Consider the following 129,974-nt stretch of genomic DNA (forward strand, 5'->3'; position numbering starts at 1 on the left):
ATAAGTGGCATATTCCTTTAATAATATGCTACATACCATTCATTTTGATTAATTTTCTAAAAGGGGTATTGTTTTATTTTAAAAAAATTAATTTTGTCATCAAATTTTTGTGGTTTCGTGGCAGATTATTAAAGATGACCTTCTCCTGATTGCTTGTCTGATATTCACCATGTTTTCACTTTGCTCTAAAGACGCAGAAACATATGATACAGACGTCATGACCTCAACAAATCCCCCCATTACATTTGGCTCTCTCTGTCAATGAATCGGAAAATAGATTAGTTCTGCTCCCCATTAAGACGACACCATGTGCATAATTGCTCCATCCACGCTGGGGATAATTAATATCGATGACCCTGCTGACTTTTCAAATACATCATGTTGGCTTTAATGATGATGTGTCATAAGCAGCCGGAGGTGGAGACACCCAGCTCTGTGTTTGCTGGCAGGCCCAGACCAGGGGCTCCAGAGCTGACAGGCGAGACCAGGTGAATAATAGTCGATGGCATCTTATTACATTGCTGGCGTGATCTGATTTACTCCTGCAGCAAATGGTGGGAATAGACCCAGTGCCGTTGTGGGTATTGGATTAACGAGCTTTTACGCACAAATGGACCTCACACTGACGGCAGATACATCATGGAAGATTAAAGAGGGTTTCCATGTGGTTGTGATAGCTGTTCTGTTTGCTTCATTACACTATTGAATCACTCCACATGTGTTACGCTTTAGTGTTGAAAATATGTTTTCCAATGTGTGGTTTTGTGTATGCCAATCATTATCATATTTTTTTTGGGACTGCAATGTAATATATTCCTTTCGGCAGGACATACGTAGGGTCATAGAGAGTGTACTTGATATTAAGATGCCGTTTAGGTTTGATATTATAGGCCAACAATAATTTTGGCTGCAAGTAAGAACACTATAATACAAATATGGTTACAGCCTGAACCACTAGTATTATAAGACTTTATTGGACTTATGGTTTCTTTTCTTTTTTAGGCTGTAAACAATGAACTAAAAAAGAAATCCTTATCATTGTCATCTTAAGGAAATCAATGTATGTGATGATTTTTGTGTGTGCTTTAAACAGATGTCTCTACTCCAGCCTGTGTCCAACATCTCCTTACCTGTTTTTTTCCTTTTGTATTGTTTGCTTGTTCTTACTATTGTTTATAGGCTATATTTGTAAAACAAAACAAAAAAGGTCTATGGTGTAAAAACAATGACTTTTGAAATACTTTCAATAAAACTATTAGTGTAAAAAAAAAAAAGGTAATATACAGTGCCTGACAAAAGTCTTGTCGCTTATCTAAGTTGTAGGAACAACAAATAATATCTTGACTTGTAGTTGATCAGTTGGAATAAGAAATGGTTCATATGAAAGACAAAGGCTTCTGTATTATGCTTAATAAAATGTTGTATCATTGATTGAGTTTTATCATTGAATTTGGACAGAAAGGTCAGATTTGGCTTGGACAAAAGTCTTGTTGTGTCTTTAAATGATTCAACCAATCACAGATTACAGCTTCACCTGTGACAAATACTCTAAGTAACCCATTCCCAGGTGTGTATAAAAAGAACTCCAGCACACCAGACCTTCGTGTGAAGTGCAACCTGACCTCTCACAACATGCCAAAGATTCAACCACAGACCAAAGTCCTGATCAGCAAGAGCCTTAAAATCCACTTTTGCGACACGACTGTTGCATGGTGTCGCGACGCCTCCCCTCATTTGTACGTTCCTCAATTACAGCAATGGGTGGGTCCAGCGGGGAATGTTGTCGAATTTTGAAATTTGGAAGAAGAAGTGATCAGAGCAGACCTCTGTGCTCTACTTCTACTGGATAGTCGCGTCGCGTTCAACGGATTCATTTGCTTAAAGCTGACGTCACCCATAGGAATAGAGTGGAGCGCGAGACGACAGAAGCGTCGCACGGACAAGTGGATCTGTACCGTCAATGTATCCAAACGTCAAATGGACAGAATAAGAAAAAGATTTGAAGAAACTGGTGAAGTTCATGACAAGCCCAGGTCAGGCAGGACAACTGTTCGAGAGGACCGTTTGTTGCTTTGACAGTCTAGGGCCAGCCTGAAAACTGGTCACCAGAAACCCCTGTATCTATAAGAACAGTTTGTCGAATTCTCTCACACAGTGGTCTACATGGTCGAATTAGTGCTCACAAACTAGCATTAAACAGAAGACAACTAAAAAATTGTGTTGCATTAGCAAAGGCCCACAGCTTGGTGAAAGGATGGACAGTGGAAAACTGGCAGAAGGTCCCAATTGCCGCAAATACTGCAGAAGACCTGTTGGAACCTGCATGAACCCAAGATTCACCCAGAAAACAGTCATGTTTGGTGGAGGAAAAATCTTGTTTTGGGGTTATATCCAGTGTGGGGGTTTGGGAGAGATCTGCAGAGTGGATGGCAACATCAACAGCCTGAAGTATCAACAAATTCTTGCTGCTTATTACATTCCAAACCACAAGAGAGGGCAAATACTTCATCAGGATGGCACTCATTGTCATACTTTAGCCTCCTCAAAGTTCCTGAAAGCGAAGAAGGTTAAGGTGCTCCAGGATTGGCCAGCCCAGTCACCAGACACGAACATTATTGAGCATGTCTGGGGTAAGATGAAGGAGGAGGCTTGGAAGATGAAACCAAAGAATCTTGATGAACTCTGGGAGTCCTGCAAGACTGCTTTCGACTTCATCAATAAGTTATTTGAGTCATTGCCGAGACGTATGGATGTAGTCCTCCAAGCTCATTTTCTTTTTCCCAAGGCACCGTGACTTTACATATGCTCCAATGTTATTGTAGCATGTTTGTGTATTCAAAATATAAATACAAGTATAATTTCTACAGTACATTACTGTATTTTTGTATGCAACAAGACTTTTGTCCAAGCCAAATCAGACCTTTCTGTCCTAATTGAATGATAAAACTCAGTGAATGATACAATACTTTATTTTGGTATAATAAGCATAATACAGAAGCCTTTGCCTTTCATATAAGCCATTTCTGATTCCAACTGATCAACTACAAGTCAAGTTATTATTTGTTGTTCCTACAACTTAGATAAGCGACAAGACTTTTGTCAGGCACTGTATTTTACATTTCTCTCTGTATGTAGAAATGACTTTGGTTGGTGGTCTTTTTGTAAAAAAAATATTGTGGCCAGTGGTTCTGAAGAGAGATTTGAGCATGCATCAGGAAACGTGTCACAATTTCACACCAAGAAACACAGCTTTATAACAAATTCATCATTTCAACCTGCTGGGACATTGAAATATAAATGCTTCTTGCAGAGCTTCTAGGTTTTAAAAGTGATGGCATCATCTTTATTCTAAAGCAGTTATACTGTACATATTTGTTTCAATAGGCAATTTGTTATAGTATCTTTTACCCTTTTTGTATTGTAAATGTCTATTGTATAGCCTATTTATGTTCTTGCCTGTTGCAGTAGGCCTACTTTGCCTTTATTTTAATTCCTCTTAATATGTTTATTTTTTTCAGAAAACACCAAGGCAAATTCATTGTAAGTGAAAACCTACTTGGTAATAAACCTTATTCTGATACTGATCTTCCCATAGTCTCGCATTGCCAGACCTACTTACACAATGACAATTCTCAAAATACCTTACTTTTATTAAATATCTCTACTATACAATGAAGTGTCATAAAACATTCATGAAATTGCAGTATAAATAATAAAATTATAATCCTAAACTTCTAACGTCCGTCTAAAATGGTATTTAGGCTCTAATAACAAAACTACAACTCCCTGTAGCAATAAGGACTGCTGAAAAAAACCGACATCTGATTGGCTAATCTCAATCCACATGACTGATTTGGACGAATGGTGAACGACCCATACAGGAAGTCTTACTGTCAGCTAAGTGACACAACGTGAAAGTCAAGTCAAAGCAAAACCCTGTAAAATATCCTTTAATACGTTGTTTATTGTGTATTCAAGTTGTGGCGACATGTTGTGCTTTTAGCGGTTTTAGTGCCTCATAGTGCAGCGTTTATTACGATGTTTCAGGCTGCAGTTAAAACGCTTTCTGTTGCAACAACCACTTCAGTATCTCGGCGAATATTGCTTAGTATTCGACATTATTGTAAGAAGACACCGGCGAAGCTAAGAGTGTCTGAAGCCGTTTCAGGTGCAGAATTGGGAGCAAAAGTCAAAGTACAGGTAACATTCACGCCTATTTTTAAAACCTTCTGCTAATTTGTGCTAACAGCTAACGTTATCCTTTAGTAACATGCTGCTTATTTTAGCTAACGTTACACCCAGACTACCGTTAAGTCTTCACTGTATTTAATGAATAAATTAGCTAAATTACAAACCTAATAAACATGTTTTACGTGCAGTTTAGTGTCCCAAATTATTTTCCAAAAACTGTTACCAAACAGGGGCGTAGCACAAGAACTTGGGCCCTACGCATAGGCAGTCCTAATGGGCCCCCATGTTCCTCAACTCACCCCACTCCCCCCAAAAAAAAAATTAATCGGGCCTCTGTACACATGAATCTGTAGGCCTAGATGTTTATAGGGTAATAACTATTAACTGTAATGCTTAGAGTAGCCTGATAACACACATTTCAAACCTCCTTTCTCAACATTCTCTAGCCTACTGTACTGTGGTTACTCCTACATTTTGACATCTACTGAATCTGACATAACTATAATGTTGACATGATATGTATTTACCAATGAGCTACCAAGCTACCTATGACACTGATTAACTTATTATTGCTAATTATATTAAAATTAAACATGTTTTAAATTAGGCTATTACAATGGTGTGTTGTTTGCAAACAGCATTGTTAGCATAATTTATTTATTTAGCCTTTAGCTCAGATTACATGTATAACCAAATTATCATTTGAAAGTTTATGTTCTGCATTTTCAATGGGTTGTCTCAGTCCGTTTTTAGCGCTAACGGTCATGGAGATATTCAAGCAGTTTAGCACCATGGATTTTGTTTTCTAGTTTGTGCTCACCTTTCTTTGAAAAGAAGTCAGTTACCAATTGTTTCCCCTCCTTTCGTTTTCTCTCCTCCTCCTGTCTTTCCTTTCTTTTTGGTAGCCTGATTTGGCTTTCTTTGAGAAAGACATTTCTACAGCAGAAGTTTGCGCTCCACCAGACGCTCAACTGAACTAATGTAAACAAAATGCATGCAGATGGACTAAACCATTTGGCGCATTGTATACAAAATGTAGTCAGTCAATCAACCAAGTTATTCAGCCAATACACTAACTTTACATTTCATCTGACATGCATTATAAAATTTAATTAGGAAATGAAAATATCCAGGTGAAATAAAATATATTCCAGACTTTTCAAGGGCCCTCTCTCCCTTTGGGCCCTGGTAATCAGTATCGGTTTTACCCCCAGTCCGACGCCCCTGGTCCCAAATGATGAGGGTCTTATTTGAGACAGGTTAGGGTAAGGGTAGCACAGGTGGTTTAGCAGGTTCAAAATTAATTAAGGACATTGTATGGGGAATTTGGGACACTAAACTGCACGTATACCTTTAAAAAATATTACCGCAAGATAATTCTTGCAAACAACTTCATATATTTGCCTGACTACTTCTTACTGTAGCACCTAAACCAGGGATACACCTAACGTTAACTGAATATGTACTAAACCTTGCAGTATATACTTTAGATGGGGACTTGCTAAATAAATGTCCCCCAAAGATCTGTTATCAAACAGATCATTTACCTGTACCCCAACTAGCACCTCCTGCACCCTGAACTACAGTGGTGGAATGTTACCAAGTACATTAACTCTATGCTCTTAAGTACAATTTTGAGGTATTTGTACTTTACTTGAGTATTTTCCATTTGATGCTACTTTATATTTGATGCTACAATTAAAAGGCAAATATTGCACTTTTTACTCCACAGTTGCCTTTATGCATCATAAATCAACTAATAAATAACATATGATGTATTATCATAGGTTAAGCTATCCAGCAGTATATAAGGTAGTTACAGTGTTTTAACCTTTAGCTTAGGCTGGGTGATGTGGAGAAAATCAAATATCACGATATTTTTGACCAAATACCTCGATATCGATACTGCACCGATATTGTAGTGTTGGCTATTGGTGCTTTCACAAAATATTTACACAATAAGATTTTTGATAAATAATCATCAGCAATGTGGATATAATGACTAAGTGGGTAAAGGCAAATAATAGAACAGTTACATTCAGAAAAATACATAACTTTACTGTAATGCAGCCTTTAAAACCAGGAAAAGACAACACTTATGCCATATTACAATATCCAAAATCTAAGACGATATCTAGTCTCGTATCACAAAATCGTTATACTATCGATATATTGCCCAGCTCTACTTTAGCTACAACATATGAACGTATTAATACATCAATATAATCCAGATAATGAAATGGACCAATCTGCATAATGAGCACTTTTACTTTTGGTACCTAAAGTGTATTGTGATGCTAACAGTCTTGTACTTTTACTTAAATAAGATTTGAATGCTGGACTTTTACTGGTAACACTACTTCTTCCACCACTGCTGAACTATGCTATAGCTATAGTATGTAGTTTTCACACTTTGTAGGGCTGGGACCATATGCTTTTTTCCCGATTCGATTATTTCACGATGCATGGTGCCACTGTGCCGATTGGATTTGTATTGCCATTTTCATGTATTGCGATTTGATAGGATTTTCTTTTCATTCATTAACAAAAAAAAGTTGAATAATACACTTCTAGAGACAATATGTCATGAGACATTTCTAAAACGTAATTGTTTTCTAAAAAAGAATGCACATCACATGTCAGTCAGTCAGTCTGACATTTATTTCATTTGTGAAGATGAACACAACATGGATTTTCTGCATTTTCTGCAGTTTGGCTGGAAACAGATATGATGTAGTCGCTGTCAGCAGTACCGTATGAACAGAAAATATTTAGGTGAATCATTTGTAAAAAAAAAAAAATAAAATATTGATTCTAGGGAAAATATTTGATTTTAAAAATTGTCGCAAAACAAATCGCGATACAGTTTTAGATTTTTTTTTTTCTCCACCCCTCACACTTTGTTTTCCAAATATAACTGCATATTGATACCACAGTTTATACATTTAGTTGACATTTTATTGAGAAAGAGGAGTGAATTCTTAAAGCTTTAGTGCATAACTTTTTGATATTAATGAACGTCTGTTACATTCATTCATTGGCATCCATTGCCAAATGAGTTGCTACAAAGCTAATTAAGACTATCAGCTCCACACAACTCTCTATGGATTTCTCAGTATGACTATGTTTAGAAGATTGTGGCTTTACCGCGCAGAAACTTGAGTGAAGATTATTACCTCTTCTGAAAAGTCCATCATGTTCTTTTAATCCTCTGTGTCGTCTTTGGCTACAGGTATGGTGGTGCTCATACGTCTATGAACCCATGCTAAAGTTGTATAAAAAGAGGAATAAAAAATTCATCTTTTGGAAATTAATTCCTTAATTAAAAAAATGGGAAAAAAAGGCCAGTTATTTCCTGGATGGATAGTATCCTGGATCCATGAAATAACTGGCCTTTAAAAATAAAAATCTGCCTGCCTCTATGGGAATTTAACATAAGGGTGTACTTACTTATGCCCCCTGTATTTTAAGGAAGAACATTTATTTATTCACGATACATTATTCATTCACAAAGAAAATTGGTGTCCTTAAAGGTTAAAGGTCCTTTAAAATTTTTTAATTAAGGCATTAAGATCAATTTCCAAAAGATGATTGATGATGATTTATTTCCCTTTTTAGTCAACTTTAGCATGGGTTCATAAACTTATGAGCACCAAGTGTGTGAAGGCTTGTATCATGTGGACACGCCGACAGTGTTGTTGTCATCACTTGGAATTTCTCATGGGGGCGACAGAAACTACGCACTATAGCTTTAAATTACCAACATACTGTATTTCTATATTACCAGAAGGAACAGCTAAGTGTAGTTTTTCTGTTGCAGGGATGGGTTCGCTCTGTTCGAGCTCAGAAGGCAAATCTCTTCCTGCATGTGAATGATGGGAGCTCACTGCAGTCGCTGCAGGTCGTCGCCAGTTCAGAGCTGAATGATCCGTAGGCACTTCACTTTTTATTTCCAGTACATAATCCTTTTTTATGTATGAAGGGTGCACATACTTAAAATACACTGACTGTCTTCCACTCTTTTCCCCTTAAATGAAGGTTGCTCACGTTTGGTAGTGCTGTCGAAGTCACAGGTACTCTTAGGAACAGTCCACACCAAAATCAGCCAGTTGAACTGGAAGCGCAACAAATCCATGTAGTTGGAGAATGTAACCCTGTGGTAAGGGAAATACTGACGTTTGACCCACAAACATTTTGCTGGCTTTAAATTATACCTCTTCTATGTTAGATAGTATTACTTGTATACAGGGCCACTCAAACTCAGCAAATGTGCAATATCCAGAAGTGCAATATTTTAGCTATTTTACTGTTTGTATAGGTCACAGCAAATATATATGTATTTATTCATAATATATATTTTTTGAGCCCGACCGATATATCGGTGGGCCGATATTAGGCATTTTCCGAACTATCGGTATCGGTATTTATAATGGCCAATTAAAAAAATTAATATATTTTTAATGGCAAATTATTCTGATAATTTAATATTAAAAAAATAAAATAAAAACGGACGAAACACCCATGTTATGAGTGTTGGCGTTGCATAGTTTGTCCACCAGAGGGCGCTCTACAACATCCCTGTTGTCAACACTCACTGATTTTTTTTTTTGTTATTGTCTTTTTGTTCAAAAGAACTTTAAGTTTCATATCTTAAGTTACGCATTCCTGGATTTTTTTTTTTTAAATATATATCGGAATATGGGATTTCTAAATCATCAAATATTTGTATCTGTATTGGCCTTAAAAATCCTTTATCGGTAGGGCTCTGTATATTTTTATTTTTCTCTATTTTGCCCTTGGATATGTGAGTGCACTGTTAGGATTGCTACTTAATTTTGTTATACAGTTTTGTGCAGTGACAGTAAAGGAATTCTTTTTCATTCTAACTTTGCATGTGGTCAATTGTATGGCAAATGTCATTAAATAGTGTTGCTTTGTCTTCTTGTTTTAGGATTTTCCCTTCAAAATCAAAGAGAGACACAGCCTCGAGTACATTCGCCAGTTTCCTCATCTCAGGTGTAGAACAAATGCATTCAGCTCCCTGTTGAGAATACGCAGTGAGGCCGCTACTGCAGTTCACTCCTATTTCAAGGTGAAAACATCAATGGAGGAGTTCTTAATAGAATGCAGAGCAGGACATTTTTGTATTTATTTGTATTTATTTTTCCAGGGAAATGGCTTTGTGCAGATTCACACTCCAGTCATCACCTCAAATGACTGTGAAGGGGCAGGGGAGCTCTTTCAGGTTGAGGTGAGTGTCTACACATGTATTTCTAAATGTTTTTAAAGTGAAGGTCCCATGCTATAGACCAGGGGTCAACAACTGGCGGACTCCAGTCCAAAACCGGACCGCGAGAGGCTTTTTGACACAATCGGGAAATATATATAAATTATATGTGTATTTATCTTGTCACTAAAGGAATTTTGAACAGGCAGAACAAGGCCAGAGACCTGTATGGGTCTACAAAGTTGGCCTAGTTCTGCCTGTTCAAAACGGCCTGCAATTGTTTGTTGCCGTTGCTAAGTTGTTTCTATGAGGCCGGTGTGCCATGGGTGTGCCTCATTTGCATGGAGTCTGTTGCGATTGTCTATTATTTAATTGTTCATTTAGATAGGGACAGTGCATAGTTATGGACATCAGTCCAAGTACACAATGTAAATATGCTAGAGTTAGCACCATAGTTCATTTTCATCTGTTGTCCCTAGGCAAATACATAAAAAGAGGCAAGACAAACACTAACAACAGTCAAGACAAAATGCAACAGAACATGTGATTGTCACACATAGTGAAATGTGTGAGGCAGTTAAAAGTGAGTGCAGCTTTGGTTTTCTAAAAGCCAGAATTTTAAACGCGAAATATTAAACGCCACTATGAAACCAGACCCAGACACCTGCAGGAAACGTGCCCACAGCAGTCTGAGGTGAGGATGTGGAAAATCAATGTGCTCAAAGCCCAATATGAGTGATCTACACCAGGCTTCACTCTCTCACAGCGCAACAGTGGGCAGATGAGTGGTCGCTGAGAATACAGTGGATTTTAGGACAACATAAAAATCTCTACCTATGGAGAAATGGTGAAGCAGTGCATCTATTATTAGTGACAAGGCCCAGCTTTTGGAATCTGTGAGATTTTACAATGCAGAGAGGAAAGACATCTCACTGTAGGTGTCACAGCTCTTACAACACGTACTGTACCACAGAGAGGGCTCGGCCTGAAAAATGTCCATGTGTCCATGAATGATCTTATGGATCTGATTTGTGATTTAAATTTTTTTAAACTAGGAAGTCTGTGCTTCTATTTTTAAGCGATTATTACGCTCAGGTCAGCTTAAAAAGAGCACTTTGTTTAGTTTCCCTTCGATGAGGTTTTATTTTTATGGACTGAAAGGAATATTTGCAAAGCAAACTTAGATATGGTTTATGGCACTTTGTTTTTCATTTCATCAGCCTGTTTGAGTTTATTACTGATTTTGCATTTAACCAAAAAGCTTTAACAAAGCAGCCTGAAGGACAGAAGAGAGCAGTGTTCTATCCTTTTTGTTAAGTTATCCCCAAAACATGTTACTGTAAAACTAAGAACATTGTAGGCTACATTGTTCAATAAAAATGTTAGCTAAACTGATTCCTTTAGTATTAGTAGGTATCGAAATGTTCGGACCTCAGCCGGGGCAGAATGTCGACTAACTGGACCTCTTGCAATTTAAGTTGAATACCCCTGCTATTGACCAGTGTTTCTCAAATGGGGGTACGCGTACACCTAGGGGTACTTTAAAGTACTGCAGGGGGTACGGGAGATTTTTTTGCAAAATGCTAATTGAAAAATATGTCACGCATTATTCCTAAAATAATGATACTATAATAATGAATGAATTCAGTTACAAGGTTGTTTAGTACATCTATCACTGCCAACGCTGTATTGTACCTCTTCATATAGACTTTTTTTTTTTTCTACCAAAATTGTTTCGTGTTGGTCACGGGGTGCTTGCTTAAAGGAACACGGCGACTTATTGGGACTTTAGCTTATTCACCGTATCCCCCAGAGTTAGATAAGTCCATACATACCCTTTTCAACTCCGTGCGTAACTCGTAACTCTGTGTGATACACCCACCACTAGCCTAGCTTAGCACAGATCCTGGAGGTAACCGACTCCATCTGCCCCTGCTATAGACATAACAGTATTTTAGATTTCTGTGAATCCTGTATGTAGATGGGTTAGATATGTAGATGGTGCCGCCTCCAGCGTGTAACTGTCAATCAAAGCTGTGATGTGAACTGAAGGATTAACGACATTGTTTGATATTCTAAAAACCCTTTGCTCCTACCCCAGGCGTCGGGCCCAGAGAATGAAGAAGAGGAAAACTTTTTCTCTGTCCCAGCCTTCCTGACCGTGTCTGGTCAGCTTCATTTGGAAGTGATGTCAGGGTGAGATAAACCTTTATGAATTTAACTTCTCTTGATTTATCAACTTCACATATCCTACTTGTATGTTCAGCCTCAGAAAGCAAGAGACCAGACGCATGCACATACACGGAAGAACATTTCTAATTATGCCGTGTCTCTCTTCCAGGGCTTTTTCTAGAGTCTACACATTTGGGCCAACTTTTCGCGCAGAGAACTCCCAAAGCAGACGCCACCTGGCTGAGTTTTACATGGTGGAGGCCGAGGTCTCCTTCACACAGTCCTTAGAGGATCTCACCAAGGTACGTTATGCCGTTGTCCTAAAATACAGTATTTGCTTTGTGATATCGATCAAAGTAGCCCGATAACTTTTCACTCAACTTATTTCTTTTGCATACAATTGATTGTTTACTTACCTTTCTGAAAACCATTGGTTTGTGTTCATTTTAACAAGCTATAAATATTGATATGTGCTGTACTATATAAACTTGGGCTGTCAATTGAAGTGTCCTAGTTAACTCGTGATTAATCGCACATTAATCACATTTTATAAATGTACTTTAAAAGGGATTCTTTTGCAAGTTTTTAGTGCTTGTGGTTTTTGAGACTGGATGTAACTCAGTTCACATCGACAGTACATGCAAATAACTTTTGTCTTGTGGAGAGAACCATCTGGGAAGGGCTTTGAAACTCAACTTGCCATTCAAAATACCCTTTTATTAATCCATTTCTGCTGCTGCGTTTGTTTCTGCTAGCCATCCACGACCCGTTCATGGATGTACAATAAGACCCGTAAGACCTGCTCCGGTTCCGCTGTGTCATGTTTGCTGCAGACAGCGAAATCACAGAATGGGCCTGCGTAGTGGCATTGAAAGGAATTTGTGTTATTATTAACACGTTGATTTTGACAGTCGCTAATATAAACAGAAGGTTTTTTTTGTATCATTTTGTCATCTTTATTTTCCCCTAAAGTTGCTTTACAAACTTGTAAAGGAGAGACTAAGTAGCATTAAAGTTGTCTGGTATTCTTGGATAAAAACACAGTCGTCACAGCCTTGGATCTTGGATGAAGTGTAATAATGTCACATTATATCAACGTCTGTGTACTGAAGTTCAGATGTTCCACTTTTAAAGTTGCCCTTATGCACAGGTGCCCGGGAAAGCTTTAATTATTAAACTGGGCCCTGGTCTTTAGGTCATGGAGGACATGTTCAGATCTGCCACGGAGCATGTCTTGGCTCACTGTGCCGAGGACGTGGATTTGTTTCACAAGCATGTGACTCCTGGACACCGGGTGAGTCCTGAAGGACACTTATTTAACTTGGGTACATAACCTGACTCCTTGTACCAACCAGCCACAACTGCATGTGATTTCATTATTATCTCAACTTACATTTCGTTCCTATTGCATCCATACACTCTTAGGTCACTGTAGAAGGTATGCTGAAGAAGAGATTCCCTGCGTAAGTCTGTATTTTTCCAAACATAGCATATACAATTATATCAGCTAAAGAATAAAGTCAAGGCCTCGAATGATTGATAATATCTCAGTTTACCTTCAGGATTACCTACAGTGAAGCTATAGACATCCTAAACCGCAGCTCTGAGAAATTTGCCTTCCCAACAGACGTAAGTACCACTGTTTTATTTTCTCTATGTTATGGGCAGACTTAATACAGGGTTTCTGCGGGGTCTTAAGAAGTCTAAAGAAGTCTAGTAGTATTATGTTCTAGGTCTTAAATAATCTGGAACAGGTCTTAATTTTCCTACGTCCATGTATCGTAGGCAATCAGCTTTCCTGTTATTGGCGAGAGTCTCTTTGGGATTGTACTACGACATAAAACAGATTTTATTCTTCGGCTATGGGGAAGGGCAAGTTTAGCGATACTTGGCTTGAAAAAAACTTCAAGCCAAGCCAAAAACAGGTCTTAATTTTTCTACGTCCATGTAAGGCTACCTCTAATGCTCGTTGAAATGTTTTTTGGGGTTTTTATTCTGTGGTGTCTGTGGTTCTGTGGAGTTCTTTCTTTCGCTTGTCCAAATATAATTTGCTGTGTATGTACAGATTAATATTACTCCGTGTCGCTTTCATTCAATTTTGAAAACATTTACTTTGCAAGTACGTTTTTGACAGCATTTTGTTCCACTTTTACGTCGTGATATAGGTCTTAAATTTCATTCATAAAAGGTGTTAAAAAGGAATAAAAAACTCTTCAATTTGACTTGGTAAAACCTGCAGAAACCCTGTAGTATCTACTGTATTTTTGCTACAAACACTATCATTCCACAGAGCTCCACATTGACTTTAGCTCTTCTTTTCTCCAGTGGGGTTGTGACCTGCAGACCGAACATGAGAAGTACCTGGTGAAACATTGTGGCAACATTCCAGTCTTTGTCACTGATTATCCTTTCGATCTCAAGCCCTTTTACGCAAGAGACAACCAGGATCATCCTGAGCATACAGTAAGATGTGGTTACGCTGTTCAAAATGCTGGGTGAATCAATGATTTAGCCACTCAGTTCCCTCCTTGTACTGTCAGTTATCGCAGCGAATTGCATATCTGCGCTGACGACGGCTGTGGTTTGTGTGCAGGCAGCTGCAGTGGACCTTCTGGTGCCAGGAGTCGGAGAGCTGTGTGGGGGCTCGCTGAGAGAGGAGAGGCTGGATCTGCTGAGGGCTCGGCTGGAAGAGTAAGAACACATGCTCCAGGGGCAGTGGAAGGCCCCTGCTAATATATTTACACCGTGGTTGTCAATATTTGCTAAATTGCTTCAAATGTATTTGTATTTTTTCAATCCATTGAGATCAAGCATAATCCCACTAATGTCACCGCGCTAGCTGGAGCATTTCCCAAGTCCTGCAGTGGCTGTTTAAATAAATTTCTTCAAATGTGTAAACAGGTTTTTAAGCCCCCTGACTCACCACCCATATGTAATGGTAGGAAGACTAGGATACATTGACTTGTATAAAGTACTTCAAAGCAATACTTGGAGTACAAGTATCTTACCAGAAAATTACTTTGGTAGAAGTTAAAGTCCCCTTTTAGAAGATAACTTGAGTCAGTCTTACAGTATCTGATATGTACTGTACTGAAGTATCAAAAGTCATTTTCTGATATTAAATGTACTTTATTATTTGAAGATTATGAACTTTATTGGGGCTTCCTTATAGTGAAGCATAATATTCAGGGTTTCCAAACCTTAAACATCAAATTCAAAGTCTGACATCAACAAAGAGAAGAGAAGAAAGTTATGCTTCCTGCTCTTCTAGTTTTGGCGCTTGGCGTTACGTCACCAACTGGAACGGAGGGTTCATTAACTTAATCTAGGAGCAATGATTCGCCAAACCTGCTTTTTTTTTTGCAGTCTAACACTTTTTTTCAGATTTTTATTTTATAGTAACGAGTAACGAAGATGCTCTGGGGAAATATACACTACCGGTCGAAAGTTTGGGGTCACTTTGAAATTTCCATTCCACTCCATTATAGACAGAATACCAGCTGAGATCAGTTGCATTGGTTGTTTTTTTTTTAACCAGGGCAGCAGTTTTCAGATTACATTATATTGCAAAAGGGTTCTCCAATGTTTTCTCAGTTAGCCTTTTAAAATGATATCAGATTAGTAAACAGAATGTGCCTTTGGAACATTGGATGAATGGTTGCTGATAATGGGCAATGTAGATATTGCATTAAAGATCAGACACTTCTTTCTACAACAGTTAAACACCTTTTTTTTTTTTTTTTTCTGTAATGGAAATTTATAAGTGTCCCCAAACTTTTGACCTGTGTGTGTGTGTATATACTGTGTGTGTGTGTGTGTGTGTGTGTGTGTGTGTGTGTGTGTGTGTGTGTGTGTGTGTGTGTGTGTGTGTGTGTGTGTGTGTGTGTACACATATACACACACACACAAAATATTATTTATTTTTTTACCGGACAATTAACATGATACATATATTGTACCATTGAAATAAGAAGTTTAACTGACAGTTTTTCGTAGCTGAGGACAAGAAGAAACCTTTGTCACATCTGTGGTGGACAACACTGACTAATAAAAAAACAATCTGCCTTGGGTGCTGGTCGGTGTTATCTATTGCTCTGAATCCAACCCTAATATGCACAGCCCCTGTTCTGATTGTCTAGCCCTCAAATAGAAGAGAATACAATATGAAGTTAGTTCTGTTATTTGCACATGGTTTGAAAACACACAAACATGATGCTAGAGAGGATTGGTTTTTGTGTTGCGTCTTGAGTTTGTGTTTTGACCAGAGGATCTTACTTACATTATCATACTTTCCCCAGGGCTGGATTATCAGACACCTACAGCTGGTAAAAAAAAAAAACACACACATTTACATAAACAGCATTTAAATAGAAACAACACAGCAACAGAGTGATGTCTGTATTTACATATGTATTTATTTGCAGGTATCTGGATCTGAGGCGTTTTGGCTCCGTCCCTCACGGCGGCTTTGGACTGGGATTTGAGCGATATTTGCAATGCATTCTCGGTGTTGACAACATAAAAGATGTGATTCCTTTCCCTAGATTTTCTCATTCTTGTCTTCTATAAAACTCCGTTCCAGCCCAGTAGATCTTTTTTTTAAGTCTGTATTTGCTGTCTATCAAACATCAAATAAATGATATTCAACATTGTTTTAGTTTGAAGTGGTTGATTGGTGTTTAAATGTCATTAGCTATTTTATAATGTCTCCGCACCTGCAATATGAAAACCATAAGCATTGGTATTTGAGATGACTGTCCCAATTGAATTGAATTTTAATCTCCTCAGTTCTGCATGTCTTTCCTGCAACTAAATATGATAAGGAGTTTCATTCATCCACTTCTCAGTGAAGTGTTTAGTTCCATTAAATCATATCTATTGCACCTGTACCAACTTCCATTTCAAATCAATGTTGCTTTTCACAGCAACTGACAGTATTTCAACTTCCCACAAGATGGTGCTTTTCCCCCATTCCATTCAACTGAGAAAATGCCAATCTTTTACTCAGTCACAAACATTAGTATTGACTCTTAATTTGACCTTTTTTTCCCTCCAAAGCACAGACTATACTTTTTAAAGAAGTCTCCATCATTTAGCTGTGATTGACACTTAACTATATGTGGTATACAACACGCATTGGATGTAATAATGTGAAATCAGACCCGTTTCCGTGTACGAAATCAAATAGAAACACTGTAACATCTGTTTTGTGTGGACGTTGATAAAAAACGTGTTACAAATCGATCGGTTCCCCCCATATTTCAACTCGTTTAGGGATCTTGAAGCTACTTTGTGGCGAGCTGGTGTCCCATCCTGTTCATCCAAGCAGCCAGCCCATCCCTCTCTCTCCCTCTCTCTCTCTGCTCGGTGGGCGTGGTATGAGTTAGGAAAACAAACTGCAGACACTACGATACTTCCTCACCCTGCATCACTTCGCTTTCCCCGCGGCTCCTCGTCAGCTGTGCCGTGCGTAATTCCCCAACAATCTTGAGTTGCGCCTCTTTGTTTTTCTTCTCCCCAACTGGATGGTTTTTTTGCGCGCTCGTCGTTGCGCACAGCACCACCAGGAGCGGGTGGCAACATCCCCCGACCCGAGCAGCTCTACTTTGATTTGAACAAATGGGGGGAGCAGACCGCACCAGGGAGAGCCGCACGCCGACAGCACTTTGAAACGGGAGAGCCTTCAGGAACCTTCAGTCATGTACTAGTGACAGACGGCGGTTGGAGACAAGAAGACGCAGCAGACACTGACACAAACATGAGCGGCGGTGAAATCATCTTCCAAGGCTGGCTCAGGAAGTCACCACCGGAGAAGAAACTGAGAAGATATGTAAGTGGATCCCACTTTTCGCTCAGTTTCTCTTGTTGTTTATGATGGGTTTTGACTGGGCACAGGGGGTAACCGAGTCTGCGACTTTCTTTCTGTCAAAAATTGTTATCCTTTGTCTTTGGTTCCTGTGCACGCAGTGAGTGGTGTCAAACTCAAAGATGTTTGATGTACAGCTGTAGCAGGTGCACCCCCCATCCATCTGGACCCCTCATTTTTTTTTTTTTTTTTAATGAACTACAGGAGGCACCATGTGTTGTTATTGATGAAATAATCTCAATCCATTAGAATCTAGAAATGTAGCCTATAGAAAAAAAAAAGCAGTTGCAAGGTTTTCCATATAGCTACCCAGTGTGTGACAACATGGGTGTAAGCCTGCCTGTGTAATACCCGACAGCTGTCTATAATTTTAACTAAATAGCTCTCAGACACACACACACAAACTGCCATTTGGCTTTATCCGATGATGATGAAGTCATGTCTAATCAGGCACTGCTGTGACCAGTTTTCATCTCGACTAATGTCACAACAATAGTTTTAACTGCACCGCACTTGAGTGCCATGTTAAGACTTAATAAGCCAAAGCTGCTAGTCTCTTGCTGGTTGCTGGGCAAAAGGGGAATGGCTACAAATCAGATAATAGGATTTATGGAGGCAGATAGAACCATGAGACAATCTCCTATAAATACAGCTGTCCACTGTTTATGTATGGTGTTGCATTACCAGGCCTCTCCATGTTTCTACGAGCTGACTTTGCCATGATGTCATCTTTGTGTTTCATCTGGAAATCCATCCTTGAATGTCTTCAAATGTAGGACGCCCCCCCATTGTCTTGTCATTTCCTCATTGTCTTTCACTTAAAGCTGGCTGATGTTTACACAGAGACCACCGTGGTCCGTATGGAACAGCAGCTGCAACGGGACGGAGGAAAAAACTCGCCCGGTTCACAGCAGTACTGTATAAACAAGGAGAAAGAAAAAGCCCTCACGAGGCATAATGGAGTTTAAAATAATGGCCTTCCTCAGGCAAGAGAGCAGGGAACAGCCTCTCAGACTCTCTCAACCTGCTTCTCACCCTGAGCAATAACCTATAAACAACCACACACACACACACACACACACACACACACACACACACACACACACACACACACACACACACACACACACACACACACACACACACACACACACACACACACACACACACACACACAATCTTTCAGTCAGAAAAAAAGTGTCATGAGATGGAGTGTCCAGAGCAGGCAGACTTGTGAATGCGATAATCTGTCCATCTGAAATTCCTTCCACTTAAAGTCAGGCTGCGGACAATCGGGGCCATTTACTCACCAGTATTGCTGTCATCTGACATAGTTGACGTCCTTATGCAGAGGGATATTTTCAGATACTACTTTCACATACCCGCAGACATTCCAGCCTGAAGGTGTGTTGCGTTTCTCAAGGAACTTGGTGGCAAGTTTTGATCGGCCATTATATTGCAATGAGCTGCGGAGGTGTAAGGAATTTATTTGTTTTCCGAGCTGTAACTGACGCGTTGAACGCAACAGTTGGTGCTGTCGTGCCTCTTTTTTTTTTTAAAGAGGTTAATTGCAGCAGTGAAAACAACACTTTTCCCTGTCTTTTCCTCCTCCTTGTACATTAAAGTCCTCCCTAAACCAGATTAGGCCTGCGTTTGTTAATCAGTAGTTAGTTGGTGAAATGATTTGTCGTCATATTCCAAAAATGCGTGACCTTCCACAGATGGTTTCTAAAAAAAAAAAAAAAAAAAAAGTGACACGCAGCTAATGCATGTTAAATGCAGTGTAGAATCTAGTGCAGGGTTAGGACAGAGAGATTAAAAACAGGTACTACCACCACACAGGTCTGGCATGTAAAGTCAGGGAGCAAAAACACTTGTGGCGGTTGGAGGCTGGATGCAACCGGGGATTAAAGACAGGAGAAAACATGTTTATGTTCAGTAACAAGGACAGCTAGTCCCGGTTAAATGTTTGCTAATTGTTTACAATGGCCAATTAACTCTTTGACTCACTCCTTCTACAACAGCTCCCAAACACATGATGAGCATACACATTCTGTGTCTCTCCCCCCCCCCCAAACATGTGACTGCATGTGTAGTCACTTTTCACACGCGCTGCATCTCCACAAGGGAAAACAGTCGCGCTCAGATGTCTCAGCTCTGCTAAATGAATCACTCGGTTGGAGTTTTAAAATCTTCTCGGTGGGCTGATCGAGGCTCCAGAGGTGGGCGGTGTTAGAAAGGGGGGAGGTGGGAGTGGCCTGGCTGCTTTTGTTGAACGATGTCCAGAATAAGCAGAAGGAACATGAAAACAACTGACTAATCCAGCACTTTACCCAGTGACCTCTTGCAGAGTTCTGTTGAGGTTTCTTTGAGACAATGTGCTTCATCATGTCTGCTACCTTAAAGGAACACGCCGACTTATTGGGAATTTAGCTTATTCACCGTAACCCCCAGAGTAAGACAAGTCGATACGTACCCTTCTCATCTCCGTGCGTGCTGTAACGCTGTCTGACGGTTCCAGCATTAGCTTAGCCCAGCACAGATCCTGCAGGTAAGTGGTTCCAGTAATCCTACTGCTCCAAATTGTGACAAAAGTGACAAAATAACGCCAACATGTTCCTATTTACATGTTGTGATTTATAGAGTCACAGCGTGTACAAAAAACAACGTAACATGAGACGCAGCCGTCTTCTAACAGTAAACAAACCGGGAACTATATTCTCAGACTGGCTTGCTGCGAGCATATCACTCCACCCAAGTACTATATTCTTCCACCTGAGAATATAGTTCCCGGTTTGTTTACAGTTAGAAGACGGCTGTGTCTCATGTTACGTTGTTTTTTGTACACGCTGTGACTCTATAAATCACAACATGTAAATAGGAGCATGTTGGCGTTATTTTGTCACTTATTCGGAGCAGTAGGATTGCTGGAACCATTCACCTGCATGTTCTGTGCTGGCCTGATGCCGCTGGAGCCGTCAGACAGCATTACAGCACGGAGATGAGAAGGGTATGTATGGACTTGTCTAACTCTGGGGGTTACGGTGAATAAGATAAATTCCCAATAAGTCGGCGTGTTCCTTTAACCCCCAAAACAATCTTTAATATAGGGCTGCAACGAACGGTTATTTTCATAGTCGATTAATCTGCCGATTTATTTTCTCGGTTAGTTGTTTGGTCTATGAAATGACAAAACATGGTTTAAAGGTCCTATAACATGCTGCTTTTTGGATGCTTTTATATAGGCCTTAATGTTCCCCTAATACTGTATCTGAAGTCTCTTTCCCGAAATTCAGCCTTGGTGCAGAATTACAGCCGCTAGAGCCAGTCCCACAATGAGCTTTCCTTAGGATGTGCCATTTCTGTGTCTGTAGCTTTAAATGCTATTGAGGAAGAGAGAGGGGCGGGCCAAATTCTCTGGGCGGGCAAAGCAGAGAAAGGGGAGGTAACCTTGCTCCTTATGACCTCATTAAGGGAAGATTCCAGATCAGCCCATCTGAGCTTTCATTTTCTCAAAGGCAGAGAAGGATACCCAGGGCTCGGTTTACACCTATGACTATTTCTAGCCACTTGGGGACCATAGGCAGGCTGGGGGAAATCATATTAATGTTAAACCTCATAAAATGAAGTTTTCATGCCATGTGACCTTTTAAGAGTCGATCAGTATTTCCCAAAGCACAAGATGACATCCTCAAATGTCTCTTTTTGTCCACATCCCAAAGATATTCACTTTACTGTCACAGATGAGAGAAGAAACTAGAACATATTTAAGAAAGGAATCTGACAATTCTAATTTGTTTGACAGTTGACAACTGATCGATTAATTGATTTACCTTTGCAGCTCTAATCTCTTATCTGTAGCTGCTGCTTCTTCCGTTACTTGAAATAAACAAAGGGAAGACGGAAAAGAAAATCTAGTCTTACCCCTTTGTGACGTCCAATGTTTACATATGCATAATAACACGTCCTCGCAATGAGTCATGGACGTATGAATCGTACTTTGCCTGCACAATATGTGTCATAGTTATAGTGTAAACAGTTTAACTCCTGTTCTGAGGTCGGGATCAGGCTGCTGTTGGCTAAACCCTCCCATGTGCCCGTTGTTGTTTCTGACGTCACAAAACATGTCTGTTCACATACAGTACAGCATTGCCACATTCCAGACAGATCATATCGGCCTTTCTCCCGCTGCCACTTTCTAAGGGCTTTACCGTCTCGCTCTTGGAGATGGAACATCCAAGAGAGAGGGGGACGGTGAGTGTTCATGCAGGCATAGGCGAGCAGCAGCCGCCTGTGTCCCACTGTCAGCTGCTGGGTCTGTCCTTGCCCTCGGAGGTCAGCGGAGAACGCCTCCCAGTTCCTGCTTTGACAGACACCCAGCGCTCACACAGACATTTTCCTTGTTCCACTTTATCTGTGGGCCCTCAAATGGGCCTTTCCCCACAAGCTACAACACTGGGGTGGCTTAATGTGACTACAGTATCAAAAGTCAGATTAGTTTATCAATGTTGGATATGTTCTCCTAACAGGATCCTTGTGATTGACATAAGCAACCTACCACCAATGTAAATGATGGTAGGTTGCTTATGTCAATCACAAGGATCCCGTTATCATATCTGTTGATTATTTAAGCAGCAAATTGCCTTACTGAGGTTAACAGTTTCTTTTAGTTGGATTAATCGCTTATTCCTTAGTATTAGAGCTGCAAAGATTAATCGATTAGTTGCCTACTATTAAATTAATTGCTATAAACTATTTTGATAATCGATTAATCGGTTGGAGTCATTTTTTTATGAAAAACTTACCTGATTGCAGCATCTTAAATGTGAACATGTTCTAGTTTATTCTCTCCTCTGTGACAGTAAACTGAATATCTTTGAGTTGCGGGCAAAATGAGACATTTCAGGACGCCATCTTTGATTTTGGGAAACATTGATCGACATTTTTCACCATTTTCTGACATTTTACAGAGCCAACAACTAATCCATTAATTGAGAAAATAATCCACAGATTAATAGACGATGAATATAATCGTTAGTTGCAGCCCTACTTAGTATAGTACGTATCAGAAAATCCCAGAGTCCAAAAGTGACCTCAAACTGCTTGTTTTGTGCAACCAAAAGTCCAAAACCCAAAAAGCAGCCTATTCTCACATTTAAGAAGCTGGAAACTGTGGAATGTTTGGAAGTCTTTCTAAATCTTCAGACTGATCTCATGAAGACTTGACACGCCAAGTCGTATGCCATTTTGGCGTGTTATGGAGACGCATACTCACTTTTCAGCGTGTTTTTCAACGCCGTTTGGCCTCCATTGACTTACATTACCTTGCAATTGCGTGTGAATTTACGCCGTAGCGAGTAGTATGAAAGGGCGTAAATCCGCGTAGAGAGGTTGGTCGGGGTGGATGATGGGTAAAACACAGGACTTTGACCCAGGAGACTGGGGATCGTGTCTTACGTGTCACGTTTCCTAAACTCGACAGTCTTTGTTTACTAAACCTAACCCCGTTCTTCTTTTCCTAAATCCAACAGATTCTTCTTTTCCTAAACCCAACCCGTCCGCTGTATACAGCGCTCAAAATGCCTACAGATAACACGCCACTTAACGCAAAGTCATGATGTCATGTTGAAACCTTAACTATTAATCTCTTATCAAAATTGTTGATTTTGCTTAGTATTCTTTTCAGCAGTACATTGACCGTCTTAATTGACATTCATAAGAAATGAATGCATAAAAGTCACAATTGTTTGTCACAGAATTATACTTTCTCAACTTTTTGACATCCATTCTTACACATTCATTGTAAAAATCCCAGGGTGACCTTGTTTGAACCTATGTCATAATATCCTGTCCTTTGCCATGAACACAGTTTAGCCTGTGTGTTTTCTGTCCCAAACTTAATTATTGCACCACTAGCAGATGCCAGACTTCCTTTGGATGGTACCTACAGGAAGTGTTGTGACAGAGGTCCGCTGGCAGGGAAAGAAATTAAATTGGTCTGTGAGTATATAAATGTATTTCCATCTATCAAGACTCTATCAGCTGACCTTAAAATAGTGCCATTCTGAAGGTAATTAGATCGCACTGATTTTTCTCTTGTGATTTGGACCAGCAGTGAGAATGGTTTTACTTATCTGCTCAAATCTCAGAAAGAACACTATCACGGGGGTGATAGTTTTATGTAATGGTAAAAAAAAAAAAAAAAAAAAAACAGCTGACCAAAACAACTTTTGGGATTAATCCATTTTTATTTTAGACCCCTCTGCTGATACATAGATCAAAAACGATTACAGCTCAGGAGAGCATTACACCATTGATAAACAAATAGTTAAAGGTGCAGTAGGTAAGCCTTATAAAAATAACTTTTCATATTTGCTGAAACTGACCCTATGTTCCAGTAGAACTACATGAAGCAGGTAATTAAAAAAAAAAAAATCTGGCTCCTCTGGCACCACCTACAGTCTGTAGTGCCGCTCCCTGTTCAGATGCACCAATCAGGACCAGGGGGGGTGTCTAACTGTGTGTCAATCACTGCTCATGCACACGCATTCATTCTCCCTTGTGGGGGGAGGGGCTTAGGAGACGGTTTTGGGTTTTAGCGGAAAGGGGGGAGGGACTGAGAAGTTGTTGATGTTCACATCCAAGTCCTGGATCTTCACAATCCTACCTACAGCACCTTTTAATTTGGCATCTACAAGATGCAGTTTGATAGAATTCTGAATAGAATACGATTAGCTAATCGTGAAGACTGAGATTAATCGAATGGGAATTATTTAGTTGTGTGTTTGATTTAACATTTTTTATTCCTCTTTTTACTTTTTTTTTCATTAAATAAATGCTGGAATGATAATGTTACTTATCACAGATTGTTTACAGAAATGTCCTATTTAAAGCGGATCTTTCATTCATTTCTTATTACTTTATTTAACATGATCATAGAAAGGTGCAATATGTAGCTAAAACTAAAATCGCAATATCTGGCAGGAAAATCGCAATTAGATTAGACTATCACATAGAATGAAATGGCCTCTGATCAGAGATACAGAATATGGTTTGTTTTAATGTCCTCCCAAGTGTGTCTGTGTGTGGCTACTTTATCAGGAGCTACCCACTAAGTGTACTGTAGTACTGTTAGGTTGTTCCACTGTCTGTTCTTTCTCCTTAAAGTGAAATCTAGTTTGTGCACTGTTGATTAGATCCAAACACAAACTCATATACAGGAACCGTGCTACCAGCTCTTACATGTGCTGGTAGCTTACAGTACATGTCACATGATCGGCCTTCTGAAGAAAATGGGCTTTGCAGTAGTGATGTCAGTCGGTACAAATGCCTTATGGCCTCTCATTCAACAGCATACAAAGACACCAAGGTGAGAATGGACACAAAAAGTCATTTAAGTAGCATTAGTAAAAGAAAAACCTGTTTTCATTTGTGTTCAGAAATATGAATACCAGTGCTGACATTTGAGGTTTACTTGCTTTGGCTTTGGCTTTGTAATATGTGCTGACAGCCATTTATTGTTCCCTTAGCATTTATTTACCCAGGGGGGGTTGACTTAGGTTGACGTAGGTTGACACTTGATGCTCTTTTTGACCGGCGCCCTGCTTAACGCTCCCACCACGCCTTTCTGACGGCCCCTGTTTGAACAGCTTGAGCTTAGATGCACCATGGTAGATGGTTTTTAAAGCTTACAAAGACCTAGAAATACAATTAAAATCAACATACTTTTAATTAGTGAATGCAACTATTTGGATTACTACCACACTACAACCCTTTGCAAACACAATTTACATAGGTTGCAATAACCATGAAATTCTTGCGAATGTGAAATATCTTGAAATAGATATCCGAATGTGTTATTTCCACCGTGCAGCATATAGGTAGATAGTGATATTTATAAATGTGTTACAGCCGGTAGAACCTGACATGTTGCCAAGAAGAAAATAGCTGTGGTGGCAACATGTCAGTGGTGTTTTGAAACTGGAAAATGGTCTTGCTTTGTCAAAAATTGTGTACTATATTTATATATAATATAAGTCTATTCCACATTCGGGTTGTGATGAGCCCCTAAAGGTGCCACTTACAGGAACAAGACTATATGGAGTAATTTCCTGAACAGTATGCAACAGCTGCGAAATATATATATATATATATATATATGCCTACTGTACAATTCTTGAAATTTTAGTGTGACAGTCAGAACAACCTTCTGCAAAGACCAAAGATGTTTGACCAGATGATTAAAAGGTGATGAAGGTAAACTCCTCAAAAGCAGGCGCTCACAGTAGAATTGCAATTAAATGGCATTGGCATCAGCCAAAAGTTTAATAGTGTGCATCCCCTGAAAATGTGTCTTGCACTTTTAAAAATGGTCTAATTGTTTGAACTTGCTCATACCCCTCAGACACTTTGTTCCTAAGGGAAGCGGGAGTCGGCAGTCATTTTGAGCTTTGTATGAACCAGCCAAGGATACCGTATGACCTGTGCAAGCTGTTGAATTGTGAAATAGGAATTTATCACTAACGGCTGTAAATATGCAAACATTAGGGTGATATGATTTGTTTTTCAGTTTCATGTGAAACACTTGCCATGCTGCAGTAGTTTGTAGGAGTTGAACATGTGTAAGCAAAGTGCCTTTGGGCTGAGGTTGTGGTATAGGTGGTTATATTTCTCAAAATGAAAACCGCTACATGCTTGATTTAGGAAACACTGATACAATGAAAACAAAGTTTCCAAGATGATGAAATTGAATTGCATCTCTGTAATAAGAATATATTTAGGATCGGTTGGCTCCTTTTAATGCTTAAATTCTGCGTACCTCTAGTACAGACATAGTTTAGATTAGAGATTATTCTTTCTTCGAAGATCCAGACAGTGATGAGTCATTGCAGTTCTTTCTTAGGAACTGAAATTTCCTACAACTAAGACTCGGATAAGAAAAAAAACATGAGTAATGTAGCCTGTGCACAGATACAGACTTCGCTGTGAGACAACATAGGACAATGTCCTCTAAGTTTAGCAGAGACAGTGATGCAGATCACTGACCTGTTTGTCCAAGGTTTTTAGGTGACCTAATGCACCCACCCGTGGGGGGGAGGGGTGGGGGGGTTCAAAGCCGCATAATATGTACAGTAGAGGAGTTGGACAGGAGGTAGTCTGGATGTTAAAATCAGATTTAATCTCATTAATGCATTCCTCCAATAATCCTTTTAACACATCAATTTGATTGTTTCAGTGATGATTAGCTCAGCTAAATATTTCCTCTGTAATTTGGTTCATTTGGCCATTTTGTCGTTCATTTGGCCATTCATTCGTTTGGTATCTGCATGTCGTTGCGATGTCAGAAAACATGAAGTTCTCCAGGATGCAGTCACGTGTATTCATTCACACATAAGACAGCATGGCAAGTTATATAGGAAAATATAACGTTTTAACGTAGAAATCATAATCAGGATTATTTTTGGTCAATATTGAAATCATGATTGTTCACTTATGTGTGAGTACTACTTAAAGTTTACTACTTGTGTTAACCCAAAGCACATTTTTTTTCTAATCTTAACTAGTCGTTTTGGAGCGTAAACTTAACTGTCGTCGCTGCAGGACAGTCAACTTTTGTCGGCCAAACTCAACTGCAATAGCCACTAAAACGACCGTAACCTCATGGTGCCCTGTACCTGGCCCATAGTAAACTTTTCTCGGCTAAATTTAACTGTCGATTCATTAGAGAGAGAGCTTTTTTTTATTGTTTACCATGGTATAATTATATAGTTGTTTCACAATAATGTTCTTCAACATGGTGACTCTACTCACTGGCTGTAGTCGACAGTCGCACTATATTGTGTTAACTACTGCTGTCATGTTAGTCCTGTTCAGTAAAAAGTACTTTAAACAAACTTTTTGCGGGGTCAATTCTTAAAGTACAAATCCAGCGCAAAATGAGCCTAGGGGTTAATAACACATGGGTACCGAGTCGACCGTTCTCTGGGATATGTTTTCATGCTAATCGAATGTGACCAGTTTTAGCGCAAACCGCTAATTAGCTTATAATGCTAATTGTCGGGGCACCAAAAGTAAAAAGACAAACGCTGTGCAATCAGTAACCAGTAACATAGCTCAAGCACGGCGTTCGTCGTTCGACTGATCGTGACTGTTTTCCCAAGATGGCGGCTGCCTGTATAGTGAACAATACAGTCTTTATAAACTACATTTTTAATAAACTATCTGTACACTTACAAAGTTCTCAATGCTTCGGTTTACATGTAGGGACTCTCATTATGTTACCGTGGAAGTGTGGTGCTATTTTTAACCTTGTTAGTGGTGTAGAAATAGCAATTTCTTTTTACTTTCACATGCCCGATGACTAGCTTTATGAGCTAATTAGATGTTTGCACTAAAACTGGTCACATTCGATTAGCATGAAAGCATATCCCAGAGAACGGTCGACTTGGTACCCATGTGTTATTAACCCCAGGTTCATTTTGCACCTGATTTCTCCTTTTAATGTAAACATTAACCTGGTGCGTTATAAAAAATATTTGAGGTTTGCTTCTTGTTTGTACAATCTCTTTTATATCCAAGCAAAATTGGGATTGTAGCTGACATTTTTCCTAACCTACTTGATATTGAATCGAAAATGTAATCAAATCAGAAATTTGTGAATCAGAATCGATTCGGCAAATCATTGGTGATAGCCAGCCTTAATTACTAATGATCACTACTGTACTGTAGGGGTGGAAATAACAGGGTACCTCTACCTCACAATACGATACCATACACAATACATGGCTCACAATACCAATAATATCACGGCAATTCTGCGATAATCAATATATTGCTTGACAATTCTATAATGATCTATCTCGATATCGGTCCAACTATGAATACAAATTGCCAATGAAAAGGTTAAGTCCAAACTGTTAGAAAACGGAACAATTCTGAAGCACAAGTTTTTCAGTCTGTAAATTAAAATGACACAACTATAGAGCAACTATGGCTCCAGACTTTGGACTTAAACGTGGCTGGGGCATCTGTTATTTTCCTCAAACTACTGTCCACCATCCAGTTGAAAACCTCTTCCTCTTCGGCTGGTTAACTTGTGTTCAAGTTTCCCTCATTCATAATTCAAATATTGATATTTGGCAACAGTGAATCAATTATCGTATCACACGAAGAATTGATATATTGCCATATCAATATTTTTTCCCACCCCTACTGTACGGTGTGGGATTGGGTGTGCTGGTGTGCTCCGGCAGCTACACAAAATATTTTCCAATATATTTGCTGGTCATACCTGATCAGTGGCCGACTGTAATGATGCACGCAGGACAGGTGGGTGAGGAAAGAAGCCTCAAAGGCGCTGTGATGTTTGCAACAGAACAAGGTGCTGGGGTCCGACTTCCACCTTGTATGTAAATGTTTCTACTCTCTGTGGTACTAAAGAGACCGTTTCAGAGAGTTCCCTCCTGATTTAAAGGGTCACTTTTTGCTTTTGTTTCTCTATAGAGCTCCTCCTACAGCTTCGGAATAGATATTTGGTAACACTGTGTAAAAATTTGCTCAGTCAGTCTGCCGTTTCCTCTTTCTCTGTTCCTCCGACAATGCTTTCCTAGCTTTCTGCTTCTCTTTTGCCGGCTCAGCCATGACGATAGTGTGAAATACTCCATCGCTACCTTGTTCTTATAGTTGGCCGGTTCCTGGATGGGGGCGTGTATGTGTGCAGTGCCGTGAGGCAATTTGTTACATCGCGAGACCTGATATCACGCCATACTTCCTGACGCTGGCTCGCCGGCCAAAAGTTGCAAGGGTGGTTTTTCCGCTCACAGGAGCCAGGGGGGAGCGAGACGACCACCATTCAACCCGAAAAAGTCATATAACCATCCCAATGACTCCGAAGCTGTTCAGTTAAGGTAAATTAAGCTAAAAAAACTGCATCGTTCCCCTTCAATTGCCATTTTTTATTGACGATTGGTACAGACCCTCGCCAAAATCACACTATATAATATTTTTTTTATTTTAATATTTTTCAATGAAAATCGGAATAATATTAATAAACAATAATAATAAACTGATCATTCCCTACAATATCGTGAATCATATCCCGATCAAAGATCAGTCAAAATAATCGCAATTACATTTTTTTCTTTCTCATACCGTGCAGCCCTAATCTAAAGCAACCTTGGTAGGAGTTAGAGAGACCGGGAGACGCTCATGGCACGGCACACCCTCCATACACAGACATATATGAGCCGCAGCAGATGGCAGAGGCAGGGGAAGTAACACAAAGACTTCTGATTAAAGATAATGCTCCCTGTTAGTCAAACTGTCAGGGCAGGCTCCCGCTAAATAAGCCCATCCCTTTGCTGATACGGAGACATGGCGAGAGATTACTCATTTTCCTAATGATGGAGGTGTTCAACTGCAAATTGAGGCCGATTATATCTATTGGGAGCTTTTGAGAGGTTGTTTTTCATAGGATGCGCTGCAGATTTTGCAGATCATTGCTCCCGTGAAGGGAGTGAATGAGCACCGTAGGTACCAAATGCAGCATCCCTCTTTATCATCATCACACCTGTAGGATGGAGCTTTCCATCACAGTCATATGAAGACATTGTATGTGGAATCATATTTCCTATAGTGTCATGAAAGCCAAAGCACGTCGGGCTCTACTCTAAGTGCACTCAATGGGATTCAATGCTGATGTCTTGCTTCAAAAGGAGAATGTGAACTTGGCATTTCTACACATGAGGGAAACATCAGGAGTTAAGTGTTCCTAGGCTGTCTGTCTTGGCGCTCCTTGGCTAACCTCCCACCTTCTTTATTAACACACAAGAATTTATGGACCTGTTTGGGTCTTATCTGAATGTGTTATGTCTTGCAGCTGCCGGCCTTCCAAGGCCAGTATTTTGACTGTTGGGAAACCTGAGCAGTTTGATTTAAATTGCAACGGTGCTTTAAGCATCCGCTGGACTTAAACGCCTGTAGTTTTATACTCTCAGCAATTCTGTTTAACATCTTTTCATGTTTACTTCTCCGGGAAAGGGACAGAGTTGTGTCCGATCCGGGAGCATCTGGATCTCTTCACCACTCGAGACAGATAATGGAGCTGGAGCTGTAGAAAATCCAAAATGGCCACTCGTTGGCACACTGTTGGACTCCTGTTTTGTTTGTGGTGTGATTTTATTGGAAACGCTCCAGAAACGTGTTATAAACATTGTCTGGGACAGCTGTCTGCTTAACATCTCGCTCCGAGCCAAGATGGGGAGCCCTGTGTAAACTGTGAGACGTCCAAGGAACTTCCCCATGCTCTCTCATGTCCATTTGTGGTGTATTTAAGCTCACTGTAACATAAACCAATGTCACATAGGTAAATGCAGATACACGACACCTGTCAAGCACAGAAAAGAAGACCAAAAAATATGTTTGGAGGACTATCCAGCTCTTACATGACTTCATGTTCTGCTTTTCAAAAGTTTTTATGGAACGTTGGAAAGCATAACAATTAAAGCCGTAACAATTCTAAATTTTGCTGTATGATATGCGATTAACAGCATAATCGTCTCTGTCAGTCAAATTTATAAATATTGATTTATTACTTTTTCAAACAAATTAAAGTTTTGAATGAATTCCAGGATTCATCTTTTGGTTCTATCACTGTCATGTAACCCAGATCATAACACAGGAACACAGCCTATGAAGTAAACCACGCCTATTCATTATCAAAACATTGTATTTTTTCCTAAATGAACATAAAATTGATAATAGAACATGTATCCTCATCAATAAAAAACAAAGGATTGATCATTAACAAACAGATTAACAGATTAATTTAGTACAACAAATAGTCATCACTATTGGCAAAAACCATGTGGCAAAATAGTCATCACTGCTTCTGTACTTTTCTAATTTCATCCCCCCTTGTCATTTTTTTTTTACTATGAACATGTAAGTGCCAACAACTGACATATCTTTAGTTCAACAGTCCAAACAATAATCATCTATATAGTTACAATTTGCCATAGCCAAACAAAATCAACAATTACCATCAACAGTCCTACCCCTTAGGAACTTTAGCAATTATTTACGGTTAAACAAAGAAACCGCGAATTGCATAATAAAATTGCAATTAGACAATTTTGTAATAATTTGTACAGGCCTAATAACAATGCACATTTGAAATGTGTTTTTGTGCTGTGTGAATGGCCAGATGATGTTCTTCTAATGGAACTGGATTGCGTTCCCTCGCTTGCAGAAACTCCCATCTGTTCCTGGAATGTGGGCTGACGTCACGAGTGACCCGCTATCGATTAGAGCACATAATCAGGGCTCTGTCGTCATTGTCTGCTGCAGCCCGTCCTGCTTTGTCCACTCCTCAATACATTAACCAGAATCACAAGTGTTTAGGCATTTACTCATACAATGGCCATTATAGCAGTCCAACCTTTTTCATTCATGCATTGCAAAGTTATCCTCGCTGCTTATCCTCGCTTGTTGTTGAGAGGCGTTTTCTGGATAGATGAAATTCTAATTTGCAAACATTCCTTATTCAGGCACCAGCAGAGAAATGAAGTCACTGATAAATGCTAAATATTCCTCTTTTGTTCTTCTGTAGCTAGGGCTGGGTTCGGAATTTGATACTTTTTAGGCACCGGCCGAATTGCCTCTGAAGTATTGAGTATCGAAAAATGCCTCGTCATTCAATACCAAATTGCAATCCCTAAGGAGTAAATCTCATCCGCGTCAGAGAGCCAATCAGCATGCAGTATGCTTCTACCAAGATTTAATAATGTCTGTGAGTGGCTGTCTAACTTACACGTCGCGAGACTCGCAGAAAAAACACAGAGACGGGCTCGCGTAGTAGGAGCTAAAAAATAAATACAAGGATTTGTGTCGTAATGTTGGAATTTCTTTTGTTGAAATGGATTCAATAAAAATAGTATGGGGGGAAAAAAGTAGGGATCAGCCGATACTGGTTTTTCAAGGCCGATACCGATTTATTTTGTAGCCCGGTTGACACCAGACTCTTCTCCGTTGTAACTGAGAGTGGGTCTGGGGAAGGTTCATTCACAATTCATTTCCAAAGGGGCGTCACCAACAGACGCCGCTGAAATGCCTCTGGGCGCATTGGATAGTCCTTCAACCAATCAGAGCAACGATCCGGGTGACGTAGCAGCGACAGCGACATCAACGGGTGGCTGCGCTTCGGTGGCCGTCATGGTGAATGTAAACAAGAAGCTGCTTGCCGTCACTGCGCTATCGTCATCGCGAAAAAGCCCGCCTCAACGGTTGTGATTGGTGCCTCGATTTGGAAAAGTTGGAAATGGGCTTGAATGGGCTCTTGGCCAGAAATTTGCCGGAAGTTCGTCAGGGTTTTCCCAGGCTAGATTTTTATATATCTGGAACCTGTATGCATTTACAGTGAAAATGAAAAATTTTGAATGTTACAAACTCCAACACAAAACGTTGTTTAGATGCTTTAAGCAATTATTTAATAAATGAGAAACTTTCAACATAATACCCATTAACAGATACTCAGATAGTGTTGTGGGCGGGACATTAAGTCAGACTCAGTGGTGAGTGAAACCGAAGCAGAAGGACAGACACAGAGCTGTAGCCGAGCCAAGGTAGCGCACTTTTTAAATAATTAACTTTATCGGTTATCAGGCAAATAAAATAAAGAATGCCAAAAAACGGCCCGCTAATCGGCCAGGGCCAATACGAGGTCTGTCCCTAGAAAAAAGTATTCAGGAACCAGTATTGAAGTCCCAGTATTGGTATCGGTACCATTATCGAACATTTTTGAACGACCCCTATCCCTATCTATCTGTACCTTTTTAAGAAGCCAGGAGGAGCATAGAATAGATGGGGATGTGGGATGAATGCATCACAGGGCTATGTTCTGCTGTCCTTTTATATAGAAGCAGTAACCATCCAGGATGAGTGACATGGAAAGCTGCATCATGCTAACATATGAGCAGTTGGTCATCTCCTAGAATCATTCATAATGAAGCTTAGTTAACCTTTCAAAACAAAGGTTACAGGTAGGGCTGTCGTGACTAAAGAAATTCTCACTCGACTAACACTCGCATGATTTTGTCGACTAATCCATTAGTTGATTTAATCGACAGTTTTGTAAAACTCAGTTTCTTTCAATCTCGTTTTTACCACTGATGTGCTGATAAGTTTCTTCAAGTCATTCAGCACAAAAAAGGATACAGAAAATGACCAATCGACTAAAGAAATCTTTACGGATTAGTCGACTAATCAACTAAGAGGGGACAGCCCTAGTTACAAGGTGCTTTACAAGGGAAAGTCAAGATAAAAATATTATTAGTTATTCCCCCCCCCATATCTTACTTGTAGAATATGAAGATGTTTTTCTACAAAACCATTTCTCATTTTACAAAAGAAGCCAAACTTATGGTTGTTCAAATGTTCAAAATTGTCAATAAACACAAGAACTTCACCTAAATAACGTACAAAATTAAAAGATCAAAGAATATCTATAGAGCTTCCAGATATGTTGATATGCTCATGCTGGACTTTGACTGCTGGGAGTCCTGAAATGAGATACTAAAGACCCCCCACCCCCCCATAATTGTCTCCATGCTATATCCCATCCCTTAGAAGCCCACTAGTGGGACCTGTGAGAACACTGATGGGAGGCCTCTCCCTTCACCTTTTACTATAATTTAGCAGTAATGGCCCAGCACTGGTGCGTTTCCCTGCAGTCTCATCAAGGCGTTGTTAGTGTGTGTGAGCTGTCGCTCACATCAAACGCCAGACATGTTGCCTGAGGCGTCCGCTCTGACTGCAGCCGAGTGTCTCACAAGAGAGTACCCCAGCAACACATGACCTTTTACAAAAGCTGGTAATAGATGACAACATGTACGCAGGCTCTGCCGCAGCGCCACAGTGCTGCTGCTTGTGCAGCTGTGTAGTGTGTGTGTGTGTGTGTGTGTGTGTGTGTGTGTGTGTGTGTGTGTGTGTGTGTACTGCAGCAGCAGCAGGTAAAGCAGAGTCAAAGACGACTCCTCTTTGTCTTTTGAAAATGCACAGGTGGGATGAAAAACACCCTTAGGGCTTGTACTGGAACCCACCGAACATTGAAATGAAATGCAGCTACAGTATGCCACTATGGCTGGTTATCACCAATGATGTCTTGAATCGACTCAATTCTGTTTTATAAGGTCCCGATTTGATTACTTTTCCGATTCCTTATGAATTGGGTTAGGTACATTTCAGTTACAATACCAATTTTATTTGGATATAAAAGATATTTTGTATATATACTGTACTTTTATTTTTTGCACACAGGTTAATGTTAACATTAAGAATTGACACGCAAAAAAGGGGGTCAATTCACCCCCATCCATGGCCAAAAGCCGTGTATTAAAAGATCGATTTCACAGGGGCCTGGATAGCTCGCCTGGTTGAGCGTGCGCCCCATGTACAGAGGCTCAGTCTTTGCCGCCGCGGCCCTTTGCTGCATATCATTCCCCCTCTCTCTCCCCCTTTCCTGTCTTCAGCTGGCCTATGTAATAAAGGCCTAAAATGCCCCCAAAAACTCTTAAGAAAGATCGATTTTGGGATTTTATTAATCAATATCAGTTCACTCAAACAAAGAGAATCAGAGAGAGAATCGATTGTTTTAACCCGGCCCTACTAGCCACCAATTTACAGATAAGCATAAGAATTTTTACGATATTTACAAGAAAGAAAAGAATACAAATGTCTAACAAGTGGTACTACAGATGAAAAAACCACAAAAATATGACCGTATCATATCAGCACTGTCTTAATACACTGTATCATGACTACATTTACATAGTGCTGTACTCCATCAAGTCAACTTTATTGTCAATTATCTCAAAACATGCGCCATACATACAGAGCAATGGAAAATGTGTTTCTCTTTGACCCACGGTGCAATAAATACAAAATATATACAATACAATAAATACATTATAAATAGTGCAAAAGTGAGGTAAAACCAAACAGCATAGAAAACTAAAGAAATTGAAAATGTGCAATACAAATGAAAAATATAAAATAAAAGTGAAAAGGGTTCCTGAGTGTCTTTTAATAATCCTAATTTATTTTTATTTTTTTATAAAATATTTTATTGTTTGTAAGTTTGTTGTTGTTTTAATCCTAAATGAGGAGTGACTGTAAAGGGAAGCAGAAAAAAACCCTGTTCTATATAACTGGACCTGTGTAGCTGAATGTAAAATGGCCACGGTAGAAGCTCCTCTCCTGCTTTTACAGGAAGAGAGGTAAACAAGAATATTGTAACCCTTTAACTTGGATAACATTCGTGTCTACTTTGGATGTTTGCTCATACACATTTAAAAAACATGTAAACTGATGCTTATCAGCCAGACTGTTGACACAGCCTACTACTACCGCACACACACACACACACACACACGCGCACACTATGTATTGCTCTATTGCTGTACATAGAAGGCACACCTTGGATATTTGTCTAGGCCACAACCACCTCTGCGTTTATTAGTCAGTGTTACTAAGACAGCAGAGTGATGAGTTTAAAGACATGAGACCAGGCTTGTTTGTTACAGTGTTTGTTTAGATATGTGCAAATACAATAAATGATTGCTCTGACTTATCAGCTGCTGCTGTGTATTTATCTCCCAAAATGCGGTATATAAAGCCCTGGAGAACTGTCAACACATACCAGACAACTGTATCTCCTTTTTGTATGAATTTGTTTGTTTTCCCACTGTATCATTGTTTCGCAGAGTGCCAGAAATAGAACAAACCATGTCTACTTATCAACATGCCAAGAAACAAAAGAGAATTGGCCAGACCAACCAGTTGTGATCGTATTTTTAGAAGAGAAAGTCGCTCAGAAGATTGTTTTGTGCGGTTTTGTTATTAGAGGTTTTCCTTCCCAGTCATCTGAAATAGATGCAGACGTGTTATCCTCTGTAGTCTCTCTGTATCTGGAGCTGGCTGCCATCGGTGCAGGACATATGAGGCCATGTTGGAACAAGGTAAGATCAAGCCTTTATGGGATGTTGAACAAGACTGAAGGGACTAAACGCTGTGCGTTCATAGACACGGATGGCTGCTCTTCTTCTTGGAGAGCTTCACGCGCTGGCAGGAAGTCATTTTACATTCTAGAGTTGAGACTCTTCAACTCTTTTGTCACTACTAGCAGAATTTTTTTTCTGCTCAGATTTGACGTTTATTTGACTTTGATCTCTTCTGCAAAAAGAGCAGCGGGACGTGATGAACAAAAGCCAGTAAATGGGAGTCTCGACATGTCCCCTGTTTGCAGTATTCTGCTCAAACAATTATGTATGATACCGTGTTAGTATAGGGTCGGGCTACAACTAACGATTGTTTTCATAGTTGATTCATCTGTAGCTTAGTTTCTCGATTAATCGAGTTGTTGTTTGGTTTATGAAATGTCCGAAAATGGTGAAAAATGTGGATCGGTGTTTCCCAGAGCCCAAGATGACATCCTCACATCTGGTTTTGTCCACAACTCGAAGATATTCAGTTTACTGTCACTACATATCCACATTTAACAAGCTGGAATCTACTTTTTATTTCATAAATAAGCTCAACCCACTTAATCGAGTATGAAAATAGTTGGCAATTAATTAAATAGTTGACAACAAATCGAGGAGTCTTTGCAGCTCTAGTATAGGGTGTGATTAGTGGCTCACAGCCCTCTCAGTGGACCAGTGGATTGTCCAGTCTTGTTTTTATTAAGGTCAGTGTGTCCCAGCTGAGACATTTTTTATTTATTTTTTCTCGAACAGTGATGCAGCTTAAAGCAAAGCTATGAGGGGGAGGGGAAAGTTGGAGAGTCGGGACAGTTCAGCCTAGTTTTACACTTCCCACTGCTCAGACAGTGATCGATGGGCTTAGACATGCTCTATAGGACAGGCGGTGGGTGGATTAGGCTCATTTTGTTGTGTCCTCCTCCCCCATGATTTACTTCGCCAAGGAAGTTTGCTCATATTTGAAAGAGTGCGTGAGAGAGAGAGAGAAAGGGAAAAGCTCTACTGCCAGTTGTGTTGTTGAAAAGGCTGATTGGAAACTAAATACACTTTCATCGTGCATGCGCGGTTTCCGTGAGAAGCTTAGCAGAAAGGGTGACGAAGGGAAACATTATTCAACCCTCTTCAGTCAGACCAAGCCGTAAATGAATTTGTTCTTGAATTAGGCAGCAGCTACTTTTCCTGTGGAAACCACTCATTCTATTTTAAGTACGATAAGGCCTCCTAAATGAGTTGTCTTTGCTCCGTGGTTGAGAGTGGCAGTCCTGAGTTAATATGCCCGCCGCAGCTGAAAGATGCCAGGAATAACCCAGCTGGGTCGCGCTGACCTCTCGAAACTGGGCAGCGCTCCAGGTCTCAATTAAGGGATGCTCTCTCTTTCCAGAAAAGGCAAAAATATTTAATATAAGGGGCTTTGCAACAGTTATAGTGATTTCTCTGTGCATGGTCTAATGGTTTGTGGACCACCCCCCCCCCCCCCCACTGCCTTAAATGTATTTGTCTTTGATGACTAGGGCTGCAACTAACAATTAGGAGAGACTTCATATAAAGCTCTAGTGCATAACTTTTTGATATTAATGAACGTCTGTTACATTCAAGCCATTGCCAAAGGAGTTGCTGCAAAGCTAATTAAGACAAGATCAGCTCCACACAACTCTCTCTGTTCAAGAGATTGTGGCGTCCGGTGACTTTGCCGCGCAGAAACTCGAGTGAAGATAATAACCATTTCCAGTCCATCATGATCTTCTGTGTGTGTGTGTGTGTGGGGGGGGGTCGACTTGACTTGTGTAAGTCAAGTCGACACGTTAAGTGGAATCGAAATGAGGAACCAAAATTTTCGTTCTAATGCGGTCCGATTCCTACCGGTTGCGTAGGAACCGGTTCCATAGTGGGACCGGGTTTTGGTACCCAACCCTAGCGATGAGGAGCGGGGCTTCTGATGATGCAGGAAGCCTGGGCGCTGCTGGGAATGATGATGAGAGCTAGAGGTGAACGGGGTGGAGGAAGGGTCGCATCGATTTAGCCTGAAATGACAACTGACAGCAGCAGAGAGGAGAACAGGTTTAAAGTACGAGAGAGAGAGTGAGAGAGCGAGAGAAGCATAGAAGTCTTCCAGAATTACGCTAAGCTTCATTTTCATTGTCAATTCAATCTGTTGATTATTTTCTCGATTAGTTGTCTGGTCTCTAAAATGTCCGAAAATGGTGAAAAATGTGCATCAACGTTTCCCAAAGCCCTAGATGACATCCTCAAATGTCTCGTTTTGTCCACAACTCAAAGATATTCGCTTTACTGTCACAGAGGAGAGAAGAAACTAGAACAATTTTCACATCTAACAAGCTGGAATCAGAGAATTCTCAAACCGATTTTAAATCGATTATCAAAATAGTTGGCGATTAGTTTAATAGTTGACAACTAGTCGATTCATCTTTGCAGCTCTAGTATAAAACACTAGCTAGCGCTACACTCTGCCAGTGTTGATGAAAACAGACAGTGGAGCAACGCCACATTCATCTTTGCAGCTCTAGGGATGACTGTACGCTATTTTTTTTGTGTGACATCTGCTTTGCCACGCCCTTTACCAGTATAATCTGCATTAGTTTTCATTCATAACAACCTCCCATAGTGAGAAACAATGGTGGAATGTAAAGTACATTTACTCCAGTACTATACTTAAGTACAAATGTTGAGTTACTTGTACTTTACTTGAGTCTTTTCTTCTCATGCCACTTTTCTACTTCTACTCTGCTACATTTCAGAGAGATATATTGTACTTTTTACTCCACTATATTCGTTACAGCTTTATTTACTAGTTACTTTACACATTAAGATTTGTACACACAAAACACATGTAGTTTATAAAATCTGATGTTTTATTATAAATTAAACTAGCCAACAATATAACGGCCTACAAGTCCAGCTGAGATGATTAGACCGTTAAAACACACAACTGTTTGGATCCTTTACACTTCCTAGAATATGAGGACTTTACTGCATCGAGTACTTCTAATACTTTAAGTACATTTACCTGATGATACTTACATACTTCTACTTAAGTTAGATTTTCAGTATAGGACTTTTACTTGCAACGGAGTATTTTTACAGTGTGGCATTAGTATTTTAACTTAAGTAAAGGATCTGGATACTTCTTCCACCGCTGGTAAGAAATGACCTTACAACGTCTTTCTCTAGTGGTAAGATGCACACAGCAGCACGGCTCTACTCTCAGTCCAACAGAAATTTAAAAAAAGAAGTCTTATACCCCAACACCTCAAGAGTATGTCAGCCACACACCGAAGATAAGATCGGAATCTGCACTTCCTGGGGAAAGAAAAGAGAAAGAAAACATGTTGCAGCCTCTTTCTTTCCTCTGTTGATTTATCAGAGGAAGAATAAACACAAGTTTGAATGTGTCAAAGAACACGTCAGTAACATTTGTAGTCAAATATTGATCTATTTGCTAAATATTAGAATATGCGTCATTGCCTTACATTCACATAACATTCACATAACCACTTACCACCACTGCCTAACAACGTATATGATGTAATAATAATGTTAGAAAATGGGGGAAAAAAATGTCTATCAGTGTTTTCCAAAGCCCACGATAACGTCTTCAAATGCAGCGGTGGAAGAAGTATTCAGATCCTTTACTTACGTACTTAAGTACTAATACCACACTGTAAAAATACACCTGCATTAAAACTGTTACTTAAGTAAAAGTATGTGTGTATGTGTCTAATCATTTCAGCTGGACTTGTAGGCCGTTATATTGTTGGCTAGTTTAGTTTTATGTGTAAAGTAACTAGTAACTAAAGCTGTAACAGATGAATGTAGTGGATTAACTAAAGTAACTAGTAACTAAAGCTGTAACAGATGAATGTAGTGGAGAAACTAAAGTAACTAAAGCTGTAACAGATGAATGTAGTGGAGTAACTAAAGTAACTAAAGCTGTAACAGATGAATGTAATGGATTAACTAAAGTAACTAGTAACTAAAGCTGTAACAGATGAATGTAGTGGATTAACTAAAGTAACTAGTAACTAAAGCTGTAACAGATGAATGTAGTGGAGTAACTAAAGTAACTAAAGCTGTAACAGATGAATGTAGTGGAGTAACTAGTAACTAAAGCTGTAACAGGTGAATGTAGTGGAACAAAAAGTACAATATTTCTCTCTGAAATGTAACGGAGTAGAAGTAGAAGTTTAGTTTAGTTTTATGTGTAAAGTAACTAGTAACTAAAGCTGTAACAGATGAATGTAGTGGATTAACTAAAGTAACTAGTAACTAAAGCTGTAACAGATGAATGTAGTGGAGAAACTAAAGTAACTAAAGCTGTAACAGATGAATGTAGTGGATTAACTAAAGTAACTAAAGCTGTAACAGATGAATGTAGTGGAGTAACTAAAGTAACTAAAGCTGTAACAGATGAATGTAATGGATTAACTAAAGTAACTAGTAACTAAAGCTGTAACAGATGAATGTAGTGGATTAACTAAAGTAACTAGTAACTAAAGCTGTAACAGATGAATGTAGTGGAGTAACTAAAGTAACTAAAGCTGTAACAGATGAATGTAGTGGAGTAACTAGTAACTAAAGCTGCAACAGGTGAATGTAGTGGAACAAAAAGTACAATATTTCTCTCTGAAATGTAACGGAGTAGAAGTAGAAAGTGGCAGGAGACGAAAAAGACTTGAGTAAAGTACAAGTACCTCAACATTTGTGCTTAAGTACAGTACTGGAGTAAATGTACTTAGTTCACATGTCTTCTTTTGTCCACAACTCAAAGATATATTCAGTTTACTGTCACAGAGGAGAGAAGAAACTGGAAAATATTCATATTGAAGGAGCTAGAATCAGAGAATTTAGGGAGGAAAAAAATGACTCCAACCCATTCATCGATTATCAAAATAGTTGACCATTCATTTAATAGTTGACAACAAATCGATTTAATCAGCTCTTGTCGTCTCACGACACAGCTGCCTCTTTAACTGATTTGATTGGTCCAGAAACACCACAGCAGTGAGGTGCCAAATTAACACTGGCACTGTTCTATGTGTCCCAGTGTGTGTCCCAGTGTCCCAGTAAGCCATGACAGTGTGACAGACACCCAGTATGCACAATACCGGGATGCTGAGACTGTAGCAGCTACAGTAATTCAGCCATCATTAACTTGAAATGCCTTTTATAAGCCAATGTTGCATGCATATTTCCAGAGAAGATTAGGAATAGAAAAAGCACAGAAGAGATGCAATGCTTTTGTCTGCCCTGTGTGTGTGTGTGTGTGTGTGTGTGTGTGTGTGTGTGTGTGTGTGTGTGTGTGTGTGTGTGTGTGTGTGTGTGTGTGTGTGTGTGTGTGTGTGTGTGTGTGTGTGTGTGTGTGTGTTTGTGCGTCTGCATGGTGTCACTGTGGTTTGAGGGGTGTGTGGGAGGGGGCAGTTAGCCTTGCAGCAGTGTCTGTGTTGATGGAGAGAGAGGGGGCCTGCAGGATCCTGTGTGTCAGCAGCCTGCATGGGAGAGACATTGCCTGGCGGAAGTGCATCACTGGCAGATGTCCAAAAAAAAAAAAAAATCCCTTCAGCCAGGCTTCCCTCCCTCCCCCCCTTCCCTTCCTGGTCTATCTTCCTCTTTTGTCTCTGAGCACAGAGAACACAGAGGCCCTTTAAGACAGCCACTGGGAAAACATATGGACGCCACTGTCCTTCCTTTCTGCTTTTCCAGTTGACAAATACAACAATGGTGTTATTGGTGTGAATTGTAGGCTTCTTGCTCTTGCATCATACGTGGGTGCATTGTTGGAGCATGTTATTCTGCTGCCTTTCATGTAGTTATGAAAAAAAGGGGGTGTTTATTTACACGTTCAGAGGAAACTCCGGCTCCAGTGACACCATCGTATGCAGATGGAGGTTGGTCTGGATTGGAGCAAAGCCGTGTCGATCACCACTTCCCAAAGTCATCTTTACACTATGACTTATCTGGGAGTAACAAATTACACCACGGTAGTGTTTTGTTGATTTTGAAATTGTAGTTCATGGCTACAGACTGAATTATTGTTTGGTGTTAAGAACCAAAAAACTAAGGCCTCTGGATAGGGTGGATGGGGTGTGTGGGGTGTCTGTTTGTGTGTTAGTGTGTATGATTTATTTATCAGTACTTTTGTACTTTATCTTCATTTATGTTGATTAATCACAACTTTTTTTTTTTTTTTTTTAAACATTTGTTTATTGAATTTTTAACACAGTAGCACATCTTCATATCTTATAATGGCGTGTTTTTCTGTCACAGTTTTGTTTTTTCAAAATGGTCCATAAAGGGTTGCTGTATCACCTGAAATTTCTTTAGATTCCAATTTATTACAACTTCTGATGAGAAAGGAGACCAGTGTATATGCATTTTGGACTGTGTCTTGTTCGTGATTATTATTTCTTATATATTGCCCCCCCCCCCCCCAAACTGGAATATAAAATAAAACCCATTAAACCCTTGGTAACAAAAAGAAAGTTCTTACAGTGCAGCCTGCAGTCGCGTAATAAAGTTGTCGTGTTGGTGGAGTTGTGCTTCTCCCTTAGCACACGGAGGGATATCAGCACAGGAAATACGTTGGGAGGGAGTAAACACCTGCTGCTCCATCGCCTCCAGCACACACACGCACACACAAACCACACACAACCACATGTAACCTGCTCCAGTAAGCAGACTTTAGTGTCTCTGCAGTGTTTGATCAACAGTTAACATCGCAAAACCCAAGTCCAGCTGCGGAGTGTGTTGCCACGGCAACATTCTGCATCTCGAACAGTAAGAAATCAAACGGAGTCAGTACAGCTGTTGAGTATTTTAAATGCAGGTGAAAAAAAAAAAGATTTTACATTTCTTTTAAAAACAGGACATCGTTCTCCATCCAACATGCGTACGTGTTCTTGTCTGTACTGGCTCGCGGGTTAAGTGTGTGTGTGTGTGTGTGTGTGTGTGTGTGTGTGTGTGTGCTGAGCTCATGGTATTACCTTTCACTTTCTTTTCCCAGGCATGGAAGAAACGCTGGTTCATACTTCGCAGCGGCCGCATGAGTGGTGACCCCGACGTCCTGGAGTACTACAAGAACGACCACTCCAAGAAACCCATCCGGGTCATCGACCTGCACTGCTGCGAGCAGGTGGACGCCGGCCTCACCTTCAAGAGGAAGGAGTTCCAGGACAGCTTCGTGTTTGACATCAAGACCTCCGACCGCACTTTCTATCTCGTAGCTGAGACTGAGGAGGAGATGAACAAGTGGGTCCGCTCCATCTGCCAGCTGTGCGGGTTCAACCAGTCAGACGACAACCACGGTAGGAAACCCCGTTCTCGCTCTTCTATCCCTCTGCCACCGCTTTTCCCCTTTTTATCTCTCCCTCATCGCGCTTTTTACTAGAGATGTTCCGATTCCAGTATCGGTATCGGCTCCGATACTGCCTAAAACGCTGGTATCGGTATCGGGAAGTACTGGAGTTTATGCACCGATCCGATACCACGTAATAAAGCCCTAAAGAAAATCTACGTTAAAGTAGTTTATTTATGTTCTTTTTCCGTTATAACTGACTGTCAAACTGGAGAATAAAAGAAAGTTCTACGGCACTTATTGTTTGTTCATGTTTCACAAAGAGTTTAACCTGAGCCAGACCAACAACAAAGATAGAAATAATATTACATTCATACAGGGATAGTAGTATACAGCTGTTAAAACATAATAAAATATATGACACACTGGTATCGGATCGGTACTCGGTATCGGCCGATACGCAAGTTCAGGTATCGGAATCGGTATCGGGAAGCAAAAAAGTGGTATCGGGCCATCTCTACTTTTTACCTTTTTACCAAGGTTAGTAGCAGCGGTGCAAGAAGTACTCAGATTCTTGACTGCTAAACGTACTAATACCACACGGTAAACATACTCTGTTACGAGTAAAAGTCCTGCATTGAAAATTAGAGGTGTGAATCTTTACTGATCTCCTGATTCAATTACGATTATCATGTCGATATCTCGATGCGTCGTCAAATACATTTTTCTATTAAAGCCATGTAGGATATTTAATAAATAAATTGGATACATAAAACTACCGCACTGAGCCCATGGCACTTCCTGAATGTGCAAAACATACCAGAATATGTAAACCGAAATGTTGTTAGGCCTACATTAAATTGTAAACGGGAATAATCGATTATGAGCCTGACGATTATCAATGCAGCATCGTCCATGTCCGCGATTCGATGCATCAATTATTTGATTTATTTCAACACCTCTATTGAAAATGTTACTTAAGTGAAAGTATGTAAGTATGTGAGTATTGTACTGTACTTCAGATACAACATTAAGGGACCACTAAGGCCTATATAAGAGAGACTTCAGATACAGTATTAGGGGACCACTAAGGTCTATATAAAAGAGACTTCAGATAAAGTATTAGGGGACCACTAAGGTCTATATAAAAGAGACTTCAGATACATTATTAGGGGACCACTAAGGTCTATATAAAAGAGACTTCAGATACAGTATTAGGGGACCACTAAGGTCTATATAAAAGAGACTTCAGATACAGTATTAGGGGACCACTAAGGTCTATATAAAAGAGACTTCAGATACAGTATTAGGGGACCACTAAGGTCTATATAAAAGAGACTTCAGATACAGTATTAGGGGACCACTAAGGTCTATATAAAAGAGACTTCAGATACAGTATTAGGGGACCACTAAGGTCTATATAAAAGAGACTTCAGATACAGTATTAGGGGACCACTAAGGTCTATATAAAAGCATCCAGAGAGCACCATGTCATGGGACCTTGCTTTCCTTTTTTTTTTTTTTTTTTTTTTTTATTTTAAGTTGAATACTTATAGATTTTGGACTGTCTGTCACGAGACTCAATGTGCTGACATGTTGTAGACTAAATACGCAGTACATCATATGCAGTAGAATATTGATGTGCTGTATTTTTACTGACTGAATACAATGTGTTTTTTGGTGTTTAACAGAATACAATAACTCCTCCCTTGCATTAGTCTCCCACTGTGCTTTCTCGTGTTATTTGGAACAGATTGCATCTTAGTTTTCACAAAGAATCTACAGTAGAGGTCCAGCCCAATGATATCATTGGCAATTGTGTTTTTTTTTTTTCCCATCTTTGTTATTTGAGAGAGTGGAATAGGAACATCGCTGCCAAATAAACAGACACTGTGTCTGAGAGTGTTATTGATTTTTTTTTTTTTTTCTCTCCATTTGTTTTGTTAAAGAAAGGGTCTGATCTCTGCCTCTTATTCTTGATATGCACCATTTTAAAAAGTCAGTAGCAGATGCAGAGGCTCCGTTTTGTTTTGTTTTTTGCCACAGCTGTTTTAGATCTGTTGTGCATGGGAATGGCTTGTTTCACTCTGGGGATACCAATGATGAAAAAAAAATAAATAAAAAAAATGAAGCCACTAGTGGCACCATTAAGCACGTTGGATTAAAGCACCTATCAGACAATAGGGCTGGGTTTAAAAAAATTGTTTTCGATTCAGATCGATCTTCATTTGAATGATCCCATATCAATTCTTAAAATCCTGAGATCGATCTTTTAAGAGGCTCCATTTTAAAGCTAGAGTAAAGATATTGGTATCATATGAAACTAGACGATGTAAGGAATCCTTGGCATGATAAATAACGCTCCAAAAGTAGGCTACATTTTGGCGAGGGAAAACCTGCCATGGTCTTTTTCACAGATATAAGGTATGGCTTTAGTTATACCGTCGCTGCATCACACCCTCTACACTAAAGAAAGCCCTTTTTCTGTCTTCATGTACTGCTTTGGGGTTAGGGCTGGGCGATATAGAGAAAATCAAATATCACGATATTCTTTACCAAATACCTCGATGTCGATGTTGCGATGATATTGTATGGTTGACTGTTGGTGCTTTAACAAAATGTTATTTAAGCAATGAGATTTGGGATAAATAATCACCAGAAATGATTTAATGACTTGGTGGGTAAAGGTAAATAATAGAACGGCTAGAACAGTCTGGTAAGTTCACAAAAATACATCACTTTATTGTAATGCAGCCTGTAAAACCAGGAAAAGACAACAGTTATGCCATATTACGAAATCATGATATCCAAAATCTAAGACAATATCTAGTCTCATATCACGATATCGATATAACATTGATATATTGCCCAGCCCTATTTGGGGTCAATTCCTAACGACAACAATAATGTTTTGTAATAATGCTTCAGGTTAGAGGGTTCCTCGCACTATTTACAGCATTAGTTCTCTGAGAATCTCTTTCATATCCAAGCAAAATTGGTATAGTAACTGAAATGCCCCTAAGGAAATTGATAATGAATCGAAAATCGAAATTGAGACCTTGTGAATCATAAGCGAATCGATTCAGGAAATCATTGGCGATAACCAGCCCTATCAAACAACACACGCTAATGATAATATGCTCTGCGGTGATGCTCTTGCTCGTGTGAAACGGCTTCTCATCATATATTCAGTGTATTTCATGAGAGGTTGTGAAACATACGGTACACTCCGCTCAAATTCTCCTTCCTACCCATCCAGATTGCACTCATCCTGTTGTTTCCCCTCCATCTGGCAGCTGGTGGACGTTAATCTTTGTGCACATGGTTGATCATCTGTGACATGCAATATGTCCAGGTGTGGACTTAAAAACAGCTGTGTAATAATGCTCACATCAGGAGGGGATCCCCCCTGGTCCAGGTTCAGTAATTAGCCCTGTTCTGAATCTCAAACTGGATCCACTGTAGCCAGCGGGGTGTGGCTGGGAGGATGGGTTGGGGGAGTGAGAGGCTTTACGTCATGGCAGCTGCATTAGTGATTTTAGTCCCTGTAGGGTAAACATCATGCAGGGGCGTAGCACAAAATTCTGGGCCCTGTAGAAAGGCATTCTCTACGGGCCCCTCCCAACATCCACAGCTATTCATTCTAGCATCTTTTTGGGGATGCCTAGGTACTCAGTCCCCTTTTCCACCCCCCAGTCCGACACCCCTGACATCATGTATAAAACTGTTTCTGCTGCGACTTGGACCATTCCACATCACGCCCAGCAGTGGCAGTAATGGACTGAACCATATTTCACATCAAGCTTTTTGGATCATGGAACACTTTATTTTCACACATAGGTCCTCATGTTTCTGAGGAACTGTTAGCTCTCTGTGTTAGCTCTCTTTTTCATACTATATAAAAGAGACTTCAGATACAGTATTAGGGGACCACTAAAGCCTATATAAAAGAGACTTCAGATACAGTATTAGGGGACCACTAAAGCCTATATAAAAGAGACTTCAGATACAGTATTAGGGGACCACTAAGGTCTATATAAAAGAGACTTCAGATACAGTATTAGGGGACCACTAAGATCTATATAAAAGCATCCAAAGAACACCATGTCATGGGACCTTTTTAAATATGGAAGTACAAGCAAGTTTTGGTGCTTCTTCCCAGCAAAATCATGATTCTCAGCATTAATTGTGACAGGAGGCTGTACTTTTCCAAGAAACCCTGACTGATTTTTGACAAACCAAAACTAACACCATATTTGAATGTTTTAAACGCCCTAGACAGGCGTGAACATCTTGTGCAACTCGTATAAGATAAGTATCCCCTGTTATATTGGTCAAAATCTTTAAGCGCTTACGTAGTGGTAGTTGTAGTAGTAGTAATAATAGTATTAGTTCTCCATGTGTGCGTGTTTCAATTGTGAACTAAACATTCTGGAAAATAAGATGCTATTCTTTCTTGTTCCTCTGTTCCTTAAGGGCATAGCCGCTTGATTAACCACTGGCTCCCTTTTACGTCATTATCGCTGTCCTAAGGATGTGGAAAAGCGAAGAAATGTGCTGGAAGAAGCAGCCATGGATCTTGAGGTGGTTAATAAGACCCCTTCAGAGCTGACCCACTGCTGCTCTGAAATCATAGACCCATCAGCTGACTGTGTTTGTTCACTGAAGCTCAGAAAGATGTGCTTCTTCTTCCTGGTGTCTTTTTTTTATTTTCTTAAACACACGCACACTCATGCACGCCCACGCCCACACACACACACACACACACACACACACACACACGTAATTTCCTTGTAAAACCAACTTTGCGTGAGAGGCCTTTCGGTACACTGTCTTTTCCAGGGAATACGTTGTTGGCTATTATGCAAACTCATCCCTCTCTTCCTCTGAATAACTCCCGCCTGCTCTCTGTGTGTTGTCAGATTATCCATCGATCGAATATTATTTATCTGCAACTATTTTAATAATCGATTCATCAGTTTGAGTAGTTTTTTTTTAATGAGAAAAGATTCACTGTTTGCAGCTCCTTTTTAAATATGAATATTTTTCTAGTTTCTTCTCTCCTCTGTGACAGTAAAGTGAACATCTTTGAGTTGTGGACAAAACGAGACATTTGAGGACATCATCTTGGGCTTTGGGAAACCCTGATCCACATTTTTAACCATTTTCTGACATTTTAGAGACCAAACAACTAATCCATTAAACAAGAAAATAATTGACAGATCAATCAACGACAAAAATAATCGTTAGTTGCAGCCCTATTTTATAGGTATTTTTTACACAATTGGAAAAGTAATTTGAATGATTGGCTTAAACTACCTGTTATATAATAATGCAAAAATACTGTACATATGGATTATTATTACAAGAGCTAGGCGTTTCACGTACGGTATAAAGTTGTTTTTTTTTAAGGATAAACCAACTAACCATTTCAGCACTACTTGTGAGTGTATTGTCTCAAAGGGATTTATCAATTTAAAACAAAGAAAGCTTCCTGGTTACTGCAGTGCCATGGAAACAAATCCCATTTTTGACAACACAGCCTTGCCGTGTGGAAATTCTCAGAGCATTCGGGAAAATGCGTTTGCCCAATCCGGCTGGCAGAAACTGCCTGTCGATTTAAAAAAAAAAAAGTGTATTGATGCTGACGTTGATGCCATCAAGCATGTGTGTGAGTGTTACAAAGAGAAGAGTAGGTGAGAGGAGGGCACTCCCCCAACTGCATCAGTATTCCTCCTGGCAGACTGGCAGCTGCAGACCTGAGCCAGTGTGTCACCTAACAGACTGGGAATTCCCTCATAGAAAGAAAACAAGCCACGTTGGAAAAACATTACCTGAGAAGAAGTTAGTTCCTCTTGTGGAAAGTACACAAGGAAACCGAAGAAGCACAATGCCAAATTATGCACATAGTGTGTTTTGTTTTCAAACCGAGCCAGACAGAAGGTTAGACCAGTTAATCAGACCACATCAGCCTGGGTGTCTGAGAATTATATTGATTGCATTCTGCCGCCATAACGTTACATAGTGTAGTGTACACAATGTCATATCTGTTGTTCTAATACGGCTGCAGTGCCAAGTCTAGCGTTATTGTGAAAGTGATTAACCAGGCTTAGCTAGACAATGGTGAGTCTTAGAAAAAAGGGTTTGTGTCTCTCAGAGGATTGTGTTGAGACTTTGGCTGCATCAGTTGTATCAGCACCTTGATCTGGACACAGTGTTTGTCAGTCAGAGTTTGCCTCTGCTGCCTCCTGGGACTGTCAGGAAGGTTGGCCAAGGGCAGCACATGACAGAAACTCACTGTAACACAACTCCAAAAAGCAACTTTCTCTCTCTTTTCTGTCATTCGTTAGGTCTCATTTTGTTTCTGTTTCTCTCTCTCTCGTGTGTGTGTGTGTGTGTGTGTGTGTGTGTGTGTGTGTGTGTGTGTGTGTGTGTGTGTGTGTGTGTGTGTGTGTGTGTGTGTGACAATGTGTGGGGGAATTGTGTGAATTGAGAACACACAATTCCCCACACATTGTCAAACACACACACACACACGGTGACCATTTGACACACTTATTTTGTGGCCAGTACCTAGATTTTTAAATTACATATTATATTTGTGCTAGTGTTTTTGGTGTTGTTCATCATTCTAGGTCCTTAAATACTACTTTAACATTTTTGCAATGCTATAATTTCTTAAAGCTCTAGTGCGTAACTTTGTTGGCGGTCACTGGAAGGCTTGTATCATGTGCATGCGCAGACAGTGTTGTTGTCATTACTTAGAATTCCTCATGGGGGAGACAGCAACTACCCACTATAGCTTTAAAGGTGGGATATTTGAACGAGTTGTATACCTTGCATACATATAACTACACTTGACTTGAATTTAAAGGGTTAATTCTGGGGCGCTCTTGTAGCTCACCAGAGGCCTGTACTATAAGATTGTAAGATCAACATGCGCTGGATTTCTTACCTTACCTTATCTTCACCTAACCTAACAACCGTGGTCCCCGCGTAAGCTGTGTCACGACACTGGCTCACATAAAAGAGGCGGTGTTTGCACAGCACGACCAATCACAAACATCTACCAATAGCTACATATTTTACATAAGTAGAGCAAATTATAATTCTACATAAATATAAAGAACACAGGCACGTTTTTACAGACAAAACACAATACAGTCGCTGCTTCCTAAAACAGAAAGGAAAGCTGGCAAAAAAAATAGCCGACGCTGTAAATGCGTGGTTCACAACGGTTATTAATATCACTTCCCCATCAGTCAGGCGCGAGATCTGACCATAATTACACTTGTGCTTTCCATAAACTGTCGTTGCTTTAGCCTTTTATTTCAGTTGCAACCCTGGCAGTGGGAAGTGATCGAGAGCAAATAAAAAATATATAAACATAATTCAAACCGATGTGTGGCATTGGCAACATATGGCTCAAGAAGCCGACAAATAGCTTATACGTAATTCCCTCTGCTCTCTAAATGTTTGAACTTTTCTGAGCGCGCCACTCTCTCTTTCTCTCCACGCACCGAGCTCCACCGGATCTTCTATAAGAACGGTGATGCCGTTATCAATCGAGTATTGATTGGTCAGTAGGCGGTGCTTTTACACCGGTTGATCTCTAATCTCCAACATAACCTGCTCGCGAGCAGTTTAGTTGTTCGGCATAAGTTACCACGGCCCGGTATCAAGTGATCCACCGTCGTGATACACAAAACCCTGGGTTGAACCTGAAGTTACCTCGGTAACCCCAAATCTTCTTCTGTCTGACCAGTCTGACCCGCGGCCCTTTGCTGCATGTCATCCCCCCGGCCCCTTTCCTGTCTTCAGCTGTCCTATCAAATAAAGGCCTTAAAGGTAAACAAAAAAAAAAAAAGGGACAGGTCACCTCATAAACTATGAAAAAGAAATGTCAATTAATCCTGGTGGTGGCTGTGATATGCTGATATTTTAAGATATTTGCCTCCGAAACGTATGCACATGTATGTCACATCAGTACATACAAACAAATACATTGCCTCTCCTTTGGCTTCTCACTCTTTACACATGCACTCCTGCCTTTTCTCCTCCCAAAGTGCCCTTCGTGTGCATTGATTTTTTTTGTTGTTGAAATAATGAGACTTCATGGCACTGGGAGGTCAGGTTTCTGCTGCCACAGAGCTGTCGGAGGTCGGTTTGCTATTGCTGCCGCTGCCGTGCACCCCACAACACCACTGGCAGCATCTGAAGCATTGCTGGAGACCAGAAACCTGGGAATACATTGTGCACACATCCATTATCAAAATAATCAAACAAGTCTGAAAAAAAAAAATAATCAAGAAATCCTACAGACTAGATGTTCCACAAGGATTAGTGAAGCATTGTCAATACATAGTTATATGTGTGTATGTGTTATTTGTTTCTGTATTTACTTTTACGTTAATTTTACATTGTTTTTAAGTATGCACCTTCAACCAAGACTAGACTAGACCTAGTAGGTGCTACTTACCTGGCAATACATCTTTCTGATTCTGATATAAATGCAATATAGAAATAGTTTGAACTTAACAACTGAATAGAATGACGCAAGTTGTTTGTGCTCGTCGTTTAATTTTGAACAAACGCTGACAACTTAAGCAAGAGAGCTTTCTAGAGAAATTGGACAGTAACCAGTCATTCTGGCCCCCGGTACACAGACGCCTAAGCACAGTTCCACGTTTTTTCTAATTCTTCCAATCTGTTGATGGGTGTTAGCGCTGTTGTTGTCAGATACTGAAGGCTGGGTGTGTGGCGTGTGCCTGCACCCAGGGAGACCCACCCCCGAGCACAATCTAATGAATGGAACATCATCCCGTCAATCACGGGCTTTGTTCTGCTCTCTCCCAGCTGTTTGAACTCCGAGACTGGGATAATCTCAACTAAGGGATGAGGTTTTTACTTGTCAGCAGTCCTCTTTTTTTTTTTTTGTCGTTGCTGTTTTTGTTCCCTATTGTGCATGCCGGCTCCCACTCGGTTTTGTTTTTGTCCTCTTCATTTTGGCTGTTCCCCTGTCTGTCCGTCAGTATTGTTTTTCAGTCTAACTCTTGGCCCTTAAGATGGCGAGAAATGGAAAAAAATAATAACTACTAAATCAGCATTTCCAACAGCAGCCTCAGCAGTTTTTGTCAAATAGAGAGAGAAAAGAGATTAGATTTATTCTAAATCCCCTATGTGGAGCCAGATTGATGATTTGTGGACTGCAGATGTACATCTCGATATGACTTAAAAATGGGTCTCGGGGATATCAGCTTCTCTGTGACCATGCCATCTCATCGCGGTTGCCAGTTTCCACAATGATGAAAATGTTACTGTTTGGGGATGTCAGAGAAAACGAGGATTGGACCCAAAAATGCAGTGTAGAGGATTTATTGAGGAAAGACTTTGACTTGACAAATGAAGGTGTCCTGAAGCAGGCAGGCAGGCAGTCAAAACCAAGACAAATCAGAAGACGTGACAGGGGAAAAACAACCAGGAAGGAGCAACGCAGGGAATGACAAGGGAGGGAAGACAATGAACCAACAAAAGACAAAGACCGCACAGAGACGAAATACACAAAGCAAGGAGGGTGAAACAAGGGACAGGTGACACGAGAGCTCAGGAACAGGTGAAACACATCAGGGACAGCAGACAGTCAACAAGGCAGGAAGTAAATCAAGACATGACAAGGTAGAAACTAAAACTAAAAAATAAAACAGGAAACTGAAGCATAAAACATACACAACAATTTATTCCCCCGGTTTGTGCAAACCGGGGAATAAATGAACACAATAAACAGAATAAAAACTATAACAGACAACCACAACTTCCCCATTTGCTCATTCTTACATAAGAAATGCAGATATGTGTTCTCTATGTGAAATGTAGACTTACCAGCAATGATTAAAGAGGAACTTACTTGAAAGATAGTAAACAGTGGCTGTGCCTGAGAAATGTCAGTTAAACTGTGACTGGTGTTGGCAACACATAAACTTCCCTTGTCAAGGAAGGAATTCCACTAAATGCAACAAACCAAAAGCATCCAAGCAGCTGCGTAATGTTATGAAAACAATCACATTTTTAGAAATTCATGTCATCGTTGTGAGTAAAAGTATGCTGTAGAATCTAAATATCTTCCAATAAAAATGCTGATTCACTCTGCAATAGATGATTTTATGCCACATACATAACTGCTCCTACATGGATTTCTCTACATCTCTGTTCATTCTAAAATATCTGGTGTCCACTATCTATTTGGGTTCTAATCTTTGTGGATTTATGTGTACCAATTCTGGTTGTATGTGTAGTCATTTTTCATCCCTAAATTGGCATCCGCTACGTTGTTCAAATGACAGGTTTAGTACCGGCCTGTGGCAAAGCCAATCACTCACTAATTGCTGGCTGCTACCCAGCCTACAGTCACATGGAAACTGCAAATGGACTCATTTTGGAATGGGATCTTTTCTTTGGCCGGCTGTTTATATGCAATTCGGCTGATGTAGGTAGATGTTTATACCTGCCTTCATCTTGTAATCAGCAGTTTGGAGTTGAATCTGCTCTCTGTTGTGTGCCTTTTGTCACACTATTCACTGTGATCAGTGGGCTGGTAGTATTAGTGCAGATGAAGTTGTAATTACAGAGCTGCCTCCTGTACACAGGAGTGTGCAGATATTTCATGTAACTGTTGTAGATGTAAAGAAGTGTATGTGGGCAGCTGGTTACAGATTTACAGCATGGCTACACAACACATTCTCGCTCCCAACTCGTCAACATGCTGATGCTTGGGCAGAACTCCTTGGCTTCATTTTTTAACGCTCTGGGTCTGGACCCCTTGGCGTCACTTTTTAGCGCTCTGGGTAGGTCCTTTTTCAACGCGCAGGGTAAAACCACGTTTAAGTTACACACGGGACACGAACCCTGGTCTCCCGGGTGTGTTGTTTGACCCATCCACCACCAAAACTTTTTACGCAGATTTTCATACTACTCCCCTATTATTGTCTCTCTTCTTACCACGTCATCTTACAGCGCTGCAGTCAAGCAGCTGCTCTGCCCGGTGTGTCCCATACAGACGCTAAGGAGTGCCTTGTGCGTCGGTATCTGACGCTGAGTGCCACTGACAAAGCGTCAGTATTTAACGGCTTGGGCTGCAGTGGAGGACATTCTGCTTTTTTATCAATGAAGAGGTCATTTCCCAAAATGACCACCGTGGAGATATTTATTTTTTTCGTCCTAAAAAGGTAACCTGGGTTCTTCTGGAACTGTGGCAGTGCCAGCACTGTTAACAGGTGACCAGGCTGCATATTAACACGATCAGACAGAATTGATTTAGCCCAGAATCTAATGTATTCACTCTTAGAAATGCACTTACGTTTATTGGAGCGATTGTATAAATCATCCTGAGTACAGTGTATATTGTAGTTGGGAGCATACGCAAGTATCACATTCTCCATTAATCATGACTTCTGTGTTTCCACACCAAGCACGTTCCCATTCTGTAATGCAGAGTATTGTCAGAGCAAATTATCCTTTTTGTTTTTGGCTTAGTCTGCACAGCGCTTTCCAGGTAACTCTTGCATTTCTTTTCCAGTGAGACATTGAAAACCAACACTCAACCTTCACCACAAATTGTCTCAACTTTTCATCTGCATCCACCCTACCGTTGCACAGCTGCGGTATTTATCCACCCATCGCCTTACAGAAATGAGGTCAGTGCGTTGAAAATGAGCTGCTGTTTTAGACGTTAGCCAAAGCAGTCCGATGTAATTCATTGGTCCTGACGAGCCCAAGCCTTTTAGGTTGATTGATCAGCCCAGTGTTTTGAGGCGAATTGATGTCGCAGTGTAGTCGAGGGGCGGTGCTCACATGAAGCTGTGGAGGGGGCAGGCACAGGGGGAGTAATGTGATCAGGGAATGCTCCTGTGTGTCTGCTCTGCTTAATACTCTTCTGAGCTGGGAGAATGAAGCCATGTCACTTTGTTCACTTCAGACTAACTAGCAGAGCACGGACGCCATTTTCCCTTTTCCTGTTGAGCATCACACTCTCTCAGTGCTAACAACTCTCTGCAGTGTCTACTTAACTCTGTGCTGCAGCCAGCGTATCCTTTATCCAGTTATGTCTGTCTTATAGAATGCTCCCCGCTAACCATACATGCAAATGGACCCATCTATGTGGCCTCCTGGGACACAGTGTTGCTTTAAAGAGCCACTGGTCCAGCAGATCAATGCAGGACAACAAATAATGTATAAATACACTTGGAATCAGCAGCGAAAAGACATTTAGCTGGTGCTGTTTGCCATTCCCACTCCCAGCGTGTCAAAAAGCGACGCTTGGTGTTTGTTACTGACGCAAAAAGGCTCCATTAGTGGATGGGACTCTTGGCGTCACTTTTTGACGCTCTGGGTCAGGACCTAATTCGCGTTTGGTCGGGACTCTTGACGTCATTTAAACAATGTACGTTTAACTGCCATGCGGCACAAGGACGGGACAGTTAGGTTTAGGGAAAGACTGTGGGTGGGGTTACAAAATGAACGTTTAGTGACACGAACCCCAGTTTCCTGGGTGAAAGTCCTGTGTTGTTCGACCCATCCACCAGCCCAACCAACGTACTCACGCGGATTTTCTGGCGTTCATACGACTCGCTACCGTTGTCGCTCATAATACTACGTCATCTTACAGCTGCTGCTCTGCCCGGTGTGTTCCATACGGAAGCTAAATGGTGATTTTTGAGTCCGTATCTGATGCTGAGAGCCACTGACCGAGCATCAGTATTTAGTAACCGTAACAGGTTGGGCTTGACTTAAACTGAGTGAGCAGGTAGAGGCCTTTTTCAAGGGCGCTTTGACAGGACCCGTGGGGGGATCAAACCTATTGCCTGACCTTTATGTCACAAGATGGCATCCCCCCTTCCCACTCCTTGTAGCTGTCTCAGCCCTGAGGCTATATTTTTAAGTGCAATGTCATATGAAACCATTAAAGAAATTGCATTTTTGCAATTACATTTTTCTTGTACTCAAATTGAAGGCAGGTGGACCAACTTCAGATGAATGATCTTGCATGGAATATTTAAGGCATGATTGTAATCCTGATGAAAAGCCTCCAACTGCTTTATTGAGAACATTCAAATGCTTCCTCTTCCTTCCTTCATGTTTCTATCAGAGACGTTTTAAATTCAATATGTCAGCGGTATTTTTATATCTCATTTCAGATTAGATTATCATATGTCCTAGTCTAAATCTGGCTGGACTGAGAGGAAAAGAGCACCCTACAAAGACGCCCTTGTCCATAGTGATCCAGCAGGGTTCTAATTTAGGCCCCCTGAGAGCAGCAGCCAGCTTCTATTAGATTATGGCCACAGAGCAGATGAGACAGTAGGTGATGTATTATAGAGCATAATTGGAAAATTGCTCATGAACTTAGGAGCTCTTTGACCCAGAATAGCCATATGTCGTTCACCAACCAAAAGGGATCTTTTAATGCATTGCTGTTGATAGTCTGATGTTTGTTTCGAGCTAAGGAATGTCATGGGAAGCAATCTTTGTCTCCTTTAACTGCCTTGTTTAATGTTGAGGTTTCAGCTCATAGTCGTAGAGCAAACTAGTCTCCGGTAATGACATTGGGCTTGTTTCTCAAAAAAACCAGTCCCTCCCAGTTTTATTACTTTTCTGTGCAAGATGTAGTATAATAAATGACTTTTCACTTTGGTTAATACATATTTTACTACCTTATATTGAGGGTCACAGTACATTAGCCAGTGGAGGAATATTACTAGAAGCACCTAGGGGAAAGTTTCAGCGTTGATATTTTCTGCTCTTTTCTCTATTTCTGTTTTGTGGACTGACTTGATGGAATTGCTCCCCAGTGGTAACATACATCATCAGACCCATTAGTGTCAGTGATGAGCCATGTAGGCTATTCCATCAGCAGGCTGTACCGGTCATCTTTCCTCTTCTTCTGATTCTGACAGTCAGTAAATCAAAAATCATTTAGGGCACACGCAGGAAAAGAATGCTCTCATACACACACACACACACACACACACTGCATGGAAATGGACACAAAGTTTAGTTGTGTTGTATTTTAGTCATTAAGCCTGCATGTGTTTTTCCATGCAGCTCTCCACTCTGGTAGGGTGGGCTGTCTTTCTACAACAAATCAATATATCTACCCATGTTAGTGGGCCCTAGTACTCACCGCACTGGATGAAAGCTTTTACAAAGCTTTTTGTGGACAGTGGAATGGCTCAGAACAATGGTGTAATTGAGGATCATTGGGGGGGAGTCCCTGCCTGTGTGGCTGTGGGACTGGCCATCTCACTGATGTCCACTGGCCTGGAGACCCCACAGCAGAGGCTATTTTCCCCTCAGGCATGGATGTGACCTCATTCAGCTAACTGGGCTTCAGAATACACCCCGCCCTCCAACCAGCCCCACATGCGTACGCACATGCTCACACACCACATTTGTGCGTGTTTTCTGTTTTTCTCAGTGGCTGCGGTCCCCCTGCATGGTCAGCCCCCATTATTATTACTCACAGGACATTGTCCTCTTCTTAAAGGCCAGTTTGACCCATGGCATGCTTTGTAAAAGTCTGATAAAGGAGGAGGAGAATGGTGGAGGATAAGCGAAATGCATGTGCGTCTAGAAAAAAAGTGGGAAGTTACTTTTCAGATATGATTTAAATCAGAGCTGAAGGAAGTGATTGATAGATAAGTTGACTGGCAGAAAATCAACAATTTTGTAATAATCAACATATAGATTTCTTTTCCGGTTTTATATCCTTGTACAATGAAATGTCTTGTGAAATGTGTTAGAGACTGTCTGGCAAATCACATCATCTCAATTGTTTGACATTACACAGATGAAACAATTATTTGATTAATAAAAATCCTTCATTAAAATAATCATTACTTGCCTTCCCAATTTGACATTGTTTTTGTATAAATACTTTTATGCAAACCCTTGCATTTACTGTACAGTGAAAGAGAGAGGTTAGTATCTGCAAAAGATGATTGGTGGTGGAGTTTTTCCCTCTCTCCCATCAGCTAGTGTTGCACGGAGCACCATGGGTCGATGGATCAGTGGGCCACCCACTCTCTACTCCTACAGCTCAGTGTGCGCCTCCTCATTTTGGCCTCCTGCCTAGTCTATTTGCAGCATCCCCTTCTCAGATTTGTCTCTTCTTTGTAGCCTTTCAATGCAGATATCAGGGATGTCACACATAAACAATGAGACTGTATGACCATGTTGTTCTCACAGCCCCGCTGTGCAAAACAATGCAACTCAATCAAACCAAACAAAGCACATTGACCCTGGTCAAAAAGAACCATGTGATGTTGAATCACTCACACCCTTCAGCCCAAAAAAGCAGAAGGATACTGTTTTCTCTCCTCCCTTGAGACATATCACTCTTCTCTATTGATCAGAGTGCAGAATGAAGGTCCATGCAAGGCAAGGTCATGTTAAGGCTTAAAACCCGTGCCAAAAATGAGCCAGTACTCACCAGTACCGAGGACCGGCATTTCTGATTTTTGTCCACATGAGTACCCTTACTTCTAATTGTTATCAACTGTATTATTATCAATAATAATAATAAGACCTACTTTATTAATCCTTTAAAAAAAAAAAGGAGGTGAAATTACCCAAAGGCCTGTAATACACACACATGCTCAGGACCAATACATGCTCAAATGGAGAGATGTCAGAGTGAGGGGGCTGCGGCTGCCCATGGACAGGCGCCCCAAGCAGTTGGGGGTTTGGTGCCTTGCTCAAGAGCACATTGGCAGTGCCCAGTAGGTTAACTGGCACTTCTCCAGCTACCAGTCCAAAACCCTGTACGGGGACTTGAACCCGCGACCCAAGCTAAGTCCCTACGGACTGAGCTACTGCCACCCACATAGGTTGATGTTTATACCAACATGGGCTATATATTATGATTTTATTGGGAAAGACCAAGCAATGGCTTGTAAAATCAGACATTCAGCACTCCCATATGGGCCGATGGAATGATCCTTTGTTTAATAAGCACATTTTCAGACACTGCAGCGATTGCACTATGAGATTGTCAGTCGAATCAGGCTCCTTAGATCGAACAAATCGTTAACTATTTGAGGTCACTCCACCAAGATATACGTATAAATGAAAATATATCAAAGACACATGCAATGATCATGTCATGCAATTGCTGAAATAGGGTACTGACTTTTTTTTTTAATAATTAAGGTAAAACCCTCAAATGAATGACTCACTGCCCTTCAAGAACTGTGACAACAAAAGGAAAATGTTTCAATTCAATTTTATTTGTAGTATCAAATCACAACAGGAGTTATCTCAAGACACTTTACAGATAGTGTTGGTCTAGAGAGCACACTAATTTACAAAGACACAACAATTAAAATTTCTTGGCTCATTGTTACTTTCAGTTTCTTTTATTTTTCTAGCATGTCCAATCTGCAAACAAAACTGCTTTTAAATTCTCAAGACAGGCCTATGGTGTGTTTTTTTTTTCGGAGAAAAAAAAACATCTTATGGGTTAAACGATCAATAACTCCAATTTCTTCTGTCTGCAGATGGCAGGTTACACAATATGCCCCGTTCTGTTGGAGCAGATGTCAACGGCTCAATGGCTCCGCTGACCGGCGAACGCAAGTCCTCTGCCCCCATCCACTCCAGCCAACCTGTCCTCTTCACCTTTGATGTGCCTGTGCGCCACACACACCATGGCTCCCTGTCCAACAGTGCACCCCAGGACTACCTCCTCCTCCACCAGTGCATGAGCAGGAAGACAGAGAGTGCACGGTAAATGTCACGACCCTCAGGCGTCCTGTGGCAGGTTTCCTGTTATCCGTTAATGCAGGTCAACATACAGGTTTACGACGCTTCCTCAGTTTAGAAGCCCCTAAGGGTTACAACTACTGTTACGGGGGGGGTTATCCAACTGCTTTGTGAGTATGTCTGAGTGTGATAAAGCATTGTGGAAATATTATAATGTACATTTTACAAGTGTGATTGAGGAAATGCTCATTTTTAATAATGATATGAAATTGAAGTGAATTTTCTAAACAGAACACAGTCTGAAATAAGTAATAGATAATATTAAAGACATGTTTCAATGAGTGAGGCAGCCTAAATCCAGAAACCTAAGGAAATCTATAAACACCCAAGGTTTTTGCTAGTTACTCAAATTTTTAGGATTTATAAATTTTCTAACACCGAATATGCAGTTATATTTTTGCAATATTGATAATTATTTGAAGATATGAAATAAAGGTATTTCATCACAACAATACAAAAATCTTGTAAATCCGATATTGCCATAAATCAGACGTGATTATACAATTAGTTGAGCAATCATTTAAACAATAAAACAACAAAATACACGTTTAGTTAAGAGGTGTGAATACTTGTTGAGTAAGTGTTATACTATTACACTTTATACTATACTAAAGTATAGGGGCATGCATGCCTGTCTTGGCTATATGCTGAGCGGGAGAACAAAAGGACCAAGTGTTTATGTTAAATGCACTCCATTGACATTCCCCCCGCCTCCAGCTGCCATCATGCCTGCTTCCAAGAATCAAAAGGCAGCTTTAATAATGATGCCATTCAGCAGATAGCCGGCACAGTAGATGATCAATGAGGTTGAGGCTGTGATTTATCACTCCTATAGGTTTAGACTTGCACAGGGTAGAACTGCCCTCTCAGCCACACGATTTGCACATAAATCCGCTGTGTTGGACCTGTGTGAAAGTAACCCAGGAAATCAAAGCTCACAATCCATCTCATCAGCTTTATGCAGATATTTCTGTCACTCCCTCACCAGCTTCTGCTCCGTGGGTCTGCTAATTAAGACAGGCATCTGGTGGCGGGGTATGATTCATGTCAGAATGAATATCCACTGGTGTGATGACCAATGGTATGAATTAATCTATGTAAAAAGCCCCCATGCAGCCGCAGTGATGGAAGGCAGTGGGATGAACAAAATTATTGATTGATGATTGAAATCCTGAGGAAACGAAAGGAGAATATGATGAAGCACAGCCTGCCATCTGACATGAGAATAAAAAAAAAAAGAGAGTCAGAGAGAGCAAAATGTTTTGTCCATGTTAATTACATTACTTTGATGCATTATTCATTTAAATGTGTTACATTTATAATCAAGATTGAACGTTGAACATTAGAAACCCGCGGTGTAGCGAACACATCTGCATACATCTCAAGAGAGATTAGTACAGACATAAAGAAACGACTCATTGAGGGTATCATATCTTTGCATAGGCCGACTAAGTCGGACGATTGCTCAGCTAACTGGCTGGAAATGTCTAAGCTGTAGGTTTTCTCTGGTTGGCACTCAAGGTCAAGCCCTACAAAGGAGCCAGAATAAATGAGGCATGTCCCTAGGGTGTCTAACCTGAGGCTTGAGGCTGAGAAAATGTGGGAAAGTCTATAAGATGGATGCCCTCTCTCTGTCAACATGCAGAAAACATGCAACTTTTTTTTTTTTAAATAAGAAAACTAAAAAGAATACTAAGATTGAATGTGTATGCTATAGCTGCATGGAGGTGCTCAGGCACTGATGATAAGTTGTGTTGTTTTAATTTGAAATTGTGCTGAGTCCTAAAGTGCTACAGTGCCATCTAGTGGCTATACGGGTTATTACTACTTAAAAGATGGTGATGGTAGATGTAGATGGTGTAGTAGATGGTGTAGTGCTAGTGAGTTGTTTGTGCCTACATGAGTTTCTACACTTCAAGCTGTTGTGAGAAAAATTGTGTATAAATTAATTTGCCCACGCTTCTGTGAATGAGATTACCTTGGTCATATCCAACATCGGATTCAGTACTGGTCGTTATTAGTCTCAGTTATGGAGACAGTGGCACAAATGAGTATAGATACTGTATTATTTACATTTATATACATTTACATTTATATATGTGTGCTGTATTTTTATTGGACCAGGACTCTGAAGTATATTATATATTATTACATTGGAATTGCATTAAATGCTACTGTAAAAAGAGATGGTTGTCAACCATTTGCCATAGGCTGGCACTGGAGTAAAAGACAGGGGAGCATTTAGGCACTGTGGAACATTTGGACAACAAAGATTCATGTGTGTAATATGTGTATGTCTTTGTCCATGTTGCAGGAGTGCCAGTTTCTCCCAGGCCACACGAAGCAATCTGTTTGTGGGGAGCGACTCTGCGGTGCAGAAACTCTCCCATGGCTTTTCCCACTGTCTGAATGGCATGGGTGCTCAGTTGCACGGCTTCTACAGCCTGCCCAAGCCAGGAAAACACCAGTTACCGGGGCACGATGACTCCTCCCAGGAGGCCTGTTACGTGCTTCCCCGGGGATACAGCGTTGAGGCACCGGCTCACAGCGGGCTCGGTGAGCCGGAGCTGGAGGACGAGGAGATTTACACCTTCAAAACGCCCTGCAATGCGCTCGCCACCATGCACAGCAACGAACGTCCAACTGACAATTACGACCTTCCCACGCCGCCTGGCTCCTTCTACCAGATCCCCCGGACGTTTGATAAGAATCACAATGCCTTGACACCCTCCAGCTCTGAGTCGTCCTGCGCTCCTCCTCCCAGGCCCCCTAAACCCAGCCAAGGGTCAGAGGGGCAGTGGGGGAGTCCCCAATCAGTAGGGAGCCAGAACGGAGAGGTGACGCCTGCAGTGTCGGTTATTCCACGCAGGAATACTCTCCCTGCTGTCGAGAACATCAGGCTGCACAGAGGTAGACTAAATGCAATTTTCTTAAACCTATTATACACCGTTTTCAGGTTCATGCTTGTATTTTGTGTATGTTTACATGCTTTAATGTACAAAAAACACTTAATTTTTCCTCATACTGCCCGTGGCTGCTTCACCTGTATCCACCTGAAACGTTCTGTTTGAGCACTGTCTCTTTAAAAGCCCCCACCCAAAAGAGCCCAGTCTGCCCTGATTGGTCAGCGTCTCCGGCTGTAATGGTTATTACAGTATATAGCAAGACTTAAAGGAATACACCACCGTTTGTTGAAATAGGGCTTATCACGGTCTACCCTGGCTGTAGATCGGTGGGCCAAGGCATTTTTTGTCTCAGTGCAAGTAATTATGTTTTTTTGTCTTTCGTTGGCTCACTTTTACTCACAACATGCTAACCGGCAACATAGGATTCCATTCACTACGCTAAGCTAAACCGGACTAAAACAATGCATGCACAAAAGATGTGATGGCCTACCTATCTACAGCTAGGGGAGACCGTTATAAGCCTATTTCAACAAACATGGTGGCATATCCCTTTTTAATACTGTGAAAAAATCACCAATCTAAACCAATTATTACACAACCGGGCACGTCCAATCAGGAATGTCACCTGCATTTAAGGTGAAATTAACAACTTTCCCTGGCGCTAGCATGTAGCTACATAGTTAGCAGTGGATTGTAATGAGGTATAGCAGCATGTTCTTCCATCAACAGCCGCAGATAAAGGCTTCGAAACCAAATACTACACAACTGGACATGTTACAGCATGAATGTGATCTGAAATTGGGGAGAAGTTAACAAATCTACAACCAAGGTTGCAGCTTTCCCTGGCGTTAGCAGGTAGCTACATGTGGCAGGGTATGTAACGTAAACACTGCAGTAGCGTGCCTGCCTGGAGCAGATGACCATATATACAAACCCGGCTCGATATGACATCATACAGACCTGAGTGTTAAAAAAACTGTTGACACCGGAGCGCTCAGAACAGTGGGAAATCTGAGGTTTTTACTCACAGGGATTTCTTTTAAATACTTTTACCTCCTTATTTGTAGCTTTGGCCACGTTTAATATGTACATCCAACATTGTAACAAATTTAGATATGACAATACAGATATGACAATAGGTCTCCTTTAAACACAATCTCAGTTGACTTATAGAGATCTTTTGAAATCACACATTTGACCCGTTTCCTGTTTTCAAATGCAAGTCTGCCTTGATCAGTCGGTTCTCTTGTGGTATCGCAGTGACTTTGCGCTTCCTCTTCCTCCCCCTCTTTCGCTCACTCCTTCCCTCTTCTCCAATGTCTCATTTTACTGATATAGTAACGCTAGCAGCTGAGCAGAAACAAACGGGCCAGTCTAGCAGACACTGTTCTGTTGAGACGCTAATGAAATTCAAGCCATACAGCCTGCTCCAGAATGCCTCGTTCCAGGCCGATAAGCAATGGAAAAAACACACGAGCAGACACGATGCATGGCCTCTTATTATGCTGTGTTCTCTGCTTCGCCAAGCCCATGCTCAGGCCTTGTATAGCCAGAGACAACAATTGACCTGTGACCCTTGTTAGTGAGGTAGAGTACAGGCTGTTCACACACCTGTGCTGCAAAGACTAATTATAACCCAGTGAAGCATTTAATGAAATGTCACTTGTGTTCTGTTAGTTTCATTAAAACATAGAGTTTTCTCCTTGGAATGTCTGGCAATCTTTTTTTCTACATTGGCCTATTTTTTTGCGTTGTACAGTTTCACTTGAGGAGCACTTTTTTTCCTTTTAAGAGTTTAAGGCAGTGGTAAATATTGATTTCTCTCCTCGCCTCTCTCCCCAGGCTCCTCCTTTGAAACTAACAGCCATCACCGTCCCATCCACTTCAACAGCTCAGGCCAGTCTGTGGAGTCTGTCAATGATGGGTTCAGCTCTTACCTGGTGAGTCACTCTCTCCCTTCAACTGCACTCTCTCCTCAGACAGACGCTGTTAGTGCGAAATCGTAAACTGTAGGGATAGAAAATGCATTTCTACTATAGTTACTCCAATTGAGTGTTGCCGCTTTCCTGCAATATTGAGCCCGGGGAGTTTAAGAGAGTCGTGTGCCATCTGTCTCTTTTGACACCAGAGAACCAAAGCGCCTCTGACTCGCTCAGACAGCGGCAACTCAGATGACAACTATGTGCCCATGAATCCTGGCTCCTCGCCGCGCAGCGCTGCCCAGGCTGACAGTCCTAAGAATATCTACATCCCTATGAGCCCTGGGCCGCATCACTTTGATTTCCCAGGATTCTCTGCAACATTACCTGCCCGTAAGGGGAGCAGCGCCTCCCTGTGTCACCGGCCCAGCCGCCTCAGTGATGTCACACCGCCACCCATCAACCGCAACCTCAAACCTAACAGGAAATGTGAGTTTTTGACAGCAAAGTTCTAAAAGTGTGGGTTTTCTTGCTTCTTAAAGAAACACGCCGACTTATTGTGAATTTAGCTTATTCACCGTATCCCCCAGAGTTAGATAAGTCCATACATACCCTTCTCATCTCCGTGCGTGTTGTAAGGCTGTCTGAAGGTTCCAGCAGCATCAGGCCAGCACAGAACATGCAGGTGAATGGTTCCAGTAATCCTACTGCTCCGAATAAGTGACAAAATAACACCATTTGTGATTTGTAGAGTCACAGCGTGTACAAAAAACAACGTAACATGAGACACAGCCGTCTTCTAACTGTAAACAAACCGGGAACTGTATTCTCAGGCGGAAGAATATAGTACTTGAATGATTTGCTTTGCAGCAAGTCTCTTTGAGAATATAGTTCCCGGTTTGTTTACTGTTAGAAGACGGCTGTGTCTCATGTTACGTTGTTTTTTGTACACCCTGTGACTTTACAAATCACAACATGTAAATAGGAACATGTTGGCGTTATTTTGTCACAATTCGGAGCAGTAGGATTACTGGAACCATTCACCTGCAGGTTCTGTGCTAGGCTAAGCAACCAGTGGAGCCGTCAGACAGCGTTACAACACGCATGGAGATGAGAAGGGTATGTATGGCGTGTTCCTTTAATCGCCATCTTTGGCATCAAATCAACCCTAGTCTCGCATTGCCAGACCTATCTCAACAGCGCTGTGGAGTCGGGGCTGGCTACACCAAACAAACATTCCAGCATAGGAGAAAAAAACGCTCTGGGTCGTTTCATTTCTTTAAACCAATCACAATCGTCAATGCCTTGTTGCACAATCCAAATGTTCTTCCAAACTTGTCAGTATCAGCAATAGCAAGCTACAGCTTGCTAGCTCAACGTTTGTTTTAACGCAATTACACAGCGGCAACAAACATCAAACGAACATTGTCCTGGAAATGATCTGTCGATTGAGACCAACTCGGCTCCAATATCTGCATCGTTAATTGTTTTTACAAATACGAGACAATGGTTTTTGTTTGACACTGTCTGCTTTTGTTTTCCACAGCGAAGCCAACACCTCTTGATTTGAAGAACAATGGGATCATTGATGAGCTGCCATTTAAGAGCCCGGTCACCATGTCCTGGACACGCCCCATGTGAGTCTCATATCAGTCATCCAAGCTAGGATACCCAAGGCCACGCACGCACGCACACACACACACACACACACACACACACACACACACACACACACACACAGAGTTTGATGGCACAGATTGGTTCTGTATTTGGTTTCTGCCTGAGGTCAGAAGGTGGAAGCACTCACAGTCCTGTCTGCTTTCTTCAGGCCTGCAATGAACTCAATGTCCTCCCAGCATTGTCGCCCCATCTCTACACAAAGCATCACCAGCACCGACTCTGCAGACAGTGAGGAGAATTATGTGGCTATGGTGAGTCCCAGTAGCTGGAGGGGAGATCAGGAGAAGCACGTTGTGTTCTTTGTTGTAATGATTCACTTGTTTTGCGTGCTCCGCTTCCTCGCTGCACCCTGTGCGAGTGAAAACCTCCCTCTTGTCCCCCATTAGCAGAACCCAGCGTCTACCTCGCCAGCCGTGAGCGGTACCAGCAGCCCGGCCTCTAGGAAGTGTGGCAACGTGGACTACCTAGCGCTGGACTTCCAGCCTGGGTCACCCAGCCCACACAGAAAAGTATGAAGAAGATTTTGTAGACCTAATTTAACAGTAGGGATGTAACAACGCATCATGGATCTGTTAATTGGGGCCTCCAAATTATTGTAAAAATTTGAACGTTTTTTCAAAAATTGAAATCTCCTAACATGAATCCAACAATTAGCAAATATAAATCCCTACTGATGATAGGCTTACTGGCCTATAAGGTAGTCACTAAGATAGCTATCCACTGGTACAGTTTATTCTAAGGATTCACTGTGCCACATGTATGTTTAATATTAAAAGATGATTTCTAAAATAATGCTAACAATTATTATTTTAATAGCTTAGTATTCTATGCACTAAAAAGGCTTTAGGCTGCCCTACACTTTATTGTAGGCCCAGTTTATTATGCAAATTCATTTTCATTGTTATTTAAGATATAATACAATTTCAGTTGCACTTTTGATAAGATTACACCTCTGTTGTTTTGCACAGTTTATATAAATAAGGGAATATTTTTCATTTAATTTCAATATTTTTCAGTCACTGCAGCTCATCATATTAAAATAATCATTAGAAAACCCATTGTGAACTCGTGAGTTGAGCGTATTGTTGCATCCCTATTTAACAGCATTTGGTCTTATTTGTACCACAGTGCAGTCTGCCCTCAGGCCAGAATCTCACTCCTGCCTTGTTTATCATCCCACAGCCCTCTACATCCTCTGTGACGTCTGATGAGAAGGTGGACTACGTGCAAGTGGACAAGGAGAAGACCCAGGCCCTGCAAAGCACCATGCAAGAGTGGACCGATGTGCGCCAGTCTACTGAACCTGCCAAGGGGGTCAAGTCCTGACACTGACCTGTACAGAACAATGACCGAAAAAAATCAACACAATCCCAACCTTAAGTCAAGCATCTCTAGTATCATGTCTCTATCATTCCTATGAATACCGGTTGGGCTTGTTGAAGACTGAAATATTTGGACAAAAAGCCATAACCTATCCTTATGAATGTTCTCTGTGATGATTTTTACTGCAATGCACTGCTAACATGCAGGATATCAGGCCATACAGGTGAAGCGCCCTGCCAAAGCTCTTCACGCAGACTGTTAGTCTATGGACAAATGATAACGTGTATGAAAATATCATCCTTACTCATCAAATCCGTCCTTTAGAAATTAAGTGTTTCGTCAAAGCTGTCCCGCCCACCCTCTCTGCAACAGTCAAACATTTTGCATCTAGCAGGTCATTTACCCAATTGCTGCCGTTTGAAGAGCAGCAGAAGCTAACTTGTGGTCGATAACCATATTAATATACTGTAAGAGTATGCTTACTGGTCTCAGGAATGCCAAGATGCAATCCAATTTTGGCATGCAGGCAGACTCTCTCCTTTCACTTCAATCTATCATTTGTGCTGAGTCTTGCAGAAGCAGTGAAGAGATTATTTTCACTGCGGGCAATCATTTAAGCTTAGCAGTGCATGTCTGGTATAAGGGGGATGGGGGTGTGGGGGGGAATACAGCCTTACAAATACGTGCAGGCCCGTGTCAGAAGCCCTAATGATAACTGTACTTGGCTGTTGCCTCGGTTTTCATTTAAGTATGAGACCAAACCAGCTGTCAGGCTGGATGGCAGACCAATTATTTCAATGCAGGTACAAAGTCAGTAACGTCTTAATGTACAGAATAAAGAGAGCAAGACCGCGGAGAAGAAGAAGCATCTTGTAGCTTTGTAGGTTTGACTTTGGTGGTCAATTCGCTTCAGGTAATATTCTAATACATTTCATTGTAAATGTGCACTGACTAAGAAAATGATTTGAGTTGAAGGAAGTAAAAATAAAGCAGGAGAAGTAGTTTCCAAGGAGTTCAGATATCCCCTCTCTCTTTTTGTTTCTCTCTCTCTCTCTCTCTCTCTCTCTCTCTCTCTCTCTCTCTCTCTCTCTCTCTCTCTCTATCTATCTATCTCTCTCTCTCTCTCTCTAGAGACCGTAAATACAAGCTAAGTAGAAGGAGAATAGCGTATTTATGTTTTCCTGGAATTCAACCATTCACCGATGTCTGTCTTTGATATGCCACACACTACAGCTATGTCTCTGAAGAGTAATTGTCACCTGTATGTAAATTATTAATAGAATGACATATTTGCAGCACATCTTGTCGACTGTTTGATGCACTTGTCTGAGACAAAAAGTGCACTACAGTAATGTAACATTGTGCTTTTCTTGCAAAGGCAACCTGCCACGATGAAGATTCGCCAGTGATCACTTACGGTCACTTACAAACAGTTTAGGAAAGAATGTTTACTTCATTTCCTAAACTCTTTCATTTGTTTTAATTTGCCTTATATTTTCATTTCAGTTGTAGACTGTAAATTTTGCCTTGGAGAAATTGAATTATTCACAATATTATTCAAGCGAGAGCCATATTGTATTTAGGACAACTGAACGATCAGTTTCAACTTAAGTCCAGTATTTCATTGTGGGCTGGAACCACTGGAGGGTCAATACCTATTTGATCTTTCTATGAATAGCGTGGCCATGCAGTGCTAGGTGGTATTATTGATTATTTCATTAGGATTTTCTTCTTAATGTTTTTCTACTATTTTTACTGCTTTTTGTATTCTTTTTATCATTATTTTTTACTGATACATGTAAGCGAGTGATAAGCATAAGGACGGGGTCAGGCTAAATGAAGCTAATTTTTTTTTTTTTTTTTTTTTTTTTTTTTTATTCCCAAAGTGAATTTTATGATCTATACATGAAACGGGGAGGCAGGCAATTTGAGTTGCACTGGCAAAGAAATCCCCCCGGTGAACTGTGATTCACAAAGAGCGGGAGGAAAGAAAAGACTGAAGAAAAAGCCTGTCTCCCTGTCAGCCTCTGAAGTGAAATGGATGTGTAATTTATTATCTAGAGATACGCGTTGTAAGCAGAAGAGCTGTGTATGTGTTGTGGTAGATTGTGACTTGTAGTATGTTAAATGACAGCCTGACTGGGCCAGATTGAAAACCCTGCTCAGATCTACTGTCAGACTGTCACTGGGTTGACGTACTGTACTAGTAGAGATCGTTTTTTTAACCACTGTTTATTGCTACTACTGTAAAGCATTTGCAGATTGCTTGTGTGTTAATTTATTAATTTATTATGCATTTTGCAGTTGATAATTGTAAAAAAAAACAAAGAAAAACAAACAAACGACAACAACCAAACAAGGAAACCTTCCCCCTACTAACGTTAATGTATGCAAACTGTCTTGATTTTGTGAAGCAATATGACAAACGATGCCAGTGTGATGGTAATGTGGTACAGTTCATTTGGGATACTCGAGAATACAAGACTTTGTTATTCCTGTAAGGTAGACTTAAACGGTGGACATAGAATAAATCAAGAAGTGAAAGTTTGGCGTTAGGGTCCTCTTTAAATATATACCCAAAACAGCAGCCACTGTGCCATTACTCATTACCCATCCACCCATTCTTAACCCTTGTGTTGTCCTTTCAAAGTTGTGTTTTCAAAGTTTTTTATATTGGAAATATGGGCTTCTTTAGGGCTGGGCGATATGGAGAAAATTAAATATCACAATATTTTTGACCAAATACCTCGATATCGATACCGCAACGATATTGTAGTGTTGACTATTGGTGCTTTCACAAAATATTTACACAATAAGACTTTTGATAAATAATCATCAGTAATGTGGATATAATGACTAAGTGGGTAAAGGCAAATAATAGAACAGTTACAACAGTCTGGTAAGTTCAGAAAAAGACATACTGTAACTTTACTGTAATGCGGACTTTAAAACCAGGAAAAGACAACACTTATGCCATATTACGATATTATGATATCCAAAATCTAAGACTATTACGATATCGATGTATCGATGTATTGCCCAGCTCTAGGTTTCTTTCAACTAAAATGCCCCAAAATAACTTGGATACATGCATGTACGTTGTATGCAACCCATACAACATTCTTCGCAGGGAAAATTGATTGATTACCTCCATTGAATTTTGGTTGTTTTATTCAATTTCATAGCATTTGGAGAAAAAAAATGTTAATGGGGAACTAAGCAGCTTTTTTAGTTTTACTTAATTTACCTTAACTGAACAGCTTCAGAGTCATTGGAATGGTTATGTGAATTTCTTTTGAGTTGAATGGTGGTCGTCTCACTCCCCCTAGCGCCTGTGAGCAGAAAAAACACCCTTGCAACTTTGGGCCTCGGCGTCAGAAAGTATCGCGTGATATCAGGCCTTGCCATGTAACGAATTGCTTCACGGCACTGCACACATACACACCCCCATTCAGGAACCGGCTAACAACTTAGCGGTGGAGTTTTTCACACTATTGTCATGGCTGAGCCGGTAAAACAGAAGCAGAAAGCATTGTCGGAGGAACAGAGAAAGAGGAAACGGCAGACTGACTGAGAGAGGAGTCAGACACGAGTAAACATCGGAGCTGCCAAATATCTATTCTGAAGCTGTAGGGGGGGGCTCTATAGAGAAACCTGCCAGCAAGAAGCGAGAAAACAGCGAAGAAATGGCCAAAACTGCATAGCGCCCCATCCTGACTAAATGTTGACATAAACCAGTCTGTGATTCACGTAATATCCTCTGCTCTTAACTATTAGTCAAAATAATTCCTAATATCTGCTTTTTTATAAACTCAAAAAGTTGGTATAATGTCATTTAAATCAATCAATCAAGGTTTATTGACCATTAATAAAAACAAGAATGTTGAAAAAAGCACCAAAAACGTTGGAAAAAGTTCATTTTCAATTGTGTCCCCGGAAGGAAAACAAGTTCATGGTCGAGGGGAAGACAACACAAGGGTTAATCGGAGCTGTAATGCTCAGAGTTCAACGCCTGCTGCCCCCTGTTGTATGGGACAGCAGCTGCATCCATTGGCATTGATAACGTGTGAGATAGATTGATATGGGTTTTTGGAAGCTGATACACATACTTCTGGTTTTAGTCAGTTAAAATGCCTGTATATTGAAACGTCTTTTCATACCAAAAATTTACAAATATGCAGTGCCACCCCCATAATTTAATTGTTGGCATGCAGGAAAAGTGACCAACATTTGCATTTTGACTTCAATTGGAAAATGATACATTTAATGTATTATTACTTATAAATAAATATAGCAAGACATAACAATGTGTTTCTCCAGGATCCTGTTACACTCATGCACTTCTGAAATGAATGTTATTGTGTTTCATTATATAACTTTCCTTTTGCAGGATGACTAATATCTCATTTCCCCATAAACAAAATAAAAATGACCAGTCGGGCTAAAGATTTCCTAGTTAACCAAGACCCCGATGACAGATGACAAAAAAAATCAATGCGTGCAATGAAAAAATTATTTCTACTCCTTCCTTTCATATGAATATCAGTGATACTGATACTGGCCAGAGTCTGCTTACAGGCCGGTATTGGCCCTCTGTACACGTGTGCTTCTGCTATGGGCAGCAACAAACACATTTTCTACACAATATGGATATTTATGGATTCTCTCTCATTATCAATTCTTATATGATCCATAAGGACACCCTTCCAAAATTCATTTGTATCCCTAGGAATCTGTTGTTGCAAGGTTGCAATAAAGGTTTCCTAAATGCCACATGTGATGTCAGCTTACTAATTGATTGCGGGTTTTGTGTAGATTTGGACTTACGTTTATTCCACTTTGTTTAAACGGCGAAGTGGAGGAAGCCTAGTGACGTGTCCATAGCAACCAGTTGTTGTGTGTTGAATGTTAGCCAGAGTGCCTTGCTGAATGGTCTCAATATTGTATTGTTTTATTTCATGTGAATACTAGTTTACTAGAGTAACTTTGTATTTGAAGTAATGCAGTAATGCAGGAAGTGTGCATTTAGTTTCCATGCTTATTGTGTTTCCACAACGTTAGTGAGTAAATCTACTGGAATGGCCACCACACCATAACAGTGGGATGCGAGACGGGAATATAAAGGTTTAGTCATGTATGTCAATGTTGTACAAAATCAATGGGACTCATCTAAATCTTTGCTAAGTGCAAACCAGTATAGAAGGTATTGATCAATTGTTGGGGGAGGGCCATGCCTTTTTTCAAAATCGTTTTGGAGGGTAATAGAATAATTATTACTGGCGAGGGAAGGGTCATGTCTATTTTGACTAAAGGTCCCAAAACTCCTCCAATGGCCCCATAAATAAATAACGAACAGTCCCTTAGTGTTCTGCAGGAGTCCTGCTATAATATCATAAAATGGATTTAAGGTGTTCTTAAGTATTGCAGGATGTCTTTAAAGCAACTTCTATTGTCATCCCCATGTGTTTATAACAATGGTAGTCTTATGCTACGACTCGAAACCTGAGCTGTAGTTAGTGCCAGGTTGCTTCAGTAAGGCAAGGCAATTTATTTATATAGCACAATTTGGGACCAAAGACAATTTAAAGTGCTTTACATGAGCATAAAGGCAGTGGTGGCCTAAAGGTTAGAGAAGAGAGCTTGTGACCGGGAGGTCATTGGGTTAATCCCCAGACCGACAGGATAAAATCTGGGTGGGGATAGTGAAAGAGCAGCGCTTGTCCCTCCCTGAGGTGCCCTTGAGCAAGGCCCTTAACCCCAACCACTCCAGTGGAGCTGCTCAGTGGCCAGCAGATCAGACTGTGGTTGTGCAGGGCAGCTTCCAGGCATGAATGTGGAACTGTGTGAATGTGATCAGGTGCAGCGTTCCTGCAAAAGAGAGGCTGCCTCTCAGTGAACCTTTCCTGAATAAATAAAGGTTAAAAAATAAATAAATATGCAAAGCAAATGAAAAGAAAATTCAACAATCATTAAACAAAAAAAAACAAAGACAGTAGATTTAAAAGACTTTAGAAGAATGACCATCTGCAAATGAAAGCAATGGCAAATGGTTCTGACCCTGGGGACGGTGAGGGCCAGTCTAATGAATCTGGGGCCCACTTCCAGGTCAGAGGGTGGTCTGGGTGTGGTAAGAGACTCAATAGGTGGGTGACCACAATAGCCGATCTTTCTTCCCCTTTCAAAACAGCCTGGAGCATGATGCTAAACCCTCAACTACGCTATTAGCTACCATTATTGTTATGATACTTTTTAATTATTTTTTTTCACCCTTGTGTTGTCTTCTGGTCGACCATGCACTTGTTGTCCTTCTGGGTCAAAATTAACACTTTTTTTGGACCCGTTTTTTTATTTATTTTTGACACATTTTTGGACGTTTTTGTCACTTTTTTTCACACTTTTTTCCATGTTTTCACTAACACCAACTTATTACCAATAGTTTTACACATATTTTTGGAATTCATGGTTAATAAATCTCATTTATAGGACAATATACCTAATTATGAAATGATGAATGATTTTGACTAATATTAGAGGAACGTATGAGTGTCAAAGTTTAGTCAGGTTTTGAAACCATTTCCGTTTTTTCAAATGCTATAAAATTGAATACCCACAATTCAATGAAAGTAGTAATCGAGTACTTGCAATTGTACTTAACTTTTTGAGTAATTTGGTTAAAAAGAAACCCATATTTCTGATATAGAATTTTTGAGGACGAGGACCCGAGGACAACATGAGGGTTAAAGGCAGAGAGGCAAGTCAAGTCAGTGTTTCGCAGGATTGCTTTCCTCTTTGGTTCGTTCCGTGTGGACTTTGCATGTTCGCCCCATGGTTGTGTGGTTTTCCTCTGAGTGATTCCGTTTCCTTCTGCTTCACAAAAACATGCATCCTGTCTCTGTGAATGTCAGTGTGATGGCCTTTCTGTGGTTGCAACCCTTAGTGTGCTGGCATCCACTAGAAGTCTGCTGCATCTACAGTAGTTAAGTAGTAGCTAATTCTGCAGCCACCTATGACTGTTAACCCTTGTGTTTTCTTCCATTCGACCATGCATTGTCCTCTCGAAAATCAACACTTTTTCTGACGTTTTTGTCTGTTTTTGGAGACGCTTTTGGGAGTTTATTCAATTTTTTTTGCCAAATTAGGTAGTTAAAAAGAAACCCATATTTCTGATATAGACATTTAGACAACGGGACAAATTTTACCCGAAGACAACACAAGGGTTAAATTAGCAGTGAATGAATGAGTTATAGAGGCGGTATAATGAATGCTTGCTCTTGGGGGAATTGTTGGGTCTCTGTAGATTCTAGAGTGCGGTCTAGACCGACTCTACCTGTAAAGTGTCCTGAGATAACTTCTGTTATGATTTGACACCATAAATAAAATTGAATTGAATTGAGGCAAAAACAACTAAATTCAAAAAGTTTGAAAATGTCTTTTTGAAAAGTGCTAAGTAGCCTACATTCGTTTCCACCTTAACCTTTTAGGTTTTGAGGAACACAATAAGTCTGCAGTTAACCGCTGTATGACACACACACACACACACATTAAAAGAGAAGTTTTAAGAAGCCTTGCAGTTCACATAGATTTCAGCAGCCGCCCTCAGTTTCCAGAAAATTAAGGACTTGAGCATGTCAGGAGCCAATCAGCTGCTTTAAAGTGCTTACAGAGAATTAGTATGCTTCATGAGTGCCCTCTTTGTAAATGAGTGTGTCCAGCGTTGTGGAACTGGACTTGCATGCTGACAGACTAGTTAGCAGACAGTGCCAGTAAGAGGTTAACCAACCGCCAACTTGAAACATGGGCTGAGTTCCAAATCTCAGACTCTTTTCTTTTTCACTTTTAGTTAGAACTGCAGCTGCCCTTACAAAGTACGTATGTTACACGCAGTATGCACACATACTACTTCTTCACAACATTACGCCTTGAACTTTGACCCACTTGCTCATATATGCTGCGCAAGGGATTGTGGGTCAAACGAGCCAGAAAAACATCCTGGCTTGCGTACTGCAGAATCTGACCGGATGCAGTGGGACATCCTGGTATTTGTGGCATACTGCATTTGATATAGTATCTATTGGGACATACTAAATCTTTTTCTGGCATACTAAATAGTGTGGTAGTATGGGTATTGGGACGCAGGGATAGTTCTCTTGTAACTTGACAGTCTTAATGTTTAAATTTCAGTGTCAGAATTTGACAAGTGAATACTTTCCTACAAACAAGCAGTTTGGATGTCCTTATTGTCCTTTGAGATTAATTATATCTGTATATCTGATGCTGCATTGACACCATGTCGCCAACATTTTATAGGACTCTCTGTGTAACTAGTTAAGTTTGTGCTGTGTGTTTTATTCTAATTAATTATTGTGATATTTATATTATTCTCCTGTACGGCCTTTTGGTAGAGTAGCCTGCAAGAAACTTTTGTAGGCCTTCTATTGTATTAACAGACAAACCACAACCAGTAATAAATAAATGTTTTTTTAGATCAACTTTTTATTGTTTTTTTATATGCAGACATACAGAACAGAGAAACACAAACTGAACAAGAACAAAAACTCTTCAACCCCCCGCCCTCTGCGGTCTTGAGGAAAATAAAACAGACAAACAGAAATCACACCTTGCCTAGTCGCTCTGCTAGTTCTTGCGGCGCTGAGGTCATTAGGACTAATATTTGTGCTGCTTTGCTTTTTCCATAGGTTGATAGTTGATGGTTTGAGAGTTCAAGCACAACTATGTCTAGAAAATACGCCAATCACTGTTTTATACAAAGCGATTGGGGGGGAGCCAGTGTTGAGCTATCATTTTCTTGGTTGCAGTTGAGCCGGCTAGCCAAATTTTCCTCTGTCTGCCACGCAGGTGTAATTTAGAGCCGTCGTTAAGTAACAAAACAATCGGGTCAGTAGGAACCCGACATCCTATCACATCAGATATTACTGATGTTGTTTTCCCTCTCTAAGAGGCTCCGACAGCTTCGATGTCACACGGACCGCTACAGGAAATCATTCCTACCACAGGCAATGAAACTTTTTAACACTTCATCACTGAGTGTGAGATAAGACTCATATACATCACAACTGCACTGAATGCACCTTTGCACAACCTTGCACAATAGGTTTATCTACATCCTATCATTATTACTAGTGAAACAGGCGTACATTTTTGCTCCCCAACTTGCACATTAAGTTTATATCTATTGAAACAGTTGTACATTTTATTTCCAAATTGTATATTTAAATATTGCTCGTGTAGTATTCAATTATTATTTTATGTATATTGTTTCCTATTATTTATATTGTTTCCTATTATTTAATGTATACTGTATGTGTGTCTGATATTTTGCTGCTGCAACACCGTTATTTCCCATTTTTTTGGGATCAATTAAAATCTATCTATCTATCTATCTATCTATCTATCTATCTATCTATCTATCTATCTATCTATCTATCTATCTATTTATTTATTTTCAGGACTCATGCACCTTCTGGTCACACTCCCAGACCATGTGCAGGAAAGTTCCAGTTTGTTCCAAAAGGAGATCTTTTAAACCATAAATATCTTGTACCAAATCTGCCACTGCTTCATCGGCTACTTCTAGCTGCACATGCACCATTTGTGTCATGTTGAACAGTGGTGGAATGCAAGTAAGTGCATTTACTCAAATGTATAATAATAGTAAATAATACATGCCACTTTCCACTTTTACTCCGCTACATTTCAGAGAAAAATATTGTACTTTTTACTCCACTACATACATCTGACAGCTTTAGTTACTTTACTTTAACTGTTTGGATCCTTTACACTTTCTAAAATGGGAGGATTCATCTGCATGGAGTACTTTTAATATGATGATACTTACATACTTCTACTTAATTCACATTTTTACTTTTTACAGTGTGGTATTAGTACTTTGACTTAAGTCAGAGATCTTCAACAGGTGGTCTGGGACCCCTAGGGGGTCCTTTGAGTTGCTGCAGGGGGGCCTCCAAATTATAAGATAGTTAAAAAAAAAAAAGTTTTACATTGATGATAGGCTTACTGGCCTATAGGTAGATAGCCATAAGGTAGCCATCCACAGATACACAGATCGAGGATTCCCTGTGCCACATTCTAACATTAAAACATGATGTGTAAATATGAATGTTAACGATTATTATTTTAATAGCTTAGTATCGTATGCCCCATAAAAAGGTATGTGTAAAGGCCTTAGGCCGCTCCTTGCTCCATCTCAACAGAGGGGCCCTTTAACAAACGTTAAGACCCCTGACAATAAGTATAGGATCTGAATACTTCTTCCACCATTGCTGTTGATCAAACATGAATGAGATCCTGTCCATGTGCTGTCACGGTGCATGCCTGGCATCCCCCTTTCTCTCCACTAGAGCGCGCATTAGGACCCTGCCGCGTCGACCGGAGTGGATCATGTCAGAAGAGGAATGTTCGTACAATGAGGGTCTGTGTATTGTAGTTCCGCTATTGCCTCGGTGCACCACACGGACAAACGATTGTCAATGGACTATTTGAGACGGATCTCAATCGGTTTAATGCAACGGCTCCCTGCGTTTCGGCTGCGTGCTTTTTGACTCGTAATTTGCAACAAGATCCTTCTTATCCGGATGGAAAGCGAAAGACGGAGAGAAAGGACTACACAAAAAAAAAAAAAAAAAAAATCCAAACCAAAATGCCGTGAGTGTTGAAGTTTAGGGGCTTTTGTGTGTTGGTAGATTCTCCTGTTTTGGCGACCAATCGCTCACTTTAAACGTCTAGTTATTCTTACTCTTTTCTGACTATTTAATAAGTGTGGCACATTCGCGATAAAGTGAGATGACATGGTAGCTTAATAGCAGCCATCGATGGAACTGAAGTTGTGCGTGCTAAGGTTTTGAATCATCCGAGGGCTTCTTATTGAATGTAATGTATCCGTGAGCAGAGGTCCAGTCGTTAAGCAAGAGTGGATTCATTCCAGCTGTCCACGAGCCTTTCATGTGTGTAAATCATATCAGTTTTTAATTCTAAGCTGACACAGTATAACTCTCGGGAGGAAGAAATCACTAATACAAATCTGCAACATTGGGACTTTTTTTTTTTTTTTTTTTTTATTCCTCTGTGGAACCTAGAATGAGTTTGTACTGACCTGATCTTACTTTCTAGGTAAGTGTCTTTGAATATTTCCCATCACTATAACATTCCCGTCAGTTTGTCGGGATTATTGTGCAATCTTTCAACAAACGGGCAGCCATAGGCAGGTCTCTCGAGTGACTTTGTGCGTGCAGTGGAGTATTTTTTCTTTCCACATGGGATCCTAGCTGAGTCCATACGTCTCGTTGTCTTCCATGCCCGTACTGTGGTCCAATCTAAGCTCAGCGGACCTCGGTGTAAACGGCATGGGAGAGGCGACCCCTGCTCAGTCTGCCGCGGGAGCGTTCGTGCCCATGTTGGGTGTCGGTTTAGGAACTGTGCCCGGCGGGGTCGGCAGCGGGCCGGGGGTGGCCCCATCCAGAGGCTCCGCGGTGCCGCAGCTGCACAACGCCATAGTGGAGCGTCTGCGCGCCCGCATAGAGCTGTGCAGGCGGCACCACAACACCTGCGAGAACCGCTACCAGAGGGGCCAGGCCGAGAGCTCGGACCGGGAGCACGAGAGCACGCTTCACCTGCTCAACATAGTCCACCAAGGGCCCGGGACCCGGAAGGCAAAGGGCAGCCGGGGATCGAATCAGCAACCTCCAGAGTACAGCAGGGCCAACGGGGAGCAGAAGGGCTCAGAGGGCGAGCAGAAGATCAACACGCGCATAGCGGTGAGTTTGGCCCAATTGGTGATGGTGGGGGGGGGGCTGTAATGAATGATCAGCAATTAATAATATTACTAAAGATGATGTGATGATGAGTATGATAATGACGTTAAAGCTTGTGTTAAGAACGACACCATGGTGAATATGATTATCATAGTGATGATGAGGATGATAAGGCTGTTGTTACTTGTAATGATAAGGATTATAAGCTGTTTATTTGTATCAGTTTATCAATAAATTAATCGCCAATCACATGCATGCAACCCATACCAGTAAAAAGCCAGTAATGGGTCGGGTGCAGAACTTTAAACCTGTATGACCTAAGTGACCCGAAATGTCACAGTTGGGATGTCTCCTGCAGGTTTTTTTCTTTTTTTTTGTAATGGCATACTCCTCTTTCAGGTAGAGTTGTGCTTTTATGTTATTCATAATCTCAAAAAGGACAACAACCATCAAAAACCAACAACACTTCCTTGCAATTCATATCAGAGCATTCAACAGTTACAGTTCTGCCCAAACTTACAGGACAACAAAACTCAGACCATGAGAAATTAAAAGCATTATTTCTGCCGGTCAGCTGAGAGCTGTATAGTTTCTGTATTACAATAAGTACTGACTCTTAATGAACAAGCAGTTAAGGCTCTGTCCAACCTTACAGGACAACCAAATCCAGACCAAATGGCACAACAGGCAGGCCTTGTTTTAAAACCAGAGTAATAAACTCTGGGTTCCTGGTTTTGCTGATTAAAGAGGCCCTGCAAGTAGATGGGATGATACAGGATCACAAAGTTTGTTTGCAAAGTGATCCATTCAGAGGAAATTGTTTTGGGGTCATTGGGCCATGGGGATGTTTTGCATTTACCGCAAACCTTGTCAGCATCTGTACCGTGCAGCTGATCCAAACAGATGGATGCAGATGCATTCCGTGGCTTGTTGAACCCATTTCATATGCACCATTATCTCATTTTTGCAGTACAGATACGTCAGTTTCCTTTGTGTCACACCGATTAACAAACCCTCAAGAGGATGCTACCTGTCATTGAATAGAGAGCCTTGCAAAGAACGCAGGGTTGGGAAAGTCGACCGTAAAACACAGCAGGGTTTTCTGTGTGCCTGCTAGTGCTGATAGGACTGACTTCCTGCACGGCATCTGTTAAGGGCACAGCCAGTAAGATGCGAGATTTATTTTGTTGTTTTTCTTTCATTGGGCATGGGGGAGTTCAGCATCTAGACTATGAATGATTTCCCAAGCAGCGTTTCAATATAATGTCAAAAGGGTGAAAGCTTGCAGATGTTCCTGCTCTAGATTTGCCTGAGATGCTGGATGGAAAAATAAACAATGTAATATATTTTTTTTTTTCTTCCAGTAAAGCCATAAAAGGGCAGCGATGATGTTCTGTCAGTTCATTTATTGTCAGCACTAGAAGTGAGCACGGGATAGCCTCTACATGTCACGCAACTGTATTAGCTTAAGCCTGGATGGAGACTTTCACATCCAAGGAAAGTCGATCTTTCCGTGATTTATAGTGCTAATACAAAGAGCCGTTTAGCTTTCCACATATTTAGTTTTCATGCGGAACATGATGAGTCGCAAGACAACAACAACATCATGTATTATACTGACTGTCTAAAAGGGGTCAGGGAACATCATTATCATGTACTGTTTCATTTTTCCTGACGTTGACTCTGGAGTAGCGTGTTCTACATAAAACTGATGAGTGCAGCAAGAGGGCGAGGAGGAAATGAAGTCCTGGCGCACATGTTTATATCAACCCTGGGGTTAATATGTTTTTCACAACTCATGATGATTGGGTGAAGCAGAACAGCAGCCGTTGCACAAATTCTCCCCCCCCGCCAATGCATTTATACAGCATCTTTCCAGCATTAACACTGCAGAGTTCTTTCTGGAATTTGTTGTAGTAAGTAGTAAGTAAGGTGTCAAATAACTCTCGCAACCAAATACTGAAAAATTAGAGCTGCAAAGATTAAAAAAAGAATTGATTAGTTGTCCGCTATTCGATTAATCATCAACTATTTTGATAATCGATTGTTCGGTTGGAGTTTATTTTTTATGAAAAAATTCTGGGATTCCAGCTTCTTTAATGTGAATATTTTTCACTCCTTTGTGTTAATAAACGGAATATTTTTGAGTTGCGGACAAAACAAGACATTTAAGACATTTTATAGAACAAACAACTAATCGATTAATCAAGAAAATAATCGTACATATATATTTTTTTATAATCCGAGAGTACAACTTGTGTTTCAAGTATGTCATGGGCAGGGGCGGCTTAAGGTGGTCAGGGGCCCCTAGGCTGCTCTTTATGTGAGCCCCCTTAATCATTGCACTTTACTGGAAAAATTTATTTAGACACACACACACACACACACACACACACACACACACACACACGCACCAATTACCACCACACCACATAGGTAAAATAAGAAAACTACATCATAAAACTAACATTAAGAGAGATGTAAGTGGAAAGAATACCAGATATTAACCTCTGCCACCACAGCACCAAAACATTTACAATGGAAATGTAACTAAACAGCAAAGCAGCAGAATTCCCTGGATTCACAGTTCAACAGCAAGCTGGTAATCACTTTTATCTTTATAAACCAACAGGTACAGCATCTGCATCAGTGCAGAATACCCAGCTTTACTCAGGCAAAATCACAACATCACTACCAGTGGTGGAAGAAGTATTCAGATCTTTTTACTTAAGTAAAAGTACTAATACCATACTGTCCTGCATTGAAAATGTTACTTAAGTAAAAGTATTTAAGTATCATCAGGAAAATGTACTTGAAATATTAAAAGTGAAAGTACTGAATGTCGAAAAATCCTCATTTTTTTAAACAAACCAAACAAATTTATTGTCAATCAACTAGTGTTTAATGGTCTCATCATCTCAGCTGACTTGTAGCCGTTATATTGTCGGCTAGTTTACTTTAGAATCAAACATCATGTGTTCTGTGTGCAGTAATCTTAATGTGTAAAGTAACTAGTAACTAAAGTAACTAGTAACTAAAGCTGTAACAGATGAATGTAGTGGAGTAAAAAGTATTAGGTTTATCTCTGAAATGTAGCGGAGTAGAAGTAGGAAGTGGCATGAAAAGACTAGTAAAGTACAAGTACTTCAACATTTGGACTCAAGTACAGTACTAGAGTACATGTAGCCTACTTAGGTACATTCCACCACTGATCATTAATGAGACACAAACCACTGTGCAATACACTAAACTGTGAATCAAATAAAAATAATAAAAACAGCAGCAGCAGCACATAACAATGTTATTAACAACAATAATGAAACAGCAGCACAACATGTAGGCTACATATTGTTGCATAATCATCACGCCTTTAGAATTGTTTTTAGAATTCACATGCAGGATCCGAGCTATAGGTAGCAGCAGGGACGGACTGGGACCAAAAATTGGCCCTGGCATTTTGGCCCAGACCGGCACACCACAGAAGATCACAAATACCCCCCATCTTTGCTCTCCCCTGAATATGTAGAGCAACTCCTACTCCTTAAAAATACTAACGCCATGTAATGAGTAAGCAAGAATCAGTGAGAGTTGAGATATTAAATACTTCAAAAAAGTGCCGTTTATTAATACAATAAAACGGTATACTCCTCATGAATCATAAAACAAGCTATATATATATATATATATATATATTTTCATGACTGAAGAGGCCCTGTGCTTTAATTTGAAGAGGTCTATCATGAGTTTTTGTCTGCCAATGCAGATAGAAAAGCTACAATTCTCATTAAGAAAGTGTGCATAATGTGCAACATTTATCTAGGCTACTTTAAGGACACAAATGCACAAGCACAAGTTTAAAGTTTGATGAACCTTAAGGTGGTGTTTTGCTTATTATTACGATGTAGGCTACTTTGTTGAATGAAAGGCAGGCTAATATAGCCTATTAATAATAAAACGGTGAGAAAATGATCAGTCAACACTCAGATACCCGCGCACTTAGCCAAACTAATGCAATGATACAGTATAGCATGCCTATTTCTTTTATTGTTGTAGTGTTATCATCAACAGTTTGTCCACCACTTTTTTTGGCTCAGTTGTATCAAGGGTTAAGTGTTTTAAGGGGAGTTGTGTTTACCGCAGGTTGTAGCCCCACTCCCTCATCTCTGTCCCTCTCCTCCTGAGTCTCCTCCTCACTGTACATGTCACTGTAGCCGACACTAGCACCGCTATCGTCTGCCACGGGAGCTGATGGAGGTCCTGCTACTGGCGAAAACTTGTCTGTCCATTTGACACATTTGGCAGCTTTTCTTTTTCTCACGCAGCTTCTCTGCACCTCCTTTGCGTTTCTTCTCCATGATCTCTATCACTGTTCTAGCCTGGCAGATGCACACACGAAACTGCATGCAGGCAGAAATCCCAAAGAGGGAGCTGTTTAAAGATATGTTGTCCTCTTCATTGTCTTGGTTAACGCTATCCTTACCTCGCGCCACTTCACAGCTGCTACTGTAGCGGCATGTTCATCGCTTTGGACTGTTGTTCATCATGTCTGTATCCCCAACAGTAGTCGTAAAGAAAGTTTGTCATTCTTGCCAGCGTTGCCAAGTACTTATCGGCATCTTTTTTGTTTTATTTGAGCCGCTCGGGTAACTTTGTTTAATTTTCGCGTTTAGACTCGTCTTGCTTCGTCTCTGTTTGAGTTCTCCTGTCACTGTGTGTTTATCTTTCGCGCCGCACACCGTTATGGACTAGTCCATTTCAATGTGAAAGTAGGGGGTGTATGGAAAAAAATAGTCTATGTGATATTTTTGACTAAAGTGTTTTTTGGCCAGCCCAGAGTCAATTGCAAAAAAACAATGGGCCGCCGATCTAGGCGTAACACTTTTATGGGCCGAAAAAAAAAAAAAAGTATAATAATAAATTGTCTGGCCAATCTGGGGCCCCTGCACACGTGAGGCCCCTAGGCTGCAGCCTACGTAGCCTGTGCATTAATCCGCGCCTGGTCATGGGGTGCTGTAGTAGTTGACCATACTACATTCTTCTGAATTAAAAAGTAAGGCTTTTACAATGGCCACATCTGTGCATGTTATTGACTGTTCACATTGGAATTTGCGATGGAAATGTACACCAAGTGAGGGGCAAACAACACAATGGATTATGACTGGCTGGGAGTGCAGAGTGAGCAGCACCTAACAACGGTGCTCATTGAGACCAGATTAACAAAGGATATTCTTTTAGATGAAATTGGAGAAATGGGAAAGAAAAAAGGGATGAGAGCCGACTTTATCCAACCACTCAGAAAATGATTTTCCATAATGCGCGCGAGAACTCATCGAAAGCTTTTGGGTACTCATAGATTCATTCGATTATGTTGTTCCACAACCGGTTTTCCAATCTTTCCCTTCATACGTGTATCAGTAGATTCATTCAGCACAGAAATGGGCTTAGAAAACATTAGCCCTGTATTATAATGTACGGACATTAAGTTTCATCAGATCAGTATTCAGCAACCATCTTACATTGTCTATCAGCGGCACAGATCGAGTACACAAACTAAAGGCTTAACAAACAGTGACAGCCTTGCTGCATGTAGCATGCCATGCATTGTCATGCCCTATTATCATGCCTTTAACAAATGGCTCACTAAGCACCTTCTTGAAAGATGTGCTGGCCATGAAACAGTTTGAAGCACAAGGCCCCCATATAAATGTTTAGAGCCACTGAATACATTTCCTGCACGTGTTTACTTTACGTCAAACAGGCCTTGAAAAAGCAGTAGGCGAGGGATGCCTGGTGATTAACAGTCCTGTGTGCACTGGGAGGATTTTGTTATTTCCCAGTCTTGTTCTAGTGACAGATCTGAGAACTATAGGCCTAGAGCAGCATGCGCTCGCAGAGAAAGTGCTCTGTATGCTGATCTGTTTGCCCACTTGGAACTACCACACGGCAGCAGCTCTTTATAAAAAGCCGGCGTGTGAGGTAGGGCTGCTCGATTATGGAAAGAAATCATAGTCACGATTATTCTGGTCAATATTGAAATCCCGATTATTTAACACGATTACTCACTGACTTTTGGAAAGATGTTGCAATTATTGAATTTAAAAAATAGTGAAACTGTTAAACAAACCAACAGTAAACACACATTGAACTGTGAAATTTCCCTTAATACGTTTCCGGCAGGAGCCAACTTGTAACAGGACCTTTTGCCCCTTCAGAACACAAGACAAAATAGGAGTTGACTTGCAAAACGTAATGTACAAAAAAATAGTTTTTCTTGATTACTACTGTTGTCGTAATCATTAGGACCCAAAATGGTAATCACGATTAAAATGTGATTAATTGCACAGCCCTAGTGTAAGGGATCTTGGTCATCCTCGCAACGTGCCCAGTTCGAATCTGGCTGAAGAATTTAGTCTTTTGGCGTTTATGAAAAAAAGTCCCTGGTACCTGCTAACAGGTACTTTTTTTAGTATCGCCTCCGTCCAGGTTCCAAGCGAGCTGATCCGATACCAAAAGGTGATGTGAAAACCTGCAGACTCCTGATTGGCCAGAGAGAATCGTCACTAATCACTGCGTCATCATTGCTAGCGACAGACGAGGGTGTCCTGAACAAACCTGCCATTTTTAAATAGTTTAGTGTTTTTTTTGCTGCCTCCAGCTTCTTTTGAAACAAAATTTGTCTTCTGGCTGTGGCAACAGCCACATGCCGAGAGTCAAAAACAACACACCTTCGACGTTCTGCGTTACGTCACGGCAGTTTCCTGCGGCGTTGCTGTGACGACCAGCCACGCTCGCCTCAGGCATGAGGCGGTACTAAATCTGCAATGGAAAATGGAGGACGGAGCACCGAGTCGAGCCGAGTAGTGTAGAGTAGAGTCGAGCAGGTACCATGGAATGGAAAAACGCATCCTCCTCTCTCTCCCTATGTGTCCTGTCACTGTCTACTGTGAGCGGATAAAGGTACAATAAAGGCACAATGCCAAAATGTTCTTTAAGCTTAATGTGTTTGGCACAATTGCAGCACCCTGTACAAAAGGTCAAAACTGGCAACTGCGGTCAGTTGTACTTTTGTTGACGGATCAGATGTTTCCGACTTGGGGTTCAGGACCCCCACAAAAGGGTTGCAATATAAATTGGATAGGTTGCAATATTATTAAAGGAGAAATCCGGCGCAAAATGAGCCTAGGGGTTAATAACACATGGGTACAGAGTCGACCGTTCTCTGGGATATGTTTTCATGCTAATCGAATGTGACCAGTTTTAGCGCAAACCGCTAATTAGCTTATAACGCAATACCGTAGCCTACAGTACCTTTTACGTATACACGCAGGCGCCATCTTGGGAAAACAGTCACCATCAGTCAAACAACGAACGCCATGCTTGAGCTATGTTACTGGTTACTGGTTACACAGCGTTCGTTGTTCGACTCATCGTGACTGTTTTCCCAAGATTGTGCAGTGAAAAAAATCTTTTTAATAAACGGTCTGTACACTTAGAAGTTACAAGTTGTCCATGCTTCGGTTTACATGAAGGGACCCTCATTATGCTACTGTGGAAGTGTTGTGCTATTTTGAGCCTTGTTAGTAGTATAAAATAGCGATTTCTTTCTACTATACCAGTGGCCCGAAGACTAGCGCTATAAGCTAATTAGCGGTTTGTGATGAAACTGGTCACATTTGATTAGCATGAAAACACATCCCAGAGAACGGTTGACTCAGTATACATGTGTTATTAACCCCTAGGTTCATTTTGCGCCTCATTTCTCCTTTAACAGGGGAGGAAAGCACACACACACACACACACACACACACACAAAAAAGATGTTTTCTTTTTCAGACTTTGCTCAAATTAAGACTTTTTTTTACCATTTCTTTGATATTTCCCTCTTCCAGACTTTAGAAATGATTAAGATAAAAGAAAGAGGGTCGCCAACCAAAAATGTTGCAAACCACTTCACAATGCCGTTGGCTGCAGATTATGGTCAATCAAGGCAAATGTGCAGAACGTCAATTTCTGCTATGACATTATTTAATTATTCTTTTTAAGCACAACAAATGCATCACTTCTTGTACAGCACTTCACTTTTCATTATGAGAGTATTTCGCTCTCAGTATAATTTTTGTGTGACACCTTTTGTATTTACATTTCAAGTACATTTTGTTACAATTGATTGTGACAATGAAACATAACAACCATACCTCTTAGTTAATTCATCATGGCTGAGGTAACTACCAGCTGACCAGTGGATTGACAGCTTACTCAAATAGCATGGAGAAAAATAGATTCCTTGTACTCTCTGGTGGTCATGTATGATGGATGGTGTGTGTGTGTGTGTGTGTGTGTGTGTGTGTGTGTGTGTGTGTGTGTGTGTGTGTGTGTGTGTGTGTGTGTGTGTGTGTGTGTGTGTGTGTGTGTGTGTGTGTGTGTGTGTGTGTGGGCTGGGGTGTGCACTGTAAGTGCTTCCTGGCATACCCTGTTTGGCTGTTGAACTGCCTGAATCGGAGCTGCCGGTGGTCTGATCTCAGCCTGGCTCGCCTGTGATGTGAAACAATTAGCCCAGGTCCATGGGGGCCACCCACAGTGAAGCCCACAGCTTTACCCAACCCTATGGGTGCAGCACGGATCCATGTTCACATATGCACAGATCCCATCCATGTTGTCATGGGAAGGCTAGAGTTCTTCTTTTTCGGAGTAGCTGGTTCTCCGTTGGTCTGCTGAATGAAGTCGCCTTTAGGGAGGACTGAAATGGCTGCGGCTGCTGTTTATTGACAGCACGACTGCACTGTAAGCCTGATGTGATTAAGCGTGTCTCATTGTATACACTGTAGCTGTGAGATGAGTCGAGCAGCTCACAGTGCTCTGATTAAAAGACATTAAGATAGGCCTCCGTATACTGTAGTAAAGCCATCTGCTAATCTCCTCCTGCTATTAGGGATTAGTGCTCATTCCAAGGTATGGTTTAAACACAGCCACAATCCTATTCTACTTATGCGTAGTGCAGTTCTGAGTGGGGAATATGTATTTTAAATGTCCTCTATTATTTAAATGAAAGTTTTTGTAACAACAAACACCTAAATTTAGACTGTAATAAATGTCACAGTACACTGTTTTCATGATTTCTTCTGATATGCTACTGTGTAGACTGTATATTATGATAGTTGGAAAAGAAATAGAATTAGTTTAGTCAAAAGGGTGTTAAATTGACAATTTACCTAACTAGAGCTGCAACGATTAATCGATTAATCAAATAGTTGTCAACTATTAAATTATTCTCCAACTATTTCAATAATCGATTAAACGGCTTGAGTCATATTCTTATGAAAAAAACAAACATTCTATGATTCCAGCTTGTTAAATGTGAATATTGTTCTAGTTTATTCTCTCCTCTGTGACAGTAGAGTGAATATCTTTGAGTTGTGGACAAAACGAGATCGCCATTTTTCGCCATTTTCTGACATTTTATAGACCCAACAACTAATCCATTATTCCAGAAAATGATCCACAGATTAATCAATAATAAAAAATAATCGTTAGTTGCAGCCCAACACCTAACCAGACCCTAACTGGTTGAGAATATAATACTTCTTTGTACAAATGCTGCAAACTTGTCAGATTGAAAGATTACAGTAATTATATAAATGCTTTATCCCCCATTCGCCCATCGTAGATTTCTTTTAACAAATCTATTTGTAATATGGCTATCAACCCACTGGCATGGGATGTGATTGAAGCTAGGAGTCAGGGGATGACATTTGCTTATTAAACAGTTATTTTAATACTCATTTGCCCATCTATTTCCAGATTAATTTCAACATGTTTCCAAGGGGGATATGACGTCATACATTTCTGTGTTGTGTGTTCTGTTCCGATTGACATGACAGAAACGGTAAGGATTAGCGATTTGCTCAGAGAAACATGGCAGCGGCTTTTTAGCTGATATAGACGTCAGCCAGATTTACTGACTTGTGTAATAAAAATACGGGCCATGTAACATTTTGTTCTGGACATTCCACAGTCATATCCAAGGGGAGTTCATAAATAGTTTTTACACTCTTCTATGCAAGCACAGCTTGTCTTTAAGTCAGGGAGAAGTAGTAGGTTAATATCACACACAAAGCTAATGCTGTGGCTTGTTAGTTTCCAAGAAAGCCCGGCCTCTGGATGACATTTGTTTGGACAGTATGTTGATTCTGACCTAGTTAATAGCTACCGTATCATCTTCTGGTTAAATCGTGCATAAAATGAACGTCTCTATTCCCCGGTAAACATAGATTTATGCACACATGTGTTTGAAACAACTTAGCTACGCATACGTTTTGGGATTTTTTTGCTATGTCCTCGAGGGAGGGTGGGGTACAAGCTTCAACAAGCTTCTCTTTTGGTAGCCAACCCAGACACCCGGTTTTTAAGTAGCACGAGACAAAAGTTCACTGATGACTGACATTTCTCAGAGGAGCTTTATTTTCCAATCCCTTTTGAGTTAATGAAAGCATATACTAAATATATTACAGAGACTTGCGTTTCCAATCTTATAAACTGCAGCTTTTAGTATTATCCAGTCATGATGGCATAAGTCAGGATCTTCAGCACATCATTAGTTCTAGCATGATGATGTCCGAATATGTCAAATTAAATTTTAAGTGGTTGTCCAGAAGATTGTTGTTTTGCTTTTTATTTGGAGGACATCTTTAGTGCTAAGCAGTCATTTTGCCTACCTCCATGGTAGCTGTTGTTGACTACCCAGTTCCAAACAATGTTGTTAATGCCAGAGAATGTGTATCACTTCCTGTGCACTGGTGGGTTTTCCCAGAAAATACCTATGAGGCATTATGTACACTAAAAGCTTTCGTTAGCCGAGTGTAAGTTATATCAGCGAATGATAAGGAACAATGAGATGTCAGATAACTTAAAGGCCTTGTTTAGTGCAAACAAAAATGCACAGGTGTGTTGCTCAGCAACGCAGAGTAAAAGTGGGATTATGAACAGTTTTAGTAATTAATAAAAATGTCCTTATCCTACTCCCTTTTGTGTGAACTGCAACACTTAGTGACCCTTCTGACAAAAGAAATCAATGTAAGTTGATATTATTCATGTAATGGTATTGTCATATTCTTATTGGATAATACATGTAATGTTAGAAAGAAGTGGTGCATTCACTATAATATTCCAAGCAGCAGCAACATGTTAGAAACAGTGCTGTGTGAATCTGGGACATCTCTGTACCTGGCAAGATTTGCATTGCCTTCTCCCGCTGAAATGAGCACACTTTCATTCTTTTTCTGGACTAATTTAGATTTTGTTAACAAGTTCCATGCTACCGAAAAAAGAAAAAAAAACACACGTAGAAAAATCTGAAAACAAAGAAGAAAAGTATGAATCAGGAAAGACAAAAGCTTCCGGAAACCCAGCAGGGCAGTGAGGATGTGTCTCAAATCAAAGGCATTCACGGATCATCTGTTATACAGTATGTCTAATAGTGGGGTCTTAAAAACCCCCTCTTCCTCCTTCCCTCCTCCCACTCCCCCGCTCAACCACCTTTCCACCCATCACACACACACACACACACACACACACACACACACACACACAACTCACCCTGCCGCACACGCCTCATGTTTAATTCAGCAGCCTATGGGAAGGCTGTATCTTTCTTTGAAGAGGGCTGCCGAAATCATGTAGTAGACCCATCTCATCCTCAGTCTTCAAGGGATGGTACAATCTAAGTGAGTACATGCTCTGAGGAACATAGGCCCCTGACAGTCCAGGTGGGCCAGGTCTGCTGCTGGATGAGCTACTGTATATAAAAGCCTGGTCTTCAGGGTAAATTTAGCCTATAGTTGTCCTGGACCTGCTGCCAGTCCCCGGGTTAAAAGCCTTTCCTCCGTAGACATGTGATTGCAGTCCTTGGCGGTGGTCCGCGGCCTCTAGCAGAGCTTGCAAGGTAACAGCTTTACCTTCAGACACAGCGTTAACATTGTAGAAAATACATGATCAGCATCAACCTTGCAACATCTCCTCCCTGGTGGTGCAGCTTCTGTTTGTTTTTGTGTCCACTCTGCTGATTTACACCCCGTGCAGTTATAAATCTCAGGTCACGTTTTTGTGTTTGCCATTGTTTATTCTCACATGATAAAAAACAAACAAGTATAATGTGAAGTATCTGCTGCTGAAACAATCAATCGATTAATCACCGCTAGAAAAAATTCATCTACACCAATTTTGATAATTGTTTAAGTCATTTGTCAAGCAGAAGCACCAAGGATTTGTTAGTTTCATCTTCTTAAATGTGTGAATTTGCTGCTATTGTATAACAATGTTATTGTAGTCTTGCCAGACCTTCCTTCACAGCGTGGATGATCTGGCTAGTCCACACAGCATTCTGGGATGGGAGAAAAACGTGCTCTGGTATATTTGCACTTCTTTAAACCAATCATAATTGCCTTGGGTGGGGCTAAGCGCCGGACGGAGCCTGGGTGCCTCTGCAAAATAGCATCGGAAGGAACTTGTTGTGGCGGAAACTGTGCTCGTTCAAAAGTAGTTTTAGTCGTGCAACAGGAAACTCAGATCCGGCGGCCCCTAAACAATCCCTAAAATGTAACGTCGTAGATATAGACTAATGTTATTGTAAATGGAATATTTTGTGGTCTTGGATTGTTGGTTGGAACAACAATTTGTTTCTCTTAGAAACTGTAATGGGCATTTTTAAGTACTGACATTTTGTACTGAAAAATGAATAATTGAATATAAATCTACAGAGTAGTCAATAAGAAAATACTAATAAGTTAGTTGGAGCCTTACACGTGTCAATATATGTATCTAATGCTCGAACCTGCAAACTGACAAGTTCCCCTAATGTGAAAATGAGTTCAAAAAAAGCTGCACAATTGTTTGAATTTCCTTGCTGATCCTCCGACTGCAAATTAGACTGTGCAATAGACTCTTGAGAATATGCGTGGATACTTGTTTCATGTTTTGAATATGAATTACCCCACTATTTCATCCAAGTGAACATTTCTCTGGATTGAAATACCTCCATTCCCAAGGGGTTTGGATTAGAGAGTCCCCACTGTATCCCTTTGTTGCTGATTTGTGCTTTCAGCATGCTTCCCGTTATTGCCAGCACTTTGTTAGAATATCGAGCATTATGTGGACCTCAAGACACAAAAAAAATAAATCTCATCTGTGCCACTGAAGTCAATGGGGAATTTTAGGACGACCAATATATTAGTGCTCCATCGTTGCTATTAAATCCATTTGACAAAGGAAACATGTTTTATTTTTTCATGGCTTTTCATCATCTAGAATTTAGACATAAAAATATAGGAGAAGCTTGGGGCAATCACTTAGCAAGAAAGGGCCATGTTTATGTCTGTATCTTCAGAGGGGCCTTGTAGAGGTAACCATTCATGCCTGATGTGATTTGAAGAGAGCCTCTTTGAGGTTTGTCAGGTTTTTCCTGCTTGACTTAATTGAAGAGAGGGGCAGGATTGTGTGCAGAGGAGGAAGGGGGGGGGGGGGGGTGGGGTGGAGGGTAGTGCCTTGGAGTGTCTTTCCACAAGTGCTTTGCTACCCAGTGCTGAAACTGGAACCCTGTGGGAACCAGCATGTTCAGGTGTATCTTATGTGCAGTGCGTGGAGGGTGAATTGAGGGGACAAATTGCATGCAAAAGGAAGCACAAGCAGTATGTTGCTGCCTTGTTCACGACAAAGCCTAGAAAATAGACACCCAGTGTTAATGTTTTCTGTTCAATTTTTGCATTCATATTGTGCACCAATTTGATAATGAATGGAGGTTCTGACAGTTGTGTTATGCTTGGATAAACAGGCGCTTATCTAGCTAACGGTTCTCCCACTCATCTGATAATCAGCCACCTGATATGTCAGTTTCCTGGACTTGTAGCTGCAGTTGTAAACAGATCTGATTATCACAGTTGCCACTGGGGAACTGGGTGTGGATGTCCACTTATGCGTTACCATGTTGACATAATTTCCTCACCTTGCTGTTATTCTTTACTCCAGCCTGGCTTTATAGGTTCACAACAAGATTTATGTATCGGACAAAACCATTCGAAAGCTCATCTGCTGGGGAACAATTGGGTTCAGAGCTAAGCAGCTTTCTTTGTAGGACTTCAAACAGCCTATTCTCCCCAGGGTCATTACCCTGCTCAGGAAATGAGAAAGTGGGCTCCTGATGTCACTGGCAAGACCCTTGCACAGAATTCCGGGTTAAAGTGGGAGAGGAGGGGGGGGCATGCTAGATCAGAGTTCAGACATGTTTACATTACAGCTCAGGATATTTCTCAGAGCCCGGCCAAGCTGCTGAAGTTCCCAGGCTCCAGAGTTGCGGAGTGCTGAAAAGAGGCACAAGCATTCACTTTTTCTTCTCTTCTCTCCCTCCCGCTCCTGTGCTATGTGGTCTAAGTCACAGTTCAGCCTCATTTGCATAGTGATAATGTTCTGTTCTTTGCTATAGTTGTCCTTTGGGGAATATTGTAGATGTAAAATATATGGAAGGTGAAAGTCACAAACGCAGTGTCTGAAATGTGGTTGCTCACATTTAAAAAAAAAATTCGACAGGAACTAATAGCAAATTCCGCTCAAGTTTACATTGTTACAGTTTTTGTTTTTACAGTCTCTAGTCCTTGACATCTCCTTTTCTTCATCTTCTTCTCCTCTGAAGAAAACATGTTTAATATGCATACCCCTGTCTCTGTCTCAGCAGTGACAATAACAAAATGTGGTAAAATGCACAAAGTGAACACTGTCCTGTCTTCTAAGCATTTAAATCGGATTCAAAACAACAGACTGAGCTTATGTTGGAGTTTTATCAAATATCAGGCCGGACCACAGAAAATAAATATGGTTTAATTGTTGTTTTTCTTTTTAGACAGCTGTGCTACTACAGGGTCTTCTTTCCCTGCTGATTCTGCCAAGCCCGTTCCCTTGGCTGTGGTTTCGTTAGATAGGTAGGGACAGTGGGAATCTCGTTCATCCATTCATGCGCGTCACTAATTAGATGACGAGGCATTTGGCTACCTTAAGAGAGTCTAGGAGCATCACGGATGGCACTCCTCCCTCACCCCTGCCAGTCCATTTAGCAGTATCATTAATTTGTGGAGAATTTAAAGGATTTTCCAATTTTTTTTAACATCTTGGATTTTATTTTCATAGTTTTTGGGGAATTGTTAGGCCTTTATTTTCACAGGACAGATGAAGACATGAAAGGGAGGGGGAATGACATGCAGCAAAGGGCCGCAGGTCGGAGTTGAACCCACGGCTGCTGCGTCGAGGAGTAAACCTCTATATATGGGCGTCCGCTCTACCAACTGGGCTAACCCAGCCACTCTATTGTTGGTTTTGATAATATTGTACCCACCAAGATAATTGCTGTTATTTGGGAAGGTGATGACATTGCTAAAAAGGATTCAGACTAAGAATGAGTGTTCAGACCATCAGACTTCAGGTTAGCCAAATTATTTGGAGGAGAAACAAAACTTTTCACTGTGATCTACCGTACTTGCCTTAGTTGTGTACACAGTTTTCCAGTGCAACAAGGGATTAGGAACTCTAGGGGTGTGCTATAACCTTTGGCTCTACCTCCAAATAAATTGTCATTTAATCTGGCTTAACTTTAAGCTCTCTGATCATTTGACCGCTCATTTTTTGCCCCTTCAGACTTGGTTGTTGCGATGATCCCAGATGAGTACAATAATATTCTAACCAATTTGTTGCAAGAAATTTGTAATAAACTGGAATTTTCTCATAGTAGTAGCAATGTTAGAGGCTTCCCCATCCTTCTGAGTGTAGAGAGCTCAGGGAACAACTAAATCCTTGTCATTTCTGAGCGTGACCATGGTCAGCAAGTAAATATCAATCACAATATTCTGGCGATCAACTGCTTATAAAACATAGGCATTTCTGCTATATCCGCCTTCAAAATCCCACAGCTGTCAAATCCGAATTCAAACATTTCAGAGTGCTAGACCAGGCTGTCTGGAGCATCAGATCTGGGTCTAGAGGAGGAACATAGATGCTCTTGTTTCTCGCCTTTGGCTCTGCCAATAAGGCTGAGAAGTGGCAGCTGGAATGTTTGTGTTAGTGCTGTGCTGTGGTGAGGTGTCACGGTGCTGAGCAATGCTCCGGCGCCTGCTCTCTCTCCACCCTACCTACAGGCACACAGACACTGCTGTTGAATCTCCAGCACACAGGAGGTGAAACCAGGGGATGGTCTCTGGGCTTTACCTGCCCTGTCCAATCATCTACAGTCTGGCTTTAACAGCAGGCAGGCCTACAGTGGCAGGGCTTCTGCATGGTGTGGGGGTTATAGCAGACTAATTTCAGCCTGTACTGATTATGGCATGTATTTGAACGCTAATGCTTACTAATTTTTAGACAAAGTCCTTACCTGCAGATGTCCTAGTGCAGGATTTTGACTGGCCAACAACAGCAGTTCCTCTAATTCATATGAGGCCAACAGCTGATTCTAAAGTGGAATGAAACGTGCATAATGTTTCACAATCTAAACGTTATGTGCTCTTTGCATGACAAGTGAGAGAAATCTGTTTTCCCACCGTGAAAGGATTACATGAAGGGGTAATGAGCGGGAACATGGAGTCTCGCACTGAAATCGTGTAGCAGACAGGAACGGAGTCTTGCCTGGATAATGGATGGAAGGACATAGTATTTGCCTTCAACTTCTGAGTCTTAGTTAAAGTTTGTCCTTAATGTCAGCCAGTTTGTTTAAGTTGTGTAAACATAACTGCAATATTCATCTTGACTTCCTGTTGTGATTTGCCTAACATTTATGGCGGCTTTGATTAGTTTAAGTATCAGATACATATACACAGTGGTGTTGTGCTGACTTACATGTAGAGTGGTTTCTGTGGTTATTAAGTGTATTTTAATCTTACAGAGAAAAGAAAAGAACATATTAATAAAGGGAAGTTCAGGAAGGCGATTCCTATCTCTGTAAGGGCTTTCATTTTCAACCTCTTCCTCTCTTTGAAAGACCTCTGCACGCTCTCACGGTAGTAAAGAAATGGTTCCTAATTCTCTTAAATTGTTGTTTTTGCCCCTTTACGTTTTCTTATCTCATTTTTTCCGTTCTCAGATAGTACAAAGTATGTTGAATCCATCTGGTAAAGCCAGGTGGTGAATGTTGCCTTAACAAGATGAGAATGAGTCTTAAAGCAATTAAGGAGGTGAATCCTATAAGTATATAGCGGGGTTGTGGAATAAGTCCAAATGGGACACAATGTCTTAAGTAAGCATTTAGAATATCGCACCATAATGTTGCAAAGTTGGGGCAAAACCAGATCACATGTGTAATCTACTGGTTGGCCTTTAAAGGGTAATTTCAGTATTTTTCAACCTGCACCCTATTTTTCCCATGCGTTGGTGTCTAAGTGACGAATATGAACAAAAGTCTTTGAAAATGGTCCAGTATTGAGCGAGAACACTGTAACCAGCAGCCGCGAACCTGGCTGCAATGTAATCCTAAAGGGCAAATGTGCATCGTCAATGTACAGTACGTCCAATAAAAGTGCTGTTTTTTTTCCACTGACAGGCTCAGATTATTATTGTAAGTGTCTGACAACATTATGGAAAGGATCTCTACAGAGATAGAACTTTTTGTTAAAAAGTAATTAAAAATAAATAAATTAAAGTGCTCATTTTCAGGTTCATAATTGTATTTAGAGGTTGCACCAGAATAGGTTTATGTGGTGTAATTTTCAGAAAACACCATATATTTGTTATATTCTCTTTTCACCCTGTGTGTTGAGCTCTCTGTTTTAGCTACAGAGTGAGACATCTCACTTTTGTTCTATCTTTGTTGGGAGTTGCACATACTGTACCTAGGTAAGGACTACTAGCTAGTCAGTTGCAGAGTATGAGGGCGTGCTACGCTAGCAGCTAGGCGAGCATTATAACAAAGTGACCACGTTTGTCTCTGAAGTAAAGGCTGGACTACAATAGAGCTGTTTGGAGCAGTTGGTGAACAGTGTTTTCTGTTGGTGATGGGAAGTCCCTTTGGGGTGGACTTTGGGCTTTTTCACTTTGTAAACCTAAAATGTGCACAAAAAGATATATAACACAATAAAGGAAAGGGAAAAAGCCAAAAAACATAATATGAGCACTTTTTGTTTAACTAGAAACAGCCCAGAAGCCATCTCCAAACTCACCAGACTCCATGTAAATAAACAATACTTTTAGCGTGTATATACAGTAGCCAGCATATATTCACATGTAAATGGGTGAGTTAAGGGTTAATTTCAACCAAACCAGAGTGGTGATTGTTGGAACGGTGAAAAGACAAACCAAGACAGCTTTTGACAGTATTTCTTTTTTGTCAACCTTGAATTACTGTTTATATAAATGGAGTCTGGTGGGTTTGGCGATGGCGATTTTTGGGCTGTTTCATGTTAAACTAAAAGGATCTTACTCTTTAAAGGTCCAATGTGTAGGAATTTCTCCCATCTAGCGTTGAGATCATATACCGCAATCGACTCTCTCACACCACGCAGTTCAAAGTAGGTATTACAGCTTTCTTTTCAATTTCAAGCCAAAAGGAATACTTGGAATTGATGGTGGTGGTAAATATTCATGAAAAAGGACAAGTTTGTGAATGGGCAACACAGATTTTGATAATGAAAAACTAAAAATGTTACACACTGGACCTTTAACAAAAAGGTCGACCTCTGTAGAGATCATTTCCATAATGTTGTCAAACTCTTATAATAATATACTGAGCATGTCAGTGGCAAAACAGTACTTTTTTAGTGGTCATAAATTAACGGTGCGCAACTGCCCATTAATGTCACATCGCTGCTTCTTTCACCGCTGCTTTCCTAATACTGTTTCAAAAATTGTTGTTCCAGTCACTCAGACACAAAAACCCAGGGCATGATAATCAACTTTGATTAAATGTATAAGTGGACCCTTAAAACAAACTTGCATCATATCAGACTATATCTGGCACAAGAAGGGGAGGTATGTGAAGTGCTGCCTCCTAATGATCATTAATCAATGAATTATTCAACTCTTCTCCTTCAAAGTCTCAGCCTGTCCAAAGAATGAGAAGTATTTCTGCATTCAGCACATGAGATCAGACTTCTGAGTAAAATTAAAGAAAATGAAAAATATTTTTCTGTCTCCTTATGTCGGAGACACCTAAAAAAATGCTTAATCACGCACTGTAAGTACATAGCCAGAGGGAGTGGTTCCTGTCATAGGACCCCGCTGTAAATTTATTTGGTCCGACTGGTTCTTTTTGAACTGATGGCAAACGATCATTAAGCAAGTAAAGGCTCTTTCTCCTGCCTTTCAGCTTACGGAGAAAAGACTGTGATGCTGCATACTTTTCATAGCTGTTAGTAAGAAAGTAGGGTTATTATGTGTGTGTATGGATGATAACAAGAGGGAGAACGAGAGTGAAGAGAACATTCCTTTCTCACTCCCACTCTCCACCACCACACCCCCATCGCTACTCACTGCCACCCCACCCCCAGTTTCCTTCCTGTGCTTTTTTTAGAATCTATTGGATGTTTTCCCCACATCCGGCAACAAAGCCAGCCTTTTTATGCCATAAACTACCAGCATAGTGTTCTGTGGTTCAGCTACACAAGGGCATGGTCAAATGTGATCAATGAATTGAAGCCCGCTCATTCCTAACCTCACATCCTTGTTCATGTCACTTGACAGATTGCTTAGGTAGTGCAGTTGGGTGGGGTGTGTCCTTAAAGAGCAGAATTTTCTATCATACTGTAGAATATTTTCTGTAAACGGTGTCCTGTAACAATGGAATATGCTAATACTGAGATATATATCTATATATATATATATAGATATATATATATATATATATATATATATATATATTGGTTGTCATATCTTGAACTTCAGCCTTAGCACTACATAGGAATTTAAGACTGCAGACCCCTTTTTTTGAGATTAGTTTTCACATAAATTTAACAAGATCAGAGAGCGGCTTCAACTCTTGAAAACAATCCAAATATTTACAAGTGCTGATAGAATGTGTGAGGGAACCGTTTTATTGCTTGAGGTCTGGACATAATATGCTAAGTGGACCATATTTTTTGTTCTTTTTCCCAATTTTAGAGGTTAACCGCACCTCATGGAACTGGTTTGTAACTCACAAACTCGCATTTAGGTGGCTGCAGATTCTCCTCAAGGTGGAGTGCTTGGGAAAGTAGGAAGGAAAGGGATAAAAAGTTGTGTAAATATAAAACCCTGCTAAATCATAATAATAATTGACCTTGTTTGTAGTTGAATGTGTCCTGTCAACAGTTTTGCAAATTTAATTTTCACCACAGGGGATTTTTGTGTTGCAGATCTGCAGTTAGCCACTGGGACAACATATTGGCAGCAAGGCTGAGTGAAACCTAGGGATGCTAATTTTTTTTTCTTCTGAACGATAGCCGACCCTCATTAACCGATCATTAGCCATTAACCGACAAGCAGGCAAATAAGTCCCAGTTCAAACATCCAGAAGGCTCAGACATCATTTCTGTGGATAGCTGAGGACTTGTTGTTTGCATTATCGTGGACATCAGCCACTTTCCTGGTCCAACCCATTTTGTGGTATTTTGCATGTGCACCGTAGCAACATGTCCACAGATAGAAGATGGACAGCACTGCGTGTACGGCTGATTTAATGAGACACAGATATGGCAGAAGTGCTAAAAACAGGATATGCATACAGCTTTTCACTACTGTTGATGCAGGGAGAAGCAATGTTGGATTGTGTGGTGAGGTTCTCCCGACTTTCCGAGTGGGAAATCCGACTCCAGTTGACATTTCCGACTGGAAAATTGAAAATTCTGACATCCCAGTTCTACTGGAATGCACCATGTGTCCGAACCTGCCTCCACCTCATCCACCTGCGAGGTTGTCAGCTGTGTGTCTGCCTGGCATACTCCATACTACGTTTTTGAGACAGCCGATTTAACCTGCCAGTCCTCGTTGATATAGTGGATATAGTGACATAGCGTTTTGACCAGTCAGCTGTAAAAGTCACAAACTGGGCCATTTTTATTGCAGACTAAACTATCAAAACACCTTTACACTCTGCTCATAAAAATGAGCATATTTCAAAAACAAAAAAAATGTACATAGTTCAAATAACATCTGGAGTGTTAAGAAATATTTTGTCCATGTTTGTACTTTTGTGTGATTATTTAGAAAACTTTGATGAAAACACATTATGTTTTCATCGTTTTTATTATATTATTTTTTTCATTCATGACACAGTTTTAATACTTTTATTAATTATTATGGTTTATTGACTTACATAACCTTTTAGCTTAGGTTGTACTGATTTTAGGGATGTAAAGGGATGTTACGCCAAGAAATGACATCACCATAAGCAAACATACCAATGTACCAACTTGAAGGACTTTTTCTATTGCAGAGTTCAAACGGTTAAACGGTTAATTATTGACATCCTTATCAAGCTCTCATTTATAAAGTTGCCTCCTACAGGCAACAATGTTGTTGCAATTTTAACACGTGCCCCACCTAAAGGTGAGTGTTAGAGCTGCAGCTGTTTCTGTCCTGCAGATTGTTGCCAGATCTGTCTGAAACTGATCCTGTGGCCCTGCTATTGGTATCATGTGGTTTATTTACATCAATGACACTGTTAAATGCAGGTCATTTAAAATTACCGGTACTTCAGTATGTGTTCACCATAGATTTTATTTATTTATTTATTTTTACATTCTCTTAAGTTGGTCTTTAAATTGTCACTTAAATGGACCAAAGACCTACAGAATATCCAGTATTTATATAAAATTTAGCCTTTTCAGTAGTTAGTTCATTATACCAGAATCACTTTTCAAAGCACTGATTAAAATACTGACACTTGTGTTTATCAGTGTTGTCCTCTTTGTCATTTCCAGTGAATTAAATCTCTTGGTAAGAGGTAATTTTCCCCTCTATTATGCTGCCTCGGCTGAGTTTGAATCACCAAGCTCATCTGTTTTGCCTGAAGTAGTCAAAGCAGGGGGAAAAAACAGCTGTCTAGTCAGTGAAGGGACGCCTTGCTACTTGAGCTGTGAAATCCACACAAGCAAGCAGGATAATCTCTTCCACCTAGACCAAATATCACATCCGGGGATGGAAATGCAGAGAGTTCCATGTGCACAGCCTTGACCTAACAGGGTGTAATTTAATGTGACAGCAGGATAACGTATAAAGTAATATCCCAAAACACTCACATCAGCACTAAAGGTAAATGTTGCTTTTTGTCGCGATCACATTTCTAACAGCGATGACAATGCTGCATTTTAAACTTCAATAATACACGTGCTTACGTGTTAATGTACAAAATGATCAGATTTGCTCAGCCTACAGTAGCCACATTACGCTAGCTGGGGAACTTGTGTAGAGCACACTGGAAGTGAGAGATTAATCAACTCCCATTTCCGCTTCCCAATCCAATTTCTCCAACTTGTGCCATCCCTGCAATCTGCCACTTTATCTGCCATATGACAGCCTCTGTCCGGTTAGGTGAGATTGTTGTTCTACAGCCCGTACAGACTGGGCAGAGGGAGCAGAGCCAGATTCTGTGCTTCCTCCTTCCTTTAGCAGATGCTGTGACGATAACCACATGGCCGTGAGTCCCTCGTCTGAGCAGTTTTCTTTGCTACGTTTTCAAGATTCAGGACTCTGTTTAGTTCCAACATACACTAATACAAACTACTTTAACATTTATTGCTAGTTGAAGTAGTAGCAGCAGGATTGTAGTTTTCATAGCAAATGTCTTTTTTAATGTAATTTATTTAGTTTAGTCAGGTATAAAGAATGTAGTGGCTGTAGTATAAGTTTTTTTCACTAGTAGGGTTGGGACTTGACCTTTAAACCACTGACAGTGTTCACCATCAAAAACAGTTTGTCTATTTCCAAGCAACAGTCTTGATGTTTACTTGACCAGATGCCACTACAGGTACAGAGGGCCTGCTTGTAATTGCTATGGACTATTTTTTTTGGATGAGATGAGAATGCTTAGGACACCATAATCTTTCAGCCTGTGTCTTTATCGGCACAAATCCTCTTAATCAGGTTGATCACAGCGGTTGTTTCCCTTAACTTTGAATGAATGGCTGTTATCACATCATGGGAAAGTTTTTATTTTTTTTCCACTTGGACAGATTACCTGAGAGCACACTGTCTCTTTCTCACCAGCTGCGACATGTAAAAAGACCTAAAGCGTTGACTCACAAGGCCTACTTAGACACAGACACACACACACACACACACACACACACACACACACACACACAGAAGAGCTGGCTGCATGCAGAAACTTGCTTTGAGACAGTAGGCTCTGCTGCAACCTTGAACTCTCCCTGCCACGGTGAGAGCCACCGTTTAGTGGTGAGCTCAGAACCTGCAGGGCTCTATGGGAAGGCAATTTAAGCAACCCTTGGAATTAAGTTTTTTTTTTTATGTGCAGGAGTATACACATTTTACCTTTTACATGAAAGCTGCGCTTGCTAGCCTAAATTTCAAATTGTGGCAGCGATGAAGAAGAGTGTCCCGTTGGCCTTAAATGAAATGTTAAGATGCTGCTCAGATGGTTTCTGTCTGTGGACAGGAAGTCTCGCATTGCCAGACCTTCAGCACTGCGGATGAGGGTCTTGCTAGTCCACACAGCATTCCGGGATGGGAGGAAAACGTGCTCTGGTTTATTGGCATTTCTTCAAACCACAATCACAAATGTCTTGGGCAGCGCTAAGCACCGGACGGAGCCAAGGTACCTCTGCAGAATAGCCTCGGGAAGGAACTTGTTTTGGTGGAACATGTGTACATTAGTCGTGCAACAGAAAACTCAGATCAACTCAGATTGGACAGATAGTCTAGCTAGCTGTCTGGATTTACCCTGCAGAGATCTGAGGAGCAGTTAACCATAGTCCTCATAAATCCACCAGAGCTTAGAATGCCAACACAAACTACTTGTATTTGCTTTACATAACGGTATTTTAATTTACATCCTAATTATCCTAATTCACCCATCAAATCAGAAAATCAGAAAGTTATAGCTATTATTATTTTGATGATGGTATTGCTTCTTCTTTGTGTTGTTCTTTTTCTCTCTCTTTGTCTTTGTAACTGACTCAATGTCATTGTAAATTAGGTTCGCCCCTCAATGATCTATTTAGTTTATTAGTATCAATAAAGGTTTAATGAATGAGACGGAACCAAACCGTAAATGTGCTGTAACCAAAACACTGAGATATAAGAGGATAAAAAGCTCTGTGGAGTTAGGTTGGCACCAAGGGCAAGCCCTTTCACATTATTATAATTTGATTCAATAATAATATAAATGATTTATTAATAGAGCTTTAAGAGTTCAAATCAGACACCTCAGTTACCTCACACCAGCAGTGTTCAAAGTTATCTAGTGCAGCTATTAATTTACTGCTCTAACTAATGATTCCCCCGGGTTTCTCTTTTCTTTTTTTTGTGGCAGTCTAACTTGATCCAAAGACTTTTCACCAGTCTGAACAGTGCGAAAACCAGTTGTGTTTTAGGCCACATCTATCCAGAATTAAGGCCAACAATTATTAATTTGACTGAATTGTTTGTTTTTCATGGATGATGGTGCAGTATCTAACTAATATCTAAGATACATTACGTGATGTTTTTGTTTTCGTCCTTCTGGGAAATGTCATGCTAATGATACATTTTTAGAGGTCACATATTTTCTGCACCATGATCCCCAGTGCTCTCACCCCCCCACACACACACACACACACACACACACACACACACACACACACACACTTTTTCCTTGGTTTGAGTCTGTGAGAGCTCTGCAGTGTTTTCTGTGTCCATCTCTGCCAGCACCGTTCTGCACAGACCTTATTTGGAATGTCAGAACTGATAGGAGTGGGAGTCGAACAAAGCTTCCCACTCATTTATTTTTTCTTCTTACTTTCTAGCTGCAGCAGTCCCTTTTTTAAACCGAACTAGCAGAGGATTGTTTCAGAGCATGAGTGCAGATTAGCGCGACTGCTTGCCAGTCTAATGCGTGTGTGTGTGTGTGTGTGTGTGTGTGTGTGTGTGTGTGTGTGTGTGTGTGTGTGTGTGTGTGTGTGTGTGTGTGTGTGTGTGTGTGTGTGTGTGTGTGTGTAATTGAAGTGAAAGCTGAGAGAGATCACAAAACTCAACAAGTATACCCTTTTCAACCAGTGGATTTTTCCAAGCTTTCTCCATTGAAGCGGTTTAAAACACTAAATGTGTTTCCCCTCTCTAAAAGCATGAGGCTTATCAAGACCTGGCTGAGTGAAGCAGCATTAGCACAGCATTTACCACTCAGTCCAGGTTTCCCATGGGATGTAAAATGGATCCTTGTTTCACTGGGAAATTGCCACAGCAATGCTGCTAAAGAGCACTTTGCTGCAATCAGATATTGACCAATATTGTTTCCTGATTTGGAATAGCAGTCACTGGGCTTAAAAGGGAGCATAAAAAAAAAATCATAATTCAAATAGCTGTGATAGGACATAAACAGCTCTTACGTACTAAATATTGTACAATTAAAGATCGGCTAATCAATAGTTGCTGCAGACTAGTGGGCTGCTGGTGACGCTAGATGATGGTTTTCTTTCTTGTGGCCAGAGATATGACTGGAATGGCTCAGGACTGTGTTGCTCAACTCAGCAGTGGCACTGTTGGCTCTCACCGTGCTGCAGCTGCATGCTGAAGAGCAGCCAGATGTTTGAGATGGTGAAATGAGCCTAGCGAGCAGGAAACTGCTCTGCATGCCATAGGAATCGTCTTTGAAAACAGGAAGGGAAATTGTTCCCTGCTTATGGGCCTTTTCCTGTGGCATGACCTGAGGCAGGCCTCGTGTTTGACGGTTGCTGGGAAAAAGGTACTTGTGGTTGAATGGCAATGGCCTTTTAAGGGCACAAGCATTCTCGGAGAGCTTTAGACCTGTTTAACAAGGGATTGGTTTCAGAGAAGCTAAAATCACCACATTGTCTTTTATCTTAATCTTTTCACATGATTGTTTTACCTCTGCAGTGGTTACGTCTTTGTGTAACGTCATAGATAGACTAAAAATAAAAATAAATCTACCGAACCTAATGTGTTAACCAACGTCATACAGCCCCTGGCTGCCTAAAGACATATGTTTCAATGGTTTACATTCTCTAAATAACTAATTCCGACATCCAGGATTGTTAACTTGAGGATTTTTCTTTTTCTTTTTGTCATGCTCACAGTGACCTCTGGTGTCTGCAGGGATTGATCAATTCTTGTTTTTGAAGCCTTGGCTGTTAGGAATCCTTTAATGTTCTGATTTATGTTAACCCACCCACACCCTCAAGCAGTTTTTCACATCCTGAAAATAGTTTACCTCCTGCCTCTTACATTTAAGCGGACACAGTTCACATACAGTTTACCAATTTAAAGAAACGTGTCATCATGGTATGCATCATGTCCTTTTATTTTTGGTGCACAGCACGCAGCACTTTTAAATGTGGATTGGAATAGTGAAAACCTGATATAGGTTCCAGCTCAGAGGGTGCTGGACCAATTATAATTAAATGAAACCCTTTGCACTACCATAGCAGCTTAGCCTATATGCAGTTGGATTGCAAGACCTGTATGGTTATCTGTGACTAGCTCTGGGCTTGTTAAGTGGTGGGATGTCTTCCTGCCCATCGCCTTTCTCTCACTCACAGTGACTAAGTGAAGACAAAGGTGGTGGTTGCTTTTATAGGAAAAAATGATCCAGTGGCCAAAGATCAGGATGTGGCAGTTCAACATGGAAATTATTTTTCAGTTTTGCTTAATGTGCTTTAAAGCCGTGCATTTTGAACACATCCTGTGGATTCCCACTTTTAATCATTTATTGAAGGCATCCCTTTTCCTCTGGAAGCTACGGGGAAGCTTGCTGCATGGGATTGCTCCTGAGTCCGGGGAGCCCTCAGTCCTCCTCAGTAAAGGTCTCCGTGGTTAAGAATGACATGCGGATGAGAGGCGACAGCAGTGTCAGAGGCTCTGTGGGCCACATGGCCATGGGTGATGTGATGTGACGGCTTGTCACTGCGATGTTGGTGACCTGTGGTACGTCTGCATTGGCGTGGCCTAGCTGGTGCTGCGCTGATGCCTTGACAGAGCCTGGCTACCCCCTCCTACACACACACACACACACACACACACTCACACTGCCCATATTTGTTCCCAGGATCACTTCACTTCCTGGGAATCTGACAGGAGAATATACTCGATGAATATTATGTAGGCTGCAATTAGCCATTCAAACTACCTGACATAGTATCCTTTGTTTTTAGATGATTAAAAGCGATGGAATACATTTGTATTCAAAATCAGCTTTACTAATGACTCAATCCAAAGAGCAGCTTCACACACTTTGTCCACTCACTCTCAGTTCAGGACTCTCATCTAGGGCTGCAACCAACCATTATTTTCATTGTCATTTCTCGTTTAATCGAATAATGGTTTGGTCCATAAAATGTCAAAAAATGTCGAAAGGTGCTTTCCAAAGCCCAAGGTGACGTCCTCAAATGTCTTGCTTTGTACATAACTCAAAGATGTTCAGTTTACTGTCACAGAGGAGAGAAGAAAATATTCTCAAGCTGGATTCAGAGATTTTTGTATTCACAAAAAATTACTCGGGTGAATAGATTATCAAAATAGTTGGCGTTTGATTTAATAGTTGACAACTAGTCGATTATTCATTGCAGCTCGGGTCTCATCATTGTAATGGGCGTGCAGTGGCTGGTGACTGCATAGATAGCAGCATTGTTTATTACTTTTTTTTTTTTGGGGCCCACATATTTCTTTTCTGGGGTCTGTGCATATTTTCGGAGCTGCTTCCTTTCCCTGTTTTAGCCCCGCGGATATCACATTAAACTCATCTGCCTGATTCGGAACAAAAGACACGCCAAAGCAAGAACTGATTGGAATGCTGGCTTTTCTTTGCATTTGGTCTCCAACAAGATTTTTTTCATGTGCAAGCTGCCTTTTATTATAATAGCAAGTTTCTCCATGGAATGTTGAAGCAGAGTTATATTAACTGTTAAAAAAAAAATCCTCCTTCAGTAAACATAATGGATGAATTCTCTTCAAAGGAGCTCTTATCATCTCTTCCCATTTCCCAGAGGCTGCCACAAAGCTGCCTCTCTTTTTTTTCTTCTTCTTCCTGCTACTACTGCTGCTGCTGCTCATCCTTCTCTCCTGCCTGCTCTCTGGAGGGCAGCCTCAATCTAATACAACTGTGTCAGGAAGTGTGGGGATGCAAAGTGCTGATGAGCCAAAAGTAGCCCACCTCTGCAGTGTGCTGCTTCGTCCCAACTCGCTCCAGCCTGATTAGGGAAGCACACCATGAATCTATACTCACATCCCTGTGCAACTGTAAGCCACATGCCCTGTAGAAACCCATTACATATGTTTCTTTTCTTTCAGGAATATGATTTCTATTCCAAGTGTTCTGTTTTGGGAAAAACAAAACCTTGAAAAACCTTCTATTTTTCATGTGTTTGTCAGCTATTAAGTTTTCCACAAAAACTAGGCCTTTTTTGTCCACAAAAAAAGCCTAGTTTTTTTTTCTTTTCTTTTCTTTTTTTAATTTAATGCTAGAAGGAGCTGCCAAGATTTCCAAGAGGCAGCTATATGTTTTGTCTGCTAAACCTTGCTTCAAAAGCATCTAGTTTAATATTTCCTGCTAGATTGTCATAAAACACACCTTTGCTGGTGTGGCATGTTTCTTTTTTCGATATTAACTCAGTTATTGTTGCTTGTTGCTGCCTCAGTGCGCCGTTTAAAGTTATATCATTTCCTTTTTTCTTACTGCCTTCAAATTAAATCTATGTAAGCCTTAAAGCCCCAAAAAAAATCTTAAAGCTTAGCTTAAACTCTAACTAAAAATGCTAAATTGTCAGTATTGTGTTAGTATTTTCTTCTGTTAGTAGCATTTAATCATGGTTATCCCAGGACATATTCAGTTGTTTCATAGGATCAAATACATTGTGCACACCTTGCTGTTAACCTGAAATGTGCTGATTAAAAACAAGCCATGACTTGGTAACAAAGAAGGATTAAAAACAGGTTACAGGAAAGACAAAGCCGAATCTGACAGCCCCCCGGACCTGCTTTGACTGAAACTATAAATTGCCTTGTGACACATACTGTACCACAGCAGTCTCAGCCTCAGCTTTCTTACCTTCCTTTAAATAATTAAACCTTTCAAGTTATCCAGGATGTTTTATTCAATTTCTCTGGATATAGTTTAGCTTACAGCTGGTAGAAACCCTATAATTACTCTAAGCCCTCCACACTATCTCAGCAGCAGATAGCTGAATTTTGTATGACAGCTGATCATTGGCACTGGTCTGAGGGCTCTTGTTTCTTATCTGGCAATAAACGAGCTGAAATCCCCTCTTACAACAGTATGCAACCTGCAGAACCGCATAAATATTATGTCTCCCTAGGAACACAATAGTCGTATTTATTCCTTTATTTTGGGACTGTTTTTTCCATGTCAAATGCAGAGTGGAAGGTTTCGATCGCTTGCAGGAGCGGATTGCAACATGTTTCAGGGCTCTGGTGAATAGATTAAAGGCTGGCAAGCTCCATCTTTTGTTGAACCACGCTCTCATACTCAAACACAGACCCAAAGCCTTTGAAAACTGTCTCAAACCTATACTCTTTAAGCATGCATGGCTCTGAGCGCTGCGCCACTGGACTGACAGATGGTACCAGGAGGCTGGTGTTGCGTCCCTGTGACGGCTCACCCGGAGCCCCATCCACAGTGTTCAGCATCACCACACTGCTCAGCGTGACACACGGGCTACCAGCCCTTCAGCTCCCAGGAATAGATAGCTTCTGTTGACGTGGCCAAGGTCAGGTTCCTCACTGCCACAGTCAAAGGGCATCAATGAGCAGCATCGGAAAGGTTTTAGTCAAAAAATGAAATCCATTCTTGACTCTCTTAGAATTATTTTCTGGGAAATTGTCCATAAGTAGTAGTGTCCATAGTGGATTCCACAAATAAGTTACACCAGAGTCTTAAAAACCTCCAATCCATAAGATGATATGGGTAGTTTATTCCTACCCTCTAACACGGGAGAGTTTTCCATCCTCATATCTAAACTGGAAAACCTAACAATCAATGTTGTGAAAGGGTGGTTAGGTTTAGACACCAAAACTACTTTTGAAAAAGATTGTGGTTTGGGGGAAAATCAGACGTTACTTCACTTCCGGGATACGCACGTGGCGCTGAACGTGATGTAGCTCTGTTTGTTCCATCTGTCCCGTAAAGTCAAAAGTGTTTGTTTTAACCCTTCAACTACCCCCATCCTGCTTCCTCATGAGGAACTTGGTGCTCTTACATTTTGGCTGTGTCTCATTCCGCATACATGCGTCAGTACACTGCTAATGTGCACTGACCACTTACTGCAGTAGTGCCCACTTTCGATGGTTAGTATTGTCCCAAAATGAACACTTATGTTAAAACACTTAATGACGAGCGGGATGAACGTGACAAACGCAACATATGTGAACGTGATTTTCCAGCCCGCTTTCCCGTATGCAAATGAGGAGCGGCTGGCTCGGCTCACCGCCTCGCAAAATCTTTTAAATCTGACCTTTGTCGATCTAAAATGAAGACTCATGGCCTATTTCTCACTTAAAGGTACAATATGTAACATTTCTGCTTTAAAATGTCTAAAAATGACCATACCTATGTTATATATTTTTATGAGTTGTGTTCTTACACTATCCTAAATGTTTCCACCAAATGTCAAACCCAGAGAAATCTGTTATTTTATTTTCAGACACGGCACGTTTCCTTTAGTCGCCCGTCAGTGGCGTCATATAACCTTTCATCCTCCAGTTACTCTAACTTCCGTCAGAACACTGGCTCCAAGATGATACGTTCAGGAGTAATTGCAAATCACATAATGTCACAGAAAAAAAATACTTGTAACCGTAATACTGCTTTTTTTTTGCCATACAGCATAATTTTGTGATTAATTACATCCCACTTTTTATCACAGTAATACAACAGAGACCTTATCTATTTTGAAAGTTCAATATCGATGTACTAACGTTGATGCTAAAGCTTTATGGGTAAAATTGAGGTTACAACATCGTTCAACACGCTAATAGTTATTTTTAGTATGACTGTTTCGACCACAGCTAACAGGACTGAGCTAGCTAACCGACGAATAACTTCACTAGTAACGTTAACGTTAGCTGTATAGATAGACGATTAATCTAATGCTAATTTAGCCAAAGTAGCACACCCGGTCTGTCTGCCTCAATCCCCCGGCGCAGAGAGACTCAGTCGGGATGACAGCTGACAACAGCCCCAGGACATATAGCTAGCTAGTTACCGTTAGCCCCCAGTCAGCTATCAGCCAGCTACTTCCATTACAGCAACCCCGGCCAGAACGTATCTCCAGTGCCTGGTGTTTACGACGCTAACGGCAGTTTAATTAAACGTCGGGAAACAGACCATATCAGAACCAGCACCGAGTCACAACAGCGGCCATCCATAGCGTTAGCTAGCTAGCTACATCTCCGTAGCGCAATCGGTGTAGCTATGTCCAGAAAATCTCCTCCCTGCCGAATTTCTCCCCCCTTTGTGTTTAGCTGTCTTTACGGTTAGCTAAATTAACCCGACAAAAGGTGGGTTAAGCACCAAAACGAAAAGTTAAGATTACTGAAAAGTGAAGGGGAGATAATTCCGGGCAGCTGGGAGATGTTCTGCTGCTGCACAACAGGCATCGAACGTCCTGGCTCGCTATCGCGGAGATTTCCCCGACAATCCCCACCCACACCCGTCTCTCAGCCTTGTTTAGTAGCTAGCTAGCGTTACAACAAACCCCGTCCGCCCCGGTGTTGAAACCATCCAAAAGGTGACATTGATATGTGAAGTATTTTGTGTTTTAGCTGCTGGCTACTGTTAGCTTGCTGGCTCACTAGCTAACTGGTCAGCTACAAATAAAAATCTAATCAAGGAAAACGTAATTATGTTGGGGAAACTGCAGCTATTTTATTAGAATAACATAAATAAACGTAACGTGAATAAACTTGAATGGGTAAACTCGTCCGTGAACTGATGCATTCTAACCGGCAGCGAAGGTGTTTAACACTAAAAACTCCCATAATTCCACGCAACTTCACAACGTCATCAAAAGTCCAGTTTCACCGTCCATTGTTTTGGTTGAGAGACCCCTAGCGGCAGAAAGTTACATATTGTACGTTTAAAATGTTTTCAGAAACAGGTTTCGGTGAACTATTTTCGTAAAATACAAGATCGTATTCCGTCCAAGCCGCCATGACAGTCAGTTTGAAATTCTCGAGCAGCCAGACCCACGGGACACGTTCGTCCAATCAGTTGCCGGTCAAGGGCTCCCTTCCGCTTTGTAGTCAAGATGGCGCCCGTTTAGTGTGAGTAGGGTCCATTGTTCCACACTGAACTTTTTGACCGTTTTTAGGGGGTCATCCAGGGAACTTTTTGCGTTATCTACACTATGTACTGAAAACTAAGTGTTTGAAGTGTGCAAGTAGGCGGTTTGAGACCCAGCCTTTGTCACATTACTTCCGGCTTTGCTCCCGTCATAATTACTTTGGCCACTAGAGGGCTCCGTCACTATAAACGCATAGACTGTTAATATTAATGGACAGCGTATGTCTGACGTCACCCATTGGTCTGTGGAGGTCTGCTATGAGTCGTCGAGTTTGCCGTTACGGTCGCAGCCATCCTGGTTGCAGATGTGACGATTTTAGACAAGAGGGAAGAGTGAAGGAGGAGCCACGTTACGTTACACACTTTCACTGGCAATCACATCATAGCCGCGCCCTAAAACACCCCCTGCTTTATCGCCAATTTTAAAATCAACGAGACCATAATTAAAAAAATTAACATCATTCTGTGTTGCAGAAGACTTAAAACTAGCAATTGAGACCATAAACTTATTATGAAAATGTTTACTGAGGTAATAAATCAAGTGAGAAGTGGATCACTTTCTCATAGACTTCTACAGAAACCGAACTACTTTTGCAACCGCATGTGTCTCCCCCTGCTGGAATTCAGATAGAATGCAGGTTTAAGGCACTTCCGCATTTGCAGCACTTCGCCAAACTGGATACCCCGCCATTAATATTAACAGCCTATGTATAAACGTTGTATAAAATGATTCCTAATTGCGGCTTGAACTAACGACCTATGGGAGTGTTTTTCTGAGGAGGACAACCTCTTTTAAACACTGTTCTTTTCTTTTTTGTCTTGTTTTGTTTGTTCTTTAGATGAGATCTTCTAACTTCTTCTAGCCAACATACGGAAAGCCCTGAAAGGCAAGATGAAGAAAAAAACCTAGTTTAAATCCACGTACGACTTAAACTTAGGTTTTAGTAATTAATAGTATCTCCTACGTAGGAGATACTATCTTGTACATACAAGTTAAACTTTTACTTCCTAATTAGGCTGTTTAAAGGGCAAGAAAGCCATTCTTAAGATAGATAGATCTTTATTGTCATTGTATGCGATACAACGAAATTCTGTTGGAGCAGGGACCATGTTGGAAAAAAGTGTTTCTCGCTTTTACATGTTATCCCTTGGATCCCCTTGTTGTCTTTCTATATCCATAAATAAACCAAATCCAAATAGCAGCATAGAGTAAAAAAATTAAGATATACACCTAAATAAAGATTTACACCTGGTTAAACTCCCCTGCCACTATAAATATATTCTCCGGGTGTCTGTTTTGCTGCTTGCATATGGCATCATATAGCTTACCAATGGCTGTTTTAGCATTGGTTCTGGGGTGCACATAGACAGCACTTAGTGCATGATGCAAAGGGAATTGAAAGCAAACGCAGCATAAACAAAAGGTTTTACCTTCTTAGTTAACAACAAATGTCTACTGTAAAACATAATGGAACTGTGTATAGCGCTGACTTGGGTTAAACAGTATCCGATGACAACTTTTGTTTCAGCATGTTTGTTTGTAGGAATTCCCTATTTGTGCTGTGTAATGGCAGCAGACGACAGCAGACTGAAATATCGGTTCGCTACATGTTTATGCCTGTAACACAGGTGTAGCCTATTGGCTTGTTTCTCTTCTTCTTCTGGCTTTCCAGCAGACTACAGGCCTTGCGGCACATTGCTGCCCCTCACAGGTCAGCTTAGGTAATATTTCAAGGTTTTGGCCGACAATGCACAAAAACAATTTTTTTTTCACCTTGTGTTTCAGGGCTTCCGTACAAACAAATTCTTTTGGAACAATAAAATTCTTGAATAAGCGTTCTGCTTACTACTAATCTAGACGTTGACAGTGGGTGAATCACTTTTTAATCAACACAGAAAATACATATCAGCAGTTATTCTTTCATCTCTAACATGATCAGTATATAATACATACAGTACATGTGAGCCTCTCGTGCAGCAGGAGTCACTTTCAAGTTATTCAGAGCTTCTAAGCTCATTAAATGTTAATCAAGAAATCTATTTTCAGATCACATGGAGATCTGTCATGAGAATTTCAGGCCAGCTAGGGGGCCACTGCTTCTGTGTAGTGAGCGTTGAGTGAACAGAGTGGTCCTTTATCTAAGCTCAAACACACAATTTACATTTCCAATAAATATTGTTGTTGGTATTTTTTTCTCCACTGCACTTCTCAACAAGCTTCAGTTTTGAATTTGAACTAAGAACTGCTCTCGGCTAGAGTCCATTTTTAAATGGCACAGAGGCAGCGGTGAGGCAACCCTGCCTCACTATGGCTTTTTGCAACACATCCACTGTCCTTTCCATTATTCATGATGTGTTTTCTCAGACAGTGCCGTAAACCATGAGGAGTACTCCTGTCAGTCTTCTCCAGAAAGAGCCCTCTGGAACGAGAGAAAAAGAGTGCATGAGCTGCACACACTAGACGGCCTGTTTTCATCTGCATTTGGAGAAAAACAGATGTCCAGTAGTCTGGAGTTTAGTAGTCACAATGTTTAATAGTCTGGGTCTTAGTGAAGATGATAAAAGGGAGCTAGTGAATGAGCCCTATTGTAGATGCACTTATGGACCAACATTAATTCCCTGTATTAACTTGGCACCATCCAGCCTGTCATTACATCATCTGACAAGATTTCTTTCTCTCTAGTTTCTGTCAAGAACTTTTCTACTGAGGTTTACTTTGTGGCAAAGTGTATCTAACTTCAAAATAGCAGTTGCTTTTCTTTCGCAAGCATTGCAGTTTCTACTCAAATTTAAATCTACAAAAGGCTAACTGTGCTAATAATACACTATTTAAAAATACATACAAAAATACTATTAGGCAAAGACTGAATTACACTACACTTACAGGACCATACTACTTTAAAAACAACAACATTTCTGGCCCATTAAGAACAAATATTGTGCATTTTACATTAATAGTTAACTAAGTATTAAAGGCACGGTTGATAACTATTTCCAATATGCACTTTTTTATACATTGTTTGAAATGGTCTTTACACCCCAACAGCAATTAAATAACGTATGGGCCATCTGTAGCTGCTGTAATCCTGTAAAAACTCCTACCAATCACTGTCTCGCGGTCCGCTTGGAAAGAACCAATGAAATGCCTCCTTGCCCCGCTGTGCGTACTCTACCCCTCCCGTGTACGAGCCAAACAGTAGTCCTGTTTGTTTTAAACATTCGGTCTGATAATATCAGGTGTTTGCTCACCGGTGAATGAGACATGAAGTAAATTGTCGCTCCTTTCTCTGTGTGTGGTTCGGAGCCCCAAGGAGATGCCACTTTCAAATCTTGCTACCTTTCTTAAAGTTACCAAACCTGCCTTTAATGTTAAACTATTAATAGTTATCCCTCCCCCTTTAAGTACAACACCACCACCATCAAAATAATCATCCACATGCATTGTATATGTTACTCTTATACACTTATTAGCTTTAATAAAGGAGGCTTGGCGAGTCATATACATATATATATATATATATATATATATATATATATATATATATGTGTGTATGTATGAGTGTGTATCTATATATCTATATATATGTGTGTGTGTGTGTGTGTGTGTGTGTGTGTGTGTGTGTGTGTGTGTGTGTGTGTGTGTGTGTGTGTGTGCGCCTTGATTAAAATGTGAAGATGTATCTCTGAACAATTGTTAACTAGATTAGCATGAGATAATACAGTCACAAAGAGTGTAGTGAACTGCAGGATTCTCTCCAAACCCTCAGGCTATGAATCATCTTAATGTAATGTGTGCCAGCAGGTGGAAATGACTCAAATTTGTTCTCACAGTGAAATATGCTCCACACTGATACTCCTCTCCTGTGCTGTGCTGTGCTCAGGTTGGTGTGCGATCCAAGCCATTTGGTTTCCATGCAGGCACCACAAGATGGTCAGATAATCAGTCATTTTTATGCGTATATAACAGTGTGCCTTTTGTATTCCGCTGGATAGACAATTTCTTTCTCAGTGAAATATTGTTAATGACTCATACGCTCAAACTCCATTGTTTTGTTGACATGACAACGATATCTGCTCCTGAAAATACAAATAATCTAGTTTTATGTTATGATAACATGCACATTCTGTTTGGGGTTTTTAATGCTTCAGTTTCATGGAGATGTTACTGAGTGGTTAGAGTTGTGAGTCTTATTACCTTAAATGAAGACAGGGGGCTATAGGACCAAAAAAAAAAAAAGTCGGATATCTCCACCAGAATGTTAAGCAGAATCTCAGCCACAAAGGAGAAACTCTATCTAAGGAAGCACAATGGAAGAAAATATAATGTATGCAAATGAGGGAAACAAAGACCCTATTGTTCTCTCTGCGGTCTGCTGACTGTATCAGATTCCTAGCTATCTTTTCAGCCCATCCTCTGTGCTCCAACTACATTATAATATATCTAAATATTTTGCCTCACCAAGTATTTAAATAAAACTGTAAATGAAATGTATGTTACCTGAACGTATCTGCTTGATTTCACAACGTGATGTGACTGGCTGCTTATTTTCAGAATAAAGTATTTGAGATGTCGCCACTGTTCTAAAATCAAGCTATTCTACAGAATGAAAACGCTGTCTATTAATAAAAGTAATCATCCTAAATTCCACAAGCTGGTCGAGTGTGCAGCATCTACAGGCCCTGGAGCGAACTGTAAAATCGAATTAATTTACATAGTGATACTTTGAGCTGCATGTAAATGTAATGCACCCATACTCAGAACTATCACCACAATTTAAATTGGATCACAAGACAGCTTTTGAACCAAGTGCAATAATTAAATTCTTGTTATAGAAATGTTTTCTTGTGAGTAAGTCTTCTCTTGAAATTCAGACTGCATTACCGTGGAGGTCTTTTTTTGAAAAACACTTACCCTATAAATAATAAACGAATGAAAGGAAGGTGAAGTGTTTCTTATCCCCATTCTGTTGTGTTTTGCAGCTTCAAGGATCTTTGCGAAGAAAGATTGAGGGACACGCACCAGGACACGCACCAAAGCAGAATGGGCTCTCCTGTGGTTTCTCTGGATCCGACTTTAAGCGGGTCCGTGTGGATACTGGTGGTCTGGGACACGGGCCCTGCAACCATAACTTAACACAGTCTCATTCTCTGCAAGGGTCCTCAACCATGGGCATGCAGAGGAAGAATTACATGATGCCCCATGGAGTGGGCTCAGACATATTTAACATGACCCTGAAAGAAATGAAAAAAGAGCCCATTGAGGTCCAATCTTGTGGCCAGTCGAACGCAGAGATGATTTTTGACTTCAAAGACGAAGGCGGTGGTCAGATTGACCCAGAGCTCCAGGATCTTTTCGATGAGCTGACAAAAACAGTGCCAACGCTGAACGACCTGGAGTTTGAGAAGATGCTGAAGCAGGATGATACATTCGGTTTGGATCTAGGCCGGCCGAGCTCTGCAGGCGTGTCTGCCAGTCTGTGTTCCCCAATGGATAAGCCCATAAAGATGGAGCACTCCCCAGACTTTGGCCAGGTTCATGGTGGCTCGCCACAGCTTCGACCAGCCTCGGCCGGACCCTCTTTCACGTTGACCAGCACGTCTTCTACCGCCACGTCGCAGAAAGCTAACATTCAGGCAGGACACCCCAGAGCATTGCCCTGCTGGCCAGAAATATCCCACGCAGAGCAGCTGAAGCAGATGGCAGCCAACCAGCAGCAACCAAGCTCTCTGCTCCATCACCACCATCAAACGCCATCTGCAGGATTGACCAACTGGGCTCCTGCCATGAGCACCCACTCCTCCACCAGCGCCTTCCCCCAGGACAAGGTCTCCAGCCCGGCCCCGCTTAGCCAGCAGAGGATTGGCTCACAGAGTAAAGGGATCAACAACTGCCTCTTCAAGTCAAATGGCCACAATGGCTCCCATCATTTGGACATGAAGGTTCTCAGCACCAAGCCCACGTTGCACTTCAGCCCCAAAGCCCCCCATTCTGCCAACCAACCGATGCCAATCATGGCAGGCTCAGTGAACAAGACTTCAGGCCAGCAGCAGCAGCAGCAGCAGCAGCAGCAGTCACCATCGACCGGCCAGAATCAGCCACATTCAGCTCTCCACTTCCAGAACCAACAGATCTCCACATCAGGTGCTCTTTGTCTGCAACCCAAGCCGGTTCCCGCAGGACTGCCATTCAAACTGTCACAACAGCGACAGGTAAGGGCTCTTTCCAAAATGACTTTGTAAACTTTGTATCTCCTATGTTTTTAGAACAAAATGGCCATGTGCATTTGTTGATGACTGAGCAGTTTTGACCATATCTAAAACCCCAATACTTTTTACAACTATAGAAGAGCATGGAATCCAACTGGTGATGTAAAATCACCAGAATTGTAGCTGCAAGGTCTTTAAATGACATATAACTACCTTCATGTAGCTATGTGATTATGACATGTATGAGTCAGCTCAATGTCATTGGAGTTACAAGGTTTTCACATGCAACATGTGCCCACAGTATACTATCAGTATACGTTTCCCAAATCGAACGTGGTTTTAAAACGGGAAGCGGAAGGCGAGGGCTCAGACTAATAGTGCCTCAATAAAGTGCCATGACTTAAATGTACAGTTTTGACTAATTACACATTTCTTGTATGCTTTTATTTATTCAGCAGATTGTTAAATTAATAATAGCATCTTTCTACTGAAGGTATAGTAGCATGATGCACAGCAGTCAAACTCACTCTAGTTAGTCTTCCTCATCAATCTGTCTGAAACAGCAACAATGCAATGCTGTGTGTTTCGGGACTTTATTTGCATTGTTCTAGCTGCCTGACTGTGCCTTTGCCATTGTGACTCCCTTGAATATGCATTTCCCCTGAAAGTGTTTTGATGATGACACAGATTGCCAGAGCATGGTAGATTAACATGCAGGACTTCTAATTTCTCTGCTTGTCATGGTGGCTCCCCGTCAGGGCACAGATATGCACAGCGGGATTTGCTAATTGGAGGTTGTTAGCTACAAGGGACAAGTGGTGGAAAATGACAGTAATCTGCTTAGCCTGGTGCCGGGGGTTGAATCACTGATTTGTTATGATTGGGGAGATTTAGACCGTCCCCTTCTTTCATTTTTGCTCTAACAGTATCTGTAGCTGTCTTTGTGTGAAATGATAATGTGAGCCACACAAGAGAGCTCTCGTAACCTCTACAGATCAAGGGAAGTGCTTAAGTGACTGGTAGAGGGTGGGAGAGAGGAAGCGAGTCACACAGGCGTGGAAGTAAACAAGGTAGGATGACAAATACGGGTAAAACTGAACCTGTTTTACCACTATACTGTACCAGAGAGACATTTACACTCTAAACAGGACGCATGGCTGTTCATGGGTTGTCTTAAAACTTCCCTTAAAGTGCTCATATTATGCTTTTTGGCTTTGGCTTTGGCTTTATTGTCTTATATATCTTTTTGTGCAGGTTTTACGTTTACAAAGTGAAAAAGCCCAAAGTCCACCCCAAAGGGACTCTCCAACAGAAAACACTGTTCACAAACTGCTCCAAACAGCTCTATTGTAGTCCAGCCTTTACTTCAGAGACAAAAGTGGTCACTTTGTAACACACGTTATAATGCTCACCTAGCTGCTAGCGTGGCACTCCTTCTTGCTCTGCAACTGACCAGCTAGCATGTGCGACTCCCAACAAAGATGGAACAGAAGTGAGATGTCTCACTCTGTAGCTAAAACAGAGAGCTCAACACACAGGGTGAAAAGAGGAGCTGCAGCAATGTGCAGTACAACAAATATATCGGGCCCTATTTTAACGTTCTGAAACGCAAGTGTGAAACGCAAAACGCAAGTATCTTTGTGGGCGGATCTCCGGCGCTGTTGCTATTATGCCGGCGGGATAGATGAGTCTTGCGCCCGACACAAATCTAAAATGGGTTGGTCTGAAGTAGCTAGGTGTGGTTTGGGCGTAACGTGAAAATAACCAATCAGAGCGTCATCTCAAATTCCCTTTAAGAGCAGGCGCGCTTGTTCCATGGCGGATTGCTATTATGACGGCGGATTTGCCTGGCGCACGCCAGCGGGAGCTGTCTGGGATGCGGCAAAGTGGCGATGTTGCTGCGGTCTCTCGGGTGCATCTCCTCAAGTCCGGAGAGGATTGCTGCAGCCATGGAGCGTGGGCCTCCAAACGCACCACCTGCTCCTGTTGTGCCCCTTCATCCTCCCCCCCCACTCCATCTCCATCAACCCGCTCCACCAGGAGCGCATCGCGCATTACTCCCGGATCAGATTCCGCCAGAGTGTCCAATCCCGCCGTAGTTCAGTATCACGTCTCCTTAAGTCCTCTAATATTTCCTCATTTATGTCATCAACACATCCATGATTCATGGAAATGTTGTGTAAAACACGACAAGCCACAAAGAATGCTGCGACTTTTTGAGGACTGTACTGTAAAGTTCCTCCTGATCTATCCAACCACCTGAAGCGCATTTTCAGTAATATTTTTCTTTGTAATTATGTATGGTTTGCAAAAATGGGAACTGCTGCGTCCGTTTAGATGAGAGAAGTGTATGCGCGTTGTGCACACGCTACGTTATGGCCAAGCATGCGCCCCTAAAATAGCATCTGAATAATGTGCTACTGACTTTAGACTAGCACCACTGACTTTAGACCAGGTTTTTCCTGGTCAGTGGCGGAATTGTTTTCTGAAACTGTAAAATAGCATCAGATAACATTTGCGCCGGAACACGCCTCCCCTTTTTGCTGAACCGCCCCGGGAGCGCAAATACATTCCTTAATTTACCGCCGTGCGTCTGTGGAGGGAAAAGTCCGCTGTGCGTCGGGTGCAAAATAGGAATGATACATGCGTCGGTGTACAAAGGCAATTGCGCTAAGTGCAAGATTGGGCCCATGGTGTTTTCTGAAAATTAAACCACATAAACCTATCCTGGTACAACCTCTAAATACAATTATCAACCTGAAAATGAGCATCATATGAGCACTTTAAGTTTTCTATGAATGTGTGAGGCTGAAAGATACAAAACCTTTTAAAATTAGTGAATTTCAGGACTATTTTCTATACACACAATCATTACATTTTTTATTAAAAGTCAATCAATCAAAAAAAAGTCAATTAATTTTGTTAAGGTACAGTTCCAGTGAAATATTAACCCAATATGTACTGGTTATGTTAGAATTAGTATTAGTGTCAGCAGTCGTCATAATCAGTAATAATATTTTGTGGTTCTGAACTTTAAAATGCTGATGTGACATGCAGCTGTGCTCAGGTGTAAGAAGGGGTACATGCTTGGTGAGACAACTTTCCCAAGGACATTGTGTTTTAATGTGCACTTTGTTTGAACAAATAATATATGCAAACATATTGAGAATTGAGAAGAAGAAACAAGAGCCACCACAGTTTTAAAACAAGTGTTGAAAAAAGCAAGATATTGGTGTCTTTTGCAGTCAGCACTGACAGGGTTAAAAGTCTAGCAAATGAGGAAGGGACAGCTCACAGAGAGGAGAAAAGAGTGGAGCCTTTTCCCACAGTGAATTGAATTAGTAATGGCAGAGAAATAAAGGTCCTGCAACAGTGCCCTGATCCCCTGTGTAACACTAGCAAGTAGCAGTGGGCTTCCTCCCCCTCGGTGAAGCCGAGCAGCCTTTTTAAAACAGCCAGAGACGCGAGCTTTGGTGCTTGTTTGAAGCTTCTTACAGTTTAATAATCGGTTGCTGAGTCAAACATGTCAAAATTCCAATCCACCACTCTGCAACTCTCTAGCTATGAGGTCACACACGCACACGCACACACACACACACACACACACACACGCGCACACACACACACACACGCACAAAGTATGAATCTTACAGTAGAGGACACTAAGGCATTATGAAACCTGAGTTACTGTGGTTAGTTGGCCATGCTATTTCAAGGACAAAATGTAGCTAGTCCCATCAGTAGTGGAGCTGTATGTTGTATTTAAGATAAAAGAAAAGAACCTGACTTTTAGGGTTCCATGACAGTGTAAATAGAAAAATAAAACACAATCCTGGTGTAGTAACAAGTCTTACAGGTCTTTTTCTTTTCACAATGGGGATTATTCAAAGGCGTCCTTGATAGATTTATACATTTAATTGTATCTATTTCTAATTTCAAGCATCTAAATGATTCACGACAAGTTGAGTCATAACAAAGAATTTACAGTTTTTTATTTGACTTTCAATCCCTCGCGGTACACAGTGTACTAATATGCTTATATTTTTAATTATACCTAAACATTAACATTCAGATTCACACACAATCTTATCCAGACTAACTTACACTTCTGCTCAGCATAAGACAGTGCTGTTAGATCAAGTGAAGACAGACATTTGGCAGCAATTTCATCATCCAAGCGATTCGCTTCAGCTAATACAGTTTCCATTTAAATGCTACACAAGAGCTTGTACTTTGCTCTCTGCAGAACAGTGTGCTCTCCTTACTGAAAATGCAGAACCCCAACTTACAACTGCAACTTAAAATAAAGGTTTGCTAGCAGTAAATAATGACTCCTCAACTTTTGTTGATGATCTTGTGGCACCACATCCCTCAGTTAGGATAAGAGTGGGGCCACTGTGGTTGAGCCTACCAGGTCACTCCGCCAGTGCTGTGAAGGGAGTACTTGTTTCCTGGGAAAGGGAGCCGTGGCCAAGACCAGATGCCGAGGCACTCCCCAGGGACAGTGTCCTGAGTCCAGACTGGAGGAAGTGCAGTGTGAGAGCCGGGAAGGCTGGGCCTGGATCGCTGTCAGCTGCCTGCACTGCCGCAGGATGGGAGACTAAATCACTCCGCTCCTTTTCTGAGGCCTGGGCCACATGTGGTATTCATTAACAACAAGCTTGTGAAGAATGAGAGAGGGGGGGCGGGGGGCATGGAAAACAGCTTCATGACACATCGGGATGACAGGAAGGATTACTCAGTTGTACATGCTAAAACACCCCTCATTGGGTTTTTTCTTACAACAAAGATGGAATAAGCCCTCTCCAGTGTACCTCTACAGGGAAAATGTCTGTGATGGTCACAATTTCTCACAGTCTCGATAACTGGATACAGTGAATCAAAAGCCAGTGACTGCTTTCTGGCGTAACAGGAGAAAACACTGTTGCCATGCTTGGTTTGCTGTGTGGGTTGAAGTCGGCGAGAAGGCGAATATTAGCTCATGTGAAATGACTTGTGACTCCTGATGAGTTTCAACTTCCCTCCTTCTCCAACCCTGTCTCGTTAGTTCTCCAAATTTCAGCCCCATTCATTATCACACACACACACACACACACACACACACACACACACTTCCCTCTCTATTTTCTGTTTTTTTTTCTCTCTGGGTCCACAAAGTCACCACCCTGTAGAGATTCATCCTCTGCAAAGAATCTGTCCTCTAAGTAATAGCTTCTGCTAAATGCAGTTGGATTTCTAATCCATTTCACCCTGGGAAACATTTTAAGTCAACACAATGACTGACATTGTATACACAGCGTGTGTTGACTTGGATTTTGTGCACATTAACCTCCCTTATGACAAATGCTTACACTTGGTTGAATCTTGAGCATAGTGAGAGTGTCCTTGTGTCCACAAGAAATATAGGTATTACTTGGAGCGCTTGGATGGTCTGCACATCCTGCCTAAATAAGCTAAGAAATATGCATTACAAGGACATATAACATCTCATACACCCGTGGTGGTGAAAGCTTATCCGCAAAAGCATACGGTCAGGACAAGACTTCAAACCAGAAGCTAGTTTGGCTATCTCAATTTGGTTTGAGTGCTGCCGACTACAACATTTTAATCAGTGTGATAGTGTCAGGAGCCAAATGGGTTTCTAGTGGATAGAATGCCTTCCTGCCAAACACAACACAGTGATCAGTAAAGGAGAGCTTATTAAATGGAGGTAGTCATGGTGCTGGCGCTTAACTCCCCATTGGCACACATTTCCTGCTGTCTCAGGGATTCTTTCCACTCTCTTTAGACACAATTATCAAGGGAGAAGCAGGCCTTGAGGAGGGCTTGCACTCCCCCCTCCAAAAAAAAGGCCTCTCTCCAAGTCTTCCTTTTTCATCTGCAGAGGGAGTAGCCTTGACCACATTCTGGAGGTTGAATAGCATCTTTGAAACCGATCTATGATGTCTTGTAGAGTTTCGCCCTCTAGCGGTCAATTGGTATTATTGCATTACTTTTGTTTATTTACCTCAACAGCTTTCCCTTGGCTCCCATCTTTACAAATAAGAGAAGAGACAAAAAGACGTCTTTGAAAATGAAAAAGTAAGTCCACTTACATTAATGTTTTACCATCATATGTCTCTTTTTCTAAGGGTGTTCCTCCTGGTCCGAGGCTCCCCACCAATGGAAGCTTAGGAGTCCTGTCAGCCCAGTCCCAGCCACGGCCCCCAGCACCCAACAACCAGCAGAAAGGCCCAGCCAAAAATCAGGCCATGCCGAGACAGCTTAATCAACAACAGCACACCATTAGCAATTCAGTAAGCTGCATCTTACATCATACAGCTTTCGCTAATTAATAAGCAGTTCAGACTGTGAGAATTTGGTAGAATTGATCAATCACATAACCAGTATTCCCAACTTTGTCTTTCCTTTTTCAGGACAAAGACAATGCACATGATCAGTTCAATCGCCATCTCACAAGACCGCCGCCTGATTACAAGCAGTCGAGAAGTATGGTGGGAGTTCAGCAAGGAAACATCTTCACAGGTACTGTACAGTTCTGAGAAGTCAGAAATGCTTTACATGCTGACGAGTGACCATACTTATAATCAGTGTTTTCTTGCTATCTCTTTAGGTCCAAACTCATCCCAGTCTTCCAGCAATGGCCCTGAGAATGACCTCCAGTCCATGCCTTGTCAACTCCCCAGTGGGTCTGGTCCAAAGATGATTCCTTCACCATCGGACCGCAGATTTGGTATCGGGACTGATTGCCGTCCGAGTTCTTGTATCGGCCCATTCCAGCAGCATAACAATCAGAATCGAATTGGACTAAATCAAACTAAAGCTAGGTTCCTGGGGCCGAGCACGCATGGGAATTCTTTTGGGATGAACAATGTAGCAGGTGTACAACACACAAGAACAACAGCTGACCTGCATTCCTCAGGGGTCCCAGGACAGACTCTCGGAGGCTTAATGAAAAATGTCAGCATGAGCTGGGGCTCAGCCAACAAGCAAGTGACAACTGGACTTGGTGTTAGGGGGCTACTCAATCCTCTACAGTCTCAGGGGGCGCAGCTGGACATGCCAAACCATCCGTACCAACAGAGGCATATTGGTCCTCCCAACCAGGTAGCGCCAGACATTGGGATGCTCCCTCTTAATCCTTCGATGAGAGACACAGGCCCACGGCCAGGCCAGCCAATGATGGGGTCTCCATCAGCAGTGGGAAACCTGAACCAGGCCTCTCCTGAACAGAGGGTACCAGCAGGCAACTTTGCAGAGCCCAGTCCCAGCTCGAGCAGCTACCAGAATAACCGGGCCAACCGACTGACCTTTGACTTCCTCCCCGAGGGAGACAACACAGTTCCAGGGATCAACACAGACTCAGACTTCATAGACTCTCTCCTTAAGTCGGGCTCTGGGAATGATGATTGGATGAAAGATATAAATTTGGATGAGATTCTGGGCAGTCACTCTTGAATTTGGGTCACAAATGGCTAAAAATCAACCCGCTACTTAAAGTATAGAGGTTATGGATGTAAGGTGCAAGGGGTAACATTTGTAAATAATGTTAAAATGGAATTTTATAAACTCATATTATTTGTTATCCAAGTATACTGTATGGTTTTGTATTGTATTTACTGTGAACTGAATTTGTGTTCTGTCCTTAGTACTCTGCATATTCTATTCCTGGTATATTGGCCAAGAAATTACTTTTCTTTGCAGTTACTTCTTTTGTGGTCTGTTTGTCATACTCATGCTGTAGTGCTGTCTTATAGGATACAATACCAAATTCACACTGTGAAAAGAAAACATTGCTGTGTTGCTTTCAAGTTCATCTTGGTATTCCAAGTTAAGTTTCTAAATCTGCATCCACTATTTAGCATGACACAGTATTTACAATCAGACGTTTTGCTACCATACACAGAGAATCTTGCCACAACAATTTTTTTCTCACTTATTGTTTAAGCGTTTTCATCTGTGGTAGTTTTTGATGCAATTTAAGTAATGTAACCATTCTTTTTTCATGTGGTATTTAATAACTATTGGGATAGTAATGATACATTATAATACATGTAATTAATAAAATGATTTGAAAAAATGAATAAATAAAAAGTTTTTGTTTTCTTCTTGAATAGATGCTTTGTTTTGCCTGATCTCTGTGGCTTATACTATATTATTGAAATATAGTTATTGTATCAAAAGTTATAATGCAATACCTTATTCAAATAGCTGTAATTTGTTTCTAAATTAATTTTTAAAAAAATGATGTCATGATACCAATATGGACATCTATACATATCGGTGACAATTTGCTTTAACTCTCAATGATAGCTAAACATCATAAGCTTCTAAAACAAAATGTTTGGCACTGCCTACCTCTCAGCATGACGGACATTTAATGAGTTTCGACAGTAGAAACTGCTAATATCTGTAATCCAATGGCTCATGAGGTTGAAACATAATCCATGTGGACATTTGTTGTCTGGTTGAGTAACAGCTCACTATAAATAATGGTCCATTCTATGCCCTTTAGAATGATTTGTAGAGAAGTGCACTGAATATCTCAAAATATATGAATTTATCTTTCCATGTTCCAGTCAAATACAAAGTGGGCTAATGTACTGTCACGTGTTGTTGCAGAATGTTCTTTTCAGATCCAATCTCCTTGCACCAAACATGAAATAAAAACTCATTATCTTTTACATCCAAAAACAGGTAAAAGGTTTGAATCACAGGCGTCATTGGGTTATTTATTGGTTGCAGAGCACTTGTGACACAGTTTGTGTAATGTTCCTTAACAGAGCATTACACAAACATGGAGATCTAGAGACAAACTTAGGTTATTGTTAAGGGAATATTACATTTGTTCGTATTTTTGTATATTTTGTAAATGAGTGTTTGCACTGTCATACATTATAAATATACAGCTTGCCCTGCATTTTTGTAAGCCACATAAACACACTGATAAAAGACTACAATACCCTGAATATTATCTATTATATAAAAAGCTCATAGTATGTGGGAAAAAGTGATACAAAGTCATAGTATACTATGTCAAAATGTCACAGTATAGTAAGTCGATCAAGTGATAAAAAAGTCATAGTGTAGTATGTCGAAGAAAGTCAAGAAGAACATGCAAACTCCATACAACTGGGGATTGAACCAAGGTCAGATCCTGCAGTGCCTATTTGCTGGTGGTAGTTGGAGCAGTGCTAACCACTGAGTCACCATGACACCCATATAATATTTTGAAAACAGATTTAGCATAGTATGTTGAAAAAAAGTCATAAAAAAGTGATTATGTAGTATGTTGAAAAAAGTGATGACGTCATAGTGTAGAATATTGAAAAAATGTATCCATCCAAAAGAAATTGATGCAGATATTGAACTTCTTATTGGAACCGATGTCCCAAGAACAATGGAACCTTGGCATGTTATCAACAGCCAAAACAATGGCCCATATGCAGTCAAAACCATGTCAGGATGGGTGGTATCGGACCACTTAAGGCTGGCACCATTGCAGAACACTCTGGACCCATTGCAGTGTCAGCCAACCGGATCTCTGTTGTTGAGCTGAACGATCTTCTCATCAAACAATATAACCAGGATTTTTCTGAAAACAAGTATGATGAAAAAATTAAAATTAAGGACAAAAGGTTTATGGACATTGTGTCAAGTTCAATAACTATGAAAGATGGTCACTACAACTGACCCTTACCTTTTCGGGGCAAAGAAAAAGTTATGTCTGACAACTATGAAATGGCTGCACAGCGTACAATTAACCTGATGAAGAAATTCAAGAATGAGTCTGCCTGTGCTGCAGACCAAAGACTTCATGGAGGATGTACTGAATAAAGGTTATGCAGAGAAGGTACCAAAGGAGCAGCTTAACCGAGATGAAGGACATGTATGGGATATAGCACATCATTGTGTTTACCACAAGCAAAAGCTCAAGCTTAGAGTGGTGTTTGACTGTACCTCCTTGAACAAAGAGCTCCTCCAAGGTCCTGACTTAACGAACACCCGAACACAAGAAATGTTCTACCAAGTGCAAGGTAGATGAAAATCACAGGGACTTCTTAAGAATTTTGACTGCTGAGTCAAAGAAGGAAAACTTGCCTGAAAGATGGGTCTGGACAGTATCAGACACCCAACACATCCCTAAAGGAAAGAATGAAACCTTTCAAAGAAGCCGATCAAAAGCAAGATCTATCTGTGGAAGAAATGAAAGAAGCAGAAAATTCTATCATTTGCTTTGAGTTTAGACGATACTTTAGTTATGAACTCACTCAACTGGAGAAAGGAAAACCGCTTGATTCGAAAAGCCCCATCTACAAACTAGATCCATTCACTGATGAAGGCATTTTGAGAGTGGGAGGTCGGATGAACAAAACTGCAATGCCAGTGGAACAGAAGAATCCGATCATTCTGCCTAAAAGCTCTTGTACATCGCACTTGATACTACGACATATCCATGTCAGACACTCTGGAAGAAGCCATATGTTATCCAGGGTAAAACAAAGGTTTTGGCTACCTCATGCAAACTCTCTATGCCAGGGATCTTCAACAGGGGGTCCTCAGAGTCACTGCAGGGGGGCCTCCAAATTATTGTTAATTGTTGAAAGTTTTAAAAAAAATTAAAAAGTCTTAACATGATTCCAACATAATATTAGCAAATATAAATCCCCACTTATGATAGGCTTACTGGCCAACAGGTAATGTAGTCACTAAGGTAGCCATCCACAGATAAAGTTCATCCCAAAGGATTGACTGTTCCACATGTATGTTTAACATTAAAACATGATTTATAAAATCATGCCAACAATTATTAGGCTATTTATATAGCTTAGTATTCTATGCAGAAAAAAGGTATCTATAAATGCTTTAGGCTGCCCTAAAAGTTATTGTAGGACCAGATTAATATGCAACTTCCATTTTATACAATATATGTAGCATCTCTACATATGATCCGTCTCTCTAACAGTTAAGGGGTCCTTGGCTTAAAAAACGTTGAAGACCCCTGCTCTATGCAGACAAATCATCAGAGACTGCATTTTTTGCAGACGCATGCAGGCAAAACCTGGAGAACA

At 40.8% G+C, this 129,974-nt stretch overlaps 3 protein-coding genes across 5 annotated transcripts; all 3 read left to right on the plus strand.

Annotated features, from left to right (window-relative positions):
- Positions 1–3,861: 3,861 nt before the first annotated feature.
- Positions 3,862–16,242, plus strand: nars2 (asparaginyl-tRNA synthetase 2, mitochondrial). Of its 2 annotated transcripts, none has more exons than XM_028573209.1 (14): positions 3,862–4,200; positions 8,012–8,121; positions 8,230–8,350; positions 9,143–9,283; positions 9,362–9,442; positions 11,520–11,614; positions 11,760–11,892; positions 12,786–12,884; positions 13,016–13,053; positions 13,153–13,219; positions 13,916–14,053; positions 14,184–14,281; positions 15,889–15,915; positions 16,015–16,242. In XM_028573209.1, the coding sequence occupies exons 1-14, from the start codon at positions 4,039–4,041 to the stop codon at positions 16,157–16,159; spliced, it is 1,455 nt and encodes a 484-aa protein (XP_028429010.1). In that variant the 5' UTR covers positions 3,862–4,038; the 3' UTR covers positions 16,160–16,242. The 2 variants fall into 2 exon arrangements, with proteins under 2 accessions (XP_028429010.1, XP_028429011.1); XM_028573210.1 differs by having other exon boundaries at positions 13,016–13,028; positions 13,218–13,219.
- A 742-nt stretch (positions 16,243–16,984) lies between these two features.
- Positions 16,985–71,131, plus strand: gab2 (GRB2-associated binding protein 2). 2 transcript variants are annotated; one of them, XM_028573207.1, is made up of 10 exons: positions 16,985–17,420; positions 43,509–43,809; positions 60,350–60,578; positions 62,929–63,524; positions 65,363–65,460; positions 65,649–65,928; positions 66,986–67,076; positions 67,268–67,370; positions 67,506–67,628; positions 68,302–71,131. In XM_028573207.1, exons 1-10 carry the CDS (start codon positions 17,349–17,351, stop codon positions 68,443–68,445), a joined length of 2,037 nt encoding a protein of 678 aa, XP_028429008.1. In that variant the 5' UTR covers positions 16,985–17,348; the 3' UTR covers positions 68,446–71,131. The 2 variants fall into 2 exon arrangements, with proteins under 2 accessions (XP_028429008.1, XP_028429009.1); XM_028573208.1 differs by having other exon boundaries at positions 67,509–67,628.
- Positions 71,132–78,802: 7,671 nt separating this feature from the next.
- maml2 (mastermind like transcriptional coactivator 2) lies at positions 78,803–126,976 on the plus strand. Its single transcript, XM_028573926.1, has 5 exons — positions 78,803–80,234; positions 117,676–118,905; positions 125,034–125,198; positions 125,319–125,427; positions 125,516–126,976. Exons 1-5 carry the CDS (start codon positions 79,773–79,775, stop codon positions 126,358–126,360), a joined length of 2,811 nt encoding a protein of 936 aa, XP_028429727.1. The 5' UTR covers positions 78,803–79,772; the 3' UTR covers positions 126,361–126,976.
- The last annotated feature ends 2,998 nt before the right edge of the window (positions 126,977–129,974 follow it).

Source organism: Perca flavescens, chromosome 3 (genome assembly GCF_004354835.1).
Source record: "Perca flavescens isolate YP-PL-M2 chromosome 3, PFLA_1.0, whole genome shotgun sequence".
Lineage (NCBI taxonomy): Eukaryota > Metazoa > Chordata > Actinopteri > Perciformes > Percidae > Perca > Perca flavescens.

Excerpts from the sequence above, each read along its gene's own strand:
- nars2 (XM_028573209.1), top strand. The coding sequence starts at position 4,039 with ATGTTTCAGGCTGCAGTTAAAACGCTTTCTGTTGCAACAACCACTTCA. Across the intron at positions 8,351-9,142 it reads TTGGAGAATGTAACCCTGTG|GATTTTCCCTTCAAAATCAA; the intron begins GTAAGGGAAATA and ends TTCTTGTTTTAG. Across the intron at positions 12,885-13,015 it reads ATGTGACTCCTGGACACCGG|GTCACTGTAGAAGGTATGCT; the intron begins GTGAGTCCTGAA and ends ATACACTCTTAG.
- gab2 (XM_028573207.1), top strand. The coding sequence starts at position 17,349 with ATGAGCGGCGGTGAAATCATCTTCCAAGGCTGGCTCAGGAAGTCACCA. Across the intron at positions 60,579-62,928 it reads AGGAAGACAGAGAGTGCACG|GAGTGCCAGTTTCTCCCAGG; the intron begins GTAAATGTCACG and ends TCCATGTTGCAG. Across the intron at positions 65,929-66,985 it reads CCTCAAACCTAACAGGAAAT|CGAAGCCAACACCTCTTGAT; the intron begins GTGAGTTTTTGA and ends TGTTTTCCACAG.
- maml2 (XM_028573926.1), top strand. The coding sequence starts at position 79,773 with ATGCCCGTACTGTGGTCCAATCTAAGCTCAGCGGACCTCGGTGTAAAC. Across the intron at positions 80,235-117,675 it reads AGATCAACACGCGCATAGCG|CTTCAAGGATCTTTGCGAAG; the intron begins GTGAGTTTGGCC and ends TGTGTTTTGCAG. Across the intron at positions 118,906-125,033 it reads AACTGTCACAACAGCGACAG|GGTGTTCCTCCTGGTCCGAG; the intron begins GTAAGGGCTCTT and ends TCTTTTTCTAAG.